The sequence below is a fragment of the Salvelinus namaycush genome, chromosome 19, assembly GCF_016432855.1.
Source record: "Salvelinus namaycush isolate Seneca chromosome 19, SaNama_1.0, whole genome shotgun sequence".
Classification (NCBI taxonomy): Eukaryota; Metazoa; Chordata; class Actinopteri; order Salmoniformes; family Salmonidae; genus Salvelinus; species Salvelinus namaycush.
In genome coordinates, this window is record NC_052325.1 from 42249417 (window position 1) to 42393595 (window position 144179).

General features: G+C 43.3%; 1 protein-coding gene across 4 annotated transcripts; it reads left to right on the plus strand.

The window, feature by feature from the left end:
- The first annotated feature begins 16942 nt into the window (after positions 1-16942).
- On the plus strand, positions 16943-108882 carry LOC120064442 (myosin light chain kinase, smooth muscle-like). 4 transcript variants are annotated; one of them, XM_039015022.1, is made up of 33 exons: positions 16943-17118; positions 29944-30053; positions 36835-36991; positions 51062-51269; positions 52394-52439; positions 52858-53023; positions 53332-53497; positions 53752-53773; positions 53937-54523; positions 54738-54941; positions 56074-56208; positions 67386-67538; positions 70941-71078; positions 73080-73277; positions 73457-73703; positions 74200-74280; positions 74651-75444; positions 77237-77353; positions 78182-78250; positions 91588-91635; positions 92174-92301; positions 92524-92680; positions 94169-94474; positions 94636-94662; positions 94862-94946; positions 95260-95463; positions 96111-96328; positions 96595-96718; positions 101094-101246; positions 101705-101828; positions 102737-102827; positions 103128-103256; positions 107173-108882. In XM_039015022.1, exons 3-33 carry the CDS (start codon positions 36839-36841, stop codon positions 107403-107405), a joined length of 5511 nt encoding a protein of 1836 aa, XP_038870950.1. In that variant the 5' UTR covers positions 16943-17118; positions 29944-30053; positions 36835-36838; the 3' UTR covers positions 107406-108882. The 4 variants fall into 4 exon arrangements, 3 of the variants coding, with proteins under 3 accessions (XP_038870950.1, XP_038870952.1, XP_038870951.1); XR_005478598.1 differs by lacking the exon at positions 102737-102827 and having other exon boundaries at positions 107173-107286; XM_039015024.1 differs by lacking the exons at positions 96595-96718; positions 101705-101828; positions 102737-102827; positions 103128-103256; positions 107173-108882 and having other exon boundaries at positions 101094-101200.
- The last annotated feature ends 35297 nt before the right edge of the window (positions 108883-144179 follow it).

Below are 144179 nucleotides of genomic sequence, written 5' to 3' on the forward strand. Positions count from 1 at the left end.
TCAATCACCCTCGGTCTGGGGCTCCATGCAAGATTTCACCTCGTGGGGCATCAATAATCATGAGGAAGGTGAGGGATCAGCCCAGAACTACACGGCAGGACCTGGACCTGAAGAGAGCTGGGATCACAGTCTCAAAGAAAACCATTAGTAACACACTACGCCATCATAGATTAAAATCCTGCAGCGCACGCAAGGTCCCCCTGCTCAAGCCAGCGCATGTCCAGGCCCGTCGGAAGTTTGCCAATGACCATATGGATGATCCAGAGGAGGAATGGGAGAAGGTCATGTGGTCTGATGAGACAAAATAGAGCTTTTTGGTCTAAACTCCACTCGCCGTGTTTGGAGGAAGAAGAAGGATGAGTACAACCCCAAGAACACCATCCCAACCGTGAAGCATGGAGGTGGAAACATCATTCTTTGGGGATGCTTTTCTGCAAAGGGGACAGGACAACTGCACCGTATTGAGGGGAGGATGGATGGGGCCATGTATCGCGAGATCTTGGCCAACAACCACCTTCCCTCAGTAAGAGCATTGAAGATGGGTCGTGGCTGGGTCTTCCAGCATGACAACGACCCGAAACACACAGCCAGGGCAACTAAGGAGTGGCTCCGTAAGAAGCATCTCAAGGTCCTGGAGTGGCCTAGCCAGTCTACAGACCTGAACCCAATAGATAATCTTTGGAGGGAGCTGAAAGTCCGTATTGCCCAGCGACAGCCCCGAAACCTGAAGGATCTGGAGAAGGTCTGTATGGATGAGTGGGCCAAAATCCCTGCTGCACTGTGTGCAAACCTGGTCAAGAACTACAGGAAACGTATGATCTCTGTAATTGCAAACAAACGTTTCTGTACCAAATATTAAGATCTGCTTTTCTGATGTATCACATACTTATGTCATGCAATAAAATGCAAATTAATTACTAAAAATCATACAATGTGATTTTCTGGATTTTTGTTTTAGATTCCGTCTCTCACAGTTGAAGTGTACCTATGGTAGAAATTACAGACCTCTACATGCTTTGTAAGTAGGTGTCACGCTCTGACCTTAGTTCCGTGTTTGGTCTCCGGTACGCCGTTTCGGCCCAGGGTACCCTGCGCCGGCTCTGCGTGCTGTGTCTCCGGGGCGCTGGGAGGGTGCAGTGCGCCCTTTGCCTGCGCTCCGCCCGTGCCGGGCGAATGTGGGCATTGAGCCTAAGGGAGAGGTGCGAGTGGTATGCTCCCCCACAGCCCGGTTCAACCTGTGCCTGCACTCTGGAGGGTCCGGGCTAAAGTGGTCATCCAGCCTGGAGGAATGGTGCCAAGGCTGCGCACCAGAGCTCCAGTGCTCCCCCACAGCCCGGTCCATCCGGTGCCTCCTCCACGCACCAGGCCTCCTGTAGATCTCCCCAGCCTGGTGGGTCCTGTGGCAGCCCCACGCACCAGGCTGTCTCTCCGTCTCCTCCCTCCAGGTTCTCTCTCCAGTCCGGAGCTGCCAGAGCCGCCCGCCTGTCCGGCGCTGCCGGAGTCTCCCGCTTATTCAGGGCCCGCTGTAAGGGTCCCCAGTCCAGGGTCGGCGGTGATGGTCGCCACTCCAGAGGCGCCACATAAGTGGGCCAAGACTAAGGTGGAGTGGGGTCTACGTCCCGCACCAGAGCCGCCACCGCGGTGAAATGCCCACCCAGACCCTCCCCTATAGGTTCAGGTTTTGCGGCCGGAGTCCGCACCTTTGGGGGGGGGGGGGCGGTACTGTCACGTTCTGACCTTAGTTCCTTTTTTATGTCTCCTTTTTGGTTTGGTCAGGGCGTGAGCTGGGGTGGGCATTCGATGTTTTGTTCTAGGTTTTGTATTTCTGTGTTTGGCCTGGTATGGTTCCCAATCAGAGGCAGCTGTCTATCGTTGTCTCTGATTGAGAAGCATACTTAGGTAGCCTGTTCCCACCTGTGTTTGTGGGTAGTTGTTTTGTGTTTGGTCACCTGATAGGACTGTTTCCTTTTTTTGGTGTTTTCTCCTTTGTTAATTTTGTGTTCAGTTTAATATATTCAACACGGACACGTGCCACGCTGCATTTTGGTCCGATCCTTCATACTCCTCGTCAGAAGAAGAAAATCGTTACAGTAGGAAAACCTGCAAAATCGGCAGTGTATCAAATACTTGTTCTCCCCACTGTAAATATTAGATTGAGCAATGGCGGAGTGGCATTGACTAAAATACAGTATAATAGAATATAGTATATACATATGAGATGAGTAAAGCAGTACGTAAACATTATTTAAACATTATTAAAGTGACTAGTGTTCCATTATTAAGGTGGCCAGTGATTCCAAGTCTATGTATACAGGGCAGCAGCCTCTAAGGTGCAGGGCTGCATAACGGTTAACCTTAGCTTTTAAATTAAATGAAAAAGCATCGCTCCTCACCAAACGGTGACTGTGAGCTCAGATAATAAGCATCAGAACCTAAGCCTAACCGTCCAGTCCAGGCAGCCTTTGTGTCATTGGGTACATCCCAAATGGCAGCCTATTCCCTATATAGGTAGTGCACTATATAGGGAATAGGGTGCCATTTGGAACACAAGCACTGGCTCCCTGAGGGAGCAGGTCCTATATCACACGGTGAAGTGGAAAATGAAAAAGGTCCTGGGGGCACCAGGGTCAACCAGCTGCCCCAGCAGATTTGAGCAAGCTGTGTGACTACACACACACTACACCCCACTCTCATATTTAGCACCAACACACTGGCCAGGGCTTTTAATAATGAATAGAGCTAACCCTCTACAACGCCCAATAGCCACTAAGGAACTGTGTAAATATAATTTGGGTTTTATAACCCTATTTTAATACAAAATGTAGGTCTAATTGTGTTATCAATTAATTTGGTTAATAAGCCTACTTCATATTCACAATGTCGGAAGGTCCAATCAGCTAAAGTAGCCCCTTTCAACCCAGATGCTCTGGAGTTTTTTTCTCAGCTTGACTTATTTCTTGCAGACTGAAATGCTAAAGCAAATCAGATACTAATCCACGAGTTTGCCTCTGTCAATCTTCAGCAATTATTATCCAGAATGATGATGGCCCTTCCTCTGCTAGGGAACTACTTAAAAGCCAAGAGCAGCAGCCAAAATTACCCAGCAAAGTGATTGCCATGGCTACCAATTACATATAATCAAAAAGGCAGACGGAGGGAGAAATACAGTTCTACACGGCCCTCTGATTACTTTGTGAGCGTTAAGAGGAAAAGACCTATGTCATGTACACAAGAAAATGCTTCGACTCGGAATCCACTTTACAAAGAGGGGTGAATTAAAGTTCGCGTTCAAGGTTAATCTACCTCTAAGCTCCGAATAAGCAGGCCTGGAGTCTCCTGTGAGGCTCAGGACATAAACCCACTTCAGCGCTCTTTCAGCTGGCCGTTGTGAATGGATTACTACTCATTCAGCCACATAATGTCTTTCTCTCGCACGGTAAACACCCACTCCTGGTTGGTGCTGTGGTTGAGTGGGACCGGGCAAGAGGCCTTTCATGGTTTATGGTCTCTCCCCCTGCCTGCCTGCCCCCAGGGTAGGGCCTGCCATGTTGTATCAATACAACTATCAATGATAGATCGTAGTTGGAGAAACAGGAGCAGATGTCCTCTTTTGGTCTCCACTGTACCACCACAGCAAAGTCATATTCCTCACCAGTGGCTTTTACAGATCTCGCCATCTGGGAGTCATTTCAATTCCATCTTGGTGTAGAAGAAGAAAAAGCCAGTGCTGCTGTAGTGTGGTTCTGCAGACCTTGACACCAAAGGCAGAATGTATCTGAGCCCGGGGCGCCACTTTTCCCCCAGCTTGTGTTTTGTCCCACTTCCTGGTTCTTATCTGCTCTCCACCTACAGTGGAGGATGCCTGATAGATTATGCCCCAGTTACAATGAGGATGCTTTGCATAAAAACAGTAAGAGCCTTTCCAGTATGACCTCCCTCTGAGGAAAGAGGAAGGGAGCTCCTACTCTCATTCTAACTGACTTACAAAAAAGGAGGGAACACAGTCAGACAGCCACAACTGAAAGAATAGGGCACCCTATTCCCTTTATAGTGCACTACTTCACCCTATTCCACTACCTTTGACCAGTGTATTCCCTATAGTGCACTACATTTGACCAGAGCCAAGGCCCTGGACAATCTTAGTGCATTATTTAGGGAATAGGGTGCCATTTGGGATGCAGCCCTAGTCTTTTGCCCGGCCCTAATAACCACTTATCCCACTGATTAAGCTGTAAATGGAGATACGTATTTTTGTGTGAGATGGGAACTACTTCGTAGTGGGTGTGTGGTGGCAGAGCTGGGTGTGATTCCCATGCACTAGACTAGAGTGAGATGGAGAGGCAGGGTGTGTCCTCCCTTCTCCAGTAGAGCAGGCAGAATGTGTGCGACACACACACACACACACACACAGCAGACTGCTCAGGGATACACATTGTGTAGAGGCACTAAACATGAGCAGTGTCAGACTGCTGGGGTTGTCCCTGAGAAACTGCCTTTCCACTGTGATGGGAGTCCCCCACTAACGGTTACAGGCACCCATTTAACATTAAGCAGTCCAGGGTGTGTATACTCTACTTTATGAATGACATAAGATCATCTTAACTTCCCCTGATGACAAGTGTTTACTAACACATACTGTATCTGTGTGTGTGTGTGTGTGTGTGTGTGTGTGTGTGTGTGTGTGTGTGTGTGTGTGTGTGTGTGTGTGTGTGTGTGTGTGTGTGTGTGTGTGTGTGTGTGTGTAAGTCATTAGTTCACGGTCCTGCAATAAGAGTGTATGAGGGTAAATATCCAACAAAAGCAAGTGTCCTTTATACACTTTCCACCCCCAATACAGCCTAATTGAACATTAATATACAAAATATGACATAATTTTACAGATTTCCTCAATTCAATGCTTACAGAGTGTAAGTGAATACCAATGACTGTGAAAACCACACTCTTTCGACTGGTAACTAAGCCGAGGAACTCACAGAAACCAAGTGTGGCTATGAATGAGATGGATTTGCCATAGGTTCAACACAATAGCCTACCCCAAACAACACTGGATGTATCAAAACGTTTCACTTCACAGAGGGAAATGGTTTCAAATACTGTACTTTCATCCTACCTGTTTTGAAAAACGCATCCGTATCGGAATCATTTGGACCCTCGGCTCCTTCAGCTGAATTCATGTTTTCTCCTTGAGGATGTCAGAGACAATGTAGCGCGAAATATATCCAGTGATTACTATAACCAAATCAGTGAACGAGCTTCTTCATGTTCTTGAGTTCTTTGTCACAGCTGTTCGCTTTCCAGTCGTAGGTTCCCGTCCTTGTTACGAGCTCCAAGGAGCAGGGCTGTATTTTGCGCTCTATTGTTTAAAACTCTACCTCCTCCTCTCGCAGCCCCGGCGCCACAAAAGGAACCCAAGGCGCGTGTGACACAATGAAGATACCGTAAGATTGCAAATGGGTTGTTCTACTGGCAAATCAACGGATTTATTCTAAACGCCATACGTCTTGAGTATAATATAGCCGGAGCAGCTGTAGCCTACAAAGACAAGGCATCAGCATGTGGTTGCATTAGAACGGTTTCTTGGCAGTTCATTCTAGTGATGTCACGAAATCTGCATAATGGAACTGGTCTGGCTATATAAAAAAAAGCATCAACATGATTTTACATCTGTACGTTTTCTGGGGGAAAAAAACGTATAATAGCAGGCTAATATCCGTATATTCCAACAAATTAATTGTATTCTTATTGATTGTAAAATCCACTAATCGCGCAGACACAAGCAGTATCATCAGGGGTGTATTCCTAACAATAGCTCAGAATCGGACCCCTCCGCACCCTCCTCCGCCCCTAAACACACGCCCCCTAAACAAACTCCTTTCCCTTTTCACGTAATTGCTGGTGAGTAAAGTGCTCGCTGTAGAGAAAGTTTACACAAGAAGCCATGTAATTAAATATAACTACTTTCTACAAACCTATGTTTTTTTGAGGGGGGGGGGGGGGGGGATCACAAAATGTAAAGTCACGCTGCTAAGGATCATGACTAGAAAAAAACGATTTGTTAATCTATTGGCCAAATACACCTTTCGCTCCCTTCATCCCATGAGTTAACAAGACCACGTCCTGTTATTCAAATGCACCATTCTTGGTCCCGCTGATGCCCTCTATCGAGAGATATGCCATAATAGGCCTAATTGGGAGGAAATTCGATATGGAAGCACATGGGAACTATCCCAAAAGTCATTCTATGACATTTAGTAGCCTGATTCTTGTCAGCAGTTTCCGGTGGATTTGAATTAAGTATTTGTGTAGCTTTCCCCAAACATGAAAGCAAATTAAAGTTAAGGTTCGCTGTTGATATTTCATTAGGCTTTTAAAATCAAAAATGAATCGCATTCAATTTGGCACTGTGATCACGCAGTTGTCTGTCTGCTAGATAAAAAGCTAAACATTACCATCTAGTGGTAGCCTAGTGTTTTCTGTAGACCACCAACAACGTGAGACAGCGCAATTAAGCCTGCACGTCACAAGAACGTCAAGCTAGCGGCGTTACTTGGCTACCTACCTGGCAGGTATTCGTTTAAAAATAAACATATTAAACAGAAACGGAGAGGAGTAGGCTATACTAGATGTGTTTTCTGTCTCTGGATAGAGCTAAAAGAGTTTAAGTAAGTTTTAAAAAATGTATTATTTCTTATTTATGTTGGAATTCATACCTATGTTAAAAAAAACATACCTGTGCTCACTGGCAGAAAAACACATTGGATTGTTACCACTAAAGCTAATGGTTAGTCCTAAAGAAAACATTTTGGGGAAAAAAGATGGGGCTTAACGTTACATTTTCTATCAAGGCAAACTTAAAAAACAGAGAGATGAACTTCTTGATAAAAAAAAACACTTGATTTACTTGTAAAAACAGCATGACAAACCAATTCATCCGGGCATCAGGATTTGAATGGTGACATGGGGGCTCTATAAATCACTTTTAGGTTGCCACAAATAACAATCAAAAACATGTAACATAATTAAATTAAATAACAGCATAATGAAATGATATAGGGTTGTGGACATAAAGTATAAGATTAATGAAAAGAAAAAGTTAGCTATATAGCTAGTCGATGAAAAAACTTTGATAAAATGCCTCTCTCTCTCTCTCTCTCTCTCTCTCTCTCTCTCTCTCTCTCTCTCAGAACACCTTTAGGACCCTCTGTGTTCCCAGACATGTCTAGGCCTAATTCAAGTGGAAGTGGAAGTGGAAGTGGATGCAGTCACACTGGAATGAGTGTTCATATTCCACAAGAGTTGCCAGACTTTTTGCTGCAGTTCACCAAAGATGCCATCAGAGCTCAGCCAGAGGATATTATTGAGTATTCCACTGCGTGAGTTCAAAAAACACTTGAAGGAGCAGATGCTTCTTTGCATTCCAGCATTTCACTGTATGCACCATATTTTATTGTAAACACACAGTGAGGAGGTTTCAAACCCCATACTATTTTGTTTGTGTAGGTACTTCACAGCTATGGTGAAAGGACAGCCTTTTTCAGTGAAACCAAATCCTGAAACCAAGCTAGAACTGACAAATGAGATATTGGGAATTCTACATTCCCAGGTATAATATCTCAGGTCTTTTTCTTGATGTATGATTTGAGTACACTTGCAGTTAACAAATTGTTATGATGCCGAATCAAGCAACACAGGTTAGGCCAACTAACCTGGAATCCTTTTAAAATCTATCTCCCAGTTATCTGAAAGGGGGACCGTTAGAAAGTTGGAGATTGGGCTCATATGGAAAAGTTTGAATATGCCAGAGAATACCTTGAACCACATCCTTTCAATGGGAAAGTTTGGTGAAGAAATTGAATGGAATAAATTCCTTGCTTCATGCTGCAGTTATCTTGGAAAGGTAAATAATATTTACTAAATACAAATGCGTTCAACATGTAATTGTTTTTATGTCATTTCATTGTAGATTGTACATCTCTCACATTACCAATGAAGTATGTCTCCCTTGAGAAAGAGGACTTCTGAGCTCAATGGGACTTCCTAGTTAAATAAAGGTTAAATAAAAAAGTACACTATATTCAAAAGAAAGTCAACCTCTTAGTCCATCTCTTGACAGAATGTCAAAGATGCCTTGACTCAGGCCTGCTACATAATGAACTGCGATTCCAACTGTAAGCCTCCAGATGCATGTGTGTCCTTTGAAACCTTCCGGTTTCTCTACACCTACCTGGCAGTTGGGAATGAGAACATCTCACAGTCGCAGATTGACAGAGTTCTCAGATATCTGCAAAAGAGAGCGTGAGTACAAAGCATTTTATGACACCTCAATAGATAGGGTTTGAAGATTATAAATTATTATTTTATTTTCTCTGTATCCTGTTTTGTTTCTCACAGGATCTCGAACAATGGTGTGGTAAAAGTATCAGACTTCATCAACAATCGCAAATTGCGTCTGGATCCAACTAACTGATTCATCTTTACAGGCTGTCAATCAGGTCCCATTGTAGTGGAAATAAATGTGATTATATTTCACTTAGACTCGAAGTAGTATTTTTTCTGCTTTACATTGACTGCTAAAACATTGGATCTTACAGTTTTTTTTATCGCTTTGGTACTATTTTCACAAGTATGTGGTACATTTTCACAACTCTTAGTACAAAACTCCAAACTGGTCTCACTTGTAACGCAGCCAGTCTTTCAGTCAAAACCTGCCATTGTGCATTCACTTAGATTGTAAACATCTCTCACCACACAACCATTGATTCAAAATATAAATGTATTTTGAAATCTAATGATAACATTGGTTCAATGATCAAACCACAACATACTGATATATTGTCAATTTAGTCGTTTTAACTGTCAGTTAATCCAATAGCAAAGAATGCAAGATACGTGTTTCAGAACCCTTAGACATGCTGAAAGGAATATTCTACATAATATCTATCCAATGTGTAATCAAAGGTGTGATCAATGATGCAAAAAAAATGTTTCTCATATAACTGCAACATAGGTGTACTGTGTGTAATCAAATGTAACAAAAAATCGAATTAATGAAAATAATACAATGTTTTGCACACATTCATTTGCATCAAGCCTGTCTTGAGCATTTGGCCATAAATTCTCATCCATATCACAGTGAATGTCCTCATTGTTCATGCACCGCAGAAAAAATCTTTTGGCATGGCGAATCCAAGCTTGACATTGGTCTGCATTGATGTCGTCGCATGCCTCATCCATGGCCAGAAAGAGGGTGGCATGCTCATGGGATGGTGATCGTACACGTTCCACCTTCATGCTGAAAAAAATTCCTCAATAGGGTTGAGAAAATGAGAGTATGGGGCAGGTATAGGGCCACAAATCGGGGATAGGCCCGAAACCATGCCTTTATGGTGGATCCTGACATTGACAATGACATAGGTGACCCCTTGACCTTGACAGGCCTGCTCAATTTCATTTAGAAACACAATGAGGTGTGCAGCTTTGTAATGGCCCAGGTCCTAGGTCCTTTGTAATGGCCCAGAGATGTTTCCCCCACGTTGTCCAGGCACTTGGACGGTCGCCGTTGGCCGATGAGGTTCCGCCCACGGCGCTGAGTTTTGGCCAGGTTGAAGCCCGCTTCATCAACAAAGATATACTTGTGATGGTTCACAGCAGCATCAAGCACCATCTCCTTCTAAAAATATATTTTGGTTAGTTATTGTTACAGTATAGTTCCAATATGATATTGTGAAGTAGCATGTGCATCTAATAGTAACAGTAATACAGTATATAGTGCTGTACCTGAACATACTCTGCCCTCTGTTGTTTCACCCGGTCGTTGTTTCTCTCAAAAGGCACCAGGTAAATGTGTTTCATAGATACCTGGTGCCTCTTCAAAAGGCGGGCGATTGAGCAGGCCTGTCAAGGTCACTTGGTCTGAAGCAAAGTGGTGAAATCTGTTGGTATTATCAGAAAGATTAGTGCTTTGGTTCATCAGGCTTGCTTCCTAACTTTAGACTATAGCTTAATTTACCCATATCTCATTTACTGTAATATTGTCTGGGCCTGTCACGCCCTGGCCATAGAGAGGCTTTTATTCTCTATTTTGGTTAGGCCAGGGTGTGACTAGGATGGGCATTCTAGTTTCTTTATCTCTATGTTTTCTGTTTCTATGTTTTGGCCGGGTATGGTTCTCAATCAGGGACAGCTGTCTATCGTTGTCTCTGATTGGGAATCATACTTAGGCAGCCTGTTTTGCCACCTTAGTTGTGGGTAGTTGTCTGTGTTAGTGGCCTGTATAGCCCTAGTCAGCTTCACGGTCGTTTTTGGTATTTCTTGTTTTGTTGGCGACATTTATAACATTAAAAGAAATGTACGCTTACAACGCTGCACCTTGGTCCTGTCATTTCTGTGACGACGTTCGTGACAGGGCCAGTACATATGCTTCCTACCTACACAAATTAATCATCATACAAAATAACCTTCTCTAATTACCTGGCTCCATCTGCAGCTTTGTTTAAGAAACTCAATATCTTGTTTATGTATGACATTAATGTACTCCAATTCTGCACTTTCATCTACAAATACTCATACCTCCCAGAAAGTTCACCTAAACCCTTCAATGGATTCTTCCAGGTTCATTCTGACATCCATCAATGTAACATAAGACACTGTGATAACCTTCACCCTCCCCACTGCCGTACCTCACATAGTCAATTCTCTATCAGATACAGAGGTACCATACTCAGGAATTCTTATCTTCACATTGCAAAAATATCATCATCCCTCAATACCTTCAAGCGAAGACTTGTGGTCAGCCGGATGAACCAAACTACGCAGTAATTTCCTCCATATAGCCTAACTCTCACATGCACACACACATTTAAACAAATATGTATATACACTGCTCAAAAAAATAAAGGGAACACTTAAACAACACAATGTAACTCCAAGTCAATCACACTTCTGTGAAATCAAACTGTCCACTTAGGAAGCAACACTGATTGACAATAAATTTCACATGCTGTTGTGCAAATGGAATAGACAAAAGGTGGAAATTATAGGCAATTAGCAAGACACCCCCAAAAAAGGAGTGATTCTGCAGGTGGTGACCACAGACCACTTCTCAGTTCCTATGCTTCCTGGCTGATGTTTTGGTCACTTTTGAATGCTGGCGGTGCTCTCACTCTAGTGGTAGCATGAGACGGAGTCTACAACCCACACAAGTGGCTCAGGTAGTGCAGTTCATCCAGGATGGCACATCAATGCGAGCTGTGGCAAAAAGGTTTGCTGTGTCTGTCAGCGTAGTGTCCAGAGCATGGAGGCGCTACCAGGAGACAGGCCAGTACATCAGGAGACGTGGAGGAGGCCGTAGGAGGGCAACAACCCAGCAGCAGGACCGCTACCTCCGCCTTTGTGCAAGGAGGTGCACTGCCAGAGCCCTGCAAAATGACCTCCAGCAGGCCACAAATGTGCATGTGCAAAAGTTACTGTGTGATTGTGTGCTGAAAATGTGCTTAAAGTTGAGAAAAAATATCCTTTTTGATGATCTGTTTTGAGTTTTTAACTAAGAGTTGTGAAATTTTACCACATACTTGTGAAAATAGTACCAAAGTGAAAAAATATATCAAATGAAAATACTACAAAAGCGGCTTATTTTCCAAAGTAACCTTCAATATGATAAGATAGCATCAATGTTTTCACATGGTGCAGAGTTTTGTAGTACAGTCAGTGTGTGCGCGCATGTGTGTGTACACGCTTGCGTGTTTCTGTATGCCTGCCTGTGTGTGTACAGTATGCATGCATATTTCTGTGTGTGCTTGCTTGCATGCGTTCATGTGTGTGTATATGAAAGTGCACTTCGAGTGTGTCGTCCCACAGATGGACCCGCTGGGCCACCAGGTGCCAGGAAGTGACAGCCTTCCTCAACCAACTAGGTCAGCCTGCCACGGCCACCAATACACAAAGTTCTCTCGGGCTATTAAGCTTGCTCAACTCTGAATGTGTGTGCTGTGTAAGGCTGTAAAGTTTGCATTTCACTAGGGCAGTCCAATTCTGATATTTTTTTTCACTTTTAACCAATCACATGAGATCTTTTCACATCAGCTCTTTTTCATTAGTGAAAAAAAAAGATCAGAATTGGGCTGCCTGTGTAAACGCAGCCTAAGCTACATATAATTTTTATGATTATCTGATTTCTGGCAAACCGTTGGATTTGGTTTGATATTTTCTTTGCCCCATAGCTATATCTCCAATTAACTTGTGGTAATTGAAACTCTCCTTTGTGTATCTTGTCATCAACAAATGCTAAGTGGAATTTGAATCGCTAAATTGTAATTTCAGAGATAGATTCCTTTGTTGGTTGTGTTCGTGATTGGAATAGGCCTAGGCTATACATACGGGTAGATTAGATAATATTGTAAATGGTCCTCTGATTGCACGGTGCGTTCCAGCTCCTACCGTTTCCATGGTCACCTGAGCATGGAATGTTCTGCAGTCTAAGTGAGCTGTGGGCCAGGCGGCCTGGAGCCATCAGACTATGGCCTGTTAACAGGGCATTGAGCACCGGTTCTGCCAAGATGATTCATGCTTTACCCACAGACACAGGCCCACAGGATGAGACAAATGCACAGCAAATGGTTAAAGCATCCAAAGTCCTAATATGGACACCGTAAACCTAAGTCAGGTTTAAGTTGAGTGTATTATGGGGGGGAGCCTATACCTTGTCTTGGAAGAATGATCATGACTATGTGGACATTTCCCTTATGATTTCAATTGTTTGGCCAGATTTTACCAAGTGAAGAAAGCAGCTGTACTGTACATAAAATACATCACAGAGCCATGAACATCTAGAGACAGTGAAATACCTCCTTTGAGTGCGTAGTATGCTCTGATCCTCTTCATTACAAGCTCTATAGAGTATATTACTGAACCCTGGTTATGGGAAACGAAGCCAAGGCACGTGCTGCATGCACCCTAAAAGGTATCATCCTTTATAGAGTAGATTTAGCATATCTGCAAATCACAGGTAAAATAGTCTGTAGGAAAAATGAATATTTCGAAAGAGATTGGCCAGATGACCACAGGTCCTTATGGGAGAGTGGGAGAGCTGTTGCATGTATTGGGCAGAGAACTACTCACGGGACAGCTGGGACACATCATTTAGTAGGACACTTTCTAACTTCCGTCAGGAGATGGCGCTATAGGCACCAGAAGGCTTGGGTTACATTGTAATGCTGTATGGATAAACAATTGTTATGGATTTTGCAACATATTTGAAACATAATCACTGTACACAAAAATTACACAAATTGTGCAACTGCAATATTCTCCCCAAAAGTCCTAACACAAATAAGTCTCAGTACCTTACACATTTCAGTTTACGAACCAACATTTTGTGGCCAAAACCAGGCCATAAAACATTCCTAAAAACCACACAGTGGGTTGAATGCTTTAATCAGTGGAGTGTGTTGGTCAATTACAGAGATACAGCCACAAACTGACAGGAAGAAAATAATTACACCATCAACTAAATGAGATAAGCAGATCAGTGGCGCCTGAGATCACCACCCTTTCAAACAGACTCCTCTAAAGGTCAAGGTCAACAAGGTTATACAATAACTAGCTCTGGTCCAGGGTTAGCGCAGCTTTTAACACTGAGCCCCTTAATAACAGCGTTAGCAGCCATACTAACGCCCTGGACAAGAGCAATACAGTAGCCTACATGTTATGGTAAGGTCAGGACCATTTTGAAAATGAGCATTTATGTTATATTATCATAATAAAACGTTCCATCCTGGTTCAAATGTTATGGTCGTTTTTAATAGGCCAGTGGAATATATTTGGAAATTGGTGAATTAATAAAAGTGTGGAGTGTGAGAAACACTAGAACACTCCAATAAAGCATACCAAATGTTTTTCACTGCATGATTTAAGATACACAACTAATGTGTAGGAGGAGATGATTTTGCCAACTCTCCATATTGAAACGTAAATGTCAAACTGCCTTCCCTAGAGCAGGGTTAACACTGCATGTGGAGGAAATCACAGAGGGGGGTTTCCTATACATCTGTGTTTCAGACAGTTTAGGATTGTTTTGTCTGGAGTTTTCGTTTGAGGCAGCACTCCCAGAGAATGTTTACTTTTACCTTTCCGGTGGGCTAGCTACTCTTGATCTGATTCCCATGCTGAAGTAGCCTACTGCAAGACCTGCCTCTTTCTGGAATGGGTAGGGGGGAGTCACCATATTTACATGTAATATGACATTACTTTACAGAAGCTGAACACATAACAGTGTATATCATTGTTTTATGACGTTTGTTGTAGCTAACCTGGGTAAAGCAGGAGAACTGCTTAACCCATCCAGAGTTATAAATCCTGTTGCTCGTTTGCTTGACCAACACAGTTCACTAGAGGGTAGGAAAAGATTAAGTTACAGATAATACACTGATATGCTGATGTACTGATAGACTGAAGTGTAATAGTATAATGTAGTACAATATCCACTAGAGAGCACTGATGTAACACTGATGCTGACCTCTCAATGCACATTTGGAAAATTAGTTATCTGTTAAAAAAAGTTAGATGAGGTTATGGTGAGTTTGCAGTTTGACTTACAGAGCTTCCAATGTGTGTTATTTGATCAAATTGGTGACCATACTAAATGAATGCCATATTTCCTTTGCATAAACTTAAGAAACATATCCCATCATATTATCATCAAATCACAAGTTATATTGACACTTTCTCTCAACCTCTTTTGTTTCTTGCGTATGGACTGTTTCTTACATCCAGCCCACTGACATCTTTTTGCTTTCTGTGTTTCCTACATAGCACTGCCATCACTGAGTGTTGCAAGTCAGCTGCAAGTCAAGAAATGCATTTCACTGGGTGCTGTAACAGCCAGAAGATGTGGCAGGTGTTTTCACTATTCAGTCTCTTACTTGAATCCCACACTGACTAAATGACCATTCCACATGTTACAACTGTCTGCCTCAACTCTTGCGACAGCTCAGCTCCAAGAACATGTATTTTTCACAGTAATATTTAATCGGCACAAAAATAACTACACTTTAAATGGGGCTTCAAAAATGGTGTTCAAGCAAGTGGCTGTTTGTCCCTAGTTACCACAGCCACAAAGTCAAAATGAGGCTAGGCATAAGGTTAGCAGTGTGATTAAGGTTAGGGTTGGGTTTAAAATTGATTTTAAGAAAATAAATTGCAGAAATAGGCGGGGATTAGCCATAATTATGACTTTGTGGCTGTGGTAACTAGTGACGACCCTAGTGACTCTTGGTGATAGTTGTGAACTATGGTGTCTGAACTGATTGTGGAGTGAATACAGTGACAAATGCAGAGGAGAAACAGCTCTAGACTGTCCTTTTTGTTTTGAGTAATCACAACCTGTCCAGGTAATGATGCAAGTAAGCCTGATAGGCTATTTCAGTTTCGCAACTGGGTATTCAAGGTAATCAATACATCACTATATATACAAAAGTATGTGGACACCCCTTCAAATTAGTGGTTTCGGCCATTACAGCCACACCCATTGTTGACAGTTGTATAAAATCGGGCACACCGCCATGCAATCTCCATAGACAAACATTGGCAGTAAAATGGCCTTACTGAAGAGCTCAGTGACTTTCAACGTGGAACCGTCATAGGATGCCACCTTTTCAACAAGTTAGTTCATCACATTTCTGCCCTGCTGGAGCAACAAACTGCTCAGCCACGAAGTAGTAGGCCACACAAGCTCACAGAATGGGACCGCCAAGTGCTGAAGCGCGTAGCACGTAAAAAGCGTCTGTCCTGGTTGCAACACTCACTACCGAGTTCCAAACTGCCTCTGGGAGCAACATCAGCACAATAACTGTTAGTCGGGAGTTTTATGAAATGGGTTTCCATGGCCGAGCAGCCGCACACAACTCTAAGATCACCACGTGCAATGCCAAGCGTCGGCTGGAGTGATGTAAAGCTTGCCGCCTTTGGACTCTGGAGCAGTGGAAACGTGTTCTCTGGTGTGATGAATTACGCGTCACCATCTGGCAGTTCGACAGACTAATCTGTAAAGTTTGGTGAAGGAGAAAAAATGGTCTGGGGCCATTTTTCATGGTTCGAGCTAGGCCCCTTAGTTCCAGTGAAGGGAAATGTTAACGCTACAACATACAATGACATTCTAGACGATTCTGTGCTTCCAACTTTGTGGCAACAGTTTGGGAAAGGCCCTTTCCTGTTTCAGCATGACAAAATGCCCCCTTGCACAAAGGAGGGCATACAGAAATAGTTTGTCGAGATTGGTGCAGAAGAACTTGACTGGCCTGCACAGAGCCCTGACCTCAACCCCATCAAACACCTTTGGGATGAATTGGAATGCGAACTGCGAGCCAAGCCTAATCACCCAACATCTGTGCCCGACCTCACTAATACTCTCGTGGCTGAATGGAAGCAAGTCCCTGCTGCAATGTTCCAACATCTATTGGAAAGCGTTCTCAGAACAATGGAGGCTGTTATAGCAGCAAAGGGGGCACCAACTCCATATTAATGCCCGTGATTTTGGAATGAGATGTTCGACGAGCAGGTGTCCACATACTACTCATGTAGTATATGTGTCAAGGATTGAAAGTTGGTTACATTTCAGAATATGGCTTTCTGATTGTAGGCTATGTGGAATAAGCACTAAATAGCCTACGTAAGTTATCTATTTGAATTTACCAGTTGAAATTTGTGAACGAATCCTCAAATAAATCGTGGAAGAAGCTGAGAGCAAAATACATCATGTAGTTACATCATTTCATACATCAATTTACAAATGCTGTGTGACCCAGACCAGGCAGTACATTTGGGGATAGATCTGCAGATTTTCAGACCTCCCCCTTTCCCATCTCGCACGACCAATGAAAGGTCTCACAACGTATGTTAGGATTGACGCCAAAAAGTTTGATACTGCCAACGAATCCCGCAAGATCTTACCAAAGTAGACGGCGATACATCCGACGGATGAGTAACCCATCTGTCTTTGAAAGCGCAATACATTTTCTCTGCTGAATGGTTCTAGGAGAAGTTTATCTCATCAGAGTGAAAAGTTAGAGCAGAGGAGCAGCGCTTCACGTTGGCGAGACGCTATTTTGGCAACGTGCTCTTTTGGTAAGTCCAAGTGAAATATTGAAAATGTTTGTCTCAGCCTACCTGTAACTCTGGGATATCACTGCACCTACAAAAGGTTGCTCTGATCATGGTAGGCTATTGCATAAACGTTTCGAATGAAGGAACTCTGATCTGATCATGACAATAGAAAACTTTTATTATTGCCTCCTTAGGTTATTGATTTAGCTTACTCTATTATTGATGTGACTTTACGATCGTTTGTATGAATTTCCATTTTCAAATACATCAACTTTTTAAAATTATTTTTTTACTTTAAATTAATCTGTGAAATTACTATTGATATTATTCTACTGAATTATTTGAAAAAGCCTAATACTTTACCACAATATTTTCAATCTATAGTTCTTGTTGTTGAGCTTTTCATTTTTTGCATTTTAGTTTCAAATTCCACATAAACATTGCAGTAGATGATTCGAAAATCACGTGGTGTGTTTTATCTCAAGGTGTTCTCAGGGCAATTTGTATTATTCTGTACTTATATCTGTGTCACTCCATTTAGTATGATATGTTACGTTAGGTTACATTATGAATGGAATAGCGGTCGTACAATATCATACATATTACCCGGTCATGCAATAGAATACGAATTGGATGACGTAACTTAACATGCGTCTTGGAGGACATATATAATTAAATACGTGTCCACAACAGAGGATCGCGTTCTCGAATTGAACGGTTTATTAACCAGAACTCACAGGCTGCTGTTTGGCCATAGCCTACTCCAAACAAATCCGTAAACAACAACAGGCATCCAACTCTCTGTCAGGATGTAAAAAGAGATCAAACAATAGCAAGCATGGTCTTTCAACCTGCAGTGCCTGACCTCCTGCCCCACTCCACCAACCACACGAACACCTGGCACCAGAATATTCCAGGCATTCCTTTGGTTGGCAGACAACAGGTTGACTGGCATGCCAGACCCGCAAAACCGGATACTGGTAAAGTGCACCACAATAAAGGAACAACATAACTTAGGCACACACAGTTGTCTATGTGGGTCGCTACAGCGACAAACTTGCTGAACATAACTGCTGTGAGGGAGTCTACGATGGTTTCTTCCTCTTGGTCAGGCAGAGCGTAGGCCATTTTGTAAAATAGTCCATGGCCGTGAGCACCCAGTGGTTTCCACTGTCTGGTGGGGAATGGACCGATTACATCCACTCCCACTCTTTCCATGGGGGCCCCGACTGGACACGGTTGGAGCTGTGTGTGAGAGCGGCCTAGAGGGCCCTTTCTCGCTGTGCAGCTGTCGCAGCGGCGGCAAAAGTCCTCCACATCCCTCTTGTGCTGCCACCAGTAAAAGCCTTGATGGAGGCGGCAGAAGGTTTTTGTGACCCCAAAGTGTTCAGTCCCTACTCATCCATGGATGCCCTGGAGCACAGCCTCTTGCAGTGCTTTGGGGACCACCACCTGCCACCTCTCTTCTCCTGTAGCTGGCCCTTTCCATGCTTGCTGTAGCACACCCATAGCCAGCCGCAGAGCCCTGAACTTTTACCACAGCCCTTTGGTGAGAGCGTCGCCATTCAGCCGTGTTGACCACCTGCAGCTCACAGCAGACAGGCACGTGACATAATATGGCACAGGCCCCCTCCTCCGTACACAGCTCTCACGGGCCTCTCTCCGCTCAGTGGTGGAACCCACCCGCAGTACACAGCTGGTGGGACATGGCATTGGAGTGGCTTACGACTGAAGCTCCTTCAACCAGCATGCGACCTTCCTCTCTGGCACTTTGAAAGACTTGAGGCACTGGAGGGCAGAGTGGTCAGTCCTTACCATGAAGGGCAGGCCACCCAGGTAATACTTGAAGTGACACAGTAGCGACACTCATGTTCGTTGAATGTCTTGCTGAAGTCCGTCACCACTCTCTCCCCCTCTGGCCCCACCTAGGCCAGCACTCCACCCATTCCCACATTGCTTGTGGGGGGCGAGCATGGAGGCCTCGATCAACACCCTTCAGCGTGCACTGAAGTCCTCCTGGCACTCCATTGTCCATGTTAAGGCCTTGTCCTTCGGCAGCAGGCGGTTTAGGGGACCGGCGAAGCTGGAGCAGCCCTGTACAAACCTCCTGTAGTGCTGCTGGTCAGTGGGGGTAGGCCAGTCTCGGACAGCCCCCACTTTCTCCATGGTGCTGATACCCCCCCCCCCAAATCCCCACTTTGTGCCCCAAGAAAGAGAACCTCTCCCCTCATGAAGTGGCACCAGCACACGCCGTAGCACTCCCAGGGCAGACTGGAAGGAGCTGCCGTGGGCAAGGATGTCATCGAGGTAGAACACACACTCCTTTCGGGGAGATGCCGTCCAGCATCCTGTCCATTAACCTCTCAAAAGTAGCTGGTGCGTTGCAAAGGCCCTTGAACTGCCAGTGACCTCTGCTGGTGGATAAAGCTCTCTTGGCTCTGGCCTCTGGGGATAAGGGCACCTGCAGTAGGTCACTGGCAGCTACCTCCAGTAGCTGCTGCAGAGGTCCAGATCAAGCGACTCATTGACGCATGGTAGGGGGGTATGAATGCTTCCTGGTTACCTCATTCAGCCGCCTGTAATCTGCACAGAACCTCAGCTTGCCCCCCTTTTTAAGGAACCCAGCCCTGGGGCTGTCTGAGGGCTCGATGAAGTCCTCCCGCTGCATCTCCAACACCACCTTGTCTCCTAGCGTGCCATGCGGGTACAGCGGGGACGCACCTTGATGGGCGGAGCGTCGCCGGTGTCGTTCTCATATGGGTCTGACCCACCTTATCCTCAGAGCAAAGCTGTCTGAACTCGAACAATGACTGCCACAGCTGTTCCTGCTGCTGTGGGTCAAGACCATCAGTTCTTTTCCCATATCCCCTTCACTGCTGACAGTGTCCTCTCCTATCTGGAGTAGCTGGGCTGGGGGGGAGGTGTCATTGAGGTAGCTGGGGGAATGTCACACTAAGCTGTATGGGCTTAGCTATGGTGTGCAGCTGACAGAGAGGCTGGGGGAAGGTCACACACAGATGTGGGGGAGGGGCAGGGTAGCCATGAGTATTTGGTGACTGCAGGCCCTCCCTGGAAGCTAGTGTGCCCCTGTCTAGGCCTAGCTGGAAGCCTGTGCTCCTAAGACAGTCCAACCCTGGGGTACATTGGTCCTGTACAGCTGCTACCCACACAGGATGATGCACTGTCCTGCCCCCTACCCTTTCATGGGTGCCAGCTCACCTGTGACCGTGCGGGCTGAAACTGAGTCCAACCTGGTACAACGTCTGACTTCACCGGGGTTACTGTGGACTCAATGCAGGGCACCCCCTTGACAGGGATGTAACAAAAGTTCCCAACACAGTTCCGGTCCACCGAAAATACAGGCTACATCCACTTGCAGTTGTCTGTTTTTGTGGGATGTAGAGCCTTTCTCCCTCGTCTGGGCCGTTGGGCTCCTCCTGACGATAGTGGGGGTTGGTAAGAGAGCCAGGGGTCCTCACTGCCCCGTCTTTACGTACCCCAAGACCTTTCCCTGGGCTCTGGGGGACATATGGCAATTCCTGTCCAAATAGCCTGGCTGACCACACCCCCAGCAGACCATGGGTCCGGGGTGTGTGTTGCATGTGATCTCTGTGCTGCGTGCTGTCTGTGGCGATATAGCACGAATGAGTTTAGTCATTTCAGTCACCCATACAGGCTTTCCAGGCTCTGCACCACAGCCCGCACAGTGGGTGTATCTCCAAACGCCCCCACTGTTTGCTTCTGTAATGACTTGGGATGAGTTACCTGGGTCTGTGTGTGCAGCTCTGTAGTAGAGCATGCCTGTATGAACTGGTCACGTGCCAGCTCGCTCTGCACGGAGGGGGCATGTGAGCGCATGCCTGCCGAGTAATGCGTTCAGTGTCATTACCGAGCACCCGTAGCGGCTCCCCTGGCAGCCTGCAACTTCTACTCAGTTCGGAGCCCAGCAGCCAGGGTTGGAAGCAGTGTCCAAAGTGCCTCATTGTTCCAACTAACACCCCATAATCATGTCTGTCCTCCGGGCTAAGCAACAACAAACAGGACAAAGCATCGTCCGTGAGGCACAAAGCTAGTTGAAGTCCTCCATCTTCATCCGACCACCCCCCTAAATGAGCAGTTCTAACTGGGCATGATACTTCCCAAACCACCTTACCAGAGTACAGTAATGACCTTGATTAAATAATAAATACAATTATGTATTAACAGGATTGAGTTCTCGATTGAATGGTTTATTAACCAGAACTCACAGGCTACTGTTTGGCCATAGCTTACGCCAAATAAATCCATGATTCATCCAATGGCATTGAGGAGTATACCACCTCTGTCATCTGCTTCATCCATAAGTGCATCGATGACGTCGTTCCCACAGTGACCGTATGTACATATCCCAACCAGAAGCCTGTAATCCATGGCAACATCCGCATCGAGCTAAAGGCTAGAGCTGCCGCTTTCAAGGAGCGGGACACTAATCCGGGCACTTATTAGAAATCCCGCTATGCCCTCCGATGAACCATCAAACAGGCAAAGCGTCAATACAGGATTACGATTGAATCCTACTTCACCGGCTCTGACGCTCATCGGATGTGGCAGGGCTTGAAAACTATTGCGGACTACAAAGGGAAACCCAGATGTGAGCTGCCCAGTGACGCGAGCCTACCAGAAGAGCTAAATGCCTTTTTATGCTCGCTTCAAGGCAAGCAACACTGAAGCGTGCACGAGAGAACCAGCTGTTCTGGATGACTGTGTGATAACGCTCTCGGTAGCCGACGTGAGCAAGACCTTTAAACAGGTCAACATTCACAAAGCCGCGGGGCCAGACAGATTACCAGGACTTGTACTCAAAGCATGCGCGGACCAACTGGCAAGTGTCTTCACTTACATTTTCAACCTCTCCCTTAATGAGTCTGTAATACCAACATGTTTCAAGCAGACCACCATAGTCCCTGTGCCCAAGGAAGCGAAGGTAACCTGTCTAAATGATTACCGCCCCGTAGCACTCACATTCGGTAGCCATTAAGTGGTTGAAAGGTTGGTCATGGCTCACAACAGCATCCTCCCGGATACCCTAGACCCACTCCAATACGCATACCGCCCCAACAGATCCACGGATGACGCAATCTTAATCGCACTTTCTCACCAGGACAAAAACAAACCCTTTGTGAGAATACAGTTCATTAATCAAATGGCCAGCGGACTATTACATTGACCCCCCCCTCGGCATGCATAGTCACTTCACCCCTACCTACATGTACAAATTACTTAAACTAACCTGCACCCCCGCACACTGACTCAGTACCTCCTGTACATTATATAGCGTTACATTTTTTGTTGTTGTGTTAAGAAAATATTTCATTTTTTTTTTCAACTTTATTTTCTTGAACTGCACTGTTGGTTAAGGGCTTGTAAGTAAGCAAGCATGGTACGTTTTTGGGCGACTTAACCAAATTCACATAGAAATGTGAATTATAGATATGACATTCATTGAATGCAGGTCTACGGCTGCTGTTACACGACGAAACTTGCATGCAATTTTTAGCAGTGTTGCCAACTCATTTTCAGGGTAAGTTGCTAGAGGCAGGTTGATTTGTTGCTAAACGTTGCTAAATGACGTTGTGATAACGTAAAACTGCGTCATTACCTAGAATACACAATAACGTTACTCAAATTGACTGGCCATCTCGGCAAAAACTATGATTTGACATTTGTTCCGGTACAGACTCCCACTCTTTTCTGTACTTCTGGCTGTACAATTTTGATTGAGACATGTTGATTGATGTTGTAAGTTCTGTTAAAGATCAAACATTCGTGACCAACTGTGTTCATTGGGTTTGGCTCGTCGAACGCATACTACTGCAAGTCAGCCAACAATGATTTGCAATTTGCTGAAATTGCTGCTGACCTGCTGCTGACGTCACTCACAATGCACTTTTGCAGCCAGACACGTGTGTTGTGACTGAATGTGTGACAGAGAAAATCGTTTTTGTGTCATTTAGAGGGGAAATGCGTGCATGTTAGCGTTTGAGTCACTTTTCACAAGTTGCTAAAAGTTCCAAATACATTTTTAAAAGTAGCTAAATTTGATGCTAGGTGGTGTTTGAAAAAAAAAGTTGCTAAATCTAGCAACAAAATTGCTAAGTTGGCATCACTGATTTTTATTTGCTTTACAACTGAGTTGATTGATTGCTTCGGAAACACCCCCCTGCAACTAATTTTCAACTTGGTTGCATCCAGTTGAAACTTTGCAACTTTGAAACTAATTGTAAGCAACAACCTATCAAAACAAACACTTTTGTCACATGATCCATTCGAAGGTTCGGAATTCCGACCCAGTTGTCATGTCAACACAGCCGTCAATGCTGCAGTGCTGCGCAACCAGGAATCAGGGCTGACAGAACAGAGACTAGCACAGATGTATAAACATTATTGGCATCATGGCTAGTCATGGTTTATGTATATGGTTTAGCAATCAATAACTAATTTTGAGGTGATCCTAAACCTCTCACTGAACAGTTTCAACTGAAATTTTCCAACATGAACTGTGCTAGCTATCTTAGTTCGCTGCTAGCTTGGTTAGTATGTTCCTAGCTAGCTATGTTGGTGTTTGCAATGTCATTTTGGCTAGCTAAATTGTACAGGCTACAGTTCTGTATCCTTGCTGTTACAATAACCAAACGTTGGAGAAACAAATCATTTGTGAAACCAAGATGTAATGCAGCAGATGATATGGGGTGTGTTCAGAATTATCAAACAAGCAGCTTCAATTTGATTGGCTGTTGCATGCAATTGGGTTTGAGTTTCTTCATGTAACAGCAAAGTTGCTTGAGATGTCACTTGCAAATGCAAATAAAATGGCGTGAGTGTTACTTCGTGTAACCCCAGCCTAAGAAGTGTTAATTTTGTACTATGTACACTATTTCTTATGTTTTGCTGTTAGGTTTCGTGTTGGTGTCTTTTGTACACCAGCTGAAAATATATTTCAGTGGTTTAGATGGTACCATGATTCTCTACACAATGACTGCTTGTTTTGTCACATAAACAGAAATTGGGCGAACTATTGGAATTTAAGCAACAAGGAAATGATGGAGTGAATTCTGCATATTGCACCTTAAAGCCTGCAGTGCCCGGCCCTCTGCCCTAACCCCCGCCGCTCCACCAACCACAAGGTTAAGTTTAGAATAAGAGTTAGGGGAAGGTTATTGAAAATGCAGCATTTTAACTGGCACCACTCTGCCAGGGCCCTCACCACCTTGCTGTAGGATGTTTCGTAATTGTTGGTAATCAGGCCTACTACTGTTGTGTGGTCAGCGAACTTTATGATTTGAATTGGAGGCGTGCGTGGCAAAGCAGTAATGGGAGTACAGGAGGGGGTTGAGCATGCCCCCTTGTTGGGCCCCTGTGTTGAGGATCAATGTAGTGGTGGTGTTTCCTTCCTTCACCACCTGGGGGTGGCCTGTCAGGAAATCCAGGATCCAATTGCACAGGGTGGGGTTCAGACCAAGGGTCCCGAGCTTAATGATGAGCTTGAAGAGTACTATGGTGTTGAATGCTGAGCCATAGTCAATGAACAGCATTCTTACATGGGTATTCCTCTTGTCCAGTTGGGATAGGGCGGTGCAATGGTGATTGCATCGTCTGTGGATGTATCTATACAAATTGAAGTGGGTCTAGGGTGTCCGGTAAGGTGGTGGTGATTTGGATCCTTAACTAGCCTCTCAAAGCACTTCATGATGACAGAATTGAGCGTTACGGGGTGATATTCATTAGTTAAGTTACCTTTGCTTTCTTGGGTACAGGAACAATGGTGGACATTTTGAAGCAAGTGGGGACAAGTGTCCGTAAACACTCCAGTCAGCTGGTCTGCGCATGCTCTGAGGACGCGACTAGGGATGCAGTCTGGGCGGGCAGCCTTGCGAGGGTTAACACACTTACATGTCTTACTCACGTTGGCCACGGAGAACAAGAGCCCACAGTCCACGTTGAGACTGGTGTTTTGCGGGTACTATTTAATGAAGCTGCCAGTTGAGGACTTGTGAGGCGTCTGTTTCTCAAACTAGACACTAATGTACTTGTCCTCTTGCTCAGTTGTGCACCGGGGCCTCCCTCTCTTCTTTCTATTCTGGTTAGAGCCAGTTTGCGCTGTTCTGTGAAGGGAGTAGTACACAGCGTTGTACGAAATATTCAGTTTCTTGGAAATTTCTCATATGGACTACCCTTCCTTTCTCAGAACAAGAATAGACTGACGAGTTTCAGAAGAAAGTTATTTGTTTCTGGCCATTTTGAGCCTATAATCGAATCCACAAATGCTGATGCTCCAGATACTAGTCTAAAGGAGAACAGTTTTATTGCTTCTTTAATCAGGACAACAGTTTTCAGCTGTGCTAACATAATTGCAAAAGGGTTTTCAAATGATCAATTAGCCTTTTAAAATGTTAAACTTGGATTAGCTAACACAACGTGCCATTGGAACACAGCAGTGATGGTTTCTGATAATGGGCCTCGGTACGCCTATGTAGATATTCCATTAAGTATCAGTCGTTTCCAGCTACAATCGTCATTTACAACATTAACAATGTCTACACTGTATTTCTAATTAATTTGATGTTTTTGAAAAAGCAATTTTTTTTTGCCCATTAAAATAACAAGGACATTTATAAGTGACCCCCAACTTTTGAATGGTATATAGCTAGATATAACATTTTACCCCCTTTTTCTCCCCAATTTCGTAATATCCAATTGGATTGAAGTGCCTGATGTAAGTCATCCTGGTGCATTCTAAAACCATTATATAGTCTAATTGATTTGGTTTGAAAGGAATTTGATTTCCATTGCCAGCATGAACGACAACAATGACCGTTTATAATGAAAACAATTTCTATTAATTTTCTAGTCTTCTATTCTTGGAATTTTAGAGTTGTAGGATTTTTTTTGTGTGTTTTTGTTTTTCCCCCCGTTTTCTCAAACTTCGTCATATCCAGTTGGTAGTTCCAGTCTTGTCCCATCGCTGCAACTCCCGTACAGACTCGAGAGGCGAAGCTCGAGAGCCGTGCGTCCTCCGAAACAACCCTGCCAAGCCGCACTGCTTCTTGACACAATGCACACTTAACCCGGTAGGCAGCTGAACCAATGTGACGGAGGAAACACCGTACACCTGGCGACAGTGTCAGCGTGCGTGCGCCCGGCCCGACACAGGAGATGCTAGAGCTCGATGGGACAAGGACAACCCGGCCGGTCAAACCCTCCCCTAACCTGGACGACATTGGGCCGATTGTGCGTCGCCTCATGGGTCTCCCGGTTGCGGCCAGCTGCGACACAGCCCGGTATCGAACCAGGATCCGTAGTAACACAGCTAGCCCTGCGAAGCAGTGCCTAACACGGAACCCAAACCGGCTGCACGCGTGCGCTATCGTGCATACATTTATTTTGTCCCCCTACACCAAACGTGATCACGACACGCAGGTTAAAATATCAAAACAAACTCTGAACCAATGACATTAATTTGGGGACAGGTCAAAAAGCATTAAACATGTATGGCAATTTAGCTAGTTAGCTTGCACTTGCTAGCTAATTTGTCCTATTTAGCTAGCTTGCTGTTACTAGCTAATTTGTCCTGGGATATAAACATTGAGTTGTTATTTTACCTGAAATGCACAAGGTCCTCTACTCCGACAATTATTCCACACAAAAAACGGCCAACTGAATCATTTCTAGTCATCTCTCCTCATTCCAGGCTTTTTCATCTTTGAACTTATATGGTGATTGGCATCTACACTTTCATAGTATTACCACGACGACCGGCAAAACATTTAATCTTTCAATCACCCACGTGGGTATAACCAATGAGGAGATGGCACGTGGGTACCTGCTTCTATAAACCAATGAGGAGGTGGGAGAGGCAGGACTTGCAGCGTGATTTGCGTCAGAAATAGGAATGACTTCCATTTTAGCCCTTGGCATTGCAGACACTCGTTGGCGTGCGCAATAATTGAATAACATGGATTTCTAAATTTATTTTGCTACGCTCGCGCACGCGACGTGTCCGGTCTGGTCAGCATGTTAGACCGCTGCCCCACTCAGGAGGCCCCTGTTGAATTTCTTCTTAATGAGCTTAATCCATAATCAGTTGGACATGAGTAGTGCCATAAGTATTGAAACACAGGTGATTGAACAGGAAGTCCAGTTAATACTGTAACACTAATAGTAATCTTCACTTGCCAGCTGTGCTCTGGCAGTCAGCTACTTTATTGGGCATCCAGAACCTAAGGACGGTCTTGAATAGGAGCAGAAGTCTTAGGTCAGCACTTTTCCCTGTCCAGACACTGACTACAGGCAGACAATGGAGCTGGTTGGTGTTACAGTAGGTTATGTAGAATTCCCAGGTTTTCCAGAAATCCCATTTGGAAGAATCCTGAAATCAGGAGGGAATAAGCAGGAAATCTGGTATCTTCCCATGTGGATTTAAAAACAAACAAAAAAAAAAACATTTCACCTTTATTTAACCAGGTAGGCCAGTTGAAAACAAGTTCTCATTTACAACTGCGACCTGGCCAAGATAAAGCAAAGCAGTGCGACAAAAAACAAGTTACACATGGGATAAACAAAAGTACAGTACAGATTTATGGAAAACCGTAACTTAATTATTACGGTTTGATATGACATGACTTGGCTACAGTCACAGTTGGCAAATGGAACTGTTATGAGGCATGGGCCCTGGTCAAAGGTAGTGCACTACATTGGGAATAGGGTGCCATTTGGGATGTACTTTGTGTTGAGAGGTGTGGGTTACCGGGTTGTTACTAGCCTTATCACAGTCCTGTCGGTGTCCTATGAGCTTCCTGATGCTATTGACGAGCAGTAGTATTGTCCCTGTACATCATGGACCCTATTTATTTATGGGGGGGGGGGAATTCTCCTCACTCATGTTTCCCCCAGCAAAGTGTCAACAGTGTGTCACGTTTACCAAAAGCCCCAACAAGTGTGACTCTACGGTGGGTAAGATTAGACATTGTGTTCACACACACGTTATCCAGTTTGGCCCCATCATTCTCCTTTCATTTATGTCCTTTGTATTTAACTGCAGTCCCCTCAGTGTTGTACACCTGTTTGTCATCCTGGTGATTCATTGTGCGTCTCAAATGGCACCCTATTCCCTATATAGTGCTCTACTTTTGGCCAGAGCCTGGTCAAAAATAGTGCACTACATAGGGAATAGGATATAATTTGGGATGTGTATACCTTATGTGCTGTGGGTTATCTCACCCTAATGGCCTCGGGTGAAGGTGAATGACCCCATGGCCATGTAAAAGTGTTTGCTTATTGCTATAGCAACGGTGCCCCAAACTGTCAGAAAGAGTAGATCTCTCCCAGCCAGGTATTCCAGGTATGCGTATGTGACTTAACCCTTAGATGAAAGGAGCAATGGTATTGGAGTACTGTGGATGGAACCAATATTCCCGTGGGCCTCCGGGGCCCATGTTGTGCATCTAAGGCTCAACACAGTTCAGTATTCTAATTATGTATGGAAATAGCCATGGTTATGTGGGTTTGCAATAGCAGTGATACATTTTTAGTGGTTTGTCTTCTGTCAGCTATTGAAAGCATTTTTATTTGCCTTGCTGAACTATTATGCCATGTTTCTTTTTGTTGATATTGGTTTTTAAAGGGTATGAACCTTACTTTGACCATGTCACGAATGTGAGGTATGAAGCATGACTGACTCGGGGCCATGCAAAACATCATAGCTCAAATAAACTGAATATACATTCAGCAATGTGTCCACTGATAAAGCACGTTGGTGCTTTATCAATCTTGGTGTTCCAATAAATAATTAATGAAACACAGGTCTGGCTGTGGCTTTGCTGATAGTGGCCCACTGTTATTATTTCATAGATGGGAAGCAACATGGCATCCTGATGATGGATTACAGAATATGTGTCCCAAATGGCACCATATTCCCTATATAGTACACTACTTTTGACCTGTGTCCCAAATGGCACCATATTCCCTATATAGTACACTACTTTTGACCAGAGCCCATAGGTCATTTGGGACACAAATAGAAGAATGCATTCAGAAAAACAACAGTTCTGTAGTTAAGGCCAACCTTTTGATGTTCGTGCTTTGCTTAGAGGGAACTGTTTGTCAAATTTGTGTACAGAATAACAACAAAGTTTTTTTTCTGTCTTGATGGTTTATACAGCAAAAAGGGACTTTCACCCTTGTTGGTTATTATAGGCCTTGCACATCCTGTCAATTAAATGTTTTCTCCGACAGGAACCATTTATGTTAATTCCTGTGGCTGATGGAGAGTCAATACAAGCAGCACAACTGTTTTCATTCTCTAGTCCACACCAAGCACATGTTTAGATTCCACCTGAGGTTATACTCTCCAATTTTGTCTGCATCAGTTTCTCCTCGTTTTCGTTTTGATTTCCAACTGAAGAGAAGCTAATGAATAAAACAAAGTATTTAACTTTTAATCGAGACCATGTGTTCTTCCTTGATAGATGTGTTTAACATGTTGTGTTAGTTGAACAAAGACTCAGACTTCGTTGGAAGTAAGCCATCATTTGACAGGCTAAATAGAGTAAAATAATATGGAATTTTGAGAATCAAGTGGAAAAAGAGGACCAAATTGGAAATCAGACGCCTTTGGGCATTATTGTGTTTTATCATCGGTCATTTTTTTAAATCCGTCTGGAGCAACTTCATACTTATCAATTCAATCAATAAACGAATGAACCAATCAGTCTCTTAATCCATGTGAAGATGTGCAGCTCTGTTTGTCCTTAGACAGGCTACTGTACCTTAATGTGTCCCTACCTTCACTCATTTTATCCATGCAAACAGGAGAAAAAGGAGGGACGCTCACAAACCCAGCCCCAGGGACAGCCTGTGGTGATTCCACTACCCTCACAAACTGCCCCTCCTACGGCAAAGGCAGCCCAACACGGAATACAGTGAGTTGGCTTCTCTCTGATTTATGTTTACCCTCTCTCTTTCTGTTGCACATACAATAAACATGAAGTCATTAAGAAAGTATGTACCTTTTTTTTTATAGTGTTGACATGAATGTTATAATGCAACACGGCGCATGGTGATGTCATCGTTGAAGTCCGTCATTGTCTGTCCACTGCAGGGCAGAAATGGCATCTTTATAACCTCAGCAAAAAATAAACGTTCTCACTGTCAACTGCATTTATTTTCAGCAAACTTAAAGTGTAAATATTTGTATGGACATAACAAGATTCAACATCTGAGACATGAACTGAACAAGTTCCACAGACATGTGACTAACAGAAATGGAATGTGTCCCTGAACAAAGGGGGGGTAAAAATCAAAAGTAACAGTCATTAGCTGGTGTGGCCACCAGCTGCATTAAGTACTGCAGTGCATCTCCTCCTCATGGACTGCACCAGATTTGACAGTTCTTGCTGTGAGATGTTACCCCACTCTTCCACCAAGGCACCTGCAAGTTCCCGGACATTTCTGGGGGGAATGGCCCTAGCTTTCACCCTCCGATCTAACAGTTCCCAGACATGCTCAATGGGATTGAGATCTGGGCTCTTCGCTGGCCATGGCAGAACACTGACATTCCTGTCTTGCAGGAAATCACGCAGAGAACGAGCTGTATGGCTGGTTGTATTGTCATGCTGGAGGGTCATGTCAGTATGAGCCTGCAGGAAGGGTACCACATGAGGGAGGAGGATGTCTTCCCTGTAATGCACAGTGTTGAGATTGGCTGCAATAACAACAATCTCAGTCCGATGATGCTGTGACACACCGCCCCAGACCATGACGGACCCTCCACCTCCAAATCGATCCCGCTCCAGAGTACAGGCCTCGGTGTAACGTTCATTCCTTCAACGATAAACGTCAGTAGAAAGGCCTCTTTAGTGTCCTAAATTTTTATAACTGTGACCTTAATTGCCTACCGTCTGTAAGCTGTTAGTGTCTTAACGACCGTTCCACAGGTGCATGTTCATTAATTGTTTATAGTTCATTGAACAAGCATGGGAAACGGTGTTTAAACCCTTTACAATCAAGATCTGTAAAGTTATTTGGATTTTTACAAATTATCTTCGAAAGACAGGGTCCTGAAGAAAAAGGGACGTTTCTTTTTTTGCTGCGTTTATATATAGATCCCCTATGGTATTGATCCCTAGTTCTCCCCATTGCTCTAAGGTGTTAGAGGGGGCAAAGGAGGGATTTCTGGCAACAGGAAGCAGGAATGATATTGGTGTAAGGTCAAAATAGACTTAAATTTGCTTCCAGATTCGGACTGTGCTGTGTATAATAGGATTGTCACTATAAAGTGACATCAACTTCACAGGTGACAAAATCACAGCGCCAATAGAGAAGTGGGGGCAATCCTCACACTCCATACTAAGCCAGCTGGATGACGGAAATGCATCATCCAGCAAAAACGTAACAGCACAGAGGTTAGCAGCCCAATAGTAAAATATAACATTTGGGAGAGACAATCCTCCTTCCATCTTGGAATTACAGAGGTGTTTTTTACCTATCCTGTGTGTTTTATAATCCCAGATGAATGGATTGATAATTGAGTCCAGTTGTTTATGAAAGGACTTAGATATGAATACTGGGATGTTCTGGAATAGGTAAAGCAGTTGTGGGTACCATTTTAATGGCATTAATTCCTCCGAGGAATGAAATTGGGAGAGTTCTTAAATTGTATGTTTGTCTTGAGTTTTTGCATCAGAGGGGGGAAATTCTCTTTAAATAGTGAGGGGTATTGTTTGGTAACTACATACAGTGCCTTGCAAAAGTATTCATCCCCCATTAAGTTTTTCTTATTTTGTTGCATTACAACCTGTAATTTAAATAGATTTTTATTTGGATTATGTAATGGACATATACAAAATAGTCCAAATTGGTGAAGTGAAATTGAAAATATATATTTTTTTTAAATTAAAAAAATGAAAAGTGGTGCATTCATATGTATTACCCCCTTTGCTATGAAGCCCCTGAATAAGATCTAGTGCACCCAATTACCTTTAGAAGTCACATAATTAGTTAGTTTGTACACAGGTGGACTTTATTTGTCACATGATCTGTTACATGATCTCAGTGTGTATATATACACCTGTTCTGAAAGGCCCCAGAGTCTGCAACACCACTAAGCAAGGGGCACCATGAAGACCAAGGAGCTCTCCAAACAGGTCAGGGACAAAGTTGTGGAGAAGTACAGATGTTTTTCTAACCCAACACTGATATCTGAAACTTTGAACATCCCACAGAGCACCATTTTAAATCCATTATTAAAAATGTTAAAGAATATGGAACCACAACAAACCTGCCAAGAGTGCCGCCCACCAAAACTCATGGACCAGGCAAGGAGGGCATTAATCACAGAGTCAACAAAGAGACAAAGATAACCCTGAAGGACCTGCAAAGCTCCACAGTGGAGATTGGAGTATCTGTCCATAGGACGACTTTAAGCCGTACACTCCACAGGGCTGGGCTTTACGGAAGAGTGGTTAGAAAAAAGCCATTGCTTAACGAAAAAAATAACCAAACATGTTTGGTGTTCGCCAAAAGGCATGTGGGAGACTCCCCAAACATATGGAAGAAGGTACTCTGGTAAGATGAGGGTCAAATTTTGCTTTTTGGCCATCAAGGAAAATACTATGTCTGGCGCAAACCCAACACCTCTCATCACCCCGAGAACACCATCCCCGTGTTTTTCCATCGGCAGGGACTGGTAAACTGGTCAGAGTTGAAGGAATAATGGATAGCGCTAAATACAGGGACATTTTTGAGGGAAACCGGTTTCAGTCTTCCAGAGATTTGAGACTGGGACCGAGGTTCACCTTCCAGCAGGACAACGACCCTAAGCATACTGCTAAAGCAACCCTTGAGTGGTTTAAGGGGAAACATTTAAATGTCTAGTCAAAGCCCAGACCTTAATCCAATTGAGTATCTGTGGTATGACTTAAAGATTGCTGTACACCAGCGGAACCCATCCAACTTGAAGGAGCTGGGGCAGTTTTGCCTTGAAGAATGGGCAAAAATCCCAGCAGCTAGATGTGCCAAGCTTATAGAGACATACCCCAAGAGACTTGCAGTTGTAATTGCTCCAAAAGGTGACTCTACAAAGTATTGACTTTGGGGGGGTGAATAGTTATGCACGCTCAAGTTTTTTTTTCTTGTTTGTGTCGCAAGAAAAAATATTTTGCATCTGCAAAGTGGTAGGCATGTTGTGTAAATCAAATAATACAACCCCCCCCCCCAATTTTTTTTCATTTAAATTCCAGGTTGTAAGACAACATAAAAGGAAAAATGTCAACGGGGGTGAATACTTTCGCAAGCCACTGTAGAGGAGAATGTCATCTGTGTATAGTGAAATCCTATTTAGATTATCTTTAGTATTATATCCGTATATTGCTGCATGAGATCTTATCGCCTGAGCGAGAGGTTCAATGATTAGAGCAAAAAGTAGAGGCAACAGCGCACAACCTTGCTTTGTCCCTCTATAAAGTTTCAATCGTGGCGACAAAGTTTGGTTAGTGGGTATTCTCGCACAGGGGTTCCTATATAAAAGATGGATCCATTTTGTGAACCCATCTCCAAAATTACATTTCTGTCGGACCTTGAATGGATAGGACCAATCAACTTGGTCAAAGTCCTTTTCGGCGTCCAGAGATATAACTGCAAGGTCCACATTGGGTAACCTCTGAGAATACATAATGTTGAGGCACCTGAGATTGAAGAATGAGTTTCTGTTAGGGATAAAGAAGACGGCACATTTTAGAATGGCCTTTTATTGTCCACAGCACAAGGTGCACCTGTGTAAGGATCATGTTGTTTAATCAGCTTGATATGCCACACCTGTCAGGTGGAAGTATTATCTTGGCAAAGGAGAAATGCTCACTAACAGGGATGTAAACAAAATTTGAGCACAAAATTTGAGAGAAATAAGCTTTTTGTGCGTTTTGAAAATTTCGAGGATATTTTATTTCAGCTCATGAAACATGGAACCGACATTTTACATGTTGCTTTTTTAATATTTTTGTTAGTATACTTACAGATACAGGGTAATAATACATTCAAAATTTTTGTAGGTAGTCTCCATTGACTTTGGGGCCAATCAAGCTTCTTTTGTTAGATTAATTTAATATTTAATGTCACTAACATGTTTGCCCTGAGCTCAAGCTAAATCCTTCACCTTCTTGTGATGCTTTTGTTTGCTGACAGGGCCTGTCAATGTCATGTTTTGAGTGTGTCATGCCACGTCTGTGAGATAATAACCCAATGGCAAAGGCTGTGTCCCAAATGGCACCCTATTCCCTATACAGTTCACTACTTTTGACCAGGGCCCCAACCAAAAACACATTTCAAAGCCCCTCAGTGACCCTGAACTGACACCGCTCTCACAACACTAAAAGAGCAAGAGGGCTTTACAACACGCCACATCAAACACACAGCTGTATTGACATCATTATTAATCCCATGTGATGTTACGTGGCATTGTGTGGATTTGGGAATTGAATTGTATTCAATTCTAATAAAGGCTATGCTCAAATTCTTTGTTTGATGCTTGAAAGCCACTGCCATTGAACCGTAGAGTACAATAAGTATTTTTTGCAACGTTTTTTTTGAAGCAGATTAATGAAACTAAATGCGGCATGAGCTTTCATCCTCTGCTCAAAGGTGTGTCTGCCTTTCCTGTTTCCCAATGGAACTGGTGGTTATGAATCCTTTCGCTTAATACCACCAGTACTTGTTGTTAAGCTGGAGAGTAGTCCAACAGGCCCTTCTGGCATCTCGTGGAGGTAACATTCATGGTTTTCTACCCTGTGCCACTCTCACGTTCATCCTCAGGGGGCACCGGCTGCAGCTCCATATGGCTGCAGACTGAGGGCCCAGTGTTTCTACCAGCGTTAGGCATCTAACGTCTCAAAACAGGCAGGATAAAAGCACTTGTACTTGTCCCAACTCCTCTATTGAGACCATGGTGGTGATTAACACATTCCACACATGGGATATACACTGCTCTAAAAAATAAAGGGAACACTTAAACAACACAATGTAACTCCAAGTCAATCACACTTCTGTGAAATCAAACTCCCCACCTGTGGACGTCAGGCCCTCATACCACCCTCATGGAGTCTGTTTCTGACCGTTTGAGCAGACACATGCACATTTCTGGCCTGCTGGAGGTCATTTTGCAGGGCTCTGGCAGTGCTCCTCCTTGCACAAAGGCGGAGGTAGCGGTCCTGCTGCTGGGTTGTTGCCCTCCTACGGCCTCCTCCACGTCTCCTGATGTACTGGCCTGTCTCCTGGTAGCGCCTCCATGCTCTGGACACTACGCTGACAGACACAGCAAACCTTCTTGCCACAGCTCGCATTGATGTGCCATCCTGGATGAGCTGCACTACCTGAGCCACTTGTGTGGGTTGTAGACTCCGTCTCATGCTACCACTAGAGTGAGAGCACCGCCAGCATTCAAAAGTGACCAAAACATCAGCCAGGAAGCATAGGAACTGAGAAGTGGTCTGTGGTCACCACCTGCAGAATCACTCCTTTTTTGGGGGTGTCTTGCTAATTGCCTATAATTTCCACCTTTTGTCTATTCCATTTGCACAACAGCATGTGAAATGTATTGTCAATCAGTGTTGCTTCCTAAGTGGACAGTTTGATTTCACAGAAGTGTGATTGACTTGGAGTTACATTGTGTTGTTTAAGTGTTCCCTTTATTTTTTTGAGCAGTGTACAATGACCAGGGCATCTGTCGGACTGACTGAGTACAGTATGTGGGTGTTGTCCTTATTTAGCTATTCTAATGACTTAGATTAGATACGCAGGGATGCAAATTTTGGCCAGCTAGAGCTAGATTGAGCACGTACTGTGATCCAGAAAACTTTGAGTAGTCAAATATGGTGACTATAGCCTACAGCGAGCATTTTTTGTTGCATATTTTTTGGGGGTTGCTTATTTGCTCTTCAATTTGACTTTTGACTCTGTCACAGAAATGTGGTCGGGGGCTGAAAAGGTGTCTGAGAATGCCATTTCTATACAAGCCTCAAGCCTGTGCTGGAAAATAAACATGGGAGTTATTTCCCCTAAATCATCAGGAAAGGAAGTTGCAGTTATTTTCTAATATTTCCTTAACTACCTCTACAGCTAAGTTATGGCCTTCCAAAGCTAAGCTTAGGTGTATAAGAATGACAAGCTCAAAACTTGCAAAAGTAATGATTGATAAAAATCAACCATTGATTCACAATTGTTTTTATGGTTGATAAGGTCTACTGATTTGGCTCGACACCAGGGTGTATTCATTATAACGATTCTGTTGCAAATAGGTTTGTACGTTTGCAACAGGAACCGTTTACTCCAAACTGAAAACATTTTGCAACAAAAACAAGCATTTCTATTGGACAGATTCAGGTAGGTCCCTACCCATTTTTGTTCCGTTTGCTCTGTTTGGTTCTTATAACTGTTTACGTTGCGAGACGTAATAAATACACCCCAAATGGTTGGTGGGTTGGATTAAAGAGAAAGGTATATAAAGACAGGAATCACTTCAAATAGAAATGTTATCTGTAATATGTGAAGCCCAACAGCCTATAGCTGTGTCCCTATTCCCTTTATAGTCCCCTATGGGCCCTAGTCCAGTACTTCACTACGCATGGAATAGAATGCCATTGGGGATGTGGCCTATAAAAGTGAAGTGCTTTATCAAAACAATTTACAAAAAAGTAATTCTATCATTTACAGAAATATGGGGGATGTGCAGCTTGTGACGACAACGCGGATCTCCAAGACCAGCTTGACATTAGGCCGAGGTTCTCCAAGTCAGGAGTCTCCAACCTTTACTCTTCCACCCCGCAATGCCCGGGTCAGCCCAGGAGAGACCGCACGCCTTGATGGGAAGGTAAAAGCCTGTCCCAATTCGCTCCCTATATCCCTTCCCCTTGGTCCTATCTTCTTTGATGTTAGCATTTCTGAATACGTATAACTAGTGTAGTGGTAAGGCTTCCACCGTATCTGCAAACATTGAAAGATTAGGGCCATAAGGAGGAGAGGGATCCAATTTGTGAATGGACCCAAAAATGAAATGTTTTCCCCCTCCTGACTTTGTACCGGTTATATCTGTTTATTTTCAACCCACCCGAGTGTGCGTGAGCTGAGCATGTTGTATAACCTTCATTGTGTTTGGAGTAGAGGTGCTGAAGTGTACTTTTTTGCCTTGGGTCAAGGTCTTGTGTTGACCCCCCCAGGCCCAAGGCTCCTACTGTGCTGTTCACTGAGCTCTCCTTGGCATCCCTCTCTGAGCTTCACTGTCTGTTTGGACTTGGCCCAATCCCAAATCGACCCCTACGCCCTATGCACTTGTGGAGATGAGCAATATGGTGAAAACTCCACCTAGCCTATCCAAGGGGCAAGGTGGAGCTATTACCATATCACTAACACCTATAATATCTTTTCATATCTCCACGTGCATAGGGTTTAGGGATTGATTTGGGCACCCGTCTCCGATTTATCAGCTCACTCAGTGTGGTCATAGGTGAGCGACCAGGCTTTGTACATAAAAAATGACGGTCTCAGAATGCTTTTCCCAACATGTACTTGAGGCTGGCAGACGGTACTGTCAGGTCTTGATTTATCGCAAAGGTCCTTTTGGCAAAGACTGCTTGAATTTCCATTTTCCATATGATTAATGCATGGTGACTTGTTATCCTAAAAAATACGTCTTTGCCCAATATGTTTTGAAGTTATCCAAACATTTAAATCATTGATGCGTAGGCTATGCTTTTTAAAAATGCACTTAAAATTGGGGAAAAAGAGATCCATGTTGATCGGGATTAAGTTAGAGGTTTATCATGGGTGAAATGCTAGTCAGGAAGAATAATATAATTTATGCCGTTAAGCAAACGCTTTTATCCAAGCAATTTAGTCATGTGAGCATAAATGTTCATATTGGTGGCCACAGTGTGACTCGAACCCACTATCCTGGATGTGCTAGTGCCGAACTCTACACAGGACCACAATGCATTTCTCCAATACATTTTATTTCGTAACTATATCTCGAGAGTGTAGGTCATTGGTTTTGTGATCTTTATTTGTTATCCCCCAAAATGCAAGATTTAAATGTTACTCTATCCACTGCACATGTCAGCATGGCCAGTCAGTCAAGCTAGACAAACTCTCTACAGTGGCTTTGCTCTGTGTTTGGAACCCTTCCCCTTTCATCATGTACCCTTGTCATGTTTTGACACTCCCCAAAGGGTCGCCTCTGCTCCTCAGATGTCCCGGTCTCAGTTCCTGTCAAGTCTCCCCACTGCTTTCCATTTAAAAGGGATAGTTCACACACAAAATAAACAACATTGGTTTACTTACAATGTAAGCAGGCAATGGATAAGGTATGGCATCAATCAATACTTTGGTTATGTTTACCTTACTACTCTCTTCAAATGCTGATGCTTTGAATGAGTCCTTTTAAAGGGGAAGTTCAGAATTTTACAACTTGATGTTAGATGGTTCCTCACCCTGAAAGTAGTCTATGGGCCAGGAGAAACTGTAATCCATGGTTCGGTTTTAACGACATGAAGGCAGTGTTATGGCCCTGCTGTGTGTGGGATCGCTCTTAGATTGGAAAGGATGTGTGACTAATGAGACGGTAGTGTTACAGAAAGCAGGCTCCTGTCACTTTGAGTTCACCTCCACCGTACACATGGTTTTCATTCGGCTTCCCTGTCTCTGCTTTGAGTCTGATGTGAAGTAATGGAGTAATTTCTGGGACTCATGGTAAAAATCCAAATTGCATCCTCTTTATGAAATGATACAGTAAAACAGGGTTTCCCAACTGCTGGCCCACGGGCCAAAACCATGTGTATGGTGCCCCCCCCCCCCCCCCCAAAGTTTTCTGGACATAAGACAGAGAAAACACCAGGAAATCAGCTCCAAGTGATTTTCAAATCTGTTCACATGTATTCCCACGCATACTAGAGAGACCATACTGTATGTGATCGTATACAAATAGTAATTATTCATAATAATTAATTGGATTTATATAGCGCTTTTCTACAAACTGAGGAACTCCTAAGCACTTTACATAGTAGGGGGAAACTTACCTCATCCACCATCAATGTATAGCACCCACCTCAGTGATGCACGGTGACCAATTTCGTGCCACAATGCTCACCACACATCAGCTATCAGGTGGAGAGGTGAGGAGTGATATATTAGGAATGCGGGGGATGATTAGGTGGCCATGATGGAATGTGGCCAGGTTGGGAATTTAGCCATGATACCGACGTGAACACCCCTACTCTTACAATAAGTGCCATGGGATTTTGAATGACACCCGCTTTAATGTCCTATCCGAAAGACGGCACCCTACGCAGGGCAATGTCCTCAAATGTAATCAAGGTTTGAAACGATGGTTTTAGTCAAATATTATCTGTTTAGTCAGTCAATTTGCAGCCCCACCATCCGCTCAAGAAACTATTGCCCCGCGGCTGAATCTAGTTAATGATCCCTGCAGTAAAGTCTTCAAGAAGGAGCGAGAATTCGAAAAGGAACTGTTAACAGGCATTTGCCGACCAATTAAAGTCAATAAATAATGCCTATCAACCAATCAGCATCCAGGATCTGAACTACCCGTTTCCTAAGTTGATTCAACTCAAACTAGGCTGGACTTTAACCAGTGCTCATGATCAAGATCCAATATGAATGTAAAAACCTCCCCTATCTCCAACTTCCTCCGGCTTCTCTAACATACCATCTTTGCCTGTGTTGCCGTCAATGAGCTTCCACATTTTAGTTGATTTTAGCTTCTCAGATGGCTCTTGGTAGTCTAAATACTCTCGCCGCCCGCAAACCCTTGCGGTGTGCTCTTAAAACACAGTGGGTAAGGCAAAGGAAATTGAAATGATAAATGCCGCTGCAGTCTGTAGCCGGAGCCAGAGAAGCTGCAGGAGCATGGAGCTAGAAGCCTGGGACTGCTGAGTGAGTTAGAGGAGAACTGGACTGACTTTGTGTCTGACAGTGACTGCAGCTCAGACGCTCTGTCAGAATCCATTGCGCTGTGGTCACAGATGTTTAACACCACAGAGCACCACAGGTCCACAGAGCACCCTGTCGTGCTCCACATGTATAGATCACTCACAAAGGAAGCTCATCCCTCCACCCTGTGTCACCCTAATCTATGGGTTTATTTTAATTTGTCTAGAAATGTATTTAAGGTCTTAAAAGTCAAGTTATATTTGATGAAATGTGAATAGGGAAAAATTCATAAGGATCCAAGTTGGGTTGCTGGGAAAATACCATTAACTTTCCCAGATTTTCCAGAAATGCTGGTTGAAGGATTCCAGATTTCCTGCTTATTCCCTTCGGATTCCTGGAATCTTCCACCTGGGATTTCTGGGAAACCTGGGAATTTTGGGAAAGTTACCATAGATCCAAGTAAGTCTCACCCTCTTACTGTAATTCCCATGTTAAAGGATACACAGTTCTGACTTTTGTCATGACACATCCCTGACATAATGTAAGGAAGCACATTATTGAATCCCCCCGAAAATATTGAGATAGCATGAAAATGGCTGCCTCGAACAATTCTGGTCATTGATAGCAAAGCCTTTGGCAACCAAGTCTAGAGCTGTTTCCTGAGAGAATGGAGCTAACTGTTGGAGTTGAGAGGTCCAGTTTGGGGGAACTGTTCTTTTAGAAACCCCTTTTATCACTCTGGTTTTAGATACAGTACTGATCATATAGGTTGATACACAGCGACCCTAATATGTAATTCTATGGGTTCAAATTGTTTTATTTTGGGCATAATAACCCACTGTGATATTGAAAGTACTTTAAGTACAGCTAACTTGAATTCTTTAATTTAAAAATAAAACTGACACAATGGAAATTGTTTCCGCAGACAGACTACTTCCCTGGGTCACGTCTGTTCTGGCACATTGACAGTATGGATAAATCTGTATTATTTATAGTTCCTAAACACAGACACTTGCATTCCTGTGCTGCACGTTGGACCAACAATAACAATACCTTCAGTTCTAATTGTCTAGCTCTTTCTATAATGTGCAAGAGTCTTGGCATTTTAACCTTCATACAGTGATATGTAAACAATACATTTTTTTCAAATTCTAAAACGATATTGTATTTCCGTTACTGTTGATATTAAACCGACGCTAAATCCAACATCGAAATAAATGGATGTGTATTTTTGTTATGAGGATAGTCTAGCCTCGCCTTATGCATCACTTCCTTATCCTTTGGGATTGGTCGGTTGTGATGAGGGTGAGATGCTTGTTAGCAGAGGAAGAGAAAGCCAGCATTGCGGTGTCTGATTCAGTACAGCCTGACTGTCCAGTGGTAAGGAGACCTGGGTTCAAATACTTTTCAAAATCATTTCAAATTCTTTATTTGTGCTTGATTGAGCTTGCCTGGCTTAATGGGCCAATAAAATACTCCCAAAACTGTCACTCCAGGCAGGCTTGACCAAACGCTCAAGTTATTGAAACAATTCAAATAGTATTTGAACCCAGGTCAGGTGCTGAGACAGAGTAGATATATGGAATGCTCCTTGATAGGGATTAAAAGATGTTAATCTTGTGACTTTCAGCTTCCTGAGGTAATGTTTTTTTCAGAGCCGCTGGAGCAGAACCCAGTCAGCTCCTCTTCTGCTTGGATGCTCTGCAACAACGCAGAATTTCTCCAACTCTTACATTTTGTGGAGTTGTACATTAGTACCTCAAACTGTGATGGAGCTAAAGCATGTTTGTGTGCAGTGAGCGCATCTTGGTGAAGGAATATAGAAAATTCTTTAAAAATATTGTGTGGGATGTAGATATGTTCAGCACCAACCTTGAGACTTTAGGTTCTTTAGTATTGATGGAATGGTACACTTTGGATATCTGCCAGCCAAATGCCCCCCCCCCCCCCCCCCCCCCCCCCACCACACACACTGTTAGATTAAAGCGGGCTCCCACCATCTATGATTTACAGACGAACTTCAAACAAGGGTATCACGTGCACATATAGTTATCTGCTTCCAGAAGGAGGTCATGTGTTAGGGAGTTTGTTACTTTGTTCTGTTGCTCTCCCGGGCAGCATTCATCACTACTGAAGGAAAGATCCATCACCTCTCCATTTGGGTATGTGTCCCAAATGGCACCCTATTCCATATATAGTCCACTGCTTTTGACCAGGACCCATAGGGCTCTGGTCAAATGGAGTGCACTATATATGGAATAGGGTGCCATTTGGGATGCACCCTAAGTACTTACTCTTGACATTTAGGATCCAAGTAGAAGAAACCTTTCCAGTGCTGGTGGTCATGGTGCATCCATAAATCCCACTGTTTATCTTCTTTTGCCCGTCTGGATTGAAGCTTTTTCAAATGCACTGTGTTACGTCGTGGAAACTTGACTTCTCTTTTATCAGAAGGGTGCAAGTTGTAGCTCCTCTGGCACTAAGTAAAGATATTTGTGGGGTCAGATACTGATCTTGATGCAGATGTTCCTGTTGTCTATGCAAATCCCTCCGTTATCATTATAACAGGCAATATCTGTTCTGCTGCTTTCAGAATCACTGGAAGCAGCATACAAGGCGATCCAATTTTCACTTTGCTATTTTTATTATCCATGGAACCTTTGCCCCAGGCAATTCATAAATTTAAGGAAATGACACCAATATCTCTAAAATATACTGACCACTTCATCTCATTATACGCAGTCGATGTTTTACTATATCTAGACAATGTATCTCAATCGCTTCCAAACGCATTAAAGGTCATAGATAAATTCAGCGCCATCTCAAGTTTTATCAAATTAATCAGCCCTACTGCCTCTTAAGACTCTGATGGAGGACTCCATCTCTACTTATGGATGCCCAATTGTTTCCAATTTTAGATATTTGGGAGTAGATATATTTATTTCCTTAGATAAAACCATTGCCAGAAACTTGTTAACAGAACACTCAAATCAATTCAATCCGACCTCATAGATGGACTAACAACCCGGTTGCTTTAACCGGCAGAATAACCATGATCAAAATGAATATATTGCCACAGCTGAATTTCTATAGTTAAATGCTTCCATGGTTCCCACTTCTGGCTAATGGGATAAAATGTGTAGTGCAGTTTAAAAATGTATATGTCAAGATAAGCCATCCCGGATAACATTTACAAACTTACAAAGAGAGAAAGATGTAGGAGGACTATCCGTACCAAACTTTAAATTCTATTTCCAGGTTCTAGCATTTCGCCCTGTCAAATTGGTTTAGACATGATTATTCTGCCCCCCTCGCTGAATATAGAGAGATCGTGTATCGTATTACCCTGGAAGTGGCTGTCTTTACTGATATAAGCCTTAAACAATGCAAATTACACTTTGTTCGGAGTAGAGCTCCCAGACAGGATTGTGTCGAGGCACAGATCTGGGAAAGGGTACCAAAACCTGTCTGCAGCATTTTAGGTCCCCAAGAACAGTGGCCTCCATCATTCTTAAATGGAAGAAGTTTGGAACCAACAAGACTCTTCCTCGAGCTGGCCGCCTGGCCAAACTGAGCAATTGGGGGAGAAGGGCCTTGGTCAGGGAGGTGACCAAGAACCCGATGGTCACTCTGACAGAGCTCCTGAGTTCCTCTGTGGAGACGGGAGAACCTTCCAGAAGGACGACCATCTCTGCAGCACTCCACCAATCAGGCCTTTATGGTAGAGTGGCCAGACGGAAGCCACTCCTCAATAAAAGGCACATGACAGCCAGCTTGGGGACTCACAGACCATGAGAAACACTATTCTCTGGTCTGATGAAACCAAGATTGAACTCTTTGGCCTGAATGCCAAGCATCAAATCTGGAGAAAACCAGGCACCATCCCTACTGTGAAGCATGGTGGTGGCAGCAGCATGCTGTGGGGATGGTTTTCAGGGGCAGGGACTGTGAGACTAGTCAGGGTCGAAGGAAAGATGAACGGAGCAGAGTACAGCGAGATCCTTGATGAAAACCTGCTCCAGATCACTCAGGACCTCAGACTGGGGTGAAGGTTCACCTTCCAACAGGACAATGACCCTAACGGCTTCGAACACACCGACAGCTTCATTGCGCAAAATAGTAAGCAGCATCATCTGGATATATATGCTGTGGCAAACCTCTTCAAGGTTATGAGCGTTTGTCACAAATTAAGTGGGAAACTGTCACTAAATTACCCCAGAATGAGAGTTCTTTCGAACAGGTACCTGTGTGTTTGTTTCTCCGTCCTGGTCCACCCAGGTCGTAGGCAAGGTCAAGGATAGCAGGGTTCGGTACATGAATCGGGTTCTCGGTAGGTCCAGGTCCAAACGCCAACAGGTAAGTCCAAAACAGTCCAGCTCATACACGGTAAATCCAGCCAATATCTATTGTCTCTTTCTCTACAGTTCATAGATCCTTCCAGCCCTCTCTTCCTCTTCCTGGTTTTTCTTGACCCTTTATCTGTGTGTCGTCTCCACCTTCTGAGGGTTCCCCTTGCTTCTGGGACTTGTAGTTTTGGCAGTCGGCCATTTTGTGATCTGTAGTTCTGATCGGGGTGGCCATTTTAGTGATCGGGCAGAGCCCGTTTATTAGTTCTGCTCTCACATATCTGCCATTTATCACTCGACCCCCTTTGCCACAATACAACAAAAGTTCAACATTCACCTAGTGTTACCATTTCTGTCAAGCCGTCTATGCATACAGTTTGATGCATACGTTCTATAAATCCAACGAATGCACCACACCGAACGCACTGCAACTGCCTCTGCAAGGCAAACGCAGCGTTTCATTGGAAATTAATGTAATTCTGGTGTACCAAAATGCGATGACGCTGTCAGTGTGATCACAGGAGTGGCTTCAGGACAAGTCTCAATGTCCTTGAGTGTCCCAGCCAGAGCTCGGACTCAAACATCTCTGGAGAGACCTGGAAATAGTTGTGCAGCGACCCTCCCCATCCAACCTGACAGAGCTTGAGAGGATCTGCAGAGAAGAATGGGAGAAACTCCCCAAATTCACGTGTGCCAAGCTTGTAGCGTCATACCCAAGAAGACTCGAGGCTGTAATCACTGTCAAAGGTGCGTCAACAAAGTACTGAGTAAAAGGGTCTGAATATTTATTTTATATTTTAAAAACTTTTCCAAAAATTTCTAAACCATTTTTGCTTTGTCAATATGGGATATTGTGTGTAGATTGAGGGGTGAAAAAATTATTTAATCCATTATAGAATAAGGCTGTAACGTAACAATGTGGGGATCGAATACTTTCCAAATGCACTGTTTACTGAACAAAAATATAAACACATGTGAAGTGTTGGTCCCATGATTCTTGAGCTGAAATAAAAGATCCCAGAAATGTTCCATATGCACAAAAAGCTTATTTCTCTTAAGTTTGTGCACAAATTTGTTTACATCTCTGTTAGTGAGCATTTCGCCTGTGCCAATATTCTCCATCCACCTGACAGGTGTGGCATATCAAGAAGCTGATTAAACAGCATGATCATTACACAGGTGCACCTTGTGCTGGGGACAATAAAAGGCCACTCTAAAATGTGGACTTCTGTCACACATTGCAATGCCACTCCGGGTCAATAGCCATGCCCAAAGCATAGATCTAAACATGACTCTGGCCAGGCATAAAGTACATTCAACTGTCCCAGTGGCTAAAAAATATCTGGCAAAAAGAAAAAACATGTCAACACAATTTAACAGCATAGTTGAGGGAGTGTGCAATTGGCATGCTGACTGCAGGAATGTCCACCAGAGCTGTTGCCAGAGAATTCAATGTTCATTTCTCTACCAATATCTGCTTCAATGTCATTTTAGAGAATTTCGCAGCATGTCCAACCGGCCTCACAACCGCAGACCACGTGTAACCACACCAGCCCAGGACCTCCACATTCGGCTTCCTCACCTGCGGGACCAGCCACCCGGACAGCTGATGAAACTGTGGGTTTGCGCAACCGAAGAATTTCTGCACAAACAGTGAGAAACCGTCACAGGAAGCTCCTCTAAGGGCTCGTCGTCCTCAACAGGGTCTTGACCTGACTGTAGTTCGGCGTCGTAACCAACTTCAGTGGGCAAATGCTCACCTTCGATGGAGAAGTGTGCACTTCATGGATGAATCCCGGTTTCAACTGTACCGGGCAGACGTGTGGTCGAGCGGTTTGCTTATGTCAACGTTGTGAACAGAGTGCCCCATGGTGGGATTATGTTATGGGCATGCATAAGCTACGGACAACGAACACAGTTGAATTTTATCCATGGCAATCTGAATGCACAGTGATACCCTGACCAGATCCTGAGGCCCGTTGTCATGCCGTTCATCTGCCACCCTCACCTCATGTTTCAGCATGATCATCAAATCAAATTTTATGCACGGTCCCATGTCGCAAGGTTCTGTACACAATTCCTGGAAGCTGAAAATATCCCAGTTCTTCCATGGCCTGCATACTCACCAGACATGTCACCCATTGAGTATGTTTGTGATGCTGTGGATCGACATGTACGACAGCGTGTTCCAGTTTCTGCCTACATCCAGCAACTTCGCACAGCCATTGACGAGTGGGACAACATTCCACTGGCCACAATCAACAGCCTGATCAACTCGATGTGAAGGAGATGTTGCCCTGCATGAGGCAAATTGGTGGTCACACCAGATACTGACCGGTTTTGTGATCCACGCCCTTACCGTGACCAACAGATGCATATCTGTATTCCCGGTCTTGTGAAATCCATAGATTAGGGGCTAATGAATTTATTTCAATTGACTGATTTCCTTATACTGTATGAGCTGTAACTCAGTAAAATATTTGCATTTGTTGTATTTATACTTTTGTTCAGTGTGTGTATGTATGTGTATACGTGTGTGTGAGTGTGTATACGTGTGTGTATATGGTGCCATTTGGGACACGGACAATAAGTAATTGGGCGGTGCTGCAGGACTATTAATATGGCATAATTACAGACTCTCCTGGAACATATATAAATAAAAAAGTAATGTGTTCATTGGCAGTGAAAAAGTACTGTAGTTGTAATTGTCTATATTCTACAGTAGACAGTGCAGTTGTCCATCGCAAACCAGGTCTGTGTCCCCATTTGAGGTCAGCTGGTCGTGCTGCCTGACAGTGACCGTACGTGGCTTTTTCCTTCCCGGCAGGCATTGTTGTTGTTGTCATGCTCAAGGGGCATGTTCTTAATGTGAGGGGATGCTCCTCTGAAGACAAGGAATGTCCACCAGCATGGAGGCAGGCGTCTGACATGCCACGGGTCAATGTAGCGCCTCTCTCCCCAGCCTCCCAGTCATTGTAATGGCCTGCCAAGGGTAGAACTCATCCTCCTAAAGAATTCTATTATTACATCATTACGAGCCAGTAGGAAAATATAGGGGGAACAGCATGCGAGGGAGGCTCCATGTGAACACTGTGAAAGGTATGCTGCCAGAAACCTGATGGTGGTTGAAACTGCTTGCCTATTGAAAGCAGATGTGGACCACTTCTAGGCTACTCCTACACGGCTCCACCCTGACTCACCGCTCAGCTGACTCCTCTGACCAGTGTTAGAGAAGCGGCCATCTTTCTTCTGCTGCTGGTTACATTCAAATGTTACATTTGGTTTTAATGGCGTACATTGTTCACATTGGCTACTTCAATGAAGGCCTTTTTACGCAGAGAGCGGTCTCAACCGCCCACTGACCGTTGTTAGGAACGGTAGTTAAACACTGGTGATTATTGTCTTTTGCGTGTGTAATTCATAGCAGCCTTTTGGCAGTCTGGCTTGAAAGTGGCTGTGAAGCCAGGAAAAATACAATGTTGATGAGATGAAGACATCAGGTTGTTTTTGAATGGTGAAACAGCAGTACCAGTACCAGCTAACATTCCCTCCAATGGAATGTTAGCTCAGGATTAAACATTAACATGTCCCTAAATGATGTTGGATTCTCACAATGTGGATAGTGGCTATTCACAGCACTGTAAGAATCAACTTATGAATCACTCAACCTCATCAAATGTGGACTTATCAGTTTGTTTTTTTCTGTCTAAGACAACAGGGATGTGTCACAAATGGCACCCTATTCCCTATCAAGTGCATTTCTTTAGAACAGAGCCCTATGGGTCCTGGTCAAAAGTAGTGCACTATAAAGGGAATAGGGTGCCATTTGGGATGTACACCTGTTCTGACACCATCCAGCGGTAGCAATCACAACTTGGTGGGAATACAAGAATAGGTTCTGATGTACTGTACGTCCATTGACAATTAGCCAGACAATTATTCTTGAGTCTCTGAGATGGACAACTCCAGCTGTAATCCACTACAGGTGTCTTCCAGAATGCGAACTTGAAAAGTAATTCTCTGTACAAGACCTTAGAGAATTACTGGGCCAAATAAACCATAGGCCTATTTTTTGGGAAATGAAAAGGACAAGGCCTTCGTCCCAAATGGAACACTATTTCCTATATAGTGCTCTACTTTTCACTAGGACTTTGGTCAAAAGTAAAGCATTAAATAGGAAATAAGGTGTCATTTGAGAAGCCGACAAGAAAACATCAGATACATTTATTGATTTGGAGCAGCGACTTGTCTAAAGACACAAGCGATCAAAATAGTTGCTTCACATGGAACTGGTGGCCGTATAAATCGCTCTGCTTACATGATTAAAATAACAAACTTCAGCTTCCCTTTGATCATTTTCCTCTCTTCATTATGAGGGGATTTCGTTGTAAAGTCTGCTTTTATCCCAGAAGTATTAGCCTTGTTATGGCAAGTAGTACTCTTGATGTGGTGATACATTGGGTGCCAGTAGCGTGACTCAAAAAGGACTAGAGACAATATTCCTTGCTTTGTTCCTCATATGCCTCTCTCCCTGTTTACTTGTCTTCTTGCATTCTTGGGTATTTTGATGCTCTTCGGCAGTTCGGCGGTATGTCCAGGATGGATCAGCAGGCAAGGCTCTCCTCAGCTGCCAGTGCATTGATCCATAGTCCTGTCACAACCTTTTGTTTTGATGCCATTTTCCTTTGACAAACCAATATGGTACTTGTGTCTGGTTTGTATAAACTTGACTCGGTGTGTAAACAACCCATTGTTTCTCCTATCCTCGACATGTGAACTTGGTCAGTTGGGATGTTTGAGGTCGAGAGGTTGACCACAATACGTTTTATGAACGAGAAGTCTGAACTCTGCTTGAAAATTTCTGTGGCACTGAACGTCAAGCAGCTGAGTTTAAGGAAATGCCAGTGTCTGTTTGATTTAATAACGACTTTAAACCCTAGTACTGCTATTTTTGGGCAAGCCAGAGGAGGACTGGGTACAGCAGAGGTAATATTTTATTGAAACAGAGGCTAGTTTGACAGACTGGAATGAGAGTGGTCGATTACAGAGAGAAGCTGGACTCTCGCAGCTTTTTTTAAATTTTGAGTTCCATATGGAATCAATCTGTCTACTAGCTGTCGAGCCATATTCATTTGTATGTTCAATCTGAAATGCGTACCAGCTGCAGTGGTTAACAATGTAATTTTTTTTGCTGTTAATTTAAATTATGCAGTATGTGCAAGGGCTTGTATTGGTTTGCAGAGTGAGACCCATGTAATGTTCATGTTTGGGTTTACCATGGTTCTCCTCTGAAATGGTATTTTACAAAGTCTCAGGGGTTCAAGGGGAGGATGGTTGGCATGCCACCAGTGGAAACACAGAGTGGGAGAGAAAGAGATTGCCCATCCGCTGTCCTTTATTAGCTGTGGTCTCTGCCTGTAGATTTGTGATGCTTCAAAGACTTTAGAGAAAATAAACTGTAGTGCGATTATAATTTTTTTTTTAATGGAAGTCGACGAGAAGTGAAATGAATCGGAGAAAGGTGGGAAGCTCCTCCAGATAGACAGGGGATGTGAGCAGTGTTTCACAGAGCTTCTGAACCTGTTCATCTCTGCTATATCGTGTGCCCTTTCAGCACCTGTACTCCACTCTTCACGTGGTGTTATTAGTGATGGCTACTGACCTGGGACAAAAAGCATTGAGAGAATGGAAACATCAGAAAGGACTAAGAACTTGAGTAATACAATATGCACGGGGGAAAGGAAGTTGTGGAAATTAGGTTTTGTTGGAAAACAGAAGACCGGGATAATTAAACAGGCTACAGTTGGCTATGAAAAGCCAACTGACATTTACTCCTGAGGTGCTGACTTGCTGCACCCTCGACAACTACTGTGATTATTATTATTTGACCATGCTGGTCATTTATGAACATTTGAACATCTTGGCCATGTTCTGTTATAATCTCCACCTGGCACAGCCAGAAGAGGACTGGCCACCCCTCATAGCCTGGTTTCCTCCTAGGTTTTGGCCTTTCTAGGGAGTTTTTCCTAGCCACCGTGCTTCTACACCTGCATTGCTTGCTGTTTGGGGTTTTAGGCTGGGTTTCTGTACAGCACTTTGAGATATCAGCTGATGTACGAAGGGCTATATAAATACATTTGATTTGATTTGACTTGTGGCAGTAATGTATTTGTTGTATTCTGGGAATTAGGAAACGCTAAGAGTAATCAGTAGCTTTCCAGTTCACTTGCTGATTGTTGATATCAATGCTTATCATTTGTTTTTGTAAATATCCTATTGTTTGCTGTGTCCATTTTTTTTTTTTTACGTCTAATTAAGTTTAATTAGGCTATGGGCCACAGATTCAGTCAGTTTCACACACCCAGGGAGTTCCTGTGCTCTGACTCCAATTGTATTGAGAAGATAAATGAAAATGGTGGATGTGAACACATACTAGGCATGGGGATTGTCACGGATCTGGTGTCAGTCAGTGGCCTGAAAAAAACTGATCTGCTAGTTAAAAAAACTCATTTCTTACGGAAACCGTTATGATTATGAGTAGCACACCGTTGGGCTGTGACTCAACCATGACCATTAACCACTGATGCCCGATTTTTTTTCTTCTGTTTTGTATAGTTAAAATCCACTGAAACTCATCCATCTATTCCCAGGTGAGAGGACACCCTGAGCCCCAGGTCACGTGGTCCAGGAATGGGAAAGCAGTGATAGCTGGAGAGCGCTTCGCCATTGAACAAAGTAGCCGTGGAACCTTCAGCCTGGTGGTCCATGGTATCCAGGAGGAGGATGCGGGACGTTACACATGTGAGGCAGTCAACGATGCCGGACGTCGCCAGGTCACAGTGGAGATCACTGTAGAAGGTAAAGAAGCTCCTTCATTTGTTTCCCAAATGGCAGCCTAGGCTTCCATTTGGAACACAGCTTTACCCTCTCCATCAGCCAACCAGATAGATAATTGAATGGTCTGTCAACAAATGTTTTGGCAGGGTCCACTGGCTTTGCTTTGTAGCTCATTTTAAAATGTAGCATAGGAAGCAGACTTCTAAAGTAACCCTGAGAAATGCACGGCCTCAATAGCTCATGTGAAATTAAACCAAGACTGTGTCAAGTATTTTAACCACCAGCACATTTATTCAGCTCCATAAAATATAAGACGTCCTGTAATACGGGCTTTCATACTGCTTTTGTACTGTGCCCAAGTGATGTTTTAACTCAATGTAATGATAGGAATAAGGTTGAAATATGGATCATCTTCAAAAGGAACACTTTGTTTTGATTTATTGCAGATAATGTCCTTTTCTAATTCCCCGTTCAGAAGGAACTCATTAGAGCAACCCATCCAAAGCCAACAGAGGCTTCGTCCCAAATGGCCCCCTATTCCCTATATAGTTCACTACTTTTGACCAGAGCCCCGTAGGCCCTGGTCAAAAGTAGTGCAGTAAATGGGGAATAGGGGGCCATTGTGGATTTATACTGTCCTGTAAGCATAAGTGGTGTTAGCACACTTTGATTTTCTATTCCTTGGTGTAGGCATGCCAGCTGTGCCTTTCCGTTTCCGATAGTTACACTGTGGATACTTAGGTAACATTATGCACCTACTGCTTTCCAGGGAGAAGTATGGAAACATTCGGACATCCTCCACATTTTGTTCAGCTTTCCAAGATCATAAACAGCTATTTAGGCACCTCAGGCTCACTAAACATTAACATATGGAGCATGCCCTTTCTAACAAGTAGCAGGACAAACATATCTTACAAGGCATTGGACTGAGATATGAAGCATTCTGCAACACTGCACATTCATTTACGTGCTGCTGGAATTGCACCAGCGATATATTCTATGGCTGTCTCTCCAATGGCACCCTATTCCCTACATAGTTGACTACTTTGGACCAGGGCTCTGGGCACTACATAGGGAATAGGGCACCATTTGAGACGCATACTTTGTTTTTTAAAATTCATTATCTGAGGCATGTTTTCTCTCAGGGAATACGGGGAAGAAATACAGCCTCCCCTGCTCCAGTAGAACAGGGTAAGATGTCTTTGGGTGTGTCCCAAATGGCACCCTATTCCCTACAAAGTGCAGTACTTTTGACCAAAGCCTTATGGGGCCCTGGTCAATAGTAGGGCACTATATAGGGAATATGGTGCCATTTGGGACATATTCCTTCTTTGCACATGGTGGTATGATTTCTCTTTTTTAAATCAACCTTCCTATCCTGTTCCATCTGTAAAACCGGAATATTTGTTCCATGAGATGTTTAATCTTGTATTTTTATATTTAGAATAATGCAGATATGTTTTATGTTGGTGTTAAAAATATAGCCAATCAGTCATATTGCTATATTAAGTCATTATTCAAATGTAATGTGTTTGTTCAAGTGATGGTATTGAGCAGACACATCTTTGGACGATAAGGTAGTGAGTCATTGTGTTTTCTCTGACTCCAGCGGGCGGTTTGGAGTTCCAGCGGTGGAGAGCAGGCCCAGTATTTGGGGGGAGAGCCCCCCCAAGTTTGTGACAAAACCCTCACGTATTTTTGTCAGAATGGGACAGACTGGCAAATTCTCGGCCAAAATCACAGGACGTCCACAGCCCCTGGTTACCTGGCTCAAAGTGAGATGGAACAGAGAAAGTTTGGCAACTTATGTAACTTTCCCCAAATTCCCAGGTTTTCCAGAAATCCAAGTTGTAATGTTCTTAGAATTAGGCGGGAAAAAGTATGAAATCTGACCAAGATTTCTAGAAACCTGAGAATTTGGGGAAAGTTACCGGAATTTTACAACTCTAGATGGTATAGAGAAGACATTCTGTCTTTCAAAGATGGAGGATGGTGAGTCTTCATCTCTGAATTTCTGACTTCACTCTCTTTCTCTCTCTCCCTTTCTTTCTTCCACTTTCTCTGTGATGGATGGTTGTCACAGGGAGATGAAGAGCTCCATGCTTCTCCCCACTTCAACATGTTTGAGAAGTCCGGAATCCACTTCCTGGAGATCCGAGATGTGTGTGTGGACGATGCAGGAATGTACACCTGCTCTGTAGCCAACAGTGCTGGGAAGGCCACGGCTACAGCGGAGTTGATCGTTCAGGGTAGGACACTGCAGCCAATCACACAGCCTGTTATTCAGCCATCAGCCGTCAACACACAGCCAGTGTCCCAAATGGCACCCTCTTCCCTTTGTAGTGCACTTATTTTGACTTGGGCCCACTAAATAGGGAATAGGGTGCCGTTTAACGTCACAGTAAATCCTCAGCAGTGCCAGTTCTGAATACCGAGTTTTCATTTCGGAAATGTTGATTCGTATTTGAGAGGGGAAATTCAGTGTTTATCCATTCCTTTTTAGGTTCAGGCAGTGACCCCGGCATGTGAGTATGTATCTCATAAAATTCCCTGCATAGTGATATTACTGTGTGACTACATGAGTAAGCGTTTTCGTGAGTTGGCTGAATTTCTAGAAAATATTTCCACAATTTCTTCACAGTGAGGTATTCAATCTTTTGACAATGTCATATGTTACTACTTCTACAGCCTAGGTCCCTCGGCTCTGGTAGCACCTGTCCCAAAGACAACTGACTCACCTGAAGTCAAGCCCACAAGTAATGGCCTGCTCGCAGACCAACGATCACCTACCAAAACAGGAGACAGGACTGAGACCAGACTCACCGCTCTCACCAGGGAGACCAAAGACAGCACAGAGGTGATCGTCAAAACTCCAGCATGGAAGACCAGCGCAGCATCCCCCAAGACCACCGTCGTGACTTCTCCCAAGCCACCTGCGGACCTGCCAGACAAAGCCCCTAGAAAGCCTGGCGTCTCTCCCCCCAAGGCTGCCAGCTCCACAACCCTGCAGCACCACCTGGGAGGCCAGGGTGCTGCAAGGACCAGCCCTCACCCCCAAAGCAGAGCTCCTGAGAGGGATACAAGAGATCTGGTGAAACCCCCCCCAAAGGGAGTCCCAGAGCCGTCTCCAGAGCCCACCAGAGAGACCAGAAGGCAGGCCAGAGAGAGCAGGTCAGAGAGGGCAGCAGTGACTGCAGGAACTCAACCCAAATTTGATTCTGTACCTCAGAGCCAGAATGCTACGGAGGGGACCCCAGTCACATTCAAATGCCAAGGTGATTCAAAACATTTTGCGATTCCATGTTTTCAGATGTTTTTTATATAAATTCTATATTTAATCCGAGAAATCCGAGTACAAGACCTTCCCAACACATTCCCAACTTTAGATGTTTTTGACATTTTATTAGGCCACTTGGACAATGTTCACCAATAGCTACTTCATTGTTGCATGTTTATCCCATTAGATTGACTGTTGATGTGTTCTTCCAGTCTCAGGTTCTCCTGTGCCTGGCCTGAGCTGGGTTAAAGATGGCCTCCCTTTGAGACCCAGAGCAGGGCTGACCTTCCACCAGGACGGCAACACACACATCGTCACTGTGACCAACGTCCAGAAGAGGGACAGTGGAACTTATGGATGCACCATGACCACCAGCACTGGGAAGGTTTCTTCTACTTGGATCCTCAGTGTCAAAAGTAAGTACTTAGGATGCATCCCAAATTGCACCCTATTCCCTATATAGTGCACTACTTTTGACCAGAGCCCTATGGGTCCTGGTCAAAAGTAGTGCACTATATAAGGAATGGGTTGCCGCTTGGAATGCAGTTTACTGTAAATAAGTACCTTTTGCTTTAATAGGGTGAACTAAGGCCCTTGTTGTGTAGGCTCATTACATTACTCCTTTTCAGTGAACAGGTCGATGGTTGTGAAAGTGTAATAGTTTTGAGCAGTTTCTAGTCCCCAGCTCTGCCTTTGGGTAAAAAAGCGTCTAATTCCTTTCCCCTGGCTGTCTCAATCAAAACATGGTAATGATGAAGGCAGGATAAGTGAGCACATTGAGGTTAAGTCCATTCCTCAGCTACAGTGCTGAGTTAATCTAAAACGAGACCGTTGCATTTGGAAACGAGACTGTTGCATGTCCTTATAAGCCGTCTGTCTGTAACCAAATAAAAGTTGCTTGTTTATTTAATGATAATCAAAGTGAAACTATTTTAGTGGAGGATTTGGAGAGGTTTTGATATCTTGTCTAGTTGTTTTTGTTTGGACTTAACAGACTGGCACCAGTCGACAGTGATTCAATTTGCAACAAAAGGGGAGAGTCTGGCATTTTTATCGCGTTTATTTTCTCTAATTCAGAACCGTGCCAAACACTATGCAGATTCAGTTTGTTTTGCTTGAGACGAGCAGTATATATTTGTTGGGAGTGAGCATCCTTTAGGAATCACTGTAACAGTTCTTGTCTACCTATGCCATCTATTGGAAAGAAGGAAAATTGCATCTTGTCAGATACCCAGTCTGCGTCCCGATTTCGCCCACTTCTCCCAAAGTGTGCACTAGCACACTCCCCGTCATCGATATAAAAGCTTTGGATTGGTATACGCTTTGGTTGGAGGGCATTTCCAGCATTGTTAAATCTAAGATTTAAGTGCACACTTTGGGAGAAGGGTGCAGAATCACGATGCACCCCCCCGATGCAAATAACACATTTGTCACTCTTAGACTGACCATTACCACACATTCCCTCATTTTAAATGTACTGCAAGGATCCAATACAATGTAATATACTGTAAATGTTAATACACTATCTGTGTACTCCCTCCCCTGCAGACCCACGGCTGGAGGGCAAGCCCCCGGCATTCAGCACAGTCCTGAAGGGATGTTCAGTGAGTGAGGGCCAGGACTTCCTTCTGCAGTGCTCAGTGGATGGAAAGCCTCGACCTAACATCTCCTGGCTCCTAAACGGTGAGAGAGCCTATCATCTCCCCTTGCAGTAAGTAGGGTTGCAAAAGTTTTCCAAAAATCAATTCTGGAATACTTCCTGATTCTGGGAATCTTCCAACCAGGATTTCTGGAAACCCCGGGAATTCTGGGAAAGTTAAGGGAATTTTGCAACCCTTTTCGTACCAGTCATCACCGTCCAGTTATGCCCATTTACCCACTAGAGGGGGGTGACTTCCTGTTTTCAAGGCTTTGCACCCACAGGACTGACCAACTAAAATCAGGTCCATTTCTATGAAAAGTGTAGGATGATATGAGAAGGGGGAGGAATACAAATTTCTCTGTACTCAGAACCCTCTTGAACAGATCAGCTAGACAGGGGGTGTGAGTTATTGTGTGTCCCCCAAATGGCGCCCTTTTTCCTATATAGTGCGCTACTTTTGACCAGAGCCCTATGGGATGCCATTTGGGACGCATTATAGTAGTTCTGCTACTGCCTTCCCTCTCAGCCTGAGGGCGGCCGATCAGAGGACCACCATTTCACAAGTCTGGCTGCTCTGCTGCTGAAGGCTCATGTGTCTCTGTACCACGTCCAGATCACACACACAGTGTTTATTTTTCATATTTAACTGCTCCACATATTGAACGTCAGGGGAAACCCCCTTGAATGCTGTATTTTATAAGGTTACAATAAAATAAGAATGTAAGCATGGCGTTGACAATTGATCTAGTAGAATTTCAACTCAACACAGTGAAACAAGGTTATTATAGTTGTGTGATTTAAAAAAAAAAACTATTTGTTTTTATTTCTATTTCAGTTTAGATTCCGTTTTCAGGCTTCATTTACTATTTTCATTTAGTTTGAGTATTCTAAAATTTATATTGTTTTTATATTATTTAGTTTCAATTTGAATGTTAGGGACAGAAAATAGCATATGTGTGGGAGGCTAGGATCCATTTACGTGTTAGCCAATAGTGTTTTTTTGGGGATGTCACTTCTTGTCACTGGGGGGAAGTTATACATTTTAAATGATAATCTTAATGTGACTTAGATTTAAAAAGATAATTGTCTGCTGTGCAGTTCAAAGCGATGGCCAGCTCTGGTTGTTGTTGGTCATGGGTATTCTTTTGCCTGTTGTGTAACAGCTTGATAGCCTTGACTATGTTCGCCCTGTTGTCAGTTAGGACGAGAAGGATCTTCTCCTCTGGTATGTCCCATGCGTCCAATGTGCAGTCAATTACATCTCCGGTGTGCGGATGCTAAATCCGATGGAGGTTGAGCAATGCATGGTGTGCCTTGTTGAAGGAGGGGTGACAGAAGCTGGCTGAAATGCTCATAAATGAAGCAGTCAGTCCTTTCATGCTCCATTCATCTACACACAGGGTTATTTTTCATGCCTCTTTCAGAATGTCATAACTTTCTGGGTTGCTGTATCCATTTGCAAAGCAATCAACCCATTTACTCTGGCACCGGCAGGAGTTTTGAATAAAATACAACTATATTTGTCACATGCTTCGTAAACACTGCTGTAGACTAACAGTGAAATGCTTACTTAAGGGCCCTTCCCAACATTGCAGAGAGAAAGAACACTGAAAAATAATAGAAAAGTAATAACATGTTATTTTAAATTTGCAATGAGTTACTATAACTTAGCTATATACCCAAGCAGTTGCCATACCAAGAGGTGATGCAGCCAGTCTAGACTGTATTGGTGTGTGTGGACCATGGTAGATCCTTAGTGATGTGGAAACTGAACTTGAAGCTCTGGACCCGCTCCATTACAGCTCTGTCGATGTGAATAGGTGCGTGCTCTTCCCTCCGTTTCATGTAGTCCACAATCGGCTCCTTTGTCTCGCTGACGTTGAGAGAGAGCGGTTGCTGTTCTGGCTTCACACTGCCAGGTCTCTGACCGCCTCTCTATAGGCTGTCTCATTGTCGTCGGTGATCAGACTTACCACCGTCGTGTCAACTTAATGATGCCGTTAGTCGTGCGCGGCCACAAGGTCGTGGGTGAACAGGGAGTACAGGGAGGGACTAAGCATGCACCCGTGTTGAGGCTCAACGTGGTGGACGTGTTGTTGCCTACCCTCACCACCTGGGGGCGGCCCGTCAGGAAATCCAGGATCCAGTTGCAGAGGGAGGTGTTCAGTCCCAGGGTTGTTAGCTTGGAGGTCACTATGGTGTTGAACTCTGAGTTGTAGTCAATTAACAGCATTCTCACATGGGTGTTCCTCTTGTTCAGGTGGGAGAGGGCAGTGTGGAGTGCAATAGAGATTGCATAATATGTGTTAAAGGTTTTCACAGGGTTCAAAAGTTGGACCCATTCTGAAATGGACCTGGGGCTTTCCCACCCAGACATGATATGCATACATATACTGTACAATGCATTCGGAAAGTATTCAGACCACTTGAAGGCACTTGAAAGGTCAAGGGGTCTGAATACTTTCCAAATGCATTGTAAAAAAAAATATATCAGGAGACCCATTCTGAACGAAGACAACTAGACCCATTCCGTATCTACCTGGTCAGATCCAGACCCAAGGTGAGGGAAGCAACAGAAGATTACATTTTTTTAAAGCTACTTTATTAACCAGAACTGATACAGCGCGAGAGGGAGAGAGGTGCTGCTCTAGCAGGTAGGTGAGGGGCCGTACTGTGAGCAAGTGACACGGAGGAGGAGGGAGAGACAAGAGACAGCAACTAACCAACCAAGCTGACTCGCGCTATAGTAGACTAATAGCTGCCATAGCTAGGTTATTTATCATCAATTATGATTGCATACTACCGGTCTTGACTGCATCAAACCGGGAGAAGCTATTTAAGCTGCGCTTTCTCCTACAGTTACAAAAAACATTTAGAATATTAAGTAGCAGCCTACCTCTTGGCTCTTTCTGTACAACTATCTTCCATTGATTAGATAGCTCCTAACTTTTGCCACACACGGGGCTAGGGTCTGACTGTAGCCTATTGCCACTTTGACTTCTTATTGGCCAACAACAAGCTACATGTGCCACGCTCCCCTCTCGTGAAAAGCAAGAGCAGCAGCATAAATTATAAATGTCTCTCTCGCTCTCTCTAGTGCCACAGTCTTGTTCGGATCTGTATATGCCCTTCTGAACAAGTCAGTTCAGCCATAACTCAGTCTCAGTTCAAATTAAACATACCCATGACAATCATATCGGATCCGACCCAGACCTGTGACATTATTTAGAATTCTGGATCTGGATCCGCTCGGGTACCAAACCGGGTCTTGGGTATTCAGGTACAGGTGGATCCTTGAAGACCTCTGTGGATCTGTTTGGGCGGTATACGAATTGGAGTGGGTCCAGAGTGTCTGGGATGATGGTGTCCATGACCAGCCTTTTAAAACATGTTATGGCTACAGATGTGAGTGCTACAGGGCGATAGTCTTTTAGACAAGTTACATTGGTGTTCTTGGCAACAGGGGATATGGTGGTTTGCTTGAAACATGTAGGTATTACAGACTGGGTCAGGTAGAGGTTGAAAATGTCAGTGAAGATACTTGCCAGCTGGTCAGCGCATGATCTGAGTACGTGTCCTGGTAATCCATCTGGCCTTGTGAATGTTAACCTGTTTTTAAGGTCTTACTCACATTGGCTATGGAGAGCATGATCACACAGTTGTCCGGAACAGCTAGTGATCTCATGCATGGTTCAGTGTTGCTTGCCTCGAAGCGTGCATAGAATGCATTTAGCATGTCTGATGCTGTAAGTTTGCATCACTGGTCAGCTCGTACCTGGGTTTCCCTTAGTAATTTGTGATAGTTTCCAGGCCCTGCCAGATCTGACAAGCGTCTGAGCCAGCGTAGTAGGATTCTATCTTAGTCCTGTTATTACGCTTTGCCTGTTTGATGGCTCGTCGGAGGTCATAGTGGGATTTCTTATAAGCGTCCGGATTAGTGTCCCGCTCCTTGAAAGCGGCAGTTCTAACCTTTAGCTCAGTGCTGATGTTTCCTGTAATCAATATCACCAAGCCGGTGACTGATGTGGTGAACACCTCAATGCCATCGGATGAATCCTAGAACATATGCCAATCTGTGCTAGCGAAACAGTTTAGCTTAGCATCCGCTTCATCAGACCACTTCCATAATTGAGCGTGTCACTGGTACTTCCTGTTTGGAATCAGGAGGATATACACTGAACATAAATATAAACACATGTGAAGTGTTGGTCTCATGTTTCATGAGCTGAAATAAAAGATCCCAGACATTATCCATATGCACAAAAAGCTTATTTCTCTATCATTATTAGTGTTAGGGAGCATTTCTCCTTTGCCAAGATAATCCATCCACCTGACAGGTATAGCATATCAAGAAACTGATTAAACAGCATGATCATTACACAGCATGATGTGCTGGGGACAATAAAAGGCTACTCTAAAATGTGCAGTTTTGTCAACACAATGCCACAGATGTCTCAAGTTCTGAGGGAGCGTGCAATTGGCATGCTCTCTGCAAGAATGTCCACTAGAGCTGTTGCCAGAGAATGTAATGTTCATGTCTCTACCATAAGCTGCCTCAATGTCGTTTTAGAGAATTTTGCAGTGTCCTCATAACCATAACCATAGACCATGTGTATTGCTTTGTGACGGGGCGAGCGGTTTGCTGATGTCCATGTTGTGAACAGAGTGCCCCATGGTGGCAGTGGGGGTATGGGCAGGCATAAGCTACGGACAACGAACACAATTTAATTTTATCGATGACAATTTGAATGCACAGAGATACCGTGATGAGATCTTGAGGCCCATTGTTGTGCCATTCATCTGCCACCATCACCTCATGATTCAGCGTGATAATGAACGGCCCCATGTTGCAAGGATCTGTACACAATTCCTGGAAGCTGAAAATGTCCCAGTTCTGCCATGGCTTGAATACTCACCAGACATGTCACCCATTGAGCATGTTTGATTGACGTGTACGACAGTGTGTTCCAGTTCCCGCAATATCCAGAAACTTCGCACAGCCATTGAAGAGAAGTGTGACAACATTCCACAGGCCACAATCAACAGCCTGATCAACTCTATGCAAAGGAAATGTCACTCTGCATGAGGCAAATGATGGTCATACCATAACTGACTGGTTGAGTGATCCACGCTCATATTTATTTTTCAAAGGTACATGTGACCAACAGATGCATATCTGTATTCCCAGTTATGTCAAATCCATAGATTAGGGCCTAATTAATTAATTTTAATTGACTGATTTCCTTATAAACTGTACCTCAGTAAAATATTTGCATGTTGTGTTTATATTTTTGTTCAGTATAGTTTTAGTTTTTCTTAATTTTATTTCAGTTTCCTAAATAGTTTTTCCAATTGTTTTATTTTAGTTTTTGTTTACTTTAATAACCTTGCAATTAACACTATTCTGTATTATTGTAGCTGGGTTATTTGTATCCTTCTGTATTTAATTATGATGCATCATATTCTGTTGAAGTTTGGTTTTGTCTGTATCCATCACCCCAGCCTAACTTGACTCTCAACATAGGGATTCAATTCTCAACTCTAACTTTCATTACCGGTCAAAAGTTTGGCCCCTGAACTAAATGTTTATGTTTTGTTGTGCTTCGGGGGCCAAATGTGTTTGTGTGTTGAATTATCCTCTTCAGAAAACATCTTGATCTTTAAACACTAATTGAATTGACTTGTTTTAGAGAAGGATCTCACATAGTCTCGGTCCCAAATGGCACCCTAATCCCTTCATAGTATAGTACTTTTGACCAGACCCCTATATACCCTGGTCAGAAGTATTGCACTATATAGGGAAGTATATAGGGTTTCATTAGGATGTACTCATAGTTTCCAAAGGTCCGATTCTCTTAGTGCTCCAGGTTTGAGCTGTGTGTGCAGGAGCTGTTGATGTTATCCTCTAGCCTCTTGAAGACGGATAGACAGTTAATGGCATCATAGTCAACTCAGGGAAGAGAGATAGTCCTGTTCGCAGCAACTGTGTAGGGATCCCAGTACCAACCCATTCACAGCCCCTCTGTTCTCTTCTGTTCCTACCGCTGGAAAATACACCCACAGCCATTAAACAAATATGAAGCCTAGGAACCATATAAAGGAAAAACATGCGTCCCTCCTTCCTGAAACTCTCCTGAAGTATTACACCCAGACAGACTTGGCAAGTGTTTGTGCTCCCTAAGCAGACATCTGAGATTCTCTCTTGCGCAGGCCGATTTCTGAAATACCTACCAACAGTCTCCCCTGGATTTCAAAGTGAATGCCTTTCTTGGGATCGGGTTGTCCTGCACTGGGCGCGGGAGCCATTTATAATAGTTGGTGGCAGCATCACAACTCATCCAGGTTAAATTCAACACAGAGCTCGCTAGCTTCCCGACTGTGAAACGTAGGCCTGCCAGGAAAGATTAATACATAGTGCCTTCAGAAAGTATTCATACCCCTTGACTTAACCCACATTATGTTGTTAAAGCCTGATTTTCTTTTTCTTTTTTTCCTCACCCATCTACACACAATACCCCATAATGACAAAGTGCAAACATATTTTTAGAAATGTATTCAAATTTATTAAAAGTGAAATACAGAAATATCTCATTTACATAAGTATTCACACCCCTGAGTCAATACATGTTAGAAACACCTTTGGCTGTGATTATAGCTGTGAGTCTCTTTTTGGGTATGTCTCTATGAGCTTCGCACGCCTGGATTGCAAAATATTTGCTCATTATTCTTTAAAGAATTCTTCAAGCTCGGTCAAGACAGCCATTTTCAAGTCTTGCCATAGATTTTCAAGCTGATTTTAAGTCAACTTTAACTAGGCCACTCGAACATTCAATGTCGTCTTGGTAAGCAACTTCAGTGTATATTTGGCCTTGTGTTTTAGTTTGTCTAGCTGAAAGGTGAATTTGTCTCCCAGTGTCTGGTGAAAAGCAGACTGACCAGGTTTTCCTCTAGGATTTTGCCTGTGCTTAGCTCCATTCCAGTAATTGTTTTATCCTGAATAACTCCCCTGTCCTTAAGGATTACATGCATACCCATAACATGGTGAAGCCACCACTATGCTTGAAAATATGGAGAGTGCTACTCAGTAATGTGTTGTATTGGATTTTTCCAAGGCATTGGAAAACCTTGGTCTTCGTGGTTGAATCTATTTGAAATTCACTGCTTGACTGATGGACCTTACAGATAATTGTTTGTGTGGGGTACAGAGATGAGGTACTCATTCAAAAATCATGTTAAACACTTATTGGTATTGATTGTTATGTTTTGTGACTTGTCAAACACATTTTTGCACTTATTTAGGCTTGCCATTACAAAGGGGTTGAATTCTTATGGACTCAAGGCATTTCAGCTTTTCATTTTAAATTTATTTGTAAAAAATTCTAAAAACATAATTCCACTTTGACATTTCTCGGGTATTGTGTGTGTGTAGGCCAGTGACACAATCTCAATTTAATCCATTTTAAATTCAAGCTGTAACACAACAAAATGTGGAAAAGGTCAAAGGGTGTGGATACTTTCTGAAGGCACTCTATGATAAAGAAAGATATTTTGCCATTGTATCAACATTTACCTCCGTGAGGTGTCTTTTTATGCCTCTGCATATTTATTCGTTTTTATGAGCGATTTTACAGCAAGCATATTTGTTTGCTTAATATGAATGAACGTCAACGGGACATTAAGAACTGTAAAATACTATGCTTTATTGGAGTATTGGTTGAACAAAGACATGCATTGGCAGGACAGAACAGCAGCATCTGGTAAGATCCGTAGGGGTGGGGTATGTCTGTTTGTGAACAAAGACTGGTGCACAATCTGTAATATTAAGGAAGACTCAAGGTTCTGCTCACCTGAGTTATACCTCATGATAAGCTGTAGACCATACTATTTACCAAGAGTTTTCGTCGATATTTTGTAGCTGTTTAAGTACCACCACAAACCGATGCTGGCACTAAGACCGCACTCAGCGAGCTGTATAGGGCCATAAGCAAACAAGAAAATGCTCATCCAGATGCTGTGCTCCTAGTGGCTGCTGAATTTAATGCAGGAAAACTGAAATCTGTTTTTCCTCATTTCTACCAGCATGTAACCTGTGCAACTAGAGGGTGAAAAACACACACTAGATCACCTTTACTCCACACACAAACAAAGCTTTCCCTCGCCCTACATTTGTCAAGTCTGACCATAACGCCATCTTCCTGATTCCTGCTTACAAGCAAAAACTCAAACGGGAAGTACCAGTGCTGTGCTCAATACATAAGTGGTCAGATGAAGCGGATGCTAAGCTATAGAACTGTTTGGCTGGCACAGACTGAAATATGTTACGGGATTCATCCGGTGGCATTAAGGAGTTTACCACATGAGTCACCGGCTTAATTAAAATGTGAATTGACAATGTCGTCCCCACAGTGACAGTACGTACATATCCCAACCTGATGCCATGGATTACAGGTCACATCCGCACTGAGGTAAAGGCTAGTGTTGCTGCTTTCATAAGCAGGACACTCATCCGGACGCTTATAAGAAATCCTGCTACAACCTCCGACAGGCAAAGAATACAGGACTACGATCAAGTCCTACTACACTGGCTCTGACGTTCATCGGATGTGGCAGGGCTTGCAAGCTATCACAGATTACGAAGGGAATCCCAGTCGAGAGCTGCTCAGTGACGTGAGCCTGCCAGATGAGCTAAATGCCTTCTATGCTTGCTTCAAGGCAAGCAACACTTGCGTGAGCACCAGCTGTTCCAGATGACTGTGATCACGCTCTCCGTAGCTGATGTAAGACCTTTTCACAGGTTAACATTAACAAGGCCACAGGGCCAGACAGATTACCGAGACACATACTCGGAGCATGCACTGAGCAGCTGTATAGGAGAAGGTCAAGAGCTTCAAGTTCCTCGGTGTTCACATCGCTAAGGACCTATCATGGTCCAAACACACCAACACAGTAGTGAAGAGGGCACAACAATGGAGGAGCCCCTCAGGAGGCTGAAAAGATTTGGCATGTGCCCTCAGAGCCTCAGTTCTACAGCTGCACGATTGAGAGCATCTTGACTGGCTGCATCACTGCTTGGTACGACAACTGCTCGGTATCTGACCGCAAGGCACTACGGAGGGTAGTGAACTCCCTGCCATCCAGGACCTCTCTACCAGGCGGTGTCAGAGACTGTTTGATCTGCTACAGCATGGCAAGTGGTACCAAAAGGCTCCTGAACAGCTTTTACCCCCAACCCATAAGACTGCTAAATAGTAAACCAAATAGCTACCCGGACTATCTGCATTGACCCTTTTTGAACTAACTCTTTTTGACTATGCACACACATTGGACTATAATTAATGTGTATATATATATATATATATATATATATATATAAAAAAAGATATTTTACCATTGTATCAACATTTACCTCCGTGAGGTGTCTTTTTATGCCTCTGCATATTGTGGAAGTGTGTGTGATATATATATATATATATACACACTTCCACACATCACATACGCTGCTGCTACTGTCTTATGTATCCTGTCACTTTACCTCTACATATCTACCTCAATTTCCCCATTCCCCTGCACATTGACTCGGTACTGGTACCCCATGTATATAGCCAAGCTGTCATTGCTCATTGTGTTTTATTCCTTGTTCAAATGTTTTTATATATTTACAGTACCGGTCAAAAGTTTGAACACCTACTCATTTCAGGGTTTTTCTTAATTCTTTTACTATTTTCTAAATTGTAGAATAAGAGTGAAGACATCAACACTTTGAAATAACACATATCGAATCATGTAGTAACCAAAAAAGTGTTAAACAAATCAAAATGTTTTGAGATTCTTCAAAGTAGCCACCCTTTGCCTTGATGACAGCTTTGCACACTCTTGGTATTCTCTCAACCAGCTTCATGAGGTAGTCACCTGGAAAGCATTTCAATTAACAGGTGTGCCTTGTTAAAAGTTAATTTGTGGAATTTCCTTCCTTAATGTGTTTGAGCCAATCAGTTGTTGTGACAAGGTAGGGGTGGTATACAAAAGATAGCCCTATTTGGTAAAAGACCAAGTCCATATTATGGCAAGAACAGCTCAAATGAGCAAAGAGAAACGACAGTCCATTACTTTAAGACGTGAAGGTCAGTCAATCCGGAAAATTTCAAGAACTTTGAAAGTTTCTTCAAGTGCAGTCGCAAAAACGATCAAGCAATATGATGAAACTGGCACTCATGAGGACCGCCACAGGAAAGGCAGACCCAGAGTCACCTCTGCTGCAGAGGATAAGTTCAATAGAGTTACCAGCCTCAGAAATTGCTGCCCAAATTCAGAGTTCAGGTAAGACAAATCTCAACATCAACTGTGGGACAGAGTGAATCAGGCCTTCATGGTCGAATTGCTGCAATGAAGTAGTACACAGCGTTGTACGAGATCTTCAGTTTCTTGGAATTTTTCTCGCATGAAATAGCCTTCATTTCTCAGAACAAGAATAGACTGACGAGTTTCAGAAGAAAGGTCTTTGTTTCTGGCCATTTTGAACCTGTAATCGAACCCACAAATGCTGACTCCAGATACTCAACTAGTTTAAAGAAGGCCAGTTGTATTGCTTCTTTAATCAGCACAACAGTTTCAGCTGTGCTAACATAATTGCAAAAGGGTTTTCTAATGATCAATTAGCCTTTTAAAATGATATACTTGAAATATTAGCTAACACAATGTGCCAATGGAACACAGGAGTGATGGTTTCTGTTAATAGGCCTCTGTAGATATTCCATTAAAAATCTGCCGTTTGCAGCTACAATAGTCATTAACAATGTCTACACTGTATTTCTGATCAATTTCATGTTATTATATTGTACAAAAAATGTGCTTTTCATAAACAAGGACATTTCCAAGTGACCCCAAACTTTTGAACGGTTGTGTAATTTTTGCATTGTTGGGAAGTAAGTAAGTGTTTCACTGTTATACTACACCTGACCATTCAGAATTGATTTGAAGGAATACACTCTCTTAGTCCCTTGATTTGATATGAAAATGGATTTACACATGTCCTGCATGGTAAACGTCTTCATTTCTAATGACCGTTCTTTCATTATCTTCTCCCCAACACGGCCCTGCTTTACCTTGACAGCAAAAGAGTGTACCCTGCTCTGTGTAAGATAAACTATTTTTGCTGGGAGTGGATTGTGTTTAGGTGTTCCTCAAGTGTGACACATGTTCCTCTCTCTTCCCCCATCAGACAAGCCCATGCCATACGCCCGCTCTTCCTTTGAGAATGGCCTGGCCCAACTCACAGTCCAGGGCGCCCTGCCAGAGGACGAGGGCCAGTACACCTGTGTCGCTGAGAACATCCATGGGAGAGCCGTGTGTACTGCCAAAGTCATCATCAAAGGTGGGCCTGGGAGCCTCTACAGAGACCATATGTATCAAGTTTCTCAGGCAGCGTTTACACAGGCAGCCCAATTCTGATATTTTTTTCTTCACTAATTGGTCTTTTAACCAATCAGATCTTTTGCCTATAATTGGGCAAAAGATCAGAATTGGACTGCCTGTGTAAACGCTACCTCAGAGTAGGAGTGCTAGGATCAGCTCCCCTCTGTCCATGTAAGCGTGTTCATTGTCATCTAAAAGGCTAAACTGATCTAGATCAGCACCCGTACTCTGAGACGCTTGATACATCCAGCCCCAGATGTGTTTCTTTATCCTTTGCATCTTTGAGAAGACGTTTAATCTGTGATTGATGTATCAGATATTACCCAGAGGACTACCCCAATAGAGCACATCATATGCATGTAATTATTTCTCAATGATGCTTATTACTTGTACTTTTGTAGTTCTGCTATTAGTCCCCGAAGCCCTATAATTTGTAATATATTCAGATTTTATGACTTTGGCTTTGAAAAGTCTGCAGTGCTAAAATTAGGGGAATGGCCAATGAATGTTATTTTGATAAATTTCAATTTAAATACAAACACACGTTTTGTTTTTGCTAAATTGAGAATGCGCTCAATTCATGAGATAGGGAAAATGCTTATTTTTTTCAGAATGAGTATTTGACTGTTTGCTAAAGCCCTGAAATGTCTCTCTTGTGAGTACTTTGAGCCTCTTTGAAGCAGTGCTACTTTAAGATAATAGCTATTTAGGGCTCCGATGTAGCATTTAAGGAAACCTCTGCTCTCTCTGTTCCAGCATGCATTTTGTCTTTGTCCCAAATGGCACCCTATTTCCTTAAGTAGTGCACTACTTTTGACCATGGCCCTGATCAAAAGCAGCGCACTATATAAGCAATTGGGGACCATTTGGGATGAAATCCTTGTCTATCAGCACACACCGGGCTTCAAGGTGGAGGTTCAGCTATTTGTTTCGCTGGGGTAAACATCTGAAATACCATCATTTTCCCAGGGGCACACTCCAACATTCAAACATAATTTACAAACAAAGCAGTGTGTTTAGTGAGTCCGCCAGATCAGAGGCAGTAGGAATGACCAGGGATGTTTGGTTGATAAGTGTGTGAAATAGACTATTTTCCTGTCCTGCTAAGCATTCAAAATGTAACGAGTACTTTTGGGTGTCAAGGAAAATGTATGGAATAAAAAGTACAATATTTTCTTAAGGAATGTAGTGAAGTAAAAGTTGTCAAAAATTGAAATGGTAAAGTACAGATACCCCAAAAAACTACTTAAGTAGTACTTTAAAGTATTTTTACTTAAGTAAATTACACCACTGGTCAAAGGTAGTGCACTATAAAGAGAATATGGTGCCATTTGGAATGCTGGCTGAGGCAGCAGTGAAGCAGGGCTGTTTAAGCAACAGTGCTGATGGAAACATGCTGGAGATGCCTTGGATCTCCCTCTGGCATGCTGGATATGCATACAGACAGTGGGCTGTGTTTATGACAAGCCTGCCTCCCTGTCTGTTGGGTCCTGACGTCCATAGGGTTAGAACCATTTCGGTTTATGAACTTGGGGGGGAGGGAGGGGGGTTGACTATGTAAAACCAAACGCCGTACATGGTGTGCATGAATCAAGGAGCGAGGGCCAAAAAATTCCCGTTGGTCTCTCGTTCTCTCTCTCCCTCTCTCTCTCTCGTTCTCTCTCTCACAGCGATGCTGGCCTGTTTTGGTGCCCAGACTACCACGCTGTAACAGCATGAAGTGAACCCATGCACATGCGCAGATATTATGTATGACTGTGTGAGAGCGAGGTCTTGAGTCTCGCTCATCTTAATATCTGCGGTGCTGTTCGTTGCAACGTAATTCAGCTGAGTCTACCTTTAATGTACTAAAGTGTAATGATGAGTCAAGTAATTTGATTTTGGACTCCCAAAGACCTTGGCAGGAACATCGTCCCTATGGTCGTCTTTAATGAGATTATTCTAGTGTTTGCATATTCAGGGAATGTTCCTTGCATGTTTGCCAAGAACATCACAATATGGGGAGCTGACTACGTAGAACCAAACACAATACATGCTGGTAATGTTCAGGATGTGTCTAGTATTCATGGTTTGCATTCCAAATGGCACCATATTCCCTATGTAGTACAGTACTTTTTAAAAGGGCCCATAGGGCTCTGGTCAAAGGTAGTGCCCGCTATAGTGCACTAAATAGGAAAAACGATGCCATTTGGGATGCAGACCCCATCAGAGATGGTGGAGAAAGCAAGACACCCCACTCCCTTATTTTTTTCTTACACAGATGGAACCTTGACCATTTTTTCCCAATGGTAAACTGCCTAAGTTAATTTATCCACCATATTTTATAGCGTTGCTTTGTGCTCCAGATGGCAAGTCCATATGAGGATCAGGTGTACTCGTGACGTTCTGCTCCATAGCTTCTGGAAGTGGTCAGACAGTGGCTGCTGCAGCACCTATATATGCTTGGCTACCAATGTCATTAAGAACATAAACAGTTTTCCACAGATTCTTTGGTATGGGTTCTTCAGTATTTTAGGTTTCAGATATCCTGCGGTAGACTGCCAGACAGCTCATTTCCTGATGTAGGAGAGCTGTTGCTCTCTCCCAGAAGGTTATCTTTTTCTGAACGAGCAGAGACTCCCAAGAGACGCACAGGGAGTTTGTTAACATCAGCATGTTCCTCATTGTTTTTCTAAATCACCATGAATGTGTCCCAAATGGCTCCCTATATAGTCCACTACTTTTGACCATGGGTCATAAGTAGTCCACTATATGGGGTGCTATTTGGGATGTATTTTAAGAGATCTACTCCAGCCTCTATATTTAGTACTCCAGGAATCCATGTTGAGGTAATATTTATTTACATGACTGTGAAGGAAAGACCTTCACTTGGAGTAGACTCTCTTAATATAGCATATTTAACTGTGAAGCAAGTAATGTTATGTCTTTGACTGGAATGGAATGGAAAATGAACAGAAAGACAAACTCCCAATAGCCTGCACTGATTGACGTTTGCACACACCCAACTGCTAATTGTCTTGTTAATAGGTTGTTGGTTTAATTTCACACTGGCGGACTGACATTATTAGCTAATGATATTAGCTGATGAATGAATGTCTTTTTAACCTGTGTCAGAAGTGTTTGGAGAGTCCTCCAAGCAAGGTAATGTTTTTGCTGCTAATGGTTTTTACTTGCTCTGCAGTTTTAAAATAAATGAAGTATTTTTTTTTTACCTCTATCTGTTGTTTTAAGCCTTTTGACTGTTAGAGTAGGCTCTCGATGACCGTCAACTGTCGCTGGTTCCCTTGGCTTAGTGTGCTGTTCAGTGAGTTACTCATTTTCCTGTTCTGTAAAAAGTAACCCTGCAAATGTTACATTTCAGCGAAGAACAGTGCCAAGAGGACGGACCCTCCAAATGCAGTCGACACCAAGAAGCCATCGGCCCCTGTATTTCTCAGAGGTCTGAAGGATCTAAAAGTCATGGACGGTAGCCAAGTCATCATGACCGTGGAGGTGACGGGTAAGAGAAGGCCTCTCGGGTCCTATTCATTAGGCACCAAACGGACGAAAACAAACAGGAGAGGGACTACCTGGACAAGTCCAATAAGAAGTGCTTTTTTCCCCCCTCTGTTAAAAGAGAACAGCTTTACTTTGAAAAACATTTTGCTGTGGTGCACCCCAATGAATACAACCCTGGTGGGTGTCTCGTTTTAACCCTCATTCCCATTAATCAGAATGGAAAATTCAGCGTGTGTGTTTTCAGCGACTGTTTGCTTTAGACGCTGGTATTTCCTGCTTGGCCCCCCAGAGATACTTGTTTGGTTTTCGGGTGTTTTCTGCATTTCCATTTCCTTCCAATGTGTGACCTGAGGGGATGGATTGACTCTGAGTATTATCACTTATTATTATTACGTAATCTTCATTATCCCACTGAGGTTGTTCGCATGGGGGAGGAGTCGCTAGTAATACGTCATATGATTTACATTATTCTAGACCTAGTCTTTTTAATGTAAATAGTGATGGAGCAGGAGGGTCTCTCTCTCTTTATTTTCTTATAAAGGTTTATAATAGCATTAAAGCACATGCATTTTATTTTGATCATGCCTTTGTGAAAAATGCATACAATTATGCAAGACAACTGTATATCATTGAGTGTGTTATGTAATACAACCCGTCATAACGGCCTGTTACTATAGGGCACAATTTAAAGTGATAGTTCACCCAAAGTTAGAAAATTATTTTAGTTTCCTTACCACGTAAGCTGTCTGTGGACAAGGTGAGACTATGCTTTGGTTTTGTTTACCTGTCCAAGGTCCAAATGCTTACTTTTTTTGCATCAAAATCAAGGTTTCCTATCAAAATCAGGGTCGGGGTCAATTCTTAATTTCAGAATTCAATCCGTGAATTTGAATTAGAGGAAGTAGAACCAATTCAAAGAAATTCGACTAACATATGAAACGTAAGTCTCATTCTTTTGGCAAATATTTTTGCCAAAAGCATCTCCCACCTCTTACTTAACCAATAAGGCCCGAGGGGGTGTGGTATATGGCCAATATACCCTGGTTAAGGGCTGTTCTTACGCATGATGCAACACGGACTGCCTGGACACAGCTTTTAGCCGGGGTATATTGTCCATATCACAAACCCCCGAGGTGGCTTATTGCTATTATAAACAAGTTACCAACATAATTAGAAAAGTACAAATAAATGTTTTGTCATACACGTGGTATACGGTCTGATATACAGTACCACGGCTGTCAGCCAATCAGCATTCAGGGCTCGAACCATCCAGTTTGTAATAATAAAAAAAAAGATACCATTTCAAATATTAGTTTGATTATAACTCAATGTTGAACAGTCTTTTTGTTTGAGTTTTTGCTTTGAGATGTAGGGTCAAAGATGGTGGATAAATGAAGACATCCCATAAAGGCCATTTACCAACTTTTTGTTGTCAGAGTTCAGTTCTACTTAAAGTAAAGAATCATTCATTTTGAATGTTATATTGAATTTGTGCATCTCTGAGTGATGTTCTATCGATTTCAAGGGGTAATTTCGTTTTCATGTGTATCTGAGCTATTCGGCTTTCAAGCAGGCAGAAATACAGCCGGGAAATGACCCTGGGAATTGATAGAACATCGCTCGGAGATGCACAAATACAATCTAACATTCAAAATGGGTGAATCTTTCATTTTAAAGGGGTGGCTCTCCCATAGGCAATAATCGATAGTAGCTGAGCTGGTCTTTGGTTCATGGACTGTATATGAACCAGAAAAAAAGTGTTAAAATAAACAATGGCTTAATTTCATTGAATTAAATTATACTTTTAGTTCCAATTCTGCGTCCTGTGTGTGGCCAATTGAATTGGAATGATAGACTAACTCGCAACTCCATTCTGAATTTACCTCAACCCTGGTCCAAATCATCTTAAAGTCACTTTATTGATCTACACAATCCATTTTAGACACTTTGAAATGATGTGGACATGAAACACGAGGTTTAATGTGACCTTTTATGGTCTTAGGGAATCCTCATCCAGAGATTGTGTGGCTCCACAATGGGAAGGAGATCCAGGAGTCGGAGGACTTCCACTTTGAGCGGAAGGGGAACCAATGCAGTCTGTTCATCCAGGAAGTCTTCCCTGAGGACACTGGGAAATACACCTGTGAGGCATGGAACAAAGTAGGGGAGGTTCGCACTGAGGTCTCACTCACTGTACAAGGTAGGCTAGCAGCCTAGCTAACTCCACTTGAGATAGCTCGGTGTGTCAGGTGAAATTGTATGTATTAAACTGTAGCAGATGTTTATGCCTAGGGTTACAAAATTCAGGTAACTTTACCAGCATTTTGCAACACTGTTCATGCCATAATGACCTGTTGGTTATCCATGTCTGTCTTCCAGAGCCCCAGGACGGGGTCCAGCCCTGGTTCATCACAAAGCTCAAGCCCACCACCGCCTACCTGGGCCAGAATGTCCTGCTGTCCTGTGCCATCGCTGGGGACCCCTTCCCCCAGTGGAGCTGGATTAAGCAGGGCCAGGTGGTGACCACTGACCTGGACTATGAGATACTGCAGAAGGAGGATGTGGTGTCCCTGCTCATTAGACGAGTCCGGTCCCACCACGCCGGGGACTACGAGATCAGCCTGAGGTAGGCTTCTACATCCCAACTGGCACCCTATTCCCTATGAAGTGCACTACTTTTGACTAGATGACCAGGGGTGCACTTCATAGGGAATAGGGTGCCATTTGGGACATAGTGGAGGACTCCTTATACAGTAGATGACTCACTTCTGTAGTATCTGGAGAAGGAGCTGTTTTTGTTGAAACACAGTAACAATGTCATTTACAGTATAACGTACTATAAGATACTACTACTTGTCCACCTCAGACATCATATGGAACATTTGAATGTTTCACTTTACATCTGTTTTGTTATGCTCTGATTGGTTATTATATTATATGGGTTAGGGTTACATATTTAAAAGTCATGTTAAGGTAATCTAAAACTGCCATCACTGAGACACAAGCCCTCTTCTTGATGCTGTCCCTTTTTTAGAGGGATTTGGTCTGAAAGGACCAGTTATAGTCAATTAAAACTCTCCCCCTCCCCAGTTTTCCATTCCTTTTCTCATTCTCTCTTCTAGGAACAAAGTGGGTGACTGCAGTTGTGTTGCCACTCTGGTGGTCAGTGAGGGTGCAGTGGTGTCCAGTGGAGAGCACCAAACGTATGTAACTAACTAGCCTACTGCTTCATTGTCGAGGTCCCTCAACCTGGGCTATTTTTGCCTTCCTTTCTCCCCCTCCCCAGACCCCAGTTTCAAATCCGCTTAATCCCTGAATATAACCAAATAAATAGTTTACAGTACCTCCTCCAGCTGTGCCATTGTTCAAAGCCTGGGGGCTGGGGCCCTGTTCAGGGTGCATGCCCCCCGTTCAGGGTGCATGCCCTTATAAGGCTACTGAAGTCATCTCTGATGTAACATGTTGAGTTGTGGTTCCCCCCCAATTAACTAGTGGAGGCTGAGCCAGCCGGGGCTTTTAAACAACCCCTGTTTTTTTCCTCTTCCACACCTCGCTCTCTCTGTGCTGCTGCAGCCCTGAGCCTTGTCAGCGTGTGGGAGGAGTGGATGGGACAGTGCGAGGCAGAGCACCACCAAGCAGCAGCATTAGCAGCAGCTCCATTCCGCAGCAGGGGTCAGAAGAGCCAAGCACAGCCCGGGGACTCCTGAAGAGGCGCGTGGAGACCAAGGAGCACCGCGAGGACCAGATCCGCCTGCAGGAGGCTGAGCAGCGCGACTTCCGCACGGTGCTGGGCAGGAAAGTCACCACCAAGAGCGTCTCCGAGGAGGACTTGAAGGAGATCACGGCGGAACAGATGGACTTCAGGGGCCAGCTCCAGCCCAGAGGGGGCAAGCCCAAGACACTGTCTGAAGATGAGAGGAAGGTCAACGCTCCCACGCAGGTGGACTTTAGAGATGTCCTGGGGAAAAAAGGGGGCACCACCGCCACCTCCCCGAAACCAGGTACTGCTCCTACTGAGAAAGGAGAGCCTACAGATTTCAAATCGGTTCTGGCCAACAAGAAGAATCAGACGAACTTGGAGAAGAATGGGGAGAGCCCTGCTCCAGAAGCAGCAACACCGAAAGTCCCTGCTGCCACTGAGAAGGAGAAGAATGCCATCAACTGTGTGGCAGGTGGGATTATTGATAAGAGTAACAACATTGGAAAGGAGCCTTCGTTCAGTCAGAAGCTGAGTGATATGAGCGTGGTGGACGGGGCTTGCCTGAGGCTACATTGCCAAGTGACCTGTGACCCCCCAGCTACTATTACCTGGACTCTAGACGGGAAGGTCATCAAGCCCTCCAAGTTCATCAAGCTGTCCAACGAAGGTAAGTATGTGGCCCACTACTAGGCCGACCATGTCTGCGTGCCAAATGGCACCCTATTAGGTTTTTATAGTGCAATACGTAGGGAATTTGAGACACATCCCATTTCATTCATGTGTTTGTGGAGGGTTGGCTTCTAATATTATAAAGTAGTGTGTCTGACAGACAGTGATGTGACTGAGTTTCCCCTCTTGCACCGCTGCATTCGATATGGGATATGATGGAAACGTATCCCTTTACATAGAGGGAGTTGATGTTATCATAGTGATGAATTGTTTTGTTCTGGGTGCTTGTAATTGTCTCCTTGTAGAAAGCCCCACATATTTACAAGGTGGTATGAATCGAATGTAGAGTAAGAATGGCAAAAGGATTCCCTGCTTCTGGGCTCCTGGGGGTCCCTGGCACACCGACAACACAGACGTCGTGTTTGTCCAAATGGCACCCTTTTCCCTAAATAGTGCACTACATAGGGAATGAGGTGTAATTTGGGACACGTTCGTCCATAATCACTGCTCTGTTATTTCAGGCAGTTTGATGTGTTGATGCAGATGCCTGATACTCTGGCTATCTTGAACCAGTATTTGTCAGTCCAGTTAGAGTGCATTTGTATGGGGATAACAGTTAGTCCAGAGTTTAGGCAGGGGGTAAGGGTTGCTCTGGGCCCCATAGCTTGATGATGACAACAGCGAGTTACATGTCTGTTATTGAGTGCAACCGAATGACGCCCCGGACCAGAGCTATGGGTAAGGGCTAATTAACAAGACGATCAATGGGCAGCAGTAAAGTAACATAACTAGGTACACTGCTCAACCACCAGTTGTTATGTCCTGTGAAACAGCCCCAGATCCCAACCGTCACACAGCCAAGTCAGGGCCTCTTATAATGGAATCATGTATAGGTGACCCCCAGGTCATTTTTATTCTCCTTTTAGTGTCACTGTGGGTCATGTTGAAGAATTTTGAAGAATTATTCTCATTTACGTCCCACCATAATAAAAGTAATATGTGAGTTATGTCCTCATGGAGCTGTAGGGTAGTAATGGAGGCTAGGGTAGTAATGGAGGCTACTCTGGCTACGGTTGTGTGTGTGTACTGGGGGCCACTGTGGTGGTGTGTGTGTACTGGGGGCCACTGTGGTGGTGTGTGTGTACTGGGGGCCACTGTGGTGGTGTGTGTGTACTGGGGGCCACTGTGGTGGTGTGTGTGTACTGGGGGCCACTGTGGTGGTGTGTGTGTACTGGGGGCCACTGTGGTGGTGTGTGTGTACTGGGGGCCACTGTGGTGGTGTGTGTGTACTGGGGGCCACTGTGGTGGTGTGTGTGTACTGGGGGCCACTGTGGTGGTGTGTGTGTACTGGGGGCCACTGTGGTGGTGTGTGTGTACTGGGGGCCACTGTGGTGGTGTGTGTGTACTGGGGGCCACTGTGGTGGTGTGTGTGTACTGGGGGCCACTGTGGTGGTGTGTGTGTACTGGGGGCCACTGTGGTGGTGGTGGTGTGTGTGTACTGGGGGACACTGTGGTGGTGGTGTGTGTGTGTGTACTGGGGGACACTGTGGTGGTGGTGTGTGTGTGTGTACTGGGGGACACTGTGGCTATGGTTGTGTGTACTGGGGGACACTGTGGCTATGGTTGTGTATTTGTGTACTGGGGGCCACTGGATATGGTTTGTTTGTATTGGAGGACACTTTGGCTGTGGTTGTCTGACTGTGTACTAGGGGCCACAGTGACAAAGTTTCTCTGTGTGTACTGGGGCTACTCTAGCTAAGGTCCTCTCTGTGTGTGTGTTTTTCCTGCAGGAGGGCAGTGCTCCCTGACCATCGACAAGGCCCTGCCCGAGGACGAGGGCCAGTACAAGTGCCGGGTGGAGAACTCGGCCGGTAAAGCAGAGTGTTCCTGCATGGTGCTGGTGGATGGTGAGTTGTTCCTGGCTGCCGTGTCCCACTCCCATGAGTCCCCCTTGGCCTCCCGGCTGCCCCGGCATCACCCTAGTCACTTCCTGCAATTACAGAGGCCAGATTAGCCGAGCTGGAGTCCCTGCTCCAGGCTCCCACTGCACGTCCGCCTTTCCCAGCTCCCCAGCACTCACTAACAGGCCTGGATCATTAGGCAGGCACGCACGGTTCAATCCTAGTTTTAGATTATTTCGCAATACACATTAGTTGAACTGTCGCATACTTCTACTACTGTTGCCGTCAATACAAAAATATGAGATTATGAAACGTAATTTAGGGAAAGGGGGATACCTAGTCAGTTGGACAACTGAATGCCTTCAACTGAAATGTCTTCCGCATTTAACCCAATTGAATTAGAGAGGTGCGGTGGGGCTGCCATTTAGCAAAGTGAGTCGAGATAAAATATGTTTTGCAGGAGAGACAAAGATGGATACAGGGGCATATCTCAGTGATTCAGTTCACGTTGGAAATCATTACATTTTTAACGTGGTTAATTTCATGTATGGTTCACTGTCCATACGGTCTATACACACCATTATATTCCAGATGCTGACATTGCTTGTTATGATATTTATTTTTGGATTATGTGTATTACTGCACTGTTGGTGCTAGGAAAACAAGTGACCAATAAACTATGATTTGATTTCTATAAAGTACTGTACGAGACTATGGTTAGTTTTTTTTGTTACTGATACAATTGGTAGGGATTATTTTTAGCATTAAAGAAATGGAAATGATAATGTGTGGGAATAAGTGACCTGAAACATGTTTCCTTTTCCTCTCCCGTAGATCCTACAGACACAAACTCGACAGCAGCTGACAAGAAGAGCAAGAAGCCATCCATCCCTACCTCCGAGAGTGAGTTTCCAAAATATGCTTATTTCCCAAAAAGGAGCGGCATGGGATCTGCCTTTCCCACTGCTGCAGCCTGTCTGCCTCCTCGAGCTCGGGCACTTTTATAGCATGTGAACAACAAAAAAAATAGTTCTTACCCTGTAATCGGCTTGCAGTATGTAGAGAACAAAGGACAGAAATAAGATGTAAATAGCGATCAGTAAATGTTTTATCCGAAGTAGGTTCGATTTACGCTACTAGAAAAGATGCCTAAGAAGATGTGCTTATCTTAATAGTCCTCTTAATCTTTCCAAGCTGGAGGAATGCGTAGGTAGTTCGACAGAGTTATGTGCTATACCCCTGCACATTCTTTTCCATATGATTTAATGATGTAAGGTATTAGCCTGTAAAGAACCCAGCCGAATCCTCCTTCTGAATCAAGCACGCAAATCTTCCTTTACATAAAAGGCTTTGGATCAGGCACGCTTAGGGCTGAGCATGAAGCATGTCCGTTCAGCCCTCCAGCCTGGATGGTTCCTTCCAGGGGTCAGAGGCCACTACGACACCCCTCTCCTCTGTGATGTTTGACAGAGCTAATTGACTGCTGTTTGTCGTTAAGCCCGGGACACTCACTGGCACTTAAAACAAGCCCAAGGAGGGAGGGAGAGGAAAAGGCAAGGGGGAAAGAGAGGAGAGGGAGAGACCCTTTGCATGGCTGCCCTGCTTACTCAACCTCCTCTCCCGAACTTCCATGTAAGGCTCGCGTCTGCCTGTTCCTCAGCCATCTCTTGATTCAGCCAGACACACATGCTCCGGCCTCTTTTTCCAATACTTGGAGGTTCTGCAGAAAATCTGCCAGCTTTTGGATTTGCTTTTGTCCTGCTGGAATGTGGCCTGACCCAAACAAGCTACGAAACTCAGAGCTGTAGGATAGTTTGGAACAGTTAAATAAAAGCAGGAGGCCGAGACCTGACACAAGAGCCCCAGATTTATTAAGGCTAATCTCTTTTGATGTTGGATTCCCAAGTAGGGTAGATTTGAAACAAGTCAAATGTTTTCAAGTCCGGCGTTGGGTATAATTCTCTTTTTAGAATGATTAATTCACTACAATGTTCCGATGGGGTATTGGAGGTCATGTGAAGCTATAACCCTGATTGTGATAGTTGGTGTCAGTGCTTAGTTCTTACATGTTTTGTTATTTTACATGGTACTAGAAAGCTTATTGTAGCCAAATGTAACGTTAGTTTTATAGCTTCATTCTATAGCTAGAGGATTCCTGATATCCTCAGGAGTGATAAGTATAATTATTTTGTCTTCATCTGTTGTGGTCTAGTACTGTCTTTATGCTAGCTAGGGCTATCTAATTTAATTAAGTGCTGCCTGTTTTCCCAGTGGCTTACTTGGTGTGTGAACTGCTGACTGCTCATAATTTGCAGGTAGTTGTTGACACATCAACCAGGATCAAGGGAGCTTGTTTTGCTCCACTCCTAAAGAAATTGCCTGACAAACTTGCCTGCTCCACCCCATCTCCTCCCTTCTGGAGACCTCCTCACTTCCCTCATCAACTCATCCCTGACCACTGGCTGCATCCCCTCTGACTTCAAAATGGCTTGAGTTGCGCCCCTCAAGAAACCAACACTTGACTCATCTGGCGTCAAAAACTATAGACCTGTATCCCTTCTCGCTTTTCTTTCCAAAACACTTGAGCGTGCTTTCTCTGACCAACTTTCTCATCTCTCTCAGAACGAGCTTCTTGACCCTAACCAGTCAGGCTTGAAGACTGGTCATCCAACCGAGACTGCTCTTCTCTGTGTCAGAGGTTTTCCACACTGCCAAAGCTTACTCTCTCTCTATTCTCATCCTCCTAGATCTATCCGCTGCCTTCGACACATGAAGCATCAGATCCTCCTCTCCACCCTCTCAGGGCTGGGCGTCTCAGGCTATTCACACTCTTGGATTGCATCCTACCTGGCAGGCCGCGCGTACTCTCACTACTGGTGTCCCCCAGGGCTCGGTTCTAGGCCTTCTCCTCTTCTCCCTGTACACCAAGTCACTCGGCTCCACCATATCCTCACGTGGTCTCTCCTATCATTGCTATGCAGATGACGCTCAACTACTTTTCTCTTTCATCCCTTCTGACACCCAGGTGGCGACACGCATCCCTGCGTGCCTGGCAGATATCTCAACTTGGATGTCGGCCCACCACCTCTAGCTCAACCTCAATGGAACTGCTATTCCTCCTTGGGAAGGCCTGCCTGCTCAAAGACCTCTCCATCACGGTTGACAACTCAAGAGTCGCCTTCCCAGAGTGATCCAGGACAACATCCTGTCGTTCTCTGCAAACATCAAAGCAGTGACCCGCTCTTGCAGGTTCACGCTCTACAACATCTGTAGAGTACGACCCTACTTCACACAGGAAGCGGCACAGGTCCTAATCCAGGCACTTGTCCTTTCCTGTCTGGACTATTGCAACTGGCTGTTGGCTGGGCTCTCCGCTTGTGCCATTAAACCCCTGCAATTTATCCAGAATGCAGCAGCCCATCTAGTTTTCAACCTTCCCAAGTTCTCTCAGGTCACCCTGCTCCTCTGCACCCTCCACTGGCTTCCAGTCAAATCTTGCATCCACTACAAGACCATGGTGCTTACCTACGGAACAGCAAGAGGAACTGCCCCTTCCTACCTTCAGGCTATTCTCAAACCCTACACCCCAACCCGACCACTCTGTTCTGCCACCTCAGGTCTCATGGCCCTCCCCCCTACGGGAGGGCAGCTCCCGCTCAGCCCAGTCCAAGCTCTTCTCTATCCTGGCACCCCAATGGTGGAACCAGCTTCCCCTGAAGCTAGGACAGCAGAGTCCCTGCCCATCTTCCGAAAACGTCTGAAACCCAAACAGTATCTTAAATAATTCTCAACACTTAACTAGCACTTGCACTTGACCCCCCGCCCCCCCCTTCTAGCTCTCTACTGATAGCTACGTTGAGGAACAATGTACTTTCTATGCCTGTGATATGTGGTTGTCCTACCTAGCGATCTTAAGATGAATGCACTAACTGTAAGTCGCTCTGGATAAGAGTGTCTGCTACATGACAAAAATGTAAATGTTTTGATTCAGATTCTCATCCAGATGCATGGTCGTATTACTTCCAAGTGCTTTATAGAGTGGGCTATCGATGATATTAGCCATGTTATGGTTTTTCTAAAGCAGTCCCTGTTGCTCGTGCTTGTGTGTTATCTAGTTACAGTCCCAGAGCGTGGTGAGCCATGGGAAATGCGTCAGTGGTGTAGTGCTATGAAAACAAGCAGCTTTTTCATCCCCGCTGGAAAACTCTAACCCCTGCACATTTATTTAACTTGCGCTCGGGGGCACAGTCCAGCACTGCAGGGTCCTGGAGAGCTCAGAATGCACTGTCCCATCGGGATACTCAACCGCTCCTTTATCTCATATCAAACTGCTTTCATCTGTGCCTCTACTCCTTTTGACAGCCCGTAACAATGCTGGACAAGTGAGATGTAATGTTCTCCCTCTGTTATGACGGAGTGTGCTCATCAGGTAATCCAATGGTTTTGGAGATGCTGTTTCTTTAGATTCCATGTAGGGGGGAAAAAAATAAAAAACGGATTGTGATACAGGCCTGTGCAATGCAATGTCTCCATATTGTCTTAACACAATGAAAGTAGAGAGAACTGACTCCAAGCCTGTGAGAAGGAACCAGATCAGGGATGCACATCCCTCTGTGGAAGGGTTAAGGCCGGACTTGTTTTGACAGCTTCAACACGTCTCCGGCTGGGTAACATGGTGCAACTGCTCTACAGCTCACATATGGAGCATGAGCCTTCCAGGCTTGATATCCTGGGTGCTGGCATAAGAACAGTTTAGTAGCAAGTAGCTGAGAATTCTCCACTTCACGATATGTACATCACATCTCAATGGATTGTATCGTGGAACTCTCAGCTGAAGGCGACCACATGCTTTCCATCCGAAACAGTTTATTTTTTTTCGGCTGTTAGTTCACAAATTTAACGTGGCAAGCAAAAGTCTATGCCCCTTCGGTGATTGGTCAACAGTAGGGATTATTCAACGAGAGACTAATTGTTTTCATGCACATTTTTTCACTTGAGCAAAACTGCACCAAACATCTTAGTTGGATGTACATTTGTGAGACTAAGACCACCTTGACAAAAACATTTTTATGAGATTTCTTGAGTTACACTAATGACCAAAAGTATGTGGACACCTGCTTGTCGAACATCTCATTCCAAAATCATTGGCATTAATATGGGGTTGGTCCCCCATTTGCTGCCATAACAGCCTCCACTCTTCTGGGAAGGCTTTTCACTAGTGAGGGGTGGGCAATTCCAGTCCTCGAAGGCCTGATTTGGTGTCACAGTTTTGCATCAGCCTCAGCTAACACACCTGACTCCAATAATCACCTATGCATGATCTTCAGTTTAGAATGCAATTTGATTAATTAGCTGTGTTTGCTAGGGATGGAGAAAATGTTGACACAAATCAGGCTCCAGAGGACTGGAGTTGCACACCCCTGCACTAGATGTTGGAACATTGCTTCGGGGACTTGCTTCCATTCAATCACACAGCATTTGTGAGGTCGGGCACTGATGTTGGGCGATTAGGCCTGGCTCGCAGTCAGCATTCCAATTTATCCCAAAGGTGTTCGATGGGGTTCAGGGCTCTGTGCAATCCAGTCAAGTTCTTCCAAACCAATCTTAACAAACCATGGACCTCGCTTTGTGCACGGGGGCATTGTCATGCTGAAACAGGAAAGGGCCTTCCCCAAACTGTTGCCACAAAGTTGGAAGCACAGAATCGTCTAGAATGTCATTGTATGCTGTAGCATTAACGATTCCCTTCATTGGAACTAAAGGGCCTAGCCCAAACCATGGAAAAACAGCTCCAGACAATTGTTCCTCCTCCACCAAACTTTACAGTTGGCACTATGCATTGGGGCATGTGGCATGTAGCGAAATGCTTATGCTTCTAGATCCGACAGTGCAGCAGTATCTAACAGGTAATATCTAACAATTCCACAACAAAACCTAATGCACACAATCTAGTAATGGGATGAGAATATATAAGTATAAAGTATATGGATGAGCGAGCAGTCGTGCTAGTCCTGGCTGTTTAACAATCTGATGGCCTTGAGATAGAAACTTTTTAAATCTCTGTCCCAGCTTTGATGCACCTGTACTGACCTCGCCTTCTGGATGGAAGCGGGGTGAACAGGCAGTGGCTCGGGTCGTTATTGTCCTTGATCTTTTTGGCCTTCCTGTGACATCGGGTGGTGTAGGTGTCCTGGAAGGCAGTAAGTTTGCCCCCGGTGATGCGTTGTGCAGAACGCACCACCCTCTGGAGAGCCTTGCGGTTGTGGGCGGTGCAGTTGCCGTACCAGGTGGTGATACAGCCCGACAGGATGCTCTCAATTGTGCATCTGTAAAGGTTTGAGGGTTGTGTACATTGAGCAGTGTATCATTTTTATGGCGCTGGTGTGATCCTTTTGCTACCGAAGTCGATTATTTCCTGAAACAGCTGTTCCATTGATCTAGCGCTTTGATTTGTTACGTGTGAATGTCCACTGTCTCTTGTCACATGGCTGGCTGTTTTTCAAGGATACACAAAAAAAGCGGTTTGGTTGAACTGTAGATGGGTGGCTGAACTAGCTAGCTTATATGGTTATAAATCCAGGTAGCAGATAATGGACCTTATCAGATATTTATGTATTTGGTGCTGTATATTAACTAATATACATGGGTTCGACCATAAATTCTTTGTTAGTTTACAATTGTACAATTTATGCTCCATGTATACAAAAACCACAAAGACTGCCGGAAAGCCAAGAATGAAAGATTGTAATTTTTTTGACTCACATGGAGGAACATATTGCCTGTAGCCTACTGTACATGGTAAGCTGTGGCACATAACATTTTAGTATGAAAACTGACTGAAGATTTTTCTACAATATTCATAACATTGTAATTGTCAATATTCATACAATAAAATCAAATTTCATAAATGACATGTGGAAATGCATGAGTGAACATTAGGAAACAAGCAGCAGATGAAACAAAGCAAATGTAGTGTACAACGGTGCATTCAGAAAGTATTCAGACCCCTTCTATCTCCACATTTTGTTACGTTACAGCCGCCTTCTAAAATTGATTAAATTGATTTTTTCCCTCAATCTACATACAATACCCCATAATGACAAATCAAAAACAGGTATATTTTTGGGGCAAAAAAAACAACTGAAATATCATATTTACGTAAGTATTCAGACCTTTTACTCAGTACTTTGTTGAAGCACCTTTGGCAGCGATTACAGCCTCGAGTCTTCTTGGGTATGACGCTACAAGGTTGACACACCTGTATTTGGGGAGTTTCTCCCATTCTTCTCTGCAGATCCACTCAAGCTCTGTCAGGTTGGAAGAGGATCATCGCTGCGCAGTAAAAAAAAAAATGTAGGTCTCTCCAAAGATGTTCGATTGGGTTCAAGTCTGGGCTCTGGCTGGACCACTCAAGGACATTCAGAGTCTTAGCCAAGACAACGCAGGAGTGGCTTCGGGCCGTGTGCTTAGGATTGTTGTCCTGTTGGAAGGTGAACCTTTGCCCTAGTCTGAGGTCCTGAGTGCTCTGGAGCAGGTTTTCATCAAGGATCTCTCTGTACTTGGCTCCGTTCATCTTTCCCTCGATCCTGACTAGTCTCCTAGTCCCTGCCACTAAAAAACATCCCCACAGAATGATACTGCTACCACCATGCTTCACTGTAGGGATGGTGCCAGGTTTTCTCCAGACGTGACACTTTGCATTCAGGCCAAAGAGTTCATACTTGATTTCATCAGACCAGAGAATCTTGTTTCTCATGGTCTGAGAGTCCTTTAGGTTCCTTTTGGCATACTCCAAGCAGGCTGTCATGTGCCTTTTACTGGGGAGTGGCTTCCATCTGGCCACTCTACCATAAAGGCCTGGTTTGGTGGAGTGCTGCAGAGATAGTTGTCCCATCTCCACAGAGGAACTGGAGCTCTGTCAGTGACCATCTGGTTCTTGGTCACCTCCCTGACCAAGGCCCTTCTCCCCGATTGCTCAGTTTGGCCGGGCGGCCAGCTCTAGGAAGAGTCTTTGTAGTTCCGAACTTCTTCCAATCCTGTCTCAGAGCTCTATGGACAATTTCTTTGACCTCATGGCTTAGTTTTTTGCTCTGACATGCACTGTCAACTGTGGGACCTTATATAGACAGGTGTGTGCCTTTTCTAAATCATGTCCAATCAATTGAATTTACCACAGGTGGACTCCAAGTTGTAGAAACATCTCAAGGATGATCAATGGAAACAGGATGTACCTCGAGCTCAATTTAGTCTCATAGCAAAGGGCCTGAATACTTATGTAAAATTATATCTTTTTTTATGAATTTCCCCCAAAACATTGACTTGTTTTTGCACTGTCATTATGGGGTATTGTGTGTAGATTTAGGGGGGGGTTTAAAAAAATCAAATTTAGAAAAAGGCTGTAACGTAACAAAATGAGGAAAAATGGAAAGGGTCTGAATACTTTCTGAATGCACTGTATCTATAGCCCTCAAACTCAACTGTGGACTTTGAAGCCAGTTCCAGTTTTTTTTCATTGTTCCCCTATAATCAGGGACTGATTTTTAGACCTGGGACACCAGGTGGCTGCAATTGATTCAGGTAGAACAGAGAACCATTATGCTCCAGACCTCGTAGGGTAAGAGTTCAATACCCCTGATCTATAGTATGACAGCATCAGCTGTTGGCTACCAACAGCTGGCAGACGTGTTTACATTTGCTTAGTTTGATCAATGTTATTTAGATGGAAAACGTGAGCTAAATGCTAGCTAACGTTAGCATAGAGATAGAAAGCTAGCTCTTTTGACTTTCACTTACACCGGTTGACTTCCATGCTCACAGAAGCCCATGATGATGCTCCTCGGTCTCTGCTGGTGCTGCAGGACTATAGATAGTACATGCCTATGGGAAAGAGTAGTTACAGTATAGAGCAAGTTCAAGGTGTTTGTTGGGTAGCGGTAATTCTATACAGTTTTATATACAGACTGCCAAGTGCGGGCTAATCTGAAATGTGACTCTTTGGCATTTCGGAGAAGCCCCAGAGCCATGCTTTCTTTTGGAGGGGTTGATTTTGTTCCTTAGACGCCACATTGATTGTAGGGACAGCATCCACTTTGAGCAGTAATTTATTGCTGAAGCAATCTTTCCATTGTTGATAGCCGTGGACATTCTCGAGGATGAAATGTGCCCCACAGATTGACGAGTGACAGATTTTGAGACGAATATTCAAAAATCTGCATACTTTTCCCCACCAGACGTTTCCATGAAATTGCAGATAAAAGGCTGCGTGATATAGTGCACAAAATTAGCTTGTTGCGTTATATAAATCATTTGTAGACTGCAAATTTGACCGCAAGAATCCCAAACGTATATAATATTTGACTAAAACATAATACTTTCAAATCTAGCTTACATTTGTATACGATCATGTGTCTATTATGCGTGGGCGTACTTGGGAACAGATTTCCAAAATTAAATACATTTCCTGGTGTTTTTATTTCCAACAATGAAAATAATACAATTTTAGCTCAGTTTGGGTGGCCAAATAATACCACCCGCGGGCCAAATTCAGCCCACGGGCCGCCAGTTGGGGAACCTTGGCCTACATTATGAGTTTATTTTGGACAAAAGAGCAAGATTATTTTTATTTGTCAAACGGCAGCCATGCATCGACTATGTCACCAGAAGAAGACCCTCAATATTTATTGGCGCATCAAGCTAATCACCTTGCACTTTCACCACCCTGTGAAGTTCACAATTTATTTAATCTGTAGCCTCAACCCTAATAAACTGCATGCTTTTGTAACCGATGTGAAAATGGCTAGCTAATTAGCGGGGTGCGCTTCAATCAGTGACGTCACTTGCTCTGATACCTTGAAGTAGTTGTTCCCCTTGCTCTGCAAGGGCTTTTGTGGAGCTTTTGTGGTAACGATGCTTCGAGGGTGGCTGTTGTCAATGTGTGCAGAGGGTCCCTGGTTCGAGCCCAGGTAGGGGCGAGGAGAGGGACGGAAGCTAAACTGTTACACTTTCCCGACGAGTCATAGTGGGAGAACCACACATGTCATCGCGTGACTCCAAGTTTACTTCAATATGGTTATTAAATCAATATGAGCATAAGTGTTTTCAGCGATATTTCTCACATTTATTTTAAACACACAAAGATCCCACCATTTTCTCCCCAACTTCAAGATGTTCATTTGGTAGTTAGTGTTGTCCCTTCGCTGCAACTCCCATATGGACTCGAGAGAGGCGACGGTCGCGAACCATGGGACAAGGACATTCCAGCCGGCCAAACCCTACCCTAACCCAGACGACACTGGGCCAATTGTGCACCAAGGTATGGATCTCCCGGTCGTGGCTGGCTGCGACACAGCCCGGGATCGAACCGAGATCTGTAGTGACGCCTCTAGCAGTGCTATGCAGTACCTTACACGGAACCCAAACCGGCTGCGAGCGTGCGCCATCGTGCATACATTTATTTTGTCCCCCCACACCAAACACGATCACGACACGCAGGTTAAAATATCGAAACAATTTCTGGAATTATATTCATTTGGGGACAGGTCGAAAAGCATTAAACATTTATGACAATTTAGCTAGTTAGCTTGCACTTGCTAGCTAATTTGTCCTATTTAGCTAGCTTGCTGTTGCTAGCTAATTGGTCCTGGGATATAAACATTAAGTTGTTATTTTACCTGAAATGTCCTCTACTCTGCCAATTAATCCACACATAAAACGGTCATCCGAATCGTTTCTAGTCATCTCTCTTCCTTCCGAGCTTTTTCTTCTCTTGACTTTATATTGCGATTGGCAACTTTCATAAATTAGGTGCATTACCGCCCCTGACCTCGTTCGTCTTTCAGTCACCCACGTGGGTGAGGAGATGACACGTGGGTACCTGCTTCTATAAACCAATGATGGACTTGCAGCGCGATCTGTGTCAGAAATAGAACTGATTTTCTATTTTAGCCCTTTGCAACGCAGACCCTCGTTGGTGCGCGTGAGCAGTGTGGGTGAAATAATTGAATAACAGATTTCTAAATGTATTTTGCTACGCACGCGACGCGAGTGGTGTGGTCAGCCTGTTAGACCAATGTGTCACTCGGGAGGCCCTGAGCATATTTTGTTTTGCTGTATTTTGAAAGTTTATCGAAAAATATTCTGTTTCAATCAGGCCAGGAATTACTTCTTTTTTTTTTATCCAACGTACTTCACTATCATAAAACGGTTGAATGGAATCATGTTTACACAACATTTATCCCACTTTTTTCATTCATTGTGTGACGCTGACCACGGGGCGTTGTGGGATTTTTTTCCTGAAGATAGAGCTGACTTGGAGAACTTCTAACCCAACTTCAACCTTATGTTATAACAATTGATTTAAGAGTTTGTAATTTGGGAATGTTTTCTATGGATGCTCGAAAGTTACTGTTATGTGTTTATGGCATTGACACAAGTGCTACACAGCCTTTAACCACTAGCGGTGAGTGGGTAAAATCACTGTGGAAGCCAAGCCAGGAAAAATGTACGACCTGTGTTGTGATAATTACGTTGTTTGCTCTATAACCTGTTAGTTCATATGCCTTGCGACAGTGATACAGAGATGTATAATGCAGAGACAATAACAAAACCGGAGAGCAACCTCTGTCCGGTGAAGTCCACAAAGCATATTGCATGTAAAAAAAAAACGTTACATGACCTACAATATGGTGAAGCAAGTTAATGTTTCCGTCATTTTCAGACTTCTAAACAACTATTGATTTAGAACCACGGAGAGTTACCGCAAGTCGCAAAGAAAACAGGAGCTGCCTCCACTATTCCAGCACCATTTCAACATAATCAAATAACCTATGCTTAGTCTAATACAGTGACAAGTAAAATATGCATAAAACAATTTAGTCCAGTCTTTGTAAACTAAATATGTGGCTGTCCATGGTTCTCATTTCTCTCTGTGTGTGTGCGCGTGCGTTCGTTCGTGCAAGTAGAAAAAAAAATGGCTAAAATGCTTGCTCACTAGCCTAAATTCCTTTCATGGGCAACGATGTGCCAAGCCAGCTAGTTAACATTAGCCTACTACATCTAGCTACATGTTGAACTTCCATCCTCTCTGGCCAGGGGCACAATGTATGAATTTATGGTTGGATCAGAATTGCACTAAGTAAAACCACAGCTCCAAATCCCTGTCTCCATCCATGGCTAATTTGAGGCAATTTTAGTTAGCCAGCGTAGGACCACAACACAACGACATGCAACAATTCAAGTTTGTTTCTGTCAATGACGTTTTGCTTTTGATGTGATTGGAGTGAAGCCAAATCCAAACTGGCTTTCCTTGACTTTTTTTTTTTTTGGTGTGCCAGGACAATTCACAGTTGAGCTCACTCAGCCAATCAGCGATAAGCTAAACTATGTTATACTTTTTCAATCAAGGGAGGCCAAATGCTCACTGGCTTCCCTTGCGTTCAGTGCTATGGATGGCAACAATGTCATACTCTTTTTGACCAGACAGAGTCAGACGGGTACTGTTTCGCTCACTCTGATGCTTTCTTTAGTGAGATACAGCCTCTTGCGAAATGAAGGAAAATTATAAAACGCAGACAATTTCTGGGGGAAACCTGGCTTCCCTTGGTACCCATGAATACACACACACTACCTTTTTAACTGCAGCTCAAAGGCTGGGTGCAGTAGTTTATTTAGAATTCAAAACTGAACTGATGCATGTGAAAACTTTACAACCGGACCAATTAAGCATTCATTGTTCTTTTTTTTCATTAGTTCGCTGTTGATACAGTCCCGACATTTTGCATGTCAGCAGTCAAGTCTTCAAGATGCAAAGTGTCACCGGCCCCATCACGTTATCATGATGCAAAATGTGTTTGCGTTTGCCACATGATGTGGCCGGTGCCACATTGCTTCTTGAAAGTCCAATATCTTGAAGATTTGACTGCTAACATGTAAAACATTTAGAAACAAAAATACTAAAAGAGTGGATTTCCCCTTTTTAAGTTCTCTACTTGTTTTGGAAACTTCATGAACACAAGCTTTTAAAGAGTCCGCTGTTTCCTGCATTAAAACCTTACACAGCCATTCAGTGTGCTCATAACAATTTGAGTGTGTTTAAAAGCCTGCTCTCTTTGTTTGGCTGTCATTTTCTGTATTTGACGCTGCAAAAAAATGATTTGTACAGTATTCGCAAATGGAAACAGCAATGGTAGATGTTATTTGTGCAATTAAACTTTTTTTTATCAACTTCATGTTTTGTTTCAGTACACTGGGCAAAAATAGTTGTTGTAAAAAGGATGTTATTCTTTCCAGAGAGGAGGATCTCATGCAGAAAAGAGGGAAGTAAAGACATTGCGAGCTTAAGCTGTAATTCATCAAGGTTAATATTTCGTGTTGCTCCTCACCATCTCCATTAGTTTGTTTTTACTGTTACTTTCATTCTTGACGGCAATCAAATGTAATGTATATTGTGCCAAGAGCTATTTCCTGAAGACTTTGGTACTATTCTTTTGTATGACCAAAAAAGGAAAATACCAAAGGACATAAGCACAAAGGCAGCACTTTTTTTCCAGGACATCCACAAGAGAATAGCTCCCTCAAGTTCACTTATCAGACAGTTTATTCTCCGTTCCCATATACTGTCCTGGGAAGAACATTTTCTATGAAGTTCATAATGCCTTATAGTACACTAGTTATGGCAGACTATACGCCTAAGTCTTCAGAACTCATAAGTGGTTATAAAACCAAAACATTTTATAGATAATGTACTATAAAGGCAAATGCTTTAAACAAGGATTCTGAATGTACAAATGTGTTATTTCCCACAGCGTGTGCTCCGTCAGAGGCTAGCTGGACTGGTGTTTCAAACGTGTGGTAAATGAGCTGTACAAATTCAATCTTCATCTATGCTTTGATCAATATGTCTTGTCAATAGTAACATCTGGATTCCAGCTATATTGGTGCAGGAAACACTGAGTGATTATGTGGGGAAAAGAACAGGAACTTAAACTTTGATTTACTAATGCTTGCTGCGGTTGTAGCTCACAATGTCATCAATTGCAATGACATTAATTTATGCGAATCCTACACTCACCATTTTTAGATTCAGTCTGGGTTCTGATCAATATATTCATTTTACTTGAATTAATTGCGTTGAAGATTCACAAACGGGAATCATTTGTATCAAATCTCATTGGATCCATTATCGACTGCATTGACATAACTGCGGCCTTCCCAATTTGTAATAATTTGTCTCTTTTTTCCAGGTGAGGCAAGGATAAAGAAACCGAATACAAAGACTCCTCCCAAACAGGGTAAGAAAGACTTCCTCATACATGCAAATAGTTTCTCTATGTACCTATGTACCAAGCTTATCAGAGTAGGAGTGCTGAAGTAGGATCAGCTCCCCCTGTCCAAAAAGACAACACGGATCCTAAATCAGCTCTTCTACTCTGGAGCACTTGATACATAGGGCCCCTGTACTAAAACTCTCTGGCCTAATAGAGAACGACCCAAATGTCAACAAGCAGGATAGATGATCCCCTAGCCTGTGCTCCAGCCCAGCTCTCTCATTCAGGCTAGAGGGCCTAGCTCGTGTGCCAAACACTGGCTGGACTCAGCTGCTCTGTGAGAGGTCTGAGGGTGCCTGTAATAGCAATCGGAGATTCCCCCTGCCAATCCATCTCAGCCCCCAGATTATTGGACAAACAGTGGACGGGGGGAGCCAGATGAGTACTGTACACGGGTTTACCTGGAGGTTTGTTCTGATGATGGATAGAGATGTTTCTGGCTGAAGTGTGTGTGTGTGTGTGTGTGTGTGTGTGTGTGTGTGTGTGTGTGTGTGTCATCCAGCTATACCACCTCAGATTGTTCAGTTCCCAGACGACATGAAGATCCTGGCAGGAGAGAAGGTGGAAATTCTCTGTAAGTTTGGAGGAGCTCCACCAATCAAATGCACCTGGCTCAAGTTCCGCAAACCAGTAAGGACAAGTCTGTACCAGTCCACCCCTTTATGTATTGATTATATATTGACTCTATTGCTCTGCCCTGTCTATGATCAACTCCAACCATCACCTGAAATGAACCACCATGTCCAATTTCTAATTATTTATGTATATATATTTAATAACACTATAGTAACTGTTTTAGCGAACGTTTCCTTCTCCGTGATATGACTGACCTTATGGTGGTTTTGTCTGCAGATCCAAGAGGTCAAAGGTGATTTAACCATTGAAACCACTGAGTCCAACAGTAAACTGACCATCGCTGACAGCCAGCAGGAGCACTGTGGCTGCTACACCGTAGAGTTGCGAAACAACTACGGCGTGAGACAGGCTGCTCTCAACCTCACCGTTGTTGGTATGTTCCATTTATCCAAATCAGGCCGTATTGAATTTGGCCTCTAGGAGCTAGGCAGTGACGCCATTTTTTGCTCCATCATTGAGATTCACAGGACAATTAAGAGTCTGAGAAATCTTTCCCTGTAAAATAATTTTTGCTATAACGCATGATTTACCTCGCTCTACATCCTATCATGTTCGTCTCTCGTAGAAATGGCAGTCCTGTAGCTTTGGGGAATGTTGTTGGGGAAGGGAAGGTACGCAGGCCGGGCCAGCTCGAGCTCTCTAGATCCTAACACTAACAAGCCACTGCAGGGATCTCCAATGGCCTTTTAAGGCTGTGCTTTCTCTTCAGCTGTTGCTTTAATGAGGCCCTTTGCCACTTCTGTCAGAGTGGAGTGTATCCAGCCTGACTCAGGGAAAATACGCAGCAGCCTGGGAGACGAGTTATTGAGCTGCTCCACATAAACGCAACCGTTTATGTGCCCAGAGAACTGTTAATAGCGTACAGAGACACAGCACTTGTTACACACTGGTAAAAACAGCCCCCTACTTAGATGCTTGTTAATGTATATGATCCTCGCGTTACTTTTACAACCTTCGACTGCATGTATGGCGTATAGAGGTTTTAGTATTGAATTGTGTCATATAATTTGTTTCATTGACTCCTCCCCTATTGCAAGCCTGTAGGTGTCAAGCTGTGCTCTATGAGGCGGATTCGTTTGGTGTTTTACAATGGAACCCAGGGGATTAAGTGGGGGTATGCTTGTAACAGCTTGTGTAACATGGCTCCCACCCCTTCAACAAAGCAGGGTGATTAAAGTGCACTGTAGCTAGCAGGCAGTCTGGGTTGTATCGTCTGACATTGGTTGTACATAAAACTGATCCAGACTTCTTGTGTGGATCCTCCCTGCCTCACTGATCATCTGCTCTCACGTATAGTCTCCTGTACTGTGCCTTTAATGGACACCCTGCCATGACTGGATATGGTGAAACTGTTGTTGACGAATGGTTGTTGGCGGTTCAGAAGGTAGAAGGTAGCCACTATAGCCAGCAAACCTTTTTTCATTACCAACACAGCTGTGCTTTTGTGTATGGTGACTACTGAGTACTGACATTTGTGAATGGAAGGTTTGTTTGTCCTCGAACTGTTATCATTTGATCTCCCCCTCAGGTGGTTCATCTTACACAACACATTTATCAGATCCTGGGACTGGGAGTCTAATCTGTCCAAATCTTCACGAGTCGACTAACTCAACTCGCGCCTGTGCAGCGGCCGACAATTGGGGGTCTAGGCTTTGTCCCAAATTGAACCCTATTCTCTATATAGTGCACTACTTTTGACCAGGGCCCATAGGTATCTGGTCAAAAGTAGCGTCCTATATAGGGACTGGGTTACATTTGGGACAAAGCCTAGAGCATGTTTCACATCAATGTAACCCGGACCAGTGTTCAGAACTCAGCGTTGACCTCTTGAGTGGCTCTGTGTGACCTCTGTGTGTTCCAGACAAACCTGATCCCCCTGCCCGTGTTCCAGCCGCCTCAGACATCCGCCGCTCCACCCTCACGCTGTCATGGTACGGCCCCACCTACGACGGGGGCAGCGCCGTCCAGTCTTACAACCTAGAGATATGGAATTCTGTGGACAACGAGTGGAAGGATCTGGTCTCCTGCAACAGCACCTTCTATAATGTTCACAATCTGCTGGGTCAACGCCAGTACAAGTTCAGGGTGCGGGCTGTCAATATCTACGGTATCGGCGAGCCCAGTGCAGAGTCTGAGCCTGTCACAATGCTAGAGGAGGATGTAGAGGGTAAGTGGGGGTCTTTTGGTGTCCTGCCACTCATTGGTTACACTTGTCACTCATTGTTAACAAGCTGTTTTCCTTTGACATTGTCGAACATTGATTCATTGTAATGATTATTGATTCATACCAATGACTAACGACATATTTGTTATAATTTTATCGAACAGAAAAGGAGGAGGTTGAGGATGATGAAGGTATGTCTAATCCAATCCAATAATCCACCTTTCTGCGCAATTGTTTCTTTAAAAAAATAAAAAATAGGTAACACCTATGAAGCACAAATGTAAAATGCTTTATTACGTCCTTTATAATGTCTTGCAATGTGCTTGTGTGTTATGACTGACTAGGCATACATACTGTAATAACTCCAAAGTGTCATGTTCCTATTTTCAGACAAAGAGCCAGACTACAGAGATGTGACCGTTAGAACCGATGTTAAAGTCAAGGATCTGTATGATGTGGAAGAGCGCCTCGGAACGTGAGTACCCACCTATAAACGTTGGTCAGCAAAGCATTTATTTAATTGTGCTCCTCAGGCTCAGTCAGTAGAGCATTGCACTTGTAACACTTGAGTCGTGGGTTCGATTCCCGCTGGGGGTCCCCATATGAACAAGGTATGCCCTACTACTGTACGTCGCCTTGAATAAAAGCTTCTGCCAAATGGCATATATTTCAACGAAAGCATTTATCTACATTGACACTGGTCCGCAATAGCCCTATTGTACATGCCTCTCATCCATGATATCCTCTATCAGATTCCCCCCCAAAAACATTTGTCTTCTATGTTGTAGGGGGAAATTCGGACAAGTATTTAAACTTTTGGAGAAGGCAACGAAAAAGCATTGGGCTGGAAAGTTCATCAAGGCCTACTCTGCGAAAGAGAAAGATAATGTGAGACAAGAGATTGCTATAATGAACTCCCTCCATCACCCCAAACTTGTCCAGTGCATTGATGCCTTCGAAGGCAAGTCGGACATCGTCATGGTTTTGGAAATGTGAGTATATTTCATTTCACTTTTATACCTTACAAATAATATTAATTTCAGTTACCCTATGGGCCCTGGTCAAAAGTAGTGCACTATATAAAGAATAGGTGCCCTTTGGGACGCATAGGCCTATTTACAGTAGTTTGGCTAGAAATGTTATTTTATTTAGTAGATGACAGACTAATGTCACTTGTATGTAAAAAAAAAAATATATATATATATATATATATGAATATGAAAGTGATATAATCTTTATTTTGGGTAATTTCAAAGGAATTTGTTTTCCATTTCCAACATTTCCGTCTGATTTATTTTTACCAGACAGACTCTTCAGACAGAACCATCGGCTTTTTTTATATGGTGATGCTTTGAAAAAGTTAACTTGCCAAATATGTTAGACATGTAAACACATTAGACTGAACCATTTCCCCTTTTCTTTTTATAGCATTGTCAAACAGTTGACTGACACAAGAACACTTGACTCACATTTAAAAACAGCAATTGTCCTTAGTACCAATTTTAGATGATATGCCTTGTAAGCTGAAAAATGATATTCGAGATTTGACAAGGATGTGGTATCCAGTGAATGATTTTCATATTTGGCTGTGATTATCTATATTGCAGGATCTCAACCATCTTTCTCTCTCCCTCTGCAGGATCTCTGGTGGGGAACTGTTTGAGCGTATCATCGATGAAGACTTTGAGCTGACAGAGAGAGAGGTGATCAAGTACATGCTGCAAATCGTGGACGGGGTCCATTACATCCACAAGCAGGGCATAGTCCATCTGGACCTGAAGCCTGAGAATATCATGTGTGTCAACAAGACTGGGAGCACCATCAAACTCATCGACTTTGGCCTCGCACGCAGACTAGGTAACCAGGCCTCATGTGCAGAAGACATTTTCAGGATTAGAGTTGCAAAATTCTGGTAACTTTCCCAGAAATCCTGGTTAGAGGATTCCCAGATATCCTGCTTATTCCCTCCTGATTCCAGAAATATTCCAACTGTGATTTCTGGAAAACGTAGGAATTTTGGTCAAGTTACAGGAATTCAGAAACATGATGTTTCTTTTCAATAACTTCCTATGCTAAACTTCAACATTTCATTATTGAATCCCTCTTCCCCTGTGTGCTCCTAGAAAACTCTGGAACGTTGAAAGTTCTTTTTGGAACCCCTGAGTTTGTGGCCCCAGAAGTGATCAACTATGAAGCAATCAGTTACCCAACAGACATGTGGAGTATAGGAGTCATCTGTTACATCCTGTGAGTGTCAAACCAGTTATAATGACCCTTATAACCACTCTAAGTTCCCTTATAACTACTATTATTTGTAATATTTGTGGTAAGCTTCTATGGTAACACTTTATTTGGAGAGTCCCAAATAGATGGTTTGTACATTGTTCAACTAATTGTCAGCAACATTTCAACTAAATATCTACTTGCCCTAGCCTTAAAACAACATTTGGGTTGTTATTATGAAGTATTTACTGATGTCCTACACAGTTAGTGTAATTTTATGATTTCATGTCTGACTGTTTAGTGATGAGCAAAACCAGAAATGGCTTCTCTGACGTTTTCCAGTAGGATCCCTGAGATGACTAATACAATACATTTTGGACAGTCAATTATTAGTGATCGATATGTTGCTCTGGTTGTCTAACGTTTGTAAATATTTTAAATAGAGGCTCAGAAACCCTTAGAAATATATTTATAGTCGGCTTACTCCAATATTTTTCTGTTCAACTTTAATGATTCCATTTGGCAAAACTACTCCCACCATCACCAACCAAAGTTGCAGCTCCTGCCGCCATTTTGCCCTTTCCAAATAGCCTATATACTTTTGTATTGAATTACTTGTAAACTTCATACTTTTTATTAATTCCAATAGGCCTCCAGTGTTGTTGGAAGGTTGCTTGGACAGTCGCTGTGGCTGTATTTGTCTTATTGTTGAAAACACTATTTCAGATGCAGCAGGTTAAGTTAGTTAGCTAGCATTGGTAATGTTGGCACCAAAGACACAGGCTGAGACTAGGATTCCTTAATGATTTGCCTATACATTTCAGAGTAAACGTTGTGTTCTTCTGACAGGCCTACATGTTAAGACAGTTGCTAAGATGAAACTCTGCTGTTATTGTAGCAAACTCTATTATTTTGGATGTAGCAGTCGGGCTAGCTAGCATGCCATCTAGATGCAGTAACTCTTATGGTTAGCGTAGCTAGTTAGCATCTAATTATAATTTTTTTTGTGGATTGCAGTTGATTGGTGACAATAACATGAACAGATATTCAGCATGACATTCATCCAAGCATTCTAATTTACAACCCAAAAGTAATGTGAAATATACTCAGAACTTATGGCGTAAGCAATATATTTAGACTATCTGGGCTTGATAGCCAGCCAGCTAAGCTAAAAGCAGGCGGAGCATTGCATCATGGGAGGCGAAATGTACCCTGAGAATCATAGTATGCTGTAGGGGAGTGCAATACAGAAGCTTCAAAATGACGAAAACGAGGAATCGTGCAGTATGACTAACAAAAATGATAAAACATCAATGTGTATCAAATCTAACAGTAGTGTATACGCTCACTGATCAGTTTATTAGGTACACCCGTCTAGTATCGGTTCGGACCCCCCTTTGCCTCCAGAACATCCTGAATTATTTGGGGTATTCTACAAGGTGTCTAACATTCCACAGTGATGTTGGTCCATGCTGACGCAATGGCATCACGCAGTTGCTGCAGATTGGACGGAGATTGAACAGCCTGTTCCATCTCATCCCAAAGATGCTCCATTGGGTTGAGGTCTGGGGACTGCGCAGGCCACACAAGTAAACTGAACTCGCTGTCATATTCCAGGTGAAGTTTTTTCACTCAATTGTCCAGTGTTGGTGATTGTGTGCCCACTGGAACCACTTCGTTTTTAGTTGATAGGAGTGGAACCCGGTGTGGTCGTCTGATGCAATAGCCCATCCGTGACGAGGATCGGCGAGTTGTGCATTCCTAGATGCCGTTCTGCACACCACTGTTATACTTATACATTATTTGTCTGTTTGTGGCCCGCCTGTTAGCTTACACAATTCTTGCCATTCTCCTTCGACATCTCTCATCAACAAGCTGTTGTTGCCCACAGGACTGCCGTTGACTGTGTGTTTTTTGTTTGTCGCACCATTCAAATCAAATTGTATTGGTCACAGACACCATGGTTAGCAGATGTTAATGCGAGTGTTTCGAAATGCTTGTCCTTCTAGTTCTGACAGTGCAGCAATATCTAACAAGTAATCTAACAATTCCACAACAACTACCTAATGCACACACATCTAAGTGAAGGGATGGAATCAGAAACATAAATAGGCAAGATGCAATAGATGGTATAGAATACAGTATATGCATATGAGATGAGTAATGCAAGATATGTAAACATTATTAAAGTGGCATTATTAATGTGACTAGTGATCCATTTATTAAAGTGGCCAATGATTTCGAGTCTGTATGTAGGCAGCAGCCTCTCTGTGTTAGTGATCGCTGTTTAACAGCCTGATGGCCTTGAGACAAGCTGTTTTTCCAGTCTCTCGGTCCCAGCTTTGATGCACCTGTACTGACCTCGCCTTCTGGATGGTAGAGGGGTGAACAGGCCGTGGCTCGGGTGGTTGTTGTCCTTGATCTTTTTGGCCTTCCTGTGACATCGGGTGCTGTAGGTGTCCTGGAGGGCAGGTAGTTTGCCCCTGGTGATGCATTGTGCAGACCGCACCACCCTCTGGAGAGCCTTGTGGTTGTGGGCGGTGCAGTTGCCATACCAGGCGGTGTTACAGCCCGACAGGATGCTCTCAATTGTGCATCTGTAAAAATTTGTGAGGGTTTTAGGTGACAAGACAAATTTATCCAGCCTCCTGAGGTTGAAGAGGCGCTGTTGCGCCTCCACCACACTGTCTGTGTGGGTTGACCATTTCAGTTTGTCCGTGATGTGTACACCGAGGAACTTAGCTTTCCACCTTCTCCACTGCTGTCCCTTTGATGTGGATAGGGTGGTGCTCCCTCTGCTGTTTCCTGAAGTCCACGATCATCTCCTTTTGTTGACGTTGAGTGAGAAGTTGTTTTCCTGACACCACACTCCGAGTGCCCCACCTCCTCCCTTGTTGGTAATCAAGCCTACTACTGTTGTGTCGTCTGCAAATTAGAGGATTGAGTTGGTGGCGTGGATGGCCACGCAGTCATGGGTGAACAAGGGAGTACAGGAGGGGGCTGAGCACACACCCTTGTGGGGCCTCAGTATTGAGGATCAGCGAAGTGGAGATGTTGTTTCCTACCTTCACCACCTGGGGGCGGCCCGTCAAAGTCCAGGACCCAATTGTACAGGGCGGGGTTGAGACCCAGGGCCTCCAGCTTAATTATGAGCTTGGAGGGTACTATGGTGTTGAAGGCTGAGCTATAGTCAATGAACAGTATTCTGACGTAGGTATTCCTCTTGTCCAGGTGGGATAGGGCAGTGTGGTGGCGATTGCATCGTCTGTGGACCTATTGGGGCGGTATGCAAATTGATGTGGGTCTAGGGTGACAGGTAAGGTGGCGGTGATATGATCCTTGACTAGTCTCTCAAAGCGCTTCATGATGACAGAAGTCAGTGCCACGGGGATATAGTCATTTAGTTCAGTCATTCACGGTAAGCCCTAGATACTTGTGCGTGAAAAGCCCAAGAGGGCGGCTGTTTCTGAGATACTAGATCCGGCGCGCCCGGCATCAACGTAGTTTTGCCCATTTTAACGGTCAGTCAAACAGTAACTGGATGTGGGCACGTGACTCATTGTCTGTAGGAGCGATCCATTTTTGTGAACGGGCTGGTGTACTTAATAAACTGGCCTGTGGGTGTATACGAACAGCATAACTGGTTATAAAGTGGCAGAATTGTCTTTTAAACCTTGTTCTAACCCTAACCAGCAAGCTGTTGCAGTAATAGTTGATAGTTTGATCATCTGTATATCATCTATAGGGGACTATGCAAATAAAGTATGGCTTTCTATTTGCTACAATGTGTCCCTAATCTCAAACCAGCCTTATCAGGTTTTTCTGGGCTTTCATGCTCTCTGCAACAGATACTTTCCACCAGCAGGCAGTGTATGGGCCTTTCCGTCCTCTATGCCTGTAAATGGATATAGAGGAAGAGCACAGCGATACTCTCCAGTGCCCCCAAACCTCTGAGGTCTCCTTGGTCCACAAAGATTTATTACACACTGCTTACATAAGTGTTACAAATGAGGCTCACCCCATATCTCCTCTGTTGCTTCACAGATTCCAGGCTGCGTCCCAAATGGCGCCCTATGAGTGCACTTTTGGCCAAGGCCCTATGGGAATAGGGTGCCATTTGGAGAATAAAAAGCTTTACTGATGTTCCGTTTTACACCGACAGTATGGAAAAGATCTATGTGTGCCCAATGAGACAAGCAGCTTTGTTGAAATATACCAAGACCACCAATAGTAATAATTTATACTACAATTTGGCCTTTCATCATTTAAAAGTAAGCAGGGTTTAGGGTGGTGGTCTTTCCATAGAAAGCAGAAGTGTTTTTTGGTAGACATTGTTGTGCACTTTTTGTAGGTCAACCATCACTATCCTCTATCGCTTTCCCTCTTTCTCTCTCCCCAGCGTGAGTGGCCTGTCCCCGTTCATGGGGGACAACGACAACGAGACCCTGTCCAACGTGACCTCGGCCACCTGGGACTTTGAAGACGACGCCTTCGATGAGATCTCAGACCACGCCAAAGACTTCATCACCATGCTGCTGAAGAAAGATATGAAGTAAGCACGATGGTGCTGCTCTCAAACACAACATGATTAAAGTCCGGTTGCATCCCAAATTGCAATTTATTCCCTACATAGTGCACTATTTTACCATGGCAAGTATTGCACTAAATATGGAATAGGGTGCCGTTTGGGATGAATCCCCAGTCCTGACATGATTTGAGTGTAAATGTTGTAGAATGGCTTTGATCAGCCTGCCAGGTGTCTGTTTTGATTGTTGAGGTGTAAGATATACGTTATTTACAAATCAAACGGTAGCCTTTGATTCAATGGTTCCTTCCCAAATGGCACCCTATTCCCTGGGTAGTAGACTACTTTTGACCAGGGCTCTGGTCTACCTCTAAATAGGGTGCCATTTGGGACTCGACCCAAATCACTATCTGATGTCTTGGAATACAGTGATAAGAAAGTCTTTACGCCTCTCGCTCAGTGCTCATGTGGTTCTCTGATCGTAGGGCCAGACTAACATGTGATCGCTGCTATGAACACCCATGGCTAAAACAAGACACTGGCAAAATGGAGGCCAAGAAGCTGTCCAAGGAAAGGATGAAGAAATACATCCTGAGAAGGAAATGGCAGGTAGGTGCAAGCAGAACAGATCGTGGGCTGTGTCCCAAATGTAGTCGACTACAGTATATAGGGAATAGGGTGTAATTTGGGATGCAGTCCATTTCTCATGTTACAGTGCAACAGAACGGCCATCCATCTTTAACAGTAGGGCTTTGCTCAGCAGCATAAAATAGTTTAAATGAGAAACAACAAGACAAGCACTGTAGTATGGCACAGTATATGAATCATCCAAAACATGTGCGTTTGAGAATGTTATATAGAATTCTGCTATAGGAGAGGCTACAGAAATTGTTGACTTGCCTCATCAGGCCGACTCGATGAGCTTCCAAGTTGGTTAAGACAAGTGAATCTCACTAAGTCCCTGCAGTTCAACTCATTCTCTGAGTGCTCACACATGAGTAGACCGCTCATTTTACAACAAAGTCAACATGGAGGTCCATTAGTATTTCATGAGGTTGAAAAGGACAAACTGCAAGCATCATGTTGGAGAACTAGAGCACAAAACAGTAGACGGTGAAAGTGGAGCGATGTCCTTTTTTTGTCCTTTGACCTGTATTTTGAACTGAATTTACAAATCCTGAAGGCAACAATCTCAGGGATTAAGTTATCCAGCTTTAGTTGTAGTAGCAAGCATACTTTTAGGATCATAGTGTGTCCCAAATGGCATCTACGCCATATATAGGGTACTACTATAGACCAGCTCAGTGCACGATAAAGGGAATAGGGTGCCATTTGGGACGCACACCTAGTCTCTACTTCATAGCCAACTAACAGGACATTTCAAATTGATACAAACGAGCCCCATTTACTTATAAGATTGCAGTTCTAACATTTCTGGAGGATGTAATTGTCTTCTAGCCCAAGTACTGTTTGTACTGCTCAGACATGTAACGATTGCATCATTGATTTCATGGCAGAAAACGGGACATGCAGTGCGGGCCATAGGAAGACTGTCGTCCATGGCGATGTTGGCGGGCGTCAGTGCCAAGAAGGGCTCCCCTATCGAAGGTGGCATGGCAACAAAACATTAATTGTTTTACTCATGAATGTTCTAAACCTTTCTGTTGTACCCCTGAGCAAGGGATGGCACTCAGCGAGGGGTGTTTGTTTTATTAATGCCACTGAAAATATTTGCCCTCATTTTTTGGAGCACTTTGGTTGGTACAGAAGGTGGTGCTACCAAGGGAGCGGCTGCTCCTATTCGAAGTCAAAGCACCACTCTCTGCACCAGTTTTTGGTTAAGTTCAACTTGAGGCTAAAACAATGTCATTTTTTTGTAATGATTTTTTTTGTTCCCATATTTTGCAGAGGACAACCAGTTCCTTGAGTTTCTGGAGTCTGAGGAGAGAACCCAGGTCAAGCCCACCTTCAGCTCCATGATAAAGGATGTGGAGGTGGTGGAGGGGAGCGCAGCCAGATTTGACTGCAAGATCGAGGGTAATGTCTCACAACCTCCTCATTTACATATACATGCAACATGGCCTCCTCATTTACATATACATGCATCACAAGTGCTGTATCCATTCATCTGCCATGAAGTACATAAACCAAACAGAAGGAAGGCAAATATGGTTTTATGAGACAGCACACAATGTAAACTTTGCGCTCGATGGTTGCCCATAGATGTCATCTGTTCGATCCCATTCATATTTCTAATACTACCTGCATCCTATGAATACCCATTGAGAAACACAGCCTGCATCCCGAAGTGGCACATGCTACAATATGCTGTTCATCCTATAAGAATGCTGCTCATTGACTACAGCTCAGCCTTCAACACCATAGTACCCTCCAAGCTCCTCACTAAGCTCAGGGCCCTGGGTCTGAACCCCTCCCTGTGCAACTGGATCCTAGACTTCCTGACGGGCCAACCTCAGGTGGTGAAGGTAGGCAACAACACCTCCGCCACGCTGATCCTCAACACAGGGGAACCACAAGGGTGCATGCTCAGCCCCCCTCCTGTGTACTCCCTGTTCTCCAACGCGATCATCAAGATTGCTGACGACACAACAGTGGTAGGGAGGAGGTGAGAGTGGTGGCAGGAAAATAACCTTTCCCTCAATGTCAACAAAACGAGCTGATCACGGACTACAGGAGACAGCAGAGAGAGCACATCCCCAAACACATCGACAGGCTGTAGTGGAGAGGGTCAAAAGCTTAAAGTTCATGAAACCAGTTTTAACCATGGCAGTAGCAAATTGAGTTAGAAAACCATGATAAATCTGCAACAATCAACTATCATGTTGAAGACGAAGATGCCTAGTTTATGGCACGGTATCTTATTTTAAATACATTTAAAAAATTTGCTGGAATTAAACATTTCACCCCAAATTCTCATTACTGAAAAGTGTCAGGATTAAATTATTAAGTCATTTTATATCATTTTTGTTCTTCTAACTTATTTGAATATAACACATTATGTTGCTGTAGTATGTCCATAAATTATAATAATTGTATACTAGTTGAAGTTAAACTATAATATTTGTACATAAGTGTCTGTGGACATGTTTCTCATTACCATAACACTTTCAAGTTCAAAAAAAAAATATGTTAGTTTAATAGTTTTATTCACGTATGATGCATCATCTATTGAAGTAGTCCTTAGATGAGCACAAGTTAATATGTTTACTTATATGCCTTCAGAATGAGGATCTTATTCTGAAGGCATATTTCGGTAATGATAAGCTAATTCTAATGTATAGTCAATGGGGTGTGCTGGGCTGTAACTTTAATTTACTAGGACCACTGCTTACACATAGTATAGATTTTTTTTTTCGTCAAACATCAGTTATTTGATTAAGTAGGGGTTGTCAAGAAATATGGTTGAATAACCCCAATTTTGTTTTACTTACAGCCACAATCTGGAGTTTGTCTTTCAGCAAAGAGCAACCCCACCACTTGAAGGAGAATATCCCCCATTTTGACGTGTGTTTGTGTGTGTGATTTTAGTATTCAAGTTATTTGGGATCAACAAATTAGTTACTGAATCTCTAATGGAGCTCAGTACAGTTTTTGTTAAATGGCAAACTATGCACACTCATTACCAAAACATACATTCTCATCTCAGAAACCTGCATATCTTACCGTAATGCACCAATATTTAGTAAATGGTAGGAAAAATAACTAAGACAAAATTAGTTATAAATCTAATATTGTGCCTTCTTTATCCAAATGTGTACATAAAAATAACATGTATACACAAGTAATTATGACAAACAAGATTCAGAAGGTTATGTGTTGCGGTAATGAGAAATTACAAAATGTATTTACTTTTTTTAAATTCAATGTTATGTTTAACTCAGGCCTTTTCATTAGGTGATCAATGTAATGATGTGTTTGCCTTTTTCGACTTGGAAAACTGTTGCGGTAATGAACATTTTTGCATTAGTAGTTGTGGAAATTGTGGTAAAATGCATAATATCAGATCAATGAACTTAACCTCTCTGGTACAAGTGGGACGGTAGCGTCCCACCTTGACAACAGCCAGTGAAAATGCAGGGCGCCAAATTCAAAACAACAGAAATCCCATAATTACAATTCCTCAAACATACAAGTATTATACACCATTTTAAAGATAATCTTCTTGTAAATCCAACCACAGTGTCCGATTTCAAAAAGGCTTTACTGCGAAAGCACACCATGCGATTATGTTAGGTCAGCACCTAGTCACAGAAAACCATACAGCCATTTTCCAGCCAAGGAGAGGGCTCACAAAAGTCAGAAATAGCGATTAAATTAATCACTAACCTTTGATCTTCATCAGATGGCACTCATAGGAATTCATATTACACAATACATGTATGTTTTGTTCGATAAAGTTCATATTTATATCCAAAAATCTCAGTTTACATTGGCGCGTTATGTTCAGAAATGCATTGTCTCAAACAAACATCCGATGAAAGTGCAGAGAGCCACATCAAATTACAGAAATACTAATCATAAACATTGATAAACGATACAGGTGTTAAACATACGAATAAAGATAAACTTCTCCTTAATGCAACCGCTGTGTCAGATTTCAAAAAGGCTTTACGGCAAAAGCACACTTTGCGATTATGTTAGGTCAGCGCCTAGCCACAGAAAACCATACAGCCATTTTCCAGCCAAGGAGAGGGCTCACAAAAGTCAGAAATAGTATTAAAATTAATCCCTTACCTTTGATGATCTTTATCTGGTGGCACTCCCAGGTCTCCATGTTAGACAATAAATGTTTGTTTTGTTCGATAAAGTTAATCTTTATGACCAAAAACCTCCTTTTTGTTCGCACGTTTTGTCCAGTAATCCGAATGCAAAAGGTGCGTGCACTAAGTCCAGACGAAAAGTTTTTAAAAAGTACAATAAAAGTTAGTAGAAACATGCCAAACGATGTTTAAAATCAATCCTCTGGTTGTTTTTGTCATAAATAATAAATAATATTTCAACCGGACAAAAGCTTCGCCAATAGGAAAGGAGAAACAAGAAAGGCGCGTTCCCGATCAGGCGCATGGCTGATGTCTGGAAATTTCCACTGGTCACTGATTGAAAGTGCTGTATCGCCCTCATTTTTCAGAGTAAAAGCCTGAAACAATGCCTAAAGACTGGCCACATGTAGAAGTTGCCATAGAGCTCGTGAACTGGGTCCTAAGTCTTTGTATGGTGGATAGGCTTTTAATGGAAAAACAGCCTTTCAAAATAATAGTACTTCCTGGTTGGATTTTGCTCGGGTTTTCGCCTGCCATATCAGTTCTGTTATACACAGACATTATTTTAACAGTTTTGGAAACTTTAGTGTTTTCTATCCAAATCTACTAATTATATGCATATCCTAGCTTCTGGGCCTGAGTAGCAGGCAGTTTAATTTGGGCACGCTTTTCATCCAAAATTCCGACTGCTGCCCCCTACCCTAGTGAAGTTAACAATAATTCTGAAATGGCAATTGCACCGCCTGCAACCGCAGGGCTTTGCAGAGGGTAGTGCAGTCAGCCCAACGCATCACCGGGGACATCTACAGCACCCGTCACGGGTAGGCGAAGAAGATCATCAAGGACCTTGGGCAACTGCAGCCTGGAGATCTCTGAGGTGAGCCCGAGCCATGGCCTGTTCACCCTGCTACCATCTAGAAGGTGGAAACCATACAAGTGCATCGACCGGTAGATTTAGCTGTTCATCAATCTCCAGGCCATCAGCTGTTCATCAATATCCGGGCCATCAGACAGTTAAACAGTAACCACTAGCCAGCCGGCTTCCACCCAGTACCCTGTTCTGAACCTTAGACACTGTCACTAGCCGGCTACCATCCGCTAAACTGTACACGACCAATGAGGTGCCATTTTGACCAAAGTAATAAAGTTGGTCTGTGTTTTGTGTTTCCTAGGCTACCCTGATCCAGAGGTGGTGTGGTACAAAGACGAACAGCCCATCAAGGAGACGCGCCACTACCAGATTGATTACGACGAAGAGGGCAACTGCAGCCTGGTGATCTCTGAGGTGAATGGCGACGACGATGCCAAATACACCGTCAAGGCTGTCAACAGTCTGGGCGAGGCCACGTGCACAGCCGAACTCCTGGTGGAGGTGATGGCGGAGGAGGAGGAAGAAGAGGAATGAGTGGTACAACCAGTACAAAACAAACCGATATCCCCTGTTTTTAGCTTTTACTATCTTTTTAATAGCTGTGTTGGTAATACACTCCCCTTCTCCGACACACTCTGAAATGGGGGGAATGGGCTTCATTACCTTTTGCTATGATTATGCACTTTCCTACTTATCAGTTATAGTAGATATCAGATGTTGATATTTATAACATTACCTTGGCATTAACCGCATTCCAGCTGTTTGTGTGTGATCCATTTATTTGATTTGCTCAATTTACAGTATCTACGGTTTTCTCCCATCAACCAAACAAACCCGAAGTCAGTGGCGTGTTTGTGGGTTGTTCCACCAATTCGGTGCCTTTTGAGAAGTGTAACTTGGTCAACATTTTTTTATTTATTTCACCAAATGTTAACTTTGTCATAGAGTGCACATGTTCAACTTAATAACAAACACATTTGTCTAAGTGTGTAAGTGCCAAATAATGTAACACGGTTGACAATTTCATCTTATATCGGCCATGAATCCCCTAGTGACGGGGGAATGGAAGTTTGTGTGCAACAGGGAGTGGCAATTGAATGCAAGCTTCACAAAAACATGTTTAATTGTTAAAACATTTCTAGCCTGTCTTATCTATGCGTAACAGAGTTGATGTGTTATGGCTGACCCACTCAGTTTTCCACCACAGGAGTAGAAAGCAGCTCCCCTGCTTTTACACTATGATTTGATTGTTAGATGTTTAATGTTTCTTTTGAAAAGAATATTTCAACATGTATTGTTTCACCATTATTTGAACGAGTTCAGTTCACGTAACAAGGTTGACCTTAAAATGAGGGACAGACATATGAGTCACTAATCACATTAAATAAATGATCATCTTCACAAATGGCTTTGTCAAAGCTGCAAAATAACTAGGGCTTTACAATGATGGTGAAATGTTGGTGTTAAGTGGGTTCAACTGTTCCTAGAAGTCAGAGGGTGCACATCATGGTACATGTCAACATGCAGAATTTAGCCACTTTAGCAAGTCATTATTTATATTAAAAATCCGTGATTTGAATTGTCCATGTGGTCTGTTAAAGGGCACTTCATTTAATATAACACAAGGGTCAATTCCATATTGGTGACCAATTTCTACTTATATAAAAAGGCACTACTTTTGTGGAATGACCCTTGTGTTTTATCAGCATTATGGTATTTGCAATTACCTGGGCTTTTAGAAGGTTTTTTAAAATTATTTAAGCACAGTCTTGTTATCATATTTGAGCATCAGTTTTGTGATCTTCCTTGCAAGCACGTGTCCACCATATTACACATTTGCAATACTAAACAGACCAGTGAATTATCACACACAGATTTTTATTTTGTATTCGATGTGTGTAGATTATATTTCTTCAATTTTTATAAATGTATCAGTATGAGAGATTACATGTAATGAGAACACTACAAGTGTAGTTGCTCACGGTTACAAAATAAATTATCACAAAATCAAGCTGGTTGTATTTCGTGATTGGGATGAGTTTCCTGTAGTGTTAGAAGCATGGGGAAATAATGTCTAGATTGTTTATTTGTCAGTTAAAAAAGAAAAACAAACAGTAAAAAAAAAAAAAGGACCATGACCGGGATTGCTCAATTCATTGACTTATTTCTATAACTTCCTTAACTGAATAGACTAATATGTACACTATAAACTGCACAACTATGAAACTTGGCTTCAGATACCCTCACCTCTGGGATAAAGCTATTCTCAAAACGATAAGCCAGTCATCCAAAACCATAATTGACGGCTCTACACTCAGGTGCTCCTGCCAAAAGTCTTTGAGGAGCTCAAACCCCAGGACAACCCCTCTGGTTCTAGACTGAGACCAACTTCCTTCACTAGGCCCAGGGTCACAAGGAACAAGCTCCATTATGTAGGCAATAATGAGACTTGTAGCAACCACCACCAGGGACAAGTGAACATCAACAACAACTTCAAAAAACTCACCAGGAACATCGTCCACGTTCCCTAACGCCTCTTCCTCCAGCCCTGAGCACTCGCTGGAGGGGAACTGTTAGCCATTGCCGCCTCACTCTGACTTTGAGAACAATCTCTACCTTCAGAGCATTAGTGTTCCTCGAGTATTATCAATGGGGAAACACTAACTGTATTCTCCTCACCTCCAAATGGTAATTTTCACAATTTCATAAATTAATAGAATGCAACAACGCAACTTTAGATCATTGGAACACATTCCCCAAAAGCCACAAAATAACCCTGAACGGATTTCTGCAAATATGTAAATACCACGTGAGTCCTCTTACATTTGGGATCGTCACAGTTCGATTGATCAAACAACCATGAAAAGGCAGGCTATCGCTCCCTCAGTTGCCTATGCACATCAACAACTAATGCTAGCCAGAGCGAGATGCGCTAAAATCTAATGAAGGAACACTAGATAAACCCTCTCAAACTTTTTCAGCTAGTTGGCCGTCAAAATTGAGATATTAAGAGATATGCTAACTGTGGATAACAGTCGTTCAAGTTCATAGCTAGCTAGCAAAGCAATACACATTTCTTGCTAGTCAACCAAATGACACGTGCATCTCCAGCTGTAGCCACTGAAAAAACAATATGAGGGGGAAAAGTCGGTCACTCACCCACTCCTCCAAGGACATAACATGCTCCCAGCAGCTAACTAGCTTGCTAACATGAGACGCAGTGTTTTTAACATGCTAAATAAATAGGTAGTGCCAGAAATAGATACGCTAGCCCAGGGATGTCAAACTCAATCAGCACACGGGCCGTATTGGAAAATATGGTGCACTCAAAATGTATTGTAGTCGAGTAGCCAGTCTAGGCTACTGCTCAAATGTTGCTGTAATAGGTCTACATGTTTCTCATTTGTATGGTGTTTTGCTTCAGGTTTAGTTTTTAGGTTATTCATTGTCAAGCTTTAGAAATTGAAGCCAGACTGCAACATTTTAGTAGCCCAGCTAGGACTGTGGCACTGTCTTGTCCAAAAGTTTTGAGAATGACACAAATTAATTTTCACAAGGTCTGCTGCCTCAGTTTGTATGATGGCAATTTGCATATACTCCAGAATGTTATGAAGAGTGAACAGATGAATTGCAAAGTCCCTCTTTGCCATGCAAATGAACTGAATCCCCCCAAAAACATTTCCACTACATTTCAGCCCTGCCACAAAAGGACCAGCTGACATGTCAGTGATTCTCTCGTTAACACAGGTGTGAGTGTGGACGAGGACAAGGCTGGAGATCACTCTGTCATGCTGATTGAGTTCGAATAACAGACTGGAAGCTTCAAAAGGAGGGTGGTGCTTGGAATCATTGTTCTTCCTCTGTCAACCATGGTTACCTGCAAGGAAACACGTGCCGTCATTGCTTTGCACAAAAAGGGCTTCACAGGCAAGGATATTGCTGCCAGTAAGATTGCACCTAAATCCACCATTTATCGGATCATCAAGAACTTCAAGGAGAGCGGTTCAATTGTTGTGAAGAAGGCTTCAGGCCACCCAAGAAAGTCCAGCAAGCGTCAGGACCGTCTCCTAAAGTTGCTTCAGCTGCGGGATCGGGGCACCACCAGTACAGAGCTTGCTCAAGAATGGCAGCAGGCAGGTGTGAGTGCATCTGCACGCACAGTGAGGCGAAGACTTTTGGAGGATGGCCTGGTGTCAAGAAGGGCAGCAAAGAAGCCACTTCTCTCCAGGAAAAACATCAGGGACAGACTGATATTCTGCAAAAGGTACAGGGATTGGACTGTTGAGGATTGGGGTAAAGTCATTTTCTCTGATGAATCCCCTATCCGATTGTTTGGGGCAACCCAGAAAAAAGCTTGTCTGGAGAAGACAAGGTGAGCGCTACCATCAGTCCTGTGTCATGCCAACAGTAAAGCATCCTGAGACCATTCATGTGTGGGGTTGCTTCTCAGCCAAGGGAGTGGGCTCACTCACAATTTTGCCTAAGAACACAGCCATGAATAAAGAATGGTTCCAACACATCCTCCAAGAGCAACTTCTCCCAACCATTCAGGAACAGTTTGATGACGAACAATGCCTTTCCCAGCATGATGGAGCACCTTGCCATAAGGCAAAAGTGATAACTAAGTGGCTCGGGGAACAAAACATCGATATTTTGGGTCCATGGCCAGGAAACTCCCCAGACCTTAATCCCATTGAGAACTTGTGGTCAATCCTCAAGAGGTGGGTGGACAAACAAAAACCCACAAATTCTGACAAACTCCAAGCATTGATTATGCAAGAATGGGCTGCCATCAGTCAGGATGTGGCCCAGAAGTTAATTGACAGCATGCCAGGGCGGATTGCAGAGGTCTTGAAAAAGAAGGGTCAACACTGCAAATATTGACTCTTTGCATCAACTTAATGTAATTGTCAATAAAAGCCTTTGACACTTATGAAATGCTTGTAATTATACTTCAGTATTCCATAGTAACATCTGACAAAAAATATCTAAAGACACTGAAGCAGCAAACTTTGTGGAAATTAATATTTGTGTCATTCTCAAAACTTTTGGCCACAACTGTACACTTTCCCTCCACTGCACGCTGTAAATGGGACAAATGAAAGCAGCGCAATTGAAGTTGATTTCACCAATGCAAGAACATCAGGCTGTAATTTTATGAAGTAGATAACGCAACTGTTGACTCATTTTATATTCGCTTGTTTGTCCTATTGGGTTCAAAGGCCTTGTGTTTGACACCTGTACTAGCCTATTATGACTGACTTGTGATCTTTGCCCATGCTAGTTTGATTGTCTTGACATTTATTTTTGTATTTATTTAACCTTTATTTAACTAGGCAAGTCAGTTAAGAACAAATTCTTATTTACAATGACGGCCTACACTGGCCAAACCCGGACGACACTGGGCCAATTGTGCCTGCACTATGGGACTCCCAATCACGGCCGGTTGTGATACAGCTTTAGTTACAGTAGTCCATTTTAGTTCAAGATATTGAGTCATTGAAACTGGAACAGTGCATCCCAAATGTGTGGAGGCAGCAAACAATGAACCAGGCCAGCTGTGATTTACAACTTCATAGCAATATTTTTTGGACTACCAAAATTATATTAATCATGCATTGAACTGCATCCATCCATTCTGCCAACAATGCCTTTTGAGTCAAATAGGTTCTATTTTTAAAACCTCTTATAAAGTCAGTTTTGCAGCATATACTAGGAATTTCATCTTTTTTACTGCTATTATGATTGTGTGTTTCATATCTGCAAAGTAGTTCCAACACTGTCAGTTCCACTTTAACAGAAGAAAACACTACATGCTGCATGAACTGTCGACAGCTCCTCAACAACAGGAAGCGACAACTCCGGTGGATCTGGCTTTCCCCGCAACCTCTCTTCTCCAAGCTCCTGATTCTCATCACAAGATACAGCCGCGTCAACCTAAAAAAGTCTTCCAGCGGATCCTCACTAATCTCACAACATGACTGGGAAGAATCTCCTCCCTCTCACAGCTCAGTGAGAAATGTCAGCTAAATCAGCACCTCGTTGTCAGGCTGTGGAGGAACCACAACCTCCCCTACTCTGGTAAAGAACATGTCTGCTAAAGTACCAAAATAATCACTGACAACTTCTGAATACAACTGATCACTTGGGGGAGGGAGCCAAATACTTTCTCAAACCACCAAGATAACCTAGTTCCTCAGTGTCACTCAACCCAACAAAGAACGTCCCCTAAATTGACACCGGAATCAACCTCAGTACACTATTTCACATATCTCTGCCCAGGTCGTCTCTGCTCTTCCTCATTCGGGAGAACCATTTCCTCCCAAGTCCCCACACAAAACATCCTACTCCCTATCTGGTTTTCCATCGGCACTCTTCTGAACATGAGTAACTTCACAACCTATGTTTAGTTCTATTAGTTAGCTACACTGCTACATTTCAACAAAAAAATGGTGTTAAAGGCCCAGTGCAGTCAAACATGTTTTTCCTGTGTTTTATATATATTTCCACACTATGCGTTTGGAATAATAGCGGCCAGCTCCGTCATGACCTCCATCATTGGTCGGCCAACTGAGTATTAGTTGTTGACAAGGAATACCAAACTAAAGAGGTTAATTAACATAACACCGACCACATCTACATGCGCACAGTATTCTGGATAATATCTCATATCTCGGGTTAAGGTCTTATTCAGGATAAGCTGTTTACATGCATCTTTGATATCCCGCTCACGAGTAACCATGAATAAATTGAATATTGTTTATTTGCCCAGGGACGGCGGAACGATTGTTTTTACATGTACAAAAAAAATATAAATACATATTTCTCATTTTCGGCTACCTACATGAGATTCCTATTATGTATAAAAGAGTGATTATTTTATTTGTGAAATGGCAGCCGAGCATTGATTGGCCAGCCGAGCATCATTGACCAGAATAAGATCCTCAGTATTTATTGGAAAGCAGCATCAACCTCATAACTGTGTACTTTCACCACCCTGTGCAGTTCATAGTGTTGGAAAAAGTACTCAATTATCATACTTGAGTAAAAATGAAAAGTGAAAGTTACCCACTAAAATACTGCTTGAGTAAAAGTCTAAAAGTATCTGGTTTTAAATGTACTTAAATAAAGTGGTAGAAAAAGTACTCAAATGTCATACTTGAGTAAAAGTAAATGCTATACATCAAATTCCTTATATTATGCAAACCAGATGGCACGATTTTTGTATAATTTTTTATTACGGACAGACGGGCACACTCAAACACTCAGACATAATTTGCAAACAGTTTTTCTGTTTCGTGAGTCTGCAAGATCAGAGGCAGTAGGGATGACAGGTGCCATAATTCTGTCTTGCTTTAGCATTCTAAATGTACTTTTAGGTGTCAGGGAAAATGTAAGGAGTAAAAAGTACATTATTTTCTTTAGGAATGTAGTGGAGTAAAAGTTGTCTAAAATATAAATAGTAAAGTACAGATACTCAAAAAAAACTACTTAAGTAGTACTTAAAAGTATTTTTACTTAAGGACTTTACACCACTGGCAGTTCATGACTCAATTCATCTGTAGCCTAATAAACTGCATGCTTTCCTGAGACATAGTGGGAGGACCACACAACATATCATTGCATGACTACAATTTTACATTGATATGATGGTTGTAAGGACTCCAGCAATATTTGTGCATAAAGACGTTTCCACCACCATTTCTCGCATAATACATTTTACAGACACAAAAAATCCCACGTTGTCTGGCGTATTTTGTTTTGTCATCATTTGGAAAGTTTACTGACTTTTGCTGGCCTGTTGTGAATTTTTATTTCATCCGACATGTACTTTTAAAATCTGGTTATTGTCAGCTTTTATGTAGCTGAAAAAGTTGCACGTTAAGGCTACAGAATATGGTCTCTAAGCCTGCATTTTCTCAAGATGAAGGAAATAAATAAGTAATTTCTCTAATCCTGTTCCAGAGACAAAATTAACATTTGGCCTATCATTTTACTGCAATAAACACTTAATTATGCAGGAGTTAATATTATAATAAGCTACATGTGAGGCCTACAGTCAGTGTCCAGACTTCAGTTACTATTCCAACTATTACCATCTGAACTTCAAAAGTGAAAACTATGAAAAACTGAGCCTGCGCAGACTGTGGAAAAACAACCATAAACTGGATAAGATGTTTACATGCCACAGTATCCCGTCTAAGATCAGCATATCCCAGGTGTCTTTTTCAGGTTTCTCAAAACTGGGATAGGAGCTTTTTAAGGTTATTTTAAATGGTATATGTTTATTTGAGTCAAAAATATATGTAACTTGAGTATGCCAAATAATAATGGTGCTGGTGTTGTGTATGTAAACGTGGTCACTGTCTGGCCGAGAGGCTTCTAGCCACCTCATCACTGAATGCCAATCGTCCTGATTGCCAACACCTGCGTCCTTATCAAGGCTTGGCAGCACGGCACCTGGACCCGGCTGCCCCCTAGGGAGGAGGTGTGGGAGGGAGTGCTAGTGTCTAATGGTGTGATAACACTAACATACCCACCCATATCGTGGTGTTTATAAACATGTGCTGTAATACTGTAGTTATAGAGCACTTACCACCATGGACTGATAAATCCACTGACGCTTTCTCCACTGATGACCGGACATATGTACACTGAACAAAAATATAAATGGAACATGCAACAATTTCAAAGATTTTACTGAGTTACAGTTCATATAAGGAAATCAGTCAATTGAAATCCATTCATTAAGCCCTTATCTATGGATTTCACATGACTGGGAATACAGATATGCATCTGTTAGTCACAGATACCTTTTTAAAAAAGGTAGGGGCGTGGATCAGAAAGCCAGTCAGTATCTGGTGTGGCCACCATTTTTCTCATGCAGCGCGACACATCTGTTGATTTTAGACTGTGGAATGTTGTCCAACTCCTCTTCAATTTAAAACCTCTATGGGATCGGTGTCCCTGAACCGGGACAGTTGTTGCTCAATATGCAATAATGTGACAAGAAAATGTTGTATACAACAGCCAACTTTCCAGGACATAGACAAGTCTTATATGGGCAGAAAGCTTAAAGTCTTGTTAATCTAACTGCAGTGTCCAATTTACAGTAGCTATTACAGAACAAAAATACCATGATGTTGTTTGACGATAGTGCACAACACTTATCACAGCAACTGGTTTGATGCATTCACCTCTGACGGTAAATAATGTACTTACATTCAGTAATCTTGCTCTGATGTGTCATCCTGAGGGTCCCAGAGATACAATGTAGTGTAGTTGTGTTTGAAAAAATTTCTGGCTCCACAACCACCCGGCCCGGCCATCTAGATGTCTTTTCTGTAGGGAAGCTAACGATCCATCATCTATGACATTCCTGGGAGTGTGTAAACTCAAATGTTTTATTGCCATAGCATTTTTGTATGTTCTCTATAGTTATGTACTTGAAAATGTATAAATTGGCCAATTCGGCACATTTGGGCAAACTCCTGGCAGACTTGATGCAAAATATTGTGAATCCGGGATGCTGGCCTTCTAGGCAGAGTTCCTCTGTACCGTGTCTGTGTTCTTTTGCCCATCAAAATTGTTTATTTTTATTGGCCAGTCTGAGATATTGCTTTTTCTTTGCAACTCTGCCTAGAAGGCCAACATCCCGGAGTCGCCTCTTCACTGTTGATGTTAAGACTGGTGTTTTGCGGGTACTATTTAATGAAGCTGCCAGTTGAGGACTTGTGAGGCATTTGTTTCTCAAACTAGACACTCTAATGTACTTGTCCTCTTGCTCAGTTGTGCACTGGGGCCTCCCACTCCCCTTTCTACTCTGGTTAGAGACAGTTTGCGCTGTTCTGTGAAGGGAGTAGTACACAGCGTTGTACCAGATCTTCAGTTTCTTGGCAATTTCTTGCATGGAATAGCCTTAATTTATCAGAACGAATAGACTGACAAGTTTCAGAAGAAAGGTCTTTATTTCTGGACATTTTGAGCCTCACATCTGAAAGTGAAAATCAAATTAGCAGTTTCACAACTAAACTCCACATTTACATAACATTTGTTTGTAAACAAAGTAAATGCAAACAAACACTGTATAGCTTAAAGACATGGTTAAAGCTATATTTTTGATATCATGGATGGTCAGTCCTTGAAATCTATAGCATAGTCTATGGATTTGAGAGTGGTTGTCACATCCTGACCATAGTTCTTATGTGTGTTGCTTGTTTTAGAGTTGGTCAGGACGTGAGCTGGGTGGGCATTCTATGTTGTGTGTCTAGTTTGTCTGTTTCTGTGTTCAGCCTGATATGGTTCTCAATCAGAGGCAGCTGTCAATCGTTGTCCCTGATTGAGAATCATATATAGGTGGCTTGTTTTGTGTTGGGGATTGTGGGTGGTTGTCTTCTGTCTTTGTGTTCTGCACCAGATAGGACTGTTTTCGGTTTTCACATTTATTGTTTTGTTGTTTGTCGTGTTCACATATTCTTTATTAAATTATGTTGAACACTAGCCGCGCTGCGTTTTGGTCCTCTCCTTCATCCCAGGAAGAAAGCCGTTACAGTGGTTCTATTTCTCCAGCCCCATCCTTCAGCTTTTTAGCAAAACTGTGACGCTATGTGTTTACATACATTTGCTCTTTGCTAAGAAGCTGTTTTTGTATTTTTTTTTTACCATTTAATCATAACGATCACAGTAAGGTATTTAATTGTTAGCTAGAAATTATATGATATTGAGATAAAAACAGCTGCATTGGACATTTTTTTTATTGCGTAATAGTGTTATTATATGGTGCAGCCCCATCCTATTGTGAGTTACTTTTGTGCTATTTAATATAAAGCAAGACTTATGAAGTCGAGAACAAAATTACTAGTATTGCAAACAAAAATAATGATATTAATAGCAAAAGTAAATATTGAAATTATATCATGTTAAATGCTAGAGCAAATGAATTGTAAATGGATGCAAAAAAAAAGTTTTATGATAAGGCAAGTAAATAAAACGCCTCCCTCTTTGCAATTTTCCCTATCTTTGGTTATGCTACCTTGGCCTTTGCTTCGCTGCCTTTTCTCCATTTGCAAATGTTGGCACATTCATTCCAGCAAGATAGCACCCTGCATCCCACTGCTGGTTTGCCTCTGAAGCTCAGCAGGGTGGGTCCCAGTCAGTCCCTGGATGGGAGACCGTGTAAAGTGGTAAAAATAATCATGTGAAAAATAAAAGTGTGAAAAAAAGTCACATCGGGGATTTACATGTGAAACTTCACACATTTCCCGAAACCCACGTCTGACTAGTGATTTTTGTTGTTGTTAGTAATTAAATGTTTCTATATTACATTTTTGACTAGTGTTAGGGGTTGTTATAATTTTTCGTTTGTGTCAGGGGTTATTGTCTTGCTGGAAGATTCACTTGTGTCAGCCTCCTGGCAGATGCATCCAGGTATGTCTAAAATGGATGGGATGCCACAGACATTAACAACGATCCACCACCATATTTTACTGTAGGTATGAAGCACTTTTCTGCATACGCTTCTGTTTTTCAATGCAAACCCACCACTGATGTTCTTTTTGGCCATGCACACCAGTGGTGGGTTTGGTGGAGGGGAGGGAGCTAGAGTATTGAAAAGATTAGTGCCAATTCTGACCCCAATCTTTTTTGTATAATTTTTGTATTACTTGTTCAACAAAGTCTCTTACAATTGCTCAGAGAATTAGTTTTAAATCATGTAATTTCAACAAATTGCAAACAATATAGCTCAGTATTTGTATTATTTATTTTATTCAGTCTGTTTTGCTCATCTTTATCAAGCATGCCAAAAATGACAAACCATTGCAGATACAGTATGTCTACAGCAGAGAGTAGCTAAAACATTGCAAACAACTCTGCAGAAATACTATCAGGGAGCCCCAGCCCTGAAAAAGGCTTCCTTGTGCTTATCTGGATGATTCACGACAAATGGGTTTCAGCACCACGTTAGACTGGCGTACACACTGGCAGATGTATGAAACGTTATAGGTAACTGCCTAAATAAAGGAAACACCAACATAGTGTCTTAATAGGGCGTTGGTCCACCACAAGCCACCAGAAGAGATTCAATGTGACTTGGCATAGATTCTACAAGTGTCTGGAACTCTATTGGAGGGATGCGACACCATTCTTCCACAAGAAATTCCATTTGGGGTTTTGTTGATGATGGTGGAAAACGCAGGTGCCGCTTCAGTCTTTCTATAAGAGTTCAATTTGACTGAGACGGCCATAGCATATGGTTTACATAATTTTCATGGTCATCAAAACATTCAGTGACCACTCGAGCCCTTTGGAATTTTGGATGGGGGCATTGTCATCCTGGAAGAGACCACTCCCGTCAGGATAGAAATGATTCACCATAGGTTGAATGTGATCACTCAGAATGGCTGTGTATTTATTGCCGTTTACCTTGCCCTCTAAGTGAGGGATGAATGAATGGACTTTGGACTTTGAAGACGTTGAATGGACTTAAACCATGCCAGGAAAAGGCACCCCACAACATAAGACTCAGAACCCTCATTTACTCAAGTGTTTCCATTATTTTTTTCATTTACTTGTGTATTTCTAATGTTAGAATCACATAGCAAGAAAGGAATTGTATCACATTTTTCTCCTTCTTGTAATACACTTAATATACACTAGAGGGCCTCTTCGTTCTATGGGACATTACTTTCTCAGTTTAGGACCTCACTCAGAAAATGTATGCGTAAAGCCTTCATGCAGCTTGAATCTCTAACAAGCCCAATATTCTGTCCACATTCACGATTCTTAATTGACCTGAATACTATAACTTCCTATCTCCTACTGTCTACTCTGAACCGAAATGGACGTTTTGACGTTACATTTTATTAATGTTTATAGAATAACCTGAAGGAACTCCCTGTGTGGGTGATGTGTAGACTCTTGCCCACTGATTAACAGGCATCGTTGGGGTTAAGGAGGGTTGTAAAACTCAGGCTCTGTTGTGGCTCCACCACAATGTTCTCTTGGTGTCACATCTTCTCCCTCTCATGAGCGTGCACTCTAGAGCAGTGCTTCCCAAACTCGGCTGATTCAAATAATCAAAGCTTGATGATGAGTTGGTTATTTGTGTCAGCTGTGTAGTGCTAGGGCAAAAACCAAAATGTGCACCCAGGGGGGGGGGACTGAGTTTGGGAAACCCTGCTCTCGAGTTTGAGAACACTCCGTCCTTTGGCTGCGTTGTAGAGAAATATAGCAACAGCTGTGAAATGGTGTCCCTGGGAGATTCCTGACACAGAGATTTGATTGTGCTCTCTTTATTTTTGGCATCTGTTTGGCATTTTACATTTCCGTGTGTTGCGCTTTGGGCTCTTAGGAGCGCCTTTAGTGGGGATTTCTGTAGGCCTCTCAGCACTGTGCAGCTGTGGGGTGTCTCCCTCTGAACCACCATATTTCCCCATTCTCTATGTGGAGTAGGCCAAAAAAGCCTGCCCTGGAGGAGTGTATTATGTCATTGTTTGTTGTGATACAAAACATTGACCAAAAAAACGAAGACATTTACTATAGTATTTGGCCTAGCAGTTGTCATAGTAACACATTTTAGCCTATTTGTCACAAGATAATGCTGGTGCAACGCAAGGTGTTGTTTACATTTTAAAGTTCGGAAAAGTATTCCACCTTCGTGCTCGGACACTGATGACGGCATCGTATCTAGTCACGTGCACTGGGTTATATCAACGGGGTAAAACTTGCTCTTTCATAGTCTTTCTATCAAATACCTGGTGTCAGAGGCCCCCTTCATTCCACCATTGTTTGTGGAGGGCACATGGACATCTCTCTCTCTCTCTCCTCTCTATGTCTCTCTCTCTCTCTCTCTCTCGCTCTCTCTCCCCCCTCTCTCTTAAGTTCCAGTGGACTGACCCTATCTCCCTGCCTTTCTCAGCCAGCTGAGGCCCTGGCCTGTTTGCAGCTACCACCACCACCCTACACCAGGCAATCAATGTCTCTCATTCCCATCTCCATCTCCATCTACACACACACACACACACACACACACACACACACACACACACACACACACACACACACACACACACACACACACACACACACACACACACACACACACACACACACACCATCTCCTGTGTCTAGCTCATCAGCTGCATCAGGTCTATCCCACTCACTCCACAGCCTTGGCTACTGTCCACTGCAGACGTCTGGGAGAGACCCTACTATTGTTGGACTGTTAATTGTTTTGTGTGTGTGTTTTTTTTACAGGCATAGCTCTGCTGAGCACTACTGTTCTGTATGTTCATTACTACACATTTGTGGTGTCTTTTGTGGTGAATAATAGGTCTGTTGTTGAGCTCCTAAGCCAATGGATTACGACTTTGAGGGGAAAAAGGCCAATTATTATAGCTACTGTATGTGATTCAGGTTATAATATTATGTTGAAAAAATATCAATGGAGATTCCACTGACAAGGACATTTGATTGTAATTACAATGTTATGAAGATATACTCACCGGTATTAGTTGGTATTTGATGTTTTGTTGAATGTCTGCAAAGGGGAAGAATATCAAAGGGAAAGAATATAATATCTTAACTTTGAATATTTTACATTTCCACGTGGAATTCTAGAAATGATATTGGAATTTAAAATAGAACTCTATTTATGCTAAACATATATGTAGGCCTACTTTTTTCTCTCTCACAAACTTGATCATTTTACATCAACTGACTAAAATGAGTGAATGACAGTGATCTATCCAGCTTATTTTTATGCTTTGCCCATGTCCCCAAATATCACTTTTGTCATCTGACTCAGTGACTGTGAATTTGGATGACAATCAAGCCAGTCAAAATCCTGCTTAATCACTATGCTCGATAATTGAATGACGAGAAACGAGACAGAGGAGGAGAATGTCAGAACATGTAAGTCGTCAACAAAACAATTTGGAGCATTTTGGTCAGCCTCACTCTTCATTATGTCCCTGATGCAATTTGTGTAGCCAGCTAACACAGCTGACCCCCTGATAACGCCCTGTTGATACAGTCTGTGTTGTTCAATAAAACCACTGTGCATCTGGAGAACCTCTCATTTTCATGGAACCTCTCCACAAGCTGATGTCATCCTCTCTCACAAGCAATGGGACTCCACCCTGTTAGCTATACATTATCTCATATCTTCTGCAAACTAAACGCTTAATAGATTCTTTGCTCTTTTTTCTCTCAAGCCTAGTGAATAGCTGGGTTATTCTATCTACAGTGCCTTTGGAAAAAATCTACACACAGCACCCCATAATGACAAATCAAAAACAGGTTTTCTGATTTTTTTTTTGCAAAAAACCCTGAAAATATCACACAAGTATTGAGACTATACTCAGTACTTTGATGAAGAATCTTTGGCAGCGATTACAGACTCAAGTCTTTTGGGGTATGACACTGCAAGCTTGGCACACCTGTATTTGGGGAGTTTCTCCCATTCTTCTCTGCAGATCCTCTCAAGTTCTGTCAGGTTGGATGAGGATCGTCGCTGCACAGCTATTTTCAGGTCTCTCCAGCGATGTTCGATCAGGTTTAAGTCCGGGCTCTGACTGGGCCACTCAAGGACATTCAGAGACTTGTTCCGAAGCCACTGCTGCGTTGTCTTGGCTGTGTGCTTAAGGTTGTTGTCCTGTTGAAAGGTGAACTGTCACCCCAGTCTGAGGTCCTGAGAGCTCTGGAGCAGGTTTTCATCGAAAATCTCTGTACTTTGCTCCGTTCATCTTTGCCTCGATCCTGACTAGTCTCCCAGTCCCTGCCGCTGAAAAATCTTGGTTTCATCAGACCAGAGAATCTTGTTTCTCATGGTCTGAGAGTCTTTAGGTGCCTTTTGGCAAACTCCAAGTGGGCTGTCATGTGTCATTTACTGAGGGGTGGCTTCCATCTGGCCACTCTACCATAAATAATTGATTGGTGGAGTGCTGCAGAGATGGTTGTCCTTCTGGAAGGTTCTCCCATCTCCACAGAGGAACTCTAGAGCTCTGTCAGAGTGACCATCGGGTTCTTGGTCATCTTCCTGACCAAGGCCCTTCTCCCCCAATTGCTCAGTTTAGCCGGGCGGCCAGCTCTAGGAAGAGTCTTTGTGGTTCCAAACTTCTTCCATTTAAGAATGATGGAGGCCACTGTGTTCTTGGTGACCTTCAATGCTGCAGTAATTTCTTGATTCCCTTCCCCAGATCTGTGCCTCGACACAATCCTGTCTCGGAGCTCTACGGACAATTCCTTCGACCTCATGGCTTGGTTTTTGCTCTGACATGCACTGTCAACTGTGGGACCTTATATAGACAGGTGTGTGCCTTTCCAAATCATGTCCAATCAATTGAATTTACCACAGGTGGACTCCAATCGAGTTGTAGAAACATCTCAAGGATGATCAATGGAAACAGGATGCACCTGAGCTCAATTTCGAGTCTTAAAGAAAAGGGTCTGAATATTTATGTAAATAAGGAATTTCTGTTTTTTTTTATGTAAATTTGCAAAAATGTCTAAAAAACTTTTTTTGCCTTGTCATTATGGGGTATTGTGTGTAGACTGCTGAGGATTTTTATTTTTATTTTATCTATTTTAGAATAAGGCTGTAACTTAACAAAATGTGGAAAAAGTCAAGGGGTCTGAATACTTTCTGAGTGCACTGTATAATGGTTCTAAAGGAGGACTTCTAATTAGGCCATTCCTAATTCTTGGGGATATGGGATTTAAATACTGGACTAAGATTGTAATAAAGGTTGTGGACTAAGTAAATAAGGTTGTTATGCACATGTTATACACCATGAGTAGACTGCATATACCAGCATGCAATCATACAAAACATCGTACGGCTTATGGCACGCCCAAGTAGTAGGCTTGTCTGAAAGAGCTCATTACTCCAACGTGTAGAGATGTGATTGTCTACAGGACTCTTTACTGTGTTAGTTGGTCATCACTGGGGAGATTTAGCTAGCTACACATACGGGGATTGCTAAACCTGAATCATGCACATCGTTATTACATCTAACTGGGAGTGGAGCAGAAATTGTGCAAGATATGGATAGGAGTTATCTTTGGTTCTAGAGATTGCGCGGTTGTTGCTCCGAGTCAAGTTTCCAGCAAGTCCCATATTCCATAATGCTTCACGAGGACTCGACTCATTGGAACCATGTGCACATTTCCTCACGTATGTTTCATGTTGAAGCGGTGAGGCTGGGATAAAACGGGAAAATTAGCAAACAACAAGCATTGGTGCAGATATATTTTTTTTGTCGTAGACTTTCTGTGATTTCTGAAGTCGAGGAGGAAGGTGTGCACGATAGTTGTGACCCAGCTAAAATAAGTCAAGAAACATGGGGAACGCAGGGAGTATGGACCAACAAACTGATTTCAGGGGACATAACATGCCTTTGAAACTGCCTATGCCGGAGCCAGGTGAATTGGAGGAGAGATTCGCAATCGTTTTGGTATGTTCACTCTACTTTCTTATCGAACACTGGCTGATAAGTTTCCCATTCTTTGTCTTGCGCCATGCCTCATTTGCGCTGGCACCGCACAACCGCTAACAGTACCTAGCGCAGCATTCTCTCAACTCAAGCTCGTTCATCTTTTGTGTTGATTGAGTTCGACTTCGAGGGGACATTTCACAAATATACAAGTTTGTGTTTTTAGTCTTTTTACGCATGCCATGTTAGCGTTAAGCTAGCTGATAAGCATGGAAGTCATTATGTTTTGTTTTCTTATTTTTCTTTCTTGACATGTTTTTACATTGATCTGACTGCAACAAATAATCACATTTAGTTGTTCTGTAGAGAACTACATGGACAAAATTCAAAGAGTCTAATAGTTTATAGATTTCCTTTATTTTAGTGGGTAAAGTTATACAATTAGCCAATGAAGGCCACTGAACACAGCAAGTTTGGTCCCTTAACGATCAGAATGTCAATATAACCTCAGACATTTGAGTAGTTAGCTGTTTGCCCCATGGCTCTATACATGAACCAAAGGGTAGTCTTGCAAATTCGAAAATGCCTTTCTGGGTGTGACATTCATAGTGTTTAGTCAGAGAATGTTTGTTCAGCCTGTATAAGCCTAGGCTATTTACCTACACAGCACGCTTCTGTAAATGTGATGTGTAGCCACCTGTGTTTACTCAAAGAACCACCTGCACAGCTGTCAAGACAAAATTAGCAAGTTAGCTACTTTATTGAAATCTGCTCCGTTCATCTCCATTTTCTGTATTTTAAGATGAGATACAGCCTACATGACTAATACACCTTCTCAATGTTTCAGTATCCTAAATCATGGCCTTAAACCAATAGCCTATTTTTTGCATTACATACCATGCACGACAGCCTGTTTAGATATTCTGCGTTCAAATGCGATGACAATTGTGCATTTCTGTGCTATGTGTTGCTACTTCAGGGGCACTTTACAGTACAGCCCTCCAGTCAAGGCACATGGGGGCGGCTCATGACTGTAAGGCCCGGTTTTGTGAGGTTGTGTAAATGTGGGTCAGACATTATTGTAGTCAGACCTAATACTCCACTCAACGGAGGGTAGGCAGCTCTGTTGTGGGACCTGGGCGCGCCTGCAACACACTTAGTCTAACACAGACCTACTAAGAAGGTTATGCAGTGCCATGTGACTTCAGCGATCCTGCCACTGTACTTGTCAGAAGGAACGGTTAAAGGAGGAAATAACTGTTACATGTTTTATTCTGTTTCCCCCTTTTCTCTGTCTTGGGGTATAGTCTGTTACTCTGTTTGCTGACTGTGCTGGCCCAAGCCATTTTGCCTGTTATTACCTAATGGATCAAGTTATTTTTTTTCTTCCGTGGGAGTAACTAATGCGTGTCACAGTGTTCTAGTTGGGGCGTAATTGCTGCGTGTCCTGGCCAGATGAATCCCATTCTGTGTCGGAGGAGAGGGAGGCAGGGAGCAGACTTCTGTCTAGAGATGGGTTCCATCCCAATTGGCACAGTATTCGCTTGACCAGAGCCCATAGGTAGTGGACTTTATATGGGAAATGGTGTCATTTGGGACAGAGACAGGGTTGACGTCACACTTGCCTAATCCCGTCTGCTTTTAGGATCACCTGGCTGCTTCTCATGATCTGCCTGGCTCGAATAACTAGCCTGCTTTTCAACTAACAGGCCGAACAAAGTAGGATAGAGGAACAGAATTGAACTGCCTTAAGGCCCTACTCTGAGGATACTGTATCATTGTTAGCTTTTCCCAGCGTGCTCATTACCCACATTTATTTTCCCTCCATAAAGGTGTAGGTCATTGATGGACTAATGAGTCACATTGGAAATGGATCCGTTTAGTAAATGCTACTAGCTGAATCCCTAAGCACTGGCTTAAACAACAGTGGGTCTGGTTGCACCAGGAGTAATCAGTGCTGGGACTGACGCTCACTGAAGAGGGATGGATGTGACATTGAGGGAGTTCCAGCTAGAATGTTCTTCAGCATGGTTGGCATGTCAGCGAAACTCCCTCCCTCTGCCAGTAGGATGTCTTTACTCTTGGCAGGACGCGAACCGTGCGGGCATTAGGCGAGTTTAGCATCTTAATCACAGCACTTAGCTATATTTAATGCTATTTAAACCCTGTTGCATGTCAGCCATGCCCGTTGGCTGGTGGCTCCCCCTATGCCTCGGTGAGCGTGTGAATCTGGTAACCCGGTGTGTCACTTTAACCTGCAAGGCTAATGATTGCAAAGATTTATTGGGGCCCTCTATTATTGATCAATACCACCATACATCACTCACTGGTTGATAAGTATGTGCAGCAGGCTGATGGTATCACAGGTTGGGTGCTATGACTTCATTTCTTTCTTTGCCAACTCAAAAAAGCATTCCAATCTCCGTAGATTGGGCCTATGTAAAACAGTCTATTAAAAAAATTAACAGGATGGCATGTATGTAATTAAATTATTTGAGAAAATATCCCCTTCAAACTGCGATGCTATATTGTCCGAGTATATTAGGCCTATATTTAGAGAATTTTAAATGGCTTTTGCCTTAAAGTTCCTTTTCCAAATGGTTCTTTTTAGCCGTAGAGGTGACTTAATTACAACATGTTTACATAAGAGCTCCCTCTTAATCTGATCCTTAGGGATCTAGAGCGGTGGTCACCATGGTCGATCGTCAAGGCATTCCTAGTCGATCACCAAACATTTCTGTAGAAAAACCAATGGTAAAGGTTTGTGTTGCGCTGTTGGCGGTAGGTGCACTTGATTCAGAAGCCTAGGTAGGCAAAGTGTTTCCATTTTTAACCATTTCATTTTGTCTAAAAGAAAAACTCAGCCTACCTGGCGAACTGGGAGAGCTGTGGCCAAATGAAGTGTGCCTACTGCGCTGTCCAATCGGATAGCTCAAATCACCATGCCTACAGCTTCCACGACCCTGGCCACAGCAACATTTTATACTAGCCTACTTGACATTTCATAACGTTTAAAACCATGACCAGAGAGAGACTGTCAAAGAGTACAGCAAATATATTCTATTTTTATGAGTGAGTTCATGTTGAAGATTTTAATTCAGCACTGTCAACACTGTTTTTATTCAACATTTTACATAACATAAAATGCACTTCTCCCTACTTCCACTCGCGCTGCAGCTGAAATGAACGAGTAGCTAAATGTATTAATAGGCCTGTGTTTTTATTATTATTATTATTTTAATATTGAGGAAAATGTCACTTTCTCTGGTCAAATCAAATCAACGTTTATTTGTCACGTGCATTGAATACTTGCAGCCTCTAACCAACAGCGCAATTTTTTAAAAACAAGGTATTAGGTGAACAATAGGTAAGTAAAAAAGTAAAAAGACAGTGAAAAATAAGGCTATATACAGTAGCGAGGCTATATACAGGCACCAGTTAGTCAGGCTGATTGAGGTAGTATGTACATGTAGATATGGTTAAAGTGACTATGCATACATGATAAACAGAGAGTAGCAGTAGCGTAAAAAAGGGGTTGGTGGATGGTGGGTGGCGGGAAACTATGCAGAAAGCCCGGTTAGCCAATGTGCGGGGACACTGGTTGGTCGAGCTAATTGAGGTAGTATGTACATGAATGTATAGTTAAAGTGACAATGCATATATGATAAACAGAGAGTAGCAGCACTGTAAAAGAGGGGTTGGGGGGGGGGGGGGGGGGGGGCTCCTGTTCAGGAGTCTTATGGCTTGTGGGTAAAAACTGTTGAGAAGCCTTTTTGTCCTAGACTTGGCACTCCGGTACCGCTTGCCATGGGGTAGTAGAGAGAACAGTCTTTGACTGGGGTTGCTGGGGTCTTTGACAATTTTTAGGGCCTTCCTCTGACGCTGCCTGGTGTAGACGTCCTGGATGGCAGGCAGCTTTGCCCCAGTGATGTACTGGGCCGTATGCACTACCCTCTGTAGTGCTTTGCGGTCAGAGGCCAAGCAATTGCCGTACCAGGCAGTGATGCAACCAGTCAGGATGCTCTCGATGTTGCAGCTGTAGAACCTTTTGAGGATCTGAGTACACATGCCAAATCTTTTCAGTTTCCTGAGGGGGAATAGGCGTTGTCGTGCCCTCTTCACGACTGTCTTGGTGTGTTTGGACCATTCTAGTTTGTTGGTGATGTGGACACCAAGGAACTTGAAGCTCTCAACCTGCTCCACTATAGCCCCGTCGGTGAGAATGGGGGCGTGCTCGGTCCTCCTTTTCCTGTAGTCCACAATCATCTCCTTAGTCTTGGTTACGTTGAGGGATAGGTTGTTATTCTGGCACCACCCGGCCAGGTCTCTGACCTCCTCCCTATAGGCTGTCTCGTCGTTGTCCGTGATCGGGCCTACCACTGTTGTGTCGTCTGCAAACTTAATGATGGTGTTGGACTCGTGCCTGGCCATGCAGTCGTGGGTGAACAGGGAGTACAGGAGGGGACTGAGCACGCACCCCTGAGGGGCTCCAGTGTTGAGGATCAGCGTGGCAGATTTGTTGCTACCTACCCTCACCACCTGGGGGCGGGCCGTCATGAAGTCCAGGATCCAGTTGCAGAGGGAGGTGTTTAGTCCCAAGATCCTTAGCTTAGTGATGAGCTTTGAGGGTACTATGGTGTTGAACGCTGAGCTGTAGTAAATGAATAGTATTCTCACGTAGGTGTCATAAGAACAACATGAATTTGTGCATGAGGCATATGCGGCGCGACTTGTGGAAGACTGTGTCCCCTCTCTCTGGAAAGTCTCACCGTAGAAAATGTGTTTTCAGACTAATTTTCTGTTCAAAACAACTGGGAACTTGGAAATCTCTGACTTCCGACTTCAGTGCGTTCAAGACTACTGGGAACTCGGAAATCTCTGACTTCCGACTTCAGTGCGTTCAAGACTACTGGGAACTCGGAAAGAAACGGTCATCCAACTCGGAATTCCAAGTCGGAAACTCGGGCATCTTTCTAGAGCTCTGATCTGAAGATCACGAACATTATGATTGGACCTTGTTAATTTTCTGAGTTCCCAGTTGTCTTGAAAGCACCATGACCATCAGATGCAGGTACCATCAGTCCAGTAAAACAAAAAAGCGAATTATTTCAATTTATGCTCAGCTGTGCCTCGCAAGTGCTACACGAATTGATCTATTTTATCATCAAAGCTCGAGTTTTGAAATATGAGAAGAACAATATTGGCAGGCCAACCATATAGCCAATATGCTGTGATAATGTATTAGGCCTACTGCACAAACTTCATTCCTACAGAACAGTTTTGAATAGGTTAGTTACATTTTCTAAGTCATGTTGCTTTTTGACTGGTGATCTTGACTCAAAAAAGGTTGGTGTCCACTGATCCAAAGGGTAGCTGGGTAGCTGCGAAGGCCCCGCCAGCTCCTACATTAAGAAACCAGGTGGATTTAACAAGGTTGGGAGGGATTTGACTAAATGAAAGCATTGACTTCTCCACAGACCCTGTAATGTTCAACCCAAAACAACTCTATGTCCATGATCAGCAGACAGCTGTGCTTTTTTTAGGCTATGTGATGCACCTCATTACAGCTTTATTGTCACGTCCTGACCATAGTTCTTGTGTGTTTTGCTTGTTTAGTGTTGGTCAGGACGTGAGCTGGGTGGGAATTCTATGTTGTGTGTCTAGTTTGTCTGTTTCTGTGTTCAGCCTAATATGGTTCTCAATCAGAGGCAGCTGTCAATCGTTGTCCCTGATTGAGAATCATATATAGGTGGCTTGTTTTGTGTTGGGATTTTGTGGGTGGTTGTCTCCTGTGTCAGTGTTTGTGCCACACGGGACTGTGACGGTTAGTAGGTTTGTTGTTTTGTATTCTTGTCTAGTTTTCATGTCATTAAATTATGGAAACTTACCACGCTGCAGATTGGTCCTCCGATCCTTCTCGCCTCTCCTCGTCTGCGGAGGAGGACGACTTAGACTGCCGTTACATTTATTCTGTTTGAGGTCACAATTGACTGTGTAGTAACACTGTAATTACCATAGTAACAACATTGTAACATGTTGTTACGTAGGCTTATAAATAGACTAATTGCTTTGTAATTACATAGTAGGGGAATTTGGTTGTTATTACGCAGGTGGAATAGTGGAATTTATATGTACTTGTACTGCAATCATAAGAATAGACATTGAGAACAGAGTTAGTGCCCTTCAGGTAGCCTTTGCCTGTAAAAGTCCACGTTTGCTCCAGGCTGATTCTACTAAGCCTAACTGTTTCCCCTTACAAAGCAAATTGCCTTCCGTTGATACAGCTGCTGTAGGGGACTCAAATAATCCCTAGAGCTATGGCTGATATTTAATATTTAAACTAGACATCATTTGAATGTAAGGCCTCTGCCAAGATAAGGCAAGGTATTTCAGAGCGACCTTGACCATGGAGAGAAAATAGTATAATGTCCATTTAGGGCTGTTACGATTATGCCATTTTTGGTGACGATGAATTGTCATGCAAATGGCCCCGTTTTTGTCATAATTGTTTATTTTTTGTCATTGTTTTTTAAAACTTGTAGTGCATCATAATGCATCTTTGAAAATTAGCTGCAACATACCTAATGCATACAACACAGCTTTGGTGATACCCCTGTCTAAAAAACGTATGGTTTTAACCGCTTATAAGTTTTGAAAATGAAGCTTCTCTTTACTGTGCCGTTCTCCTCTTAAAATGATTACTAACATTACCCACTTCATGTAAAAAAAAAAAAAAAGACAACTTCTATTGTGTAAACTACGCTATATATACAAAAGTATGTGGACCCTTCAAATAAGTTGATTCTGCTATTTCAACCACACCCGTTGCTGACAGGTGTATAAAATCGAGCACACAGCCATGCAATCTCCATAGACAAACATTGGCAGTAGAATGGCCTTACTGAAGCGCACAGTGACTTTCAACGTGGCACCGTCATAGGATGCCACCTTTCCAACAAGTCAGTTCGTCAAATTTCTGCCCTGCTAGAGCTGCCCCGGTCAACTGTAAGTGCTGTTATTGTGAAGTGGAAGCGTCTAGGAGCAACAATGGCTCAGCCGCGAAGTGGTAGGCCACACAAGCTCACAGAACGTTACCACCGAGTGCTGAATAGTCTGTCCTCGGTTGCGACCCTCACTACCGAGTTCCAAACTGCCTCTTGAAGCAAAGACAGCACAATAACTGTTCGCGGGGGCTTCATGAAATGGGTTTCCATGGCTGAGCAGTCGCACACAAGCCTAAGATCACCATGCGCAATGCCAAGTGTCGGCTGGAGTGGTGTAAAACTTGCCGCCTTTAGACTCTGTAGCAGTGGAAACGCGTTCACTGGAGTGATGAACCACGCGTCATCATCTGGCAGTCCAACGGCTTAATCTGGGTTTGGCGGATGCCAGGAGAACGCTATCTCCCCGAATGCATAGTGCCAACTGTAAAGTTTGGTGAAGGAGGAATAATGATCTGGGGCTGTTTTTCATGGTTCGGTCTAGGCCCCTTAGTTCCAGTGAAGGGAAATCTTAACGGTACAGCATACAAAGACTTTCTAGACCATTCTGTGCTTCCAACTTTGTGGCAACAGTTTGGGGAAGGCCCTTTCCTGTTTCAGCATGACAATGCCCCCCGTGCACAAAGCGAGGTTAATACAGAAATGTTTTTTTGAGATCAGTGTGGAAGAACTTGACTGGCCTGCACAGAGCCCTGACCTCAACCCCATTGAACACATTTGGGAAGAATTGGAACGCCGCCTGTGAGCCAGGCCTAATTGCTCAACATGAGTGCCCAACCTCACTAATGCTCTTGTGGCTGAATGGAAGCACGTCCCTGCAGCAATGTTCCAACATATAGTGGAAAGCTTTCCCAGAAGTGGATGGAGGCTGTTATAGCAGCAAAGAGGGGACCAACTCCATATTAATGCCCAAGATTATGGAATGAGATGTTCGACGAGCAGGTGTCCACATACTTTTGGTAATGTAGTGTATATGTAATTGAATATAAAGTTGAATCCCCCTTCTTCTTAAATGAATGCATTAAGACGATTATGAAGCAAAATAACTTTTTCACGGTTATTGTCCATAGTTGATGGTTATACAATAATTGTGCCAGCCTATACTTCCATTATAAGCTTAGGCTATGATACAGACTTGTAATCTTCTATGTAGATTTGATTAAGCAGCAGGACTGTAATTTCATTTCCATGAACACGTGTTTGCTCGTAGGGCTGTTTTTACCAGGTAGCCTAACTCGTTCTTTGTAGGTCATACTTTGTCGCAGTAAAAACATATATATTTTCGTGTGAATAAGGCCTATGACAATAATTTTACAAACGCTCACAGTTTTAATCATACTCAATGTATTCTAGCTGTCATGCTTATTTACAATGAAGGGTAGGCCGTCATTGTAAATAAGAATTTGTTCTTAACTGACTTGCCTAGTTAAATAAAGGTTAAATAAATACAAAAATAAATGTCAATACAATCAAACTAGCATGGGCAAAGATCACAAGTCAGTCATAATAGGCTAGTACAGGTGTCAAACACAAGGCCTTTGAACCCAATAGGACAAACAAGCGAATATAAAATGAGTCAACAGTTGCGTTATCTACTTCATAAAATTACAGCCTGATGTTCTTGCATTGGTGAAATCAACTTCAATTGCGCTGCTTTCATTTGTTCTTAACTGTAGGCCTCAACACTCTGCTATGTCCCTTGCTGTAGTTGCTTACATTTCTGTAGTTTCTTGTGTTGTGTCATGAACTGTCATACTGAACGTCCCTCCATTGATCACTGTCGAGCCCCTCTGTTTTTGTAAGCATGATGAAGACAGCTCATTACACACTAAGGCTCTGTTTTCATCAAAAATGTGGACGTTTCCATTTTTCATCGAACACAGAGGTGGAAAACAGTAGGTCTAAGTGAGTTTGGCATTTAGGCTAGTAGTCTCTTTCACTCAGGAGCAAGTCTGTAAGCTCTCGTGTGGTTTCCATAGCACCCATGATATTAGTGTTGACTGTTGCAACATGGGAAATAATCAAAGAGATGGCTTGCACTAGACTAGAGGTGTTTTCCTGTTTTCTAAAGGGCAATTCCACAATAAAGGACCCCATTTTTCACTTACAATTCTATTCATTTGAACATTTTACAAAAACACATTTACTGGAAGAGCTGTGCAGATGCAAAGTTTGGTAACAGAATTTTGTTCATCTCGCTGTTCACCATGTTAAAGCAGGGATGGATCTTAATTTAGGCTTTGCTGTATACACAGGCTTGCGAGGGAGGCAGAGAAGCTTGAGGCAGTTATTGGGACTTGCTTGAATACCATATGGGGGCTAAGGGCTTAGCTTTTGTCGTAGCTGGAGTTCTCAACAGCCAAGATTACTGTATACACTGTATATATATAAACTGCTTTGTTTAAAGGAAGCCAAAGCACCATTATCTTTTCTTGTTATTATACCCTGAGATACTGTAAAAATTTTAACATTTTGGTAAACAGGCCACAGTTTGAAAATTTGTCAGCTCGATCTGGTTAGAGTATATTTGCCATTTTAAAGTACCTTTCTCCATGCCCACTCAGTAGGCCTATATCTTTTGAGAAAAGAAATGCAAACAGTGGTAAAGGAGAAATACATTAATAGCCAGCGTTCTTTGCATTTTTCATGCTGACTCTTCATTAAAAGAGTCAAATAAATGGCTATTCTCTGTGCCGCAGAGCCTGGCACTAACGCTAGAACGGCAGGCAGCTAGGCTAGTGGCCGTCCCTTCCCCGGGTCCAGCTCTGTCCCACAGCGCTTAGTCTGGGGATGCTTCTGACCTGGGCTGCTTCTGCTGGGTCGTTCAGGGGATTGATTGAGAGGCAACAGTCGACGTGGTGTCGGAACTCCAGGATGCTCCCGGACTAATTAGCTGTCACAGAGAGGAACACAGAACTGTTAATGGAGAGAAGTAGTAGGCCTAGTGATCCAGCCAGCACCACATTGGCCAGTCCAACCCATCACAAGTCTTAGGCTGCTGTGGTGTGCGATGGGCTTTTTAAAGCATACACTGCAGGCAGGCAGTAGAGCTTGAAGGCTTCGGCCTCGCTCCCTCTGCTGGCATAGAATCAGCTGGTTGTGTGGGAACCAGCCTTTTGGCTGTGTGCAAGGAGCGTCAGGTCGAAACCGTTTTGGTTCCCTTTCAGTCGGTACTTTCGGTACAACACATCACAATAGGGAGTCGCAGTCTCGCAAGCTTGACTGAAGAACATACGATCACGCATGACAAGGCCAATGAAACCCAAGCCTTGCTGGAAGCCCCGCCTTCCACAGGTGATAACACTGAGGCTCGGATTAATTCCTTAAATTCTTCAGGTCTTCACATCGAGCTGAGCAGAACAATTCACGCTGCTATCTTTAAACAAACATTGGAAATCGAGACTGTCAAACTTGTGTGCTAGAGTTTGTATTTTGTTTTTGTTGTTTCCCTCGGACAAACCAATTATACTGAACAAAAATATAAACACAACTGTTAGTGAGTATTTCTCCTTTGCTGACAGGTGTGGCACCTGACACCTGACAGGTGTGGCATATCAAGAAGCTGATTAAACAGCATGATCATACAGGTGCACCTTGTGCTAGGGGCAATAAAAGGCCACACTAAAATGTGCAGTTTTGTCACACAACACAATGCAACAGATGTTTTTGTTTTGAGGGAACGTGCAATTGGCATGCTGACTTGGAATGTTCACCAGAGCTGTTGCTAGGGAATTGAATGTTAATTTCTCTACCATAAGCCACCTTCAACGTCATTTTAGAGAATTTGGCTATACATCCAACCGGCCTCACAACCGTTGACCACTTGTAACCACGCCAGCCCATGACCTCCACATCTGGCTTCTTCACCTGCGAGATCATCTGAGACCAGCCACCCGGACAGCTGATGGAACTGAGGAGGATTTCTGTCTGTAATAAAGCCCTTTTGTGAGGAAAAAATAATTTTGATTGGCTGGGCCTGGCTCCCCAGTGCGCCCCTGCCCAGTCATGTGACTTCCGTAGATTAGGGCCTAATGAATTTATTTCCATTTACTTATTTCCTTATATGAACTGTAGCTCAGTAAAATCATTGAAATTGTTGCATATTGCGTTTATATTTTTGTTCAGTATAGTATTCTTCGAGTTGCTTAGCCTGGCTATAGCATTGAGTTAGATGGCAAAAAATGTGACTGACACGACGAAGACTGACATCCAGGCACGGGTTTGCGACCATGCCCCCAGTCATGCAGCTATTCTACAGCACTAAAAGATACTCACGATTGTTGTCTCGTTTGTCTCGGCTTGGTGCACGGTCAGGCTGCCCTCACTCAAACCAGTCTGGGTGCACATTGCCACTGACTGTGTGCAAAGTCTCTGGAAAAATGTGTAGCCTTTTTGAGGAAGCTTTGAGTTTCTGATAGTGCCTTTCCTCTCCCGGATGCCTGTACCTCGGCTGAGGCTGAGTTGCGGGATGCGGGGATGGGAGCTGGGGCTTTGGTCGGATCAGACATCTTGTTTTTGCCTGAGCTTGATGCATGCGGATGCTGTCCTTGCTCAACCTGGTCTTGTGTGTATTGTCACCGGTTGCAGGAGACTACTCTCGAAGGGAGAAGTCGACAAGGTTCGGTGGGGACTACCAGCCACCTGTGCCTGCCTCAGTCAAGCACCGCTTGCATCTCTTTCCAGAATTGGTTGACTAAGAGTCCAGTCCTACGAGACGTTTGAGACTAGGCTATAGCGAAATGCTGCAACGTGTGCTACTAGCTATTCCTGCCTTCCCAACGGTGGAATTGCTGGTGTAGTTCTCTTCTTTAGTGTACGTAGCGTTCAGTTGCTTGGTTATTCTAAACTGACAGGTCCCACCTCACAGTGCTATGGTCAAAGAGATTTTCAATACCGGAGGAAGGCTCCACAAGCTCAGGCTTGGCTACTAATCCACTGGGCGAACACCAGCTAGCTGGCTACTAGCTTAGCTTAGACTAAAGCCTCATGGCTAATGTCGGCTAGCATACATAACTAGCGGAAAATGAAACTACTAGCTTTCTCCCAGTGTTATGGCAAACCCTTATATCCAATTGTTGGAGTTGTAGGGAGTGGAGGAAGCGGGGCATGTGTGCGCACCTCCGGTGAGGATGCAGCCCCCGGGCATCTACTGTATCTTGGGTGCTTGTGGCACAGGTCTGAGTCACCAGTGTTCCCCACCATTAAAACAACAGTGCCCCCATTTTTGTTATGGACAAACTAGGTACATCAGCCGTTGCAGGAGCCCCAGGTACCCAGAAAGGTTCCCAGGTTCCATGCAGGCTATACAGTCTCACGTGAGCACAACAACGTATGTTGGAAGCTAGCCTCTGCCAGGTCCCCCAAAAAAACGGATGTTCCGGTTTTCAGGGGAAATGGAAAGAGAGCCTTTGCAATTTTGGATGTTGAACAGAGATCTCTATATAATGACGAGATGCTCATGTCTCTGCCCTAACAATGGAAGTTGTTGTCCCAAAGGCGGGACATACGCCCATGGAATTGGCTTATTTTGGACAGATTTTGAGCAAGAGTGAAACCTCTCGCTTCGCCTCTTCCTCTCTGTCTTAACAAAGCGACACTCCATCTTAGCTCCTTCTCCACATTTACTTCTACCCTCCATACCCAGACACTTTGTCACCTTGAATGGGAAGAAGGGATAACTCGGGGGTCACCCTTCCCAAATAGATCTTTGTTTTACTGGGTTTTCATCTGGGATTTCATCGCCAAGCCAGGCATGTGCGTGCTAATCCCTATGGGGTCTGGTGATGCAGGTTATGGACTTTATAGGCGATCTAATAGCGGTTGCGGAGTTGTGCACGGAACAAGGAATGCTGAGTTCAACCTTGCTGTTTCCCACACACAGTCTATGAGGTATGCCCTCACGATGCTCGGTCTTCCTCCGTCTCACCACATTTAGTTCTGGTTTTCCCCGGGGTCTATTTCTAATACGTGCGTTCCAGCGCTGGGTGTTAGCCCAGTCGCCTGGACGCATCTCACCACCTAAATCGAGTGCTTCAGGTATTCCCTTCATGCCTCCGGACCCAGGCTCTGACGACAAGGCCTCTCTCTCCTGGCGTTGGCTCGCTCCATAGGTGCAGGGACTTGTTGCCTCGGGCGCGCAGGGGGTGTGGTAATGGTGGTAGCGAGTCGAGGGAGCAAGCAGTGCTGAACACATGCTGGTGTCCCACACAGTCTCCGAGGTTCATAGTAGACCCCAAAAGGAGCTGTTGGTCTTTGTCTCAGCACATTTCATTTCTGGGTTGGAATTAGATTTGATGATGTATCGCACCTTAGTATTTTATTAGGATCCCCATTAGCTGCTACCAAGGCAGCAGCTACTCTTCCTGGGGTCCGAACAGGATTAAAACAATTACATCACAACAACATAAATAAACAATATATAAGACATTATTACATTATACAGTTAGTATACAAACCATTAGGAAAAACAGCTCTTTCCATGACAAAGACTGACCAGGTGAATCCAGGTGAAACTATGACCTTATTGATGTCACCTGTTAAATCCACTTAAATCAGTGTAGTTGAAGGGGAGGAGACATGTTTAAGAAGGGTTATTAAGCCTTGAGACAATTGAGACATGGATTGTGTATGTGTGCCATTCAGAGGGGGAATGGGACAGGTAAAACATTTAAGTGCCTTTGAACGGGGTATGGAAGTAGGTGCCAGGTGCACCGGTTTGAGTGTGTCAAGAACTGCAACGCTGCTGGGTTTTTCACGCTCAACAGTTTCCTGTGTGTATCAAGAATGGTCCACCACCCAAAGGACATACAGGCAACTTGACACAACTGTGGGAAGCATTGGAGTCAACATGGGCCAGCATCCCTGTGGAACGCTTTTGACACCTTATAGTCCATGCACGACAATTTGAGGCTGTTCTTAGGGCAAAAAGGGGTGCAACTCAATATTAGGATTAGTTCCTAATGTTTTGTACACTCAGTGTAACTCTTACAAATTTACAATATAAAATCCACAATACCACAAAATTACAATGTGTGTGTGTAGAGTGCGTGTGTTTGAGTGTGGTTGTGCGTATGGGAGTGTGGGTGTGGCTCTTCACAGTCCGCGTTGTGCTGTGAGATGTTGTTTAATCAGTTTTTTATATGATTTTACAGCTTTTTTTACTGTCTGTCCCTTTCACAGTTAGCTTAGAAAGTGTGTTGTCGCCTGTACCTGATCTGTTGGGTATAATAATCTCCATGGTAGCGTTTTTTTCCCCTGGGTCTTTTTTAAAATGCGTGCCTTCCCGCACTGGCGGATAGTCAGTGACCTGGAGGCAGCTTATTACTTAACCAAGTGCTTCAGGTATCCCCTTCATGTCAACTGGCTCTGTGGTGAGACCCTCTGCTTCCAGGGTTCAGGGTTTTATCCTGCTGGATGGGTCATATGGGGGAGTGACAGTTGCGCAGAGCACGCTCCATATCTAGGGAGACCCTCTCCTTTGGGAGGGGTGGCTACATCCCTGGGCTCCCAGGCATGGGATGTGTTCGGCAAGACCAACGTAAACCTTATTGCATCGCGAGAAAACAAGCATTGTTGTCGGTTCTTCGCGATGGGGACTCGAGGTTCACCTTCCAACAGGACAACGATCCTAAGCACACAGCCAAAACAACTAAGGAGTGGCTTCGGGACAGGTCTCTGAATGTCCTTGTGTGGCCCAGCCAGAGCCAGACTTGAACTCGATCAAACATCTTTGGAGAGAACTGAAAATAGCTGTGCAGCGACGCTCTCCATCCAACCTGACAGAGCTTGAGAGGATCTGCAGAGAAGAATGGGACAAACTCCCCAAATACAGATGTGCCAAGCTTGTAGCATAATACCCAAGAAGACTCGAGGCTGTAATCGCTGCCAAAGGTGCTTCAACAAAGTACTGAGTAAAGGGTCTGAATACTTATGTAAATGTGACATTTCAGTTGTTTTTTTGCAAACATTTTTAAACAACTGTTTTTGCTTTGTCATTATGGGGTATTGTGTATAGATTGTTAAGGAAAATAAACTATTTAATACATTTTAGAATAAGGCTGTAACGTAACAAAATGTGGAAACAGATAGTGGTCTGAATACTTTCCGAATCACTATCATCCATGCAGTTTTTTGTATTGGTCATTTCTTAGCTGTTGGTCTACCCTAGCGTAATGAGCAGGTGTAGGGTGAGGCAAGTTAGACATGGTCCAGCTTGGCTCCTTTATGTTGAGCACAGCCAGTTACAGACAGTCTTCAGTATGGCCCAGCGCAGCAGCCCTACTGGCACAACAACAGTTCCACAACAATAGGAGAGAAAAGTCACTGTTGGCACTCTGCCTCTGGCGTGAACTGACTCATGGAGTGGTCCTGTGCTCAGCCCAAGGTGACAGCTGTTTGAAACAGCACAAAATTAGACACTGTTTAGACTATCTTAAGTCTGGGTGTTTTTCTGTTTTGTCATTTTGAATTGTTTTATGTTCGAGCTGTTTTATTTGAAGTTCAACTTTATGATTAAAGCAAACCATGCTCCATGTTCCTTCAAAACAGGAGAGAATGTTTTACACGGAGGTCAGTCGTGAATTAGAATCTGTGTCCTGGCACCAGAGGCATTGTTATCTTGTGTTGCCCCTTTTGATTTCAAGGACTTATGCGCTATCAAAGGTGTTTAGGTCTGACAGCACAGAGAATGGTGACTGGCTCCTTCAAATAGTCTCAGACCATTTAAACAAATATTTCCTTCATTTTCTATACCTCTGCTTTGAGTAAAAGTCAGTTAGAGTTAAAAATACATCAGGTTACAGTAAGTCCATGGCCTTTTTACCCTACAGCCAGAGTGTATCTAGCCTACTCCTTTCCTAATGCAAGCCTACTCCATTGTGAGTGCAAGGCCATTGTGTCGATCATAGTTATTAGATCTCGGATCTACTGAAGCTGAAATATTAAGGCTTTTGCAGAAAGCTCTGCAGAAGGATTTCCCCCCAGTACTGACTGATGCGCAACAATCAGTCGGAGTTCTCTTGAGACATTTGTTGCCTTTTGAAGATGTCTGAGTAAAAGGAGGGTTTTGTAGGGTAAGCTCTTGCCAGAAGCAACATCTGCAGTGAAAATGTGAGGTTCTGCCTTGTGCATTTGAATGTACTCTCATGTCATGGCTTGATATAGGCCTCAGAGACAGCTCCTTAGGCTCTAAACAATACAGCAATCTGCTGTTACAGGTTTTTTGGGCTGAAAACTGGCCTCTCCCCCTGGGCCTCGCACATCATACACACACATTGGGCAAAGACCTGACGTCAACATCCTGTCAACATCACATTTTAGTTGGCTGAGTGTACAAAACATTAAGAACTCTTTCCATGACAAAGACTGACCAGGTGAATCCAGGTGAAAGCTATGATCCCTTATTGATGTTACTTGTTAAATCCTCTTCAATCAGTGTAGATGAGGGGGAGGAGACAGGTTAAAGAAGGATTTTCAAGCCTTGAGAAAATTGAGACATGGATTGTGTACAGTGGCTTGCGAAAGTATTCATTTTTCTTATTTTGTTGCATTACAACCTGGAAGTAAAATGGATTTTGGGGGGGTTGTATAATTTGAAGATGTGAAATATTTTTGTTATTGTGAAACATACAAGAAGAAGAAAACTGGAGTGTGCATAACTATTCACCCCACCCCAAAGTCAATAATTTGTAGAGCCACCTTTTGCAGCAATTACAGCTGCAAGTCTCTTGGGGTATGTCTCTATAAGCTTGGCACATCTAGCCACTGGGATTTTTGCCCATTCTTCAAGGCAAAACTGCTCCAGCTCCTTCAACTTGGATGGGTTTCCTGGTGTACAGCAGTCTTTAAGTCATACCACAGATTTTCAATTGGATTGACTTTGACTAGGCCATTCCAAGACATTTAAATGTTTCCCCTTAAACCACTCAAGGGTTGCTTTAGCAGTATGCTTAGGGTCATTGTCCTGCTGGAAGGTGAACCTCCATCCCAGTCTCAAATCTCTGGAAAACTGAAACAGGTTTCCCTCAAGAATCTACCTGTATTTAGCGCCATCCATCATTCCTTCAATTCTGACCAGTGTCCCAGTCCCTGATGAAAAACATCTCCACAGCATGAGGCTGCCACTACCATGCTTCACTATGGGGATGATGTTCTCAGGGTGATGTGAGGTGTTGGGTTTCCGTCAGACATAGCGTTTTTCTTGATGGCGAAATAGCTCAATTTTAGTCTCATCTGACCAGAGTACCTTCTTCCATATGTTTGGGGAGTCTCCCACTTGCCTTTTGGCAAACACCAAATGTGTTTGCTTTTTTTTTCTTCAAGCAATGACTTTCTGTCCACTCTTCCGTAAAGCTCAGCTCTGTGGAGTGTACAGCTTAAAGGGGTCCTATGGACAGATACTCCAATCTTCGCTATGGAGCTTTGTAGCTCCTTCAAGGTTATCTTTTGTTTCTTTGTTGCCTCTCTGATTAATGTCCTCCTTGCCTGGTCTGTGAGTTTTGCTGGCAGGTTGTGTTGCCATATTCTTTCCATTTTTTAATAATGGATTTAATGGTGCTCTGTGGGATGTTCAAAGTTAATGATATTTCTTTAGAACCCAACCCTGATCTGTACTTCTCCACAACTTTATCCCTGACCTGTTTGGAGAGCTCCTTGGTTTTCATGGTGCCGCTTGTTTGGTGGTGCCCCTTTGCTTAATGGTGTTGCAGACTCTGGGGCCTTTCAGAACAGGTATATATACTGAGATTGCATATACACTTAGATTGCACACAGGTGAACTATATCTAACTAATTATGTGACTTCTGAAGGTAATTAGTTGCACCAGATCTTATTTAGGGGCTTCATAGCAAAGGGGGTGAATACATATGCACGCACCACTTTTCCATTTAGAATTTTTCTGAATTTTTTGAAGGAAGTCATTTTTTGAATTTCACTTCACCAATTTGGACAATTTTGTGTATGTCCATTATATGACATCCAAATAAAAATCGGTTTAAATTTCGGGTTGTAATGCAACAAAATAGGCAAAAACGGAAAGGGGGATGAATACTTTTCCAGGGCACTGTATGTGTGCCATTCAGAGAGTGAATGGGCAAGACAAATTATTTAAGTGCCTGTGAATGGGGTTTGGTAGTACGTGCCAGGTGCATCGGTTTGTGTCAAGAACTGCAACGCTGCTGGGGTTTTCACGCTAAACAGTTTCCTCTGTGTATCAAGAATGGTTCACCGCCCAAAGGACATCCAGCTAATTTGACACAACCGTGGGAAGCATTGGAGTCAACATGGGCCATTATCCCTGTGGAACGCTTTCGACACCTTGTAGAGTCTATGCTGAGGGCAAATATTAGGAAGGTGTTCTTAATGTTTTGTACACACAGTGTACGTAAAAAAATGTGTCCTGTAGGCCTAAACCTTCTCTAATACGTTTTTTTTTGTATCATACTCAAGTTCTCAGATTACATGCTTTGAAATTCTGTTTTCAAAGTCCCAAGTTGTCGTGTGATTGAAGTCGATCAAACTAACACCTATAGATGTGTATGATACAGGTGCATATTTTTCCAGTGGGCAACTGTAGTTCAGAGAGCGTCAATGATCTCCCTATGGAGAGAGGTGGGTCTGAGTTTCTTACTGCTCTTTGTTCAGAGAATTCCTCAGAGTTCTCTGTAGAAGAGATTCATGTCTCAGATGTTAGCCTGATCACTGTGGCAGTATTACAGGGTTAATAGGTCCTGGGTCTTTTATCTGTAATCCATTTCCCTTTGTCTGAACTGGGGGCCCGGGCACTGTCAGAACTGTTAGCAGTGCTGCCAAGACGCAGAGCCTAACCAGCTTTGACAGCTTTGAAAACAAGTGGGCCAATAAGGTGGTGAGGCTACCGTCTGCTACTGTACTGTATGTGCTGGGGGGTATTCATCTGATTCCCACAAAAAACGGACTACGCTGACTTAAGTGTTTTCCACATCAGTGAACAAAAAAGAAAGTCGGCAGCATGTTTTAGGTTTATGCCCAAAAGGGGAACTATTTAGCAGGTTTCATGTCAGAACATAAGGCTACAGTCGAACCAGACCCTCTTAGAGGGGTGTCACAACTGGTTAGACGAAACTAGGCTAAATAATGTTGACTTGCCACCTTCACAGATTAAATAAGAAACTGATTTGTGTCTAAATCTGAACTGATATGTTTTTTTTACTAGATTATAGGCTAAACGTGCTGAGTAAAGGCTTGTTCTTTACCCATCTCATTATTTTAAGTTTAGGACAAAGTTTCAGGCTAAAATTGTGTCCAGGTGACTGATGTAATGAAATGACCCATTTCCCCTGTAAATTACACTCTTAAAGCCCCAGTGCAGTCAAAAACTAGACTTTTCTGTGTTTTATATATATTTCCACACTGAGGTTGAAGTAATACTGTGAAAATTAAGATAATGCCATTTTAGTGTAAGAGCTGTTTGAAAAGACCACCTAAAATGTCGGCCAAGTAATTTTTCCAACAATTGTTTACAGACAGATTATTTCACTTATAATTCACTGTATCACAATTCCAGTGGGTTAGAAGTTTACATACACTAAGTTGACTGTGCCTTTAAACAGCTTGGAAAATTCCAGAAAATGGTGTCATGGCTTTAGAAGCTTCTGATAGGCTAATTGACATCATTTAAGTCAACTGGAGGTATACCTGTGGATTTATTTCAAGGCCTACCTTCAAACTCAGTGCCTCTTTGCTTGACATCATGGGAAAATCAAAAGAAATCAGCCAAGACCTTAGACAGTTTTTTGTAGACCTCCACAAGTCTGGTTCATCCTTGGGAGCAATTTCCAAATGCCTGAAGGTCCCACGTTCATCTGTACAAACAATAGTATGCAAGTATAAACAC

Excerpts from the sequence above, each read along its gene's own strand:
- LOC120064442 (XM_039015022.1), top strand. The coding sequence starts at position 36,839 with ATGGGGGATGTGCAGCTTGTGACGACAACGCGGATCTCCAAGACCAGC. Across the intron at positions 53,774-53,936 it reads TCAGGCAGTGACCCCGGCAT|CCTAGGTCCCTCGGCTCTGG; the intron begins GTGAGTATGTAT and ends CTACTTCTACAG. Across the intron at positions 54,942-56,073 it reads TTGGATCCTCAGTGTCAAAA|ACCCACGGCTGGAGGGCAAG; the intron begins GTAAGTACTTAG and ends CCTCCCCTGCAG.